This window comes from Mustela lutreola, chromosome 8 (assembly GCF_030435805.1).
Source record: "Mustela lutreola isolate mMusLut2 chromosome 8, mMusLut2.pri, whole genome shotgun sequence".
NCBI classification, from domain to species: domain Eukaryota; kingdom Metazoa; phylum Chordata; class Mammalia; order Carnivora; family Mustelidae; genus Mustela; species Mustela lutreola.
In genome coordinates, this window is record NC_081297.1 from 18,831,526 (window position 1) to 18,975,704 (window position 144,179).

At 38.6% G+C, this 144,179-nt stretch overlaps 3 protein-coding genes across 9 annotated transcripts; all 3 read right to left on the bottom strand.

The window, feature by feature from the left end:
* Nucleotides 1-224: 224 nt before the first annotated feature.
* Nucleotides 225-64,574, bottom strand: SPAG6 (sperm associated antigen 6). Of its 3 annotated transcripts, XM_059183942.1 has the most exons (11): nt 64,397-64,573; nt 64,205-64,300; nt 47,096-47,262; nt 43,466-43,649; nt 23,985-24,190; nt 22,925-23,098; nt 21,390-21,542; nt 18,509-18,700; nt 8,825-8,941; nt 4,059-4,204; nt 225-1,214 (listed from the first exon to the last, which is right to left on the bottom strand). In XM_059183942.1, the coding sequence occupies exons 1-11, from the start codon at nt 64,419-64,421 to the stop codon at nt 1,145-1,147; spliced, it is 1,530 nt and encodes a 509-aa protein (XP_059039925.1). In that variant the 5' UTR covers nt 64,422-64,573; the 3' UTR covers nt 225-1,144. The 3 variants fall into 3 exon arrangements, with proteins under 3 accessions (XP_059039925.1, XP_059039926.1, XP_059039928.1); XM_059183943.1 differs by lacking the exon at nt 21,390-21,542 and having other exon boundaries at nt 64,397-64,574; XM_059183945.1 differs by lacking the exon at nt 4,059-4,204 and having other exon boundaries at nt 64,397-64,574.
* Nucleotides 64,575-78,676: 14,102 nt separating this feature from the next.
* On the bottom strand, nt 78,677-88,658 carry BMI1 (BMI1 proto-oncogene, polycomb ring finger). 5 transcript variants are annotated; one of them, XM_059183946.1, is made up of 10 exons: nt 88,519-88,658; nt 83,613-83,743; nt 83,173-83,269; nt 82,512-82,567; nt 82,367-82,417; nt 82,090-82,198; nt 81,966-82,011; nt 81,466-81,564; nt 81,031-81,111; nt 78,677-80,941 (listed from the first exon to the last, which is right to left on the bottom strand). In XM_059183946.1, the coding sequence occupies exons 2-10, from the start codon at nt 83,722-83,724 to the stop codon at nt 80,612-80,614; spliced, it is 981 nt and encodes a 326-aa protein (XP_059039929.1). In that variant the 5' UTR covers nt 83,725-83,743; nt 88,519-88,658; the 3' UTR covers nt 78,677-80,611. The 5 variants fall into 5 exon arrangements, with proteins under 5 accessions (XP_059039929.1, XP_059039930.1, XP_059039931.1 ...); XM_059183947.1 differs by lacking the exon at nt 88,519-88,658 and adding an exon at nt 88,018-88,151; XM_059183948.1 differs by lacking the exon at nt 88,519-88,658 and adding an exon at nt 84,478-84,563.
* Nucleotides 88,659-90,017: 1,359 nt separating this feature from the next.
* On the bottom strand, nt 90,018-93,955 carry COMMD3 (COMM domain containing 3). The gene is made up of 8 exons (XM_059183951.1): nt 93,767-93,955; nt 92,329-92,440; nt 92,156-92,219; nt 92,032-92,066; nt 91,616-91,676; nt 91,467-91,523; nt 91,312-91,371; nt 90,018-90,385 (listed from the first exon to the last, which is right to left on the bottom strand). The coding sequence occupies exons 1-8, from the start codon at nt 93,903-93,905 to the stop codon at nt 90,326-90,328; spliced, it is 588 nt and encodes a 195-aa protein (XP_059039934.1). The 5' UTR covers nt 93,906-93,955; the 3' UTR covers nt 90,018-90,325.
* Nucleotides 93,956-144,179: the final 50,224 nt, after the last annotated feature.

The window sequence follows — 144,179 nt, forward strand, 5'->3', positions numbered from 1 at the left end:
TAGGGGGGAAAGAATCCAAGAAGGAAACCTGAAAGCTGGCCGGGTTGGGAGCACTGTGGCCTAGGGGCTCTCTGGTTATCAGTCACCTCCTCTCTAGGCCTCCAGGGAAGATCACTGTAAGGAATGTCCTTGTAAATCAAAAGACACACACACATACACACAGACACATCAACTAACCATGTAATCCCCAAGGTCAGAAGTACACCACAAGAAAAAAATGCAAAGAAGATTCGAATGTTGTTTTTATTTAAAATTTTACTGAAACTCCCTCTCACCCCCTTTCAGCTCTCTAAGTGAAAATGCATGCAAAGTCTAAGTCTGGCTGTATTCTTTTTAAATTATTTCTTAAATCCCTGAAAATGTGGCTTTTGAAACTTGGGGAAGTGAAGCAAAGACAAGGAATACTAAGGACCCATTTCATTTGCCTGCTCCTTGTTTATTCATGAGCAGGGCTAGACTCGGAAACCTTTCAATGAAATGGGAAGCATGTCTGTAGTGGAATAATGCTTAATATTGATTTCCTCTCTCTTCAGCCCCATGAAAGATAAGGAACAGTTTCAGGGAGGTGAGAAAAGAGCTTAGAAAATTTGGCATGACAAGGAGAGCTTCCTAAGTTACTAGGAGAACCCGGCAGGTTATCCGTAGATTCTGGTGTTTGGATAATACATTGATGTAAAGAGCATCAGAATCTCTTCAGGTGCCCTGGACTTCTGTCATTAGTTTCCTCTTTTGGCTATTTCCCTTCTATGTCCTGCTGAGGAATTTGCAAGGCCAGTTTTCCTTGTCTATGTCTAGGAGGAACTGGTCAAAATAACTGAAAGTTTCATCTATATGTAGTTGGAGGTGTGAGTGTTTGGGGGCTGTAGAGAGGGGTTTAATAGAACAATAACAAATGCCTTAACACCCTTTAGTGTCTTCTAAAAATTTACCCTGCGAGCAAATCCTAAGCAAATGACCAGTAGTTTTTCATCTATTCAGGCCACTAATTTCTTAAAGTATTACATAAATTTAGAAAATATTATCCAAAGGTATTTCACACTGAATAAATCTAGAATGTACTGAGTTCAAATATTTAGAAAGAGCTTTAACAACTGCCATTCATAAATACTCCATTGTGAATCAGAGAATAAAGATGGAACTTCGCTTAGTTAGTAAGTGGTTGATAGCTGTCCACTCTCTGCAGAAGTGTATCTGAATATCCAGGGGAATAATACCTGAAAGAGAAAATTTTTCTGTTAGATACTTGTGAAAAGATTCCACATGGTAGGCACAAAAGATTCAATACACAGTATTATTTAGATAAATTTATCTAAATTAATTCTATCAGTGAAACCTCAAATACACTCAGAATAGTTATGCTCCAGTAATGCTCTCTGCATAGGGTTAGAGACTCTCAAGGAAAAGAATGCCAACAAACGAGACTGTGCTAGATAAAGAGCAAAACACTGAAGGGCTATTAATGCAGTGGCACAGAAGAGGTCTTTTCAAAGCAAGATACTTGGATCCAGTGACAGTATTTTATTACAGAGACTTTTTATTATGTCATATGACTGATGTTGTTTTAGTGATCATAGCTTATAGGCTTTTTAAATAAATTAGACATTACTAATCAATGACTGCATTCTGAATGCCTTACAGGTTATTCTCACTATATATCTCAATCAGATCAGGTCATCAATAAAACCAAAAATTTCTGGGAGTATAATTCACATTAAAGAACTATTTAATAAATGGTTACAAATATCCCATCATACAAACTTAGGAAATTAGTCATTTGCATTGATTTGGGGCATGTGCAGTACTAAAATGTATTATTTATAAATTGAACATTTTATAAAATAGATAGTATAAAAGTATTAAATATATTGATTAATGCACTGTGGAATGCTTCATACTTATGGGAAGAATTTATATGCACATAAAAGTATGTCAAATAAAATTTGGCAGGCATTCTAGAATAAACAAAAAAATCTAAGTATAATTTAAAATTTTCCAAAACACTCAAAACAATTAAACTTCCTAAGGTGTTCTTTCCAGATAAAATCTAATGATTTGCTTTGTCCTTGTTAATAATCTTTACTTATTCTCAGATTTTGACTTAAAAACTCACAATTTATATTACACTAATTTTTCCTACAATTTGTCAAGTGGAGGTGAACAAAACAGAACAGTATTTTCTCAATAGTGTATTTATAGGCAGGCATAGTTAAAAAGACACATGCATACATACATAAAACCTACCCTAAAAAAGTTTCTCCTCTAAGGGCATCCTACCCTTGAAAAAACTGTCCTTCAAGAGTGGGTCTCTTTGAAGTACTCTTCCATTGAGGACGTCACAACTGTTTCTCTTAGTCACAAATTTTAAAACAGGCCTCACCCGACTAGGCCTGATAAATGTGGCAGATATGAGATAGATATTTTTATATAAATGGTAAGAAGTAGATTTAGAAAAATAAAAACTTAAAAAATTGTGCTGTTTCATGTGGTAGCCACTAGCTACATGTGATTATCGAGCATTAGAAATATGGCTAGTGTGACTAAAGAACTGAATTTTGTATTTAATTGTAGATATTCAGGGCACCTGGGTGGCTCAGTGGGTTAAAGCCTCTGCCTTCAGCTCAGGTCATGATCCCAGGGTCCTGGGATCGAGCCCCACATCGGGCTCTCTGCTCAGCAGGGAGCCTGCTTCCTCCTCTCTCTGACTGCCTCTCTGCCTACTTGTAATCTCTGTCTGTCAAATAAATAAATAAATAAATAAACTGATATTCAATTCAGTTATTTTCGGTGAAACTTTTTATTTTTATTTTTATTTTAAAGATTTTATTTATTTATTTGACAGAGAGAGATCACAAGTAGGCAGAGAGGCAGGCAGAGAGAGAGGAGGAAGCAGGCTCCCTGCTGAGCAGAGAGCCCGATGCGGGACTCGATCTCAGGACCCTGAGATCATGACCTGAGCCGAAGGCAGCGGCTTAACCCACTGAGCCACCCAGGTGCCCTCGGTGAAACTTTTTAAAAGAGAGAGCGCACATGCAAGTGTGCTTGTGTGAGTGGGGGGAGGGGCAGAGGAAGAGAGAGAAAGAGAATTTTAAGCAGGCCCACACCCAGCCCACGTGGGACTCAGTCTGACAACCCTGAGATTGTGACCTGAGCCAAAAATCAAGAGTCAGGCACTTAACCCACTGAGCCACACAGGTGCCCTTAGGTGAAACTTTCAGGTATCTTTGGAACAACTTAAAAATCTACCTTTTCAACTGTAAACTTTATATAGTCCAAATACAGGTAAGTATTTCTAATAAAATTTAGCATCTGAATTGAAAGGAACTGGAAGTGATAAAATAACCTATTAGACAAATATGGATAAATATGGCCTTTAATTCTGAATGTTTTACTGGCATTTTTCAAGATTCAGTTGTTTAAATCATTCTATCTTTTCTTGGTAAATTTGCTTTTATTTATTTTGGGTTTAGTGGTATAGTTTTTCTTTAAACTTATAAGGACTGAGGCTTAGGTTTAATGCTCTGCAAATCAACCTTATTAAAAAAAACTACATTTTGAAAAGAACTTCCTATTACTTTATTATGAGGCACCTGCATAACACAAACATTATTTTTTCTTCAAATATAGTAACTTTCTTTTTGCCACTCAGCATCTCTTTCCTATTTGCAATACTCCTGTTTATATAAATGTGAGCATAAGGCTGAAAAATAATATGCACGTAACTATGAAAATCAGAATCTACAGGCCCTTTCTAAATTATGGTCACATTAAAAATTGCTAATTTAACTTGCACTCTGTATGCAGGCACACTTTGGTAAAGTGTGTATTGGATTAGTATAGATATGTCTCAAACAATATTCCAGCTTGATTTGGAGAGGTATGTGTCCATCTGAACATTATTAAATTTGTGGGGGAAAAGAGATCACAGGAGAAGTAAATGTATACATTGGTCTTATGGAGTATTTCAAGGCCACACTTTGACACAGTGGATATAAAATCTAGATTTAAAGACAGAAAAACTACATTATAATTTTGAACTACTCAAAGTCCATTTTTCCCACCTTACTATTTCCTCTGGGTAACAGTTGTTAATACTGTTGATGTATTCTTGAAGGAGAGATCCAGGCTCTGCTTTTATCTCTTGAACCTTTTTAAGTCCACCACTTGTTACAAAAAGTCGTCGAGCTTTGCTGTCATGTGGTAGTACCTTGAAAAGTCAAGCACACAAAAATGTCAGCTTTTCTTTTCTAAGTGGGATTATAGTTGGTGAAAACAAATAATCTACCTGAGGAAGTGTAAAGTGTAAAGAATTTATGTGCACTCTATCTATAACAAAATGAGCCTAAATTTGCTGATGATTAGAAGTAAAATGTAGTCTCTTTAGAAATGTATTAGCTTTTTATGTTGTGGAAATGGAATAAAGGCCTTGAACATGAGCAAAGGTAATGGGGATCCACTCATATATGTAAAAGCAAAGCAGTGTCCCTCATTTGCTTACACCCATTCAGGGTCTCTCCTCTACTCACAAAATTAAAAGCAACATTCTTCAGCAGGCACAGACAGAGAGCCTTTTGTGACTCAGGTCCTAAGTATCTCTCCAGCTTCCTTCACTACCAATCGCTATCCTAAATTTCATTTCAGTAAGCTCAGCAGGTGCATGTTGGGCCATTTCTTGCCTTTGCCTATGCTATTTCCTCTTCCCAGAATGCCCTTCCCCTCCATGCTTCTCCCCACATTTGTTTGGCTCTTACTCATCTTTTAAGATTCAGCTCAGGCATCCTCTCCTTTAAGAAACTTTCTCTGGGACATTCCTACCTACCCTCGTATCCCTGGATGAGGTAGATAACTTTTCTTCTCTTACAGCGTTGTTGAACCACTGTCAGTGCACCTGCTGCATAATATTTTAACTGTCAGCTTCTATGTCTGTCACACATAAATGTCATTGGAGACAGAAATTATACATTCATTCATTCCTCTAGTGCCTGGTGCCTAACAGATGCTCAATAAATGTTTAACAAATGAAAGAACATACTAAGCAGGGAAAGGAAATTGAGGAGATGTTAAAAAGGCAAGAAAAATCAGAAAAGTAAGGAATCCAAATATCCAAGAGAAGATTTTTAAAAAATATTTTATTTATATATTTGACAGAGCAAGAGAGCACAAGCAGGGGGAGGAGCAGAGAGAGAGGGGAAGCAGGCTTCCCGCTGAGCAGGGAGCCCAGTGTGGGACTTGATCCCAGGACCCTGGGATCATGACCTGAGCTGAAGGCAGATGCTTAATCATCTAAGCCACCCAGGCACTCTCCAAGAGAAGATTTTAAGAAGCAACCAATGAGAACTTTAAAAAGTCACTAAATTTGACAGTGGATGTTCTTGTGTTGAGGGGAAACAGCCAGTGGAGATGAAGAAATAAATTATGCAAGACAGCAATCACTGATCAGATGAGAAAGGTCCTGGAGAGGGGGTGGTTTTGCATTATGGGAATCCCTGCTCCCTTCTTTGGTCATTGCTACTATGCTCTCTGACAGAAACACCCTTTCTTTCCCCGTCCATTCTTTCTCTTTCTTCAAAGACCAGCTTTATTTCCTTGCAGTTCCTCCGTTGAAGGCCTCTCTGAATACTTCAGATTGCATTGATTTATTCCTTTTTAAATTAAAAAAAAAAGTTTATCATGAAATCTAGCACATTGAAGTGCTTTCTAATTGCTTTGTCTGGTCTTCCAGCTAGATTATAAAAGTTCTTCGAAGAAGATCTTTTTTTTATTTTTTTTTGGTCTATCCCCCAGTGTTTAACAGAGTGTTGGGTACATGTAGGCATTTAGCAAATACTTAAAATTGCAAAAGGATCTTGCTAATAGAATGATAATACACATCAACTGGACAATAAAAGATGACACTAGTGGGGCGCCTAGGTGGCTCAGTTAAGTGTCTGACTCTTGATTTCAGCTCAGGTCATGATCTCAGGGTTGTGAGACAGAGCCTTGCATGGGACTCTGTATTCTCAGCATGGAGCCTGGTTAAGATTCTCTCTCTCCCTCTGCACTTCCCCACCCCCCTGAGCTCACACACACACTTGCATTCTCGTTCTTAAAAATAAAAAGATACTAGAATATATTTCTAAAAAGTGAAATAAGCCTACAGATACATATTTTCTAAATACTTTGTTTGGCCTGGAGAGTTTTCATTACCCCTTATCTCTGACCCCAGCCACACTAAACTAATGTCTTTTTACCTACTGCCTTGCTTTCTCATCTCCTTCTAGTGCTCTGGTATCCTTAAATTAAAAAAACACAAAATTCTGCCTGAAGCAAAACAAAGGCACATTTGTTAGAGTCTATCATCTGTGGTACTATATTTTATCTCGGCTGTCTAACATCCACAAATCCCTCTGGTTTACTCTAGTGATTTATTTTGAACTCAGTTCAGGTTAGTATTTTCACAGTGAGTTCAATAAACTAGAATACCTCACTCAGTAGTATAAAAGATCAGACCATAAAATAAAGCTTTCAGAAATAAGGTCAGCTACTTATTTTCAAGAGCTGATGACTTGTAGATGAACCCCTCAACAATTCCCTCCCTCTCCCTTTTAGTTGACCAAACTGGCTGCTCGATTTCTTATCTAGTACCCAAAGAGGGAAAAAAGGTTTGATTATTTTCCTAGAAGGGGAGGACAGAACCCAAGTGTTGATACCCAGAACTATATCCCAAGGCAGCCTCAGCCATGTAAAACCTTCTGCTATCCGGTGACTATGGTGCTTGGGAGCCAGCCAAGCTGCTGAAGATCATGGAAGACAGATAACTGAAGGCTATTAGCAGATAGTAATATTTTTCAGATGAGTACCTGAAAATGGACCTAATAACTGCAGGGCCTAGTTTAAAAGTTGTAACAATATGTAATTTTTGCTCATTGTTTATAGAAATATAGTATACAAATAGTAACACCTCCGGGGCGCCTGGGTGGCTCAGTGGGTTAAAGCCTCTGCCTTCGGCTCAGGTCATGATCCAGCCCCGCATGGGGCTCTCTGCTCTGCGGGGAGCCTTCTAACTCCTCTCTCTCTCTCTGCCTGCCTCTCTGCCTACTTGTGATCTCTGTCTGTAAAATAAATAAATAAAATCTTTAAAAAAAAATAGTAACACCTCCTTTATATAGCATTATACCTAACTATTCACATGAATTTACCCCCTACTCATTTTTATTAATTTTTTTTAAAGAATTTATTTGACAGAGAGAGATTACAAGTAGGCAGAGAGGCAGGCAGAGAGAGAGAGGAGGAAGCAGGCTCCCTGCTGAGCAGAGAGCCCGATGTGGAACTCGATCCCAGGACCCTGAAATCATGACCTGAGCCGAAGGCAGCGGCTTAACCCACTAAGCCACCCAGGCGCCCCCATTTTTATTAATTTTTAAGAAATTAACCTTAACCACGTTTATGTTTTATTTCTTAAAAACAACATTTTAGGTTTTTCAGTGGAGAGAGGGGATTTGAATGCTTAATACATGCCTGGGATTAAGCTAAACCCTTTACAAATAATATCCCATTTAATCTTTACAGTGACCTTATAAAATAGGAATTCTTATTACCTCCATTTTATTGGTAGTCATACTAAGGTTTGCAGACATCAAGACTTTGCTAAAGATACTACAGGTCGAAGGGATGCCTGGGTGGCTCAGTATGTTGATCATCTGCCTTCGGCTTAGGTCATGATTATTCCAGTGTCTTCGGATTGAGTCCTGCATTGGGCCCCTTGCTCAGTAGGGAGCCTGCTTCTCCCTCTGCCTGCCTCTCCCCCTCCTTGAGCTCGCTCACTCTCTGACAAATAAAGAAAATATTAAAAAAAAAAAAAAAAAAAAAAAGGCACCTGGGTGGCTCAGAGGTTAAAGCCTCTGTCTTTGGCTGGGGTCATGATCCCAGGGTCCTGGGATCGAGCCTCTCATCGGGCTCTCTGCTCAACAGGGAGCCTGCTTCCTCCTCTCTCTCTGCCTATTTGTGATCTCTGTCTGTCAAATAAATAAAATCTCTTAAAAAAAATATTACAGTTGATAAATGGGAAATCCAGGCACCTTAATTCCAGAGCCTGAGCTCATAACCATAACCATTATGGGATACTACTACTTCCAAAGACCCCATTTTCTTAAATCAAATCTCCTGATCACAATGTAACCAGTTCTTTATAGCTTAGGGTTGCCACCCTGGCCATCAATGGCTGTGGGGATACAGTCATTCTTTCTCAGCCTTTGCTATCAACAGTCGATCCTGCTGGCTAAGCCCATATCCAGCAGCTTGACCTTTCTACCTTACTACTTTTACTCTGCAATGATCTAAGAAATTTGATGGCTATATTTGTTAAAAAACTGTTCATAAAATAAGTCAGTAAACTCCAAATGACTGAAAGCATCTCCAGTAAAGTGCATGGACTCTGTCATAAATGATTCAGTGAACTTTTTTATTTTCCTTCATAAGATCTTTGCACTGTGCCCAGGTAAGTGAGATTAACAGACACCAGGATAATTACTAAATTACTTATGAATATAAATTATCTGCATTATGAGGTGTTTATAGATTCATATACTATCTACTACCCAAGAACACTGGAAAAGACAGTATGGAGGCTGTAATGAAAATGTGAGGAAGAAGGAAGTGTGAATCATTTAAATGTGAATTTTATTAACTCATGTTAATTTTATTAACCTCTGTTACCCTTCCTGTCACTACAGTCAGTGAGAGTTAAGAAGTAAATGCCTTCTTTCAGAAGACATTGACCCAACAGAAAAAAGTTAACAAGTCATTTAAATTTTCTTTCCCCACTTCTAGAAAAGAGAGCATTTCTTACCTTACTGAACTGTCCAACCACGTGCTTCAGGATATTGGGAGGGGCGTCATACAGAAATGGCTCGAGGGCTGGTAAATAGGTGCATTTTTGTAGGATATTCTTTATGGCTTTTTTACTCTGTTGAAATACAAAGCAAAATATAGACCAAAGAAGCAATCAAGCTTGACCAAAATCCATGCCTCATATTCCTAGAATGTGAAAATGAAATGAATTTCCAGGTCTAACCTGCAGTTGTTTCATTGTTTAAAAACAGTTGTAGAAAAACTTCTATCTGGCATTGGTTTTATCATAGAATACCCTGCCAGTTGTCTTCATGTGAAATTTTAGAATATACAGTGTATTACTGCTATCTTAAAATTACCCATGAGTAAAGTAAAATTAAAAAGCATAAAGCTATAGACTGAAAATTAATATATATTATATTTTATTAGTATAAATTATATAAACTGTGAGATAACCAACATGTCCTACTCCTTCCAATCAACAAATAGAAACTAGTTTGTTGTAGAAAGTCATTATCAAACATTGTGTATTCTCCAAAAGGTTTCATGGCTTACAGGTATATAATCAGGAAGATCCTACTATGTTCATTATTTGGTGAACATGTGCAGATATGCTCCTATAGCTCATGGGAGAAACTGCCCCATTCACAGGTAAAGCAACAGGAAGTGTGTCACCCGCAAGCAACACCACAGGCACCTCCCCACTCTCCCCCGCACTCTGTATTTCACAGTGCCTCCGGCTGTGACAGAAGAAGGATCCTGATGTGACTGCAACCAGCTCTCAGGCCATAGCTCACTGTGCCTCAGCGTCCTGGTCTTCAAGCCTGTCCTCTTCACTTTGGAAGGCTCACAGCTGGGTTTGTCTACAGCTGTTTTCCAATGGAATTCCATACCTGCTTGTATGTGGTTTTGTGTGTGTGTGTTTTGTGTGTGGTTTTGCTTGTATGATGAATGTTTAGCAGTGCTTTTGAAATGTCAAAGAGCATTTTGGTGTTTTGTTTCCAAGAGCATTTTGATTTTCACATCATGAATTTTACAATTGGCAAATGGATTCAGGAAAAACTTTGATCACATTTGTGCTATGAGGAAAGGCTCTTTAATTTCACGGTTTCCCAGAGACTCAGGCTTATCTCTTGGCACATTTGTCCTCAAATATTGTTTCACAAACTAAATGAAATAAAATAAGGAATGTAAGAAATGCAGCTCAACTTTCTTCCACAAGTAGTAAACCTACATTGAAATTAAACTACCAATCCCCAGCATACCTAGTTATATCTTTGTGAGTCATCTTCGGGTCACGGTGACCTTAGCAGGTCTGCAAATTTAACTTAACTGTTATTGGTGATAAGGTCTACTAATTGTATCACACAGATCACATCACCATGCCACGGTGATGTACTGTCAAGTTATTAATTAAGAACTCCAGAAAAGAGTCTAATGATCCTACAAATTACTGAGTTTTACTATCCTTTGTCAAGAAATATACTTGATTTATGGGGCACCTGGGTGACTCAGAGGGTTAAGCCTCTGCCTTCGGCTCAGGTCATGATCTCAGGGTCCTGGGATTGAGCCTCACGTCGGGCTCTCTCCTCTGCAGGGAGCCTGCTTCCCCCTCTCTCTCTGCCTGTCTCTCTGTCTACTTGTGATCACTGTTTGTCAAATAAATAAAATCTTTTTTTTAAAAAAAGAAATATACGTGATTTATGACTACATTGACTTCTAGATAGGAATGTATTTCATGATTAATAATCAGCTATATTTCCCAACATGAAAGAAATATTAGTATATTAGTTAAGATTTTATTTACTGGTCAATTTCTGGGCTTCAGATTTTTTTTTAAAGATTGTATTTATTTATTTGACAGACAGAGATCACAAGTAAGCAGAGAGGCAGGCAGAGAGAGAGGGGGAAGTAGGCTCCCTGCTGAGCAGAGAACCTGATGGGGGCCTGGATCCTAGGACCCTGGGTTCAAGACCTGAGCCCAAGGCAGAGGCTAACCCACTGAGCCACCCAGGTGCCTCATGGGCTTAAGATTTTTTTAACAACCTTATTGAGATATAATCTACATACCATAAATTCATTCATTTTAAGTACACAATTCAATGGCTTTTTAGTAAACTCACAAAGTTGTGCAACTATCACCACAACCTAATTTTAGCACATCTTCATCATTCCAACAAAGAACATCATTCGATCTGTAGTCACACCCCCACCAGCCCTGGGCAACTGCCAACCTACTTTCTGTCTCTATATATGGACAATTCATGTAGATGGAATCATACAGTAAGGGAACTTTTGAGTCTGACTTCTTTCACTAAGTATAATGTTTGGGGGTTCATCCATGTTATAGCATGTATCAGTGCCTCATTCCTTTCATTGTCAAATAGTATTCCATTATACAGATATTATCACATTTTGTTTATCCATTACCAGTTGATAAACATTTAGGTTGTTTCCACTTACGGTGATTTTGAATAATTCTGCTATGGAGATTCATATACAAGTCTTTGTGTAGATATTTTTAGATGTTTTCATTTCTCTTGGGAAGATACTTAGGAGTGAAGTTGTTGGGTGATGATGGTAAATTTATGTTTACTATTTTGAGAAATTGCCAAACTGTTTTTCAATGGGACTGCAACATTTTACATTTCGACCAGTAATGTAAGAAGGTTCAAAATTCTCCATATGGTTATCAACACTTGTTATTATCTGTCTTATTAACTATAACCATTCTTGTGGGCATGATGCAGGTTTTGATTCACATCTCTCTAGTAACTAATGATGTTGAATATTTTTTCTTATACTGATGGATCATTTGTTGATGAAATGTTTATTCAAATGGTTTGCCCATTGTTTAATTGGGTTATTTGTCTTCATATTATTGAGTTATAGGAGCTCTTCATATATTTTTTAATATAAACCTTTCTTGAATATATTATTTGCAAATAATTCAAGTCTGTGGCATGTCTTTTGGTTTTCTTTTTTTTTTTTTTTAAAGATTTTATTTATTTATTTGACAGACAGAGATCACAAGTAGGCAGAGAGGCAGGCAGAGAGAGAGACAGAGAGGGAAGCAGGTTTCCTGCGGAGCAGGGAGCCCGATGCGGGGCTCGATCCCAGGACCCTGAGTTCATGACCCGAGCCAAAGGCAGCAGCCTAAACCACTGAGCCACCCAGGTGCCCCTCTTTTGGTTTTCTTAATGAAGTCTTCTAAAGCATATCAGCTTTTAATTTTGATGAAACCCAACTTATGAATGTTTTCATTTACCACTTGAGCTTTAGGTTCATTTCTAAGAAATAAATGCCTAATCCAAGGTTTCAAGGACTTGTTCATTTTCTCCTAAGAGTTTTGTTCACTTAACCCTTATATTTAGATCTATCATCCATTTTTAGCTACTTCTGGTATATGGTATAATGTTCCAAATTAGTATTTTTGTTTGAGAATGTTCTAATTGTCCCAATTCCATTTGCTGAAAACACTATCCTTTTCGCATTAAATTGCCTGGGAACTTTTGTGAAAAATCAGAAAAGGGTCTATTTCAGACTTTCAAAATTCAGTTACATTGATATTGAGATATATATATATATATATATATGTCTTTATGTAAGCAAGTTCCACTCTATCTTGATAGCTATAGCTTTGTAGTAAGTTTTAAAATTGGGCAGTATAAGTTCCTTTACAAGATTGTTTTCACTAGTCTGGGTCCTTGCCATTTCCATATGAATTTTGGGATCAGCCTCTCCAGTTTGCGGGGAGGGAAGCCAGTTGGGATTATGACAGAGATTGTATTGAATACATAGATCAATTTGGGAAGTATTGCCATCTTAACAATATTGAATCTTCCAGTCCATGAACATGCAGTGTCCTTCCATTATTCAGAACTTCTTTAACATTTTTTAGCAATGTTTTATAGTTTTCAGTGTATAAGCCAATATTTCTTATTAAATTTATTCTTAAGTATTTGTTGATGCTATTGTGAATGAAACTATTGTCTTAATTTCATATTTGTTTTTTTACAGTTTACTTATTTATAATCTCTACACCCAACATAAGAGTTGGAATTCACGACCCTGAGACTAAAAGTTGCATGTTCTACTGACTAAACCAGCCTGGCACCACACATGTTTGAATTGTTCATTACCAGCATATGAAAATATGACAGATTTTTAATATTGATCATATATCTGGTAATCCTGAACTCTCGGTAATTCTGGTAATTTTGTACATGTGTGTCTGTATTCCTTAGGATTTTCTATACATAAGATCATGTCATATGTTGGGTTTAAAATTTATTAGCCTTTAGAAAATGTGCCTTATGTTTGGTTATTTAAGGCACTGAGCAAAATAAAACAGTTCTTACAATTTCATAGAGAATTTATATGGGGTAAACACACCCTTTTATTCTCCTATTTCAGTAAATCAAGTAATATATTACTTTGAAATAATATGAATTTTTATGAATTTTTCTAATTGTCATAGCATTTAGTAGTTAGTCTTTAACCTTAGATATGTATAAATAAATGATGATGTCAGAGAAGGAGTTACGAGCTGTCTATTCAGGGCAACGTGGGTTTAGCCTGGTTTTCCTATAAAGTATCATAGCATGTAAGCTCTACATTCATTCATTTTCTGTCATTTCTGAAAAGTGACTCTTTCCACTTCGATAAAAGAGATTGTAAAAATCACGTTAAGTAACTAGCAACACTATTTTTTTAATCTCTTGACACACATAAGAATAGAAATTAACAAACTAAAAGTGTTAATATGATGCAAATATATGGTATGATTTCAATTGTTTTTTACAGAAAATGAAAGAAATAACAAAACTTATCCATTGTTGCTTGCCTTAATGGATGATCTTTAATGAAAACTGCCCACAATGAATGTTTCTTATTGAAAAGTTAATTTTGTTCTGAAAGCATTCTGGCCCAAAGAGTTACACTTATTAAAAGGAAAGGGAGGTGCAGCACCAGGGTGGCTCAGTTGGTTAAGGATCTATTGATTTTGGCTCAAGTCATGATCTCAGGGTGGTAAGATCAAGGTCTGGATGGGGCTCTTTGCTGGGCATGGAGCCTGCTTAAGATTATCTCTCTCAGGACACCTGGGTGGCTCAGACGTTAAGCATCTGCCTTTGACTCAGGTCATGATCCCAGCATCCTGGGATTGAGTTCCCCATAGGGCTCCCTGCTCAGCAGGAAGTCTGCCTCTCCCTCTGCCACTTCCCCCTGCTTGTATTCTCTCTCTCTGTCAAATAAATAAATAAAAACTTAAAAAAAAAAAAAAAAGATGATCCTTCTCTTCCTTTCAAAGACCCCCCCAAAAAATTTAAAATTAAAAATAAAAGGAAGGGTGAACATCAGAATAAATCTTCACGACTTTGGGTTAGGCAAAGTCTTTTTAGATAAAGCTCCAAAAGTACAAGCAACAAAAGAAAAAATAAATAAATTGCAACTTTTACAATTTTAAAGATTTTTGCTACGTATAATACGATCAATAAAGTGATAATAACCCATTGAATGGAAGAAAATGATCATAAGTTATACATCTGATGAAGATTTGTATTCAAAATATATAAAGAACACTTACAACTCAATAATAAAAACAGAATAGCCCAAATTAAAAATGGACAAAGGGTCTGATTAGACATTTCTCCAAAGGAGATATACAAATGGCCAATAAGCACATGAAAAGATTTTTCAACATCATTAACCATCAAGGAAATGCAAATCAAAATCACAGTGAAATGCCAATTCACACCCACTAGCCTGGCTACAATTTTTTATAAAAAGGCAATAACAAGTCTCGACAAGAATATGGAAAAATTGGAACCCTCATACATTGCTAGAGGGAATATAAATGGTACAGTCACATTGGAAAACAGTTTGGTGGTTGCTCAAAATATTAAAAAGAGTTATTGTTTGACCTAGCCATCCTACTCCTAGGTTTGTACATCCACATACATCCACACAAAAACCTGTACAAATATGTTCACAGCAGCATTATTTATCATAATCAAAAGAGTAGAAACAGTCCAAATGTCCATCAACTAGTCTATGGGTAAACAAAATGTAGTATAGTGATACAATGGAATATTATTTGGCAATAAAAAGGAACAAAATACTGAAATACGCTACAATATGGGTGAGCCTTGAAACTTACACTAAGTGAAAAGAAGCCAGCCACAAAAGAGCACTTATAATGTATGATTCCGTTTAAATGAAATGTCCAGAAGAGGCAAATCCCCAAAGACAGAAAGTAAATTAATGGCCGCCTGGGGCTAAGCAGGGAAGGTATGGAGTGACTGCTGGGGGGGAGGGGCGATGAAAAGGTTCTAAAATTAGATTGTGGCAAGGGTTGCATCTGTGAATATACTAAAACCATTGAATTATACACTTTAAGGGGGTGAACAGTATGGCATATGAACTACATTTCAATAAAGCTGTTAAAAAATGAAGGGAAGCAACCATGATGACAAGAACACAATTATTAAATCAAATAATCTTAGAAATACTTTCATAACTAAGGTAATAGAATGAACTTACTCAAATGCCAAACTAAGATAGACCATTTCAATATGATGCCTCTAAATCAAAATAAATGAAAATGCAATTGTGTGAAAATATTCAAATATATGTAGGTGAGCTTATTAGATAAAAGATGGATTTTTTTCCCCATTTTCAATAAGGTGCAGGCAGATATAAAGCTATGTGAAAACATGCAAGCAATTCCAAGGGACTGCTCATTGGTTCTCCTGGATCAGAACCAATTAGAGAATGCTTACAGAAGCTGACATGCCTTTGGGACAAAATGAACTTCAACATGGCCTTTAATTTGAAAGCTGCCACAGAATGACAAATGAGAAATACCATTAGACAGTTCCTAAAGCTCTTGGATACATTTTTCCCTACTGAGATAATGTCAAATCAAACAGACTTGGACTTTCACTCTAAAGCCTTTAAAACAACAAACGTTAGAATCCAAGAAACCTTGGGGAAGCAAAAATAATAATCAAGTCCCTACAATAAGAAAATATTTGGATGGACTTAAAGCCTTGGAAGGATTGCTGACAGGATAATGATTAATAAAGATCCCACTTTTTAATTTACTACCCACTATATTTCCTGGAAGTAAATATTTTATCAAATATAGGCAGACGGAACCTTAACTTTTATTAGTAAACCTGAATGTTTTAGTAAAACTACTTTTGTTAAACTTAAACACAATAAAAATGATCTTACTTCAAAAGGTGAAGTTTTCAAACTTATTTTACTCTATGATATTTATATGACAAAACAAAATAATTCATTAAAAACCAAGTTACATAAACTTAGTAGTATATAAAAAGCATTTAGTGCTACCTAAGACACCATTTGCAAGAGTTTCTCGAACTGTAATTATTAGGGGTGCCTGGGTGTCTCAGTGGGTTAAAGCCTCTGCCTTTGGCTCAGGTCATGATCCCATGGTCCTGGGATCGAGCCCCGCATCTGGCTCTCTGCTCCACAGGGAGCCTGCTTCCTTGCTTCCTCCTCTCTCTCTCTCTGCCTACTTGTGATCTCTCTCTGTCAAATAAATAAATAAAATTTAAAAAAAACTGTAATTACTATTACTATTGATTCCACTATTAATTATTCATGCTATAGCTGATATATTCCTTTATTTTCTAAAACTTCAAGGAAAATAGAAGTTGTTACACACAGGAATCTGAAAGTGATAGAGACTATTAATAATTTACCTCCTGATAATCTAGAAGTTGAATATGATTACTATTCTATTTTGTGCACAGCTTATACCTGCAGAGACCCTGCAGAGGAGACCACAGTCATTGGACCACCAGAGAAAGGAGGGAGGAGGAACGAAGGGGGGGGAATGAAGAGGGAAGTGGGAGGTTGAAAAGGCAAGCATGATAAATGGGTTAAAGAAATATGAAGCGAAAGTGAACTACATAAATAAGTTAAAATTATATGTATGTAAATCAGTTTTACTTGGACAACTCAAAACTGGAAATGTAATTGTGGTTTCTCACCAGAAAGCCAAAGAATCACAGAATTGTTAAACAGGGAAAAGCCTTAACATATTGTCAACTTATTCTCTACCAAACTTTGCAAAGGAATACACTGAACACTGTGGAGAAATGTAAGGGAAGCCTCAAATCTATTAAGTCATTGATCTAGAAAGTCTTACAAAAATTGAAAAAATGCTAATGTTAGAAATTCCCTCAATGAAGCTATAGAAAAATAACCTGTAAACATAACCAAATAAACATAAATTCATTTCTATAAAATTTATAAATCCAATAGATGACTCACTATAAAACTTTCAGAGTTCCTCAGCTATATAGTTCAAATAAACTTCCTGCCTTACTATACCATCTAAAATTGCTTCAGCAGGGCACCTGGGTGGCTCAGTGGGTTAAGCCTCTGCCTTTGGCTCAGGTCATGACCTCAGGGTCCTGGGATTGAGTCCTGCATCGGTCTCTCTGCTTGGCAGGAAGCCTGCTTTCTCCTCTCTCTCTGCCTGCCTCTCTGCCTACTTGTGATCTCTCTCTGTCAAATAAACAAATAAAATCTTAAAAAAAAAAAAAAAAAGAAAACCAAAAAATAAAATAAAATAAAAACACTGCTTCAGCAAATGTGCTTTCTTATTTGCTAATTTATTGTTTTAACTAAATTTAAATGTCATTTAACTTACTCTTGTTAATTTCATTTTGAATTATTATTATCTTTTCTGTCCTCTTTTCTCAGTCCAAGTCAATTCTAAAAACTACTTTCAAAGAAAGGTACATGTTTTCTTAAGGGAGTTATGCTGGGAAACATTTTTTTCTTTCTTTGAAATTCTAAAATTATTTAAAAACCTATCCTAATTAAATTTATATTTTGTGAATCATTCTCGTAGCCATTAATATTTTTTTAAGAAACCTTCCTTCTTAAAAAAAACACATGATTTTAAAATTTTTAACTTAGTGAATTTATGGACATTTTTCTTTTAAGGAACAAACATAAAACATACAATTAAATGATCAAACAGACTAAGGAGAGGTAGATCATAGCTTCAGGAATTCCCTCTGACCATTATGCCTTTCAAAAGCACCTTAAATTCCTCTGGACGCAGTTTTTAAATGTTAATTGGACTAAAGTTCTAATTCACCTCCAAACTCCTGCTATTCAATTCCTATTCCATAAGGAAAGTCAATATGAATATAGAATGAAAAACCAGACATTCATTTTACAAACCACTATGCACCTACAGAGAACTTTCTTTAAAATATGTCACTGTTAGATATAAGGATAACCCATTTTCAAAGAAAAGCTACCTCAGTTCTTCTGATATATCTGTATGTATGTATGTATGTATGTATGTATGTATGTATGTATTTATTTATTTGACAGAGATCACAAGTAGGAGAGATGCAGGCAAAGAGAGAGAGGAGGAAGCAGGCTCCCTGCCAAACAGGAAGCAGAGAGCCCGATGCGGGACTCGATCCCAGGACCCCGGGATCAATACCTGATCTGAAAGCAGAGGTTTTAACCCACTGAGCTACCCAGGAGCCCCTATATTTATATTTCTTGACTAAAAAAATCAATATTACCCATAATGATAATGAAAACATTTAAGATTACGTATTTTTAAGAATGAGTAAAATCTAACAAATCTTAGTACAACTGTTAAAAATTCACCACTTACTTTTACTTGAAGATCCTCGGAACTTTCTGTTGACATATACAATGAAAGCAGAACCGGCAAGGTGTTTGTGACTGCAACAGCCCGGGCATGCTCTGGAGTGTGTCTCCCAATCTGTCCTAAGGCCCAAGCCGCAGCAGCCTTAATATGATCTTCTGGTTCTTCTGACAAGCAGACTGACAACTGGGGCACACCCTGCAGCGTTGATCAAAAGAGCAAGTGTTATGAATCTAGAGCAGGATTAAAGAGTCTTCCATGTCTCTCAAACATTAGAAGAAATCATTTTGGCCTTGATCCCTTTTTTCCTAAACGGTTCAATAAATGAGCACATCACAGGGGCTGTCATTTTTCAAGTCAATAAAATGACTAGAACTAATTTACCTTAATTGTCTGTAACAATCCAACTAAACTATCTCTGCTAGCATTTACTCCCCAAATAGAGAGGCATTTAACCAAATAACAGATGCCCCAGACTAGTATATTACAGGCAAAACTAGATTCCACTGTGACAAAATAAAATTGTTTAGGATTTTAAACCTTTTATTGTCCTTTGTTTAAAAAGTTAATTTAGAATCCTTTTTAAAAAAATGCCCTTTACCAAGTATAATAGATCTGAGAACAAAATAACTACTATCCAAAATCAAATGAATGAGCAAGAACCCCATTTAAGTAACTTTTAGATGAAATAGATTCACTAAAACCTTTCCTGAAATAGTAAATAATTTTCACTTATTTTGGCCAACTTTTAAATGATAGTTTTGCCCATTTTAACATGATTAAAATATCAAAATAGCAATGATTACTTTTGTTACCCAGATATCATGTACTTATATGCTGCACAGGCTTCAATTTTATCTCAATAATAAAAACAGAATTAACTAAAGGGTCTCAAATACACGACATTTTATATTCCCAAGGAAGACTCAAATAACCAAATCAAATTATTATTCCAGATTCTATATAGGCATAATTTTGTAATGAATTTGAGACTATAATAATTATCACCTTAAATTTAGTATCACAAAAGCCAGTATCAAAAGGTCAGGCTACCATAGCAAAAACCAAATGATTATGTATATTTTCTCTTTGTCCACCTTAAAATTCAGTTTTCAGTAAGACTAACTGCCTAAAGAAACTGGCCATATCTCTTCATCAGCTTCTTTCTTATAACTGAAAATGTGTGTCTGACAAAACAAAAAAGGTCAGATCTGTTTCCAGAATAAGGCAACTTTCCAGAAACCCCATACTTCCGGGATATATCAAGAATGAAGGCAAGAGGAAGACAAGGCACTTTTATCCCCACCCTCCAAATTCTGACCTATGGGTCTCCATTGTTATGACTATCAAATGAGATAAGAAACATGAATGTGCTTTGAGAATTATAAAGTGTTGTGTAAATGGAAGCTGTGGTTACTGGTCCTTACGGGGCTGCACAGGACAAGGAAAAGAATCATGCAGCCCTGGAGGTGTGCCTCAAACTGCTGCTGCCACCACCCCAATCTTCACTAACTGAAAGGCAAACTAGGTGGGAGAGGCCAGTGGCAACCCTAGACCAAAGGAGAGGAGCACCTCCTGGTTAGTTGAGGGAAGAAATACAGGAAGCAAAAGTAATTGCTTCTTTGATCCTTCTTCCTATGTGTAAGCTTTCTATGCACAAAAGAACTGCAAATCAAAAATCCCAATAATATCCCCATGGCGACCCTTCAGAAAGCACTACTGCTCTAGTCACTATCATAGTCTTTGGTAATAGAAGAACAAAAGGAAAAGCGCAGGATAAAAAGGTAGTGAAGCAAAGAATTATCAAGGAATTGGTAGAAAATAAAGATCTGAGGTTCCTTTTTATTCTGAGGATTAGCAAGGGATAAAAAAAGAAAAAAACAAAAAAAACTCTGTTTAACACACAGCAGGTTTTCTATGCTGATAAGAAACCCACACCCTAGAGGGTTGCCAGAGACACTGTAAGCATACAGCCTTTGAAGCATTCTTTGGGAGATCAATATTTATTCATTCAACAAATATTTTTTGAGCACCTACTATGTGCCAAGGCTACACTCCATGATGGGTTAATACCGAGTTGAGATAAGGCCAAATCCCTAGAGCAAGGAAACAAAAACATTACTATCTGATGTGTGCTCTGAATTTCCTCCACCTAAGAAGAGAAATCAGTTCATGAAAGCTGAGGGAGAGAAGGTAGATAAAGAAAGGATGTGCTAGGCTTGTCATCTCTTACCCAAATGACAGGAAAGGGGATAATGTATAGACCTCAGAGAACAATGAAAATGAGTACCAGGCATGTCATTTATAACAGTTGTATTTTTTTTTAAAGATCTATTTATTTATTTTAGAGAGAACGCATGCACAAGCAGGGGCAGAGGAGGGGCAGAGGGCGAGGGAGAGCGTCACCCAGCAGACTGACTACCCACTGAGCATAGAGCCTGATGTGGGGCTCAATCCCAGGACCCCAAGATCATGACCTGAGCTGAAACCAAGAGTCAGACACTCAACCAATTGCACCACCCAGGTGCCTCTATAACAGTTGTTTTGAATCAAAGTGTGCTTTATATGTCTATAAATATGTAGTCAATCCTTTGAGATAGATACGTAATATTTAAGTACAGATAATACTAAACCTCAGAAGTGTTGATAGTTTGTCAATATTAAACACTGGCTAAAACGTTAAACTTCTGCAAAGTAAACCTTACTTCAAGCATTGCTTTGGGAAACTTATTAACAAACCTTGAAAAAAAAAAAAGCTGAAAATTTCTTGAGATAATTCTTTCACTCTGGTCAGTTCAATCTTACACTCTGTGGAAGGGCATTCGTGTGTGGTTCTGTCTTAGTACATCTCACTGCAATAATCAGAGGAAATGAAACAAGCACAGACCTTGGAAATGATCACCGCCATTGCCAGGTTCTCAGAATGAGCTGCTACATAACCAAGCATCATGATGCCAGGCAGTCTTATGTTCCCTTTGCAGGACCCAATACAATCAATCACGGCAGCCACTCCCCCGGCGTTAACGATCAACTGCGAAAGCTAGGAGGGGAGGAGAATCAGAGCATTGTGACGATGAAGCACAAGATTACCTTTAAATCTCACTTGAACCTTGCCCATTTTTTTTTTTAAATTTAGGACCTAAAAATCCATCTGGTGAAATCTGAAATATCATTTAGTGAGACTGTTGTATTCATTAAGGAATAGATAAGTAGAATAATCCTGCTACTTCAAATGTGCAGACATACTCATTGCGAGGAGCCACTCTGGGGTTCAGTTTTTCATGCATCAATAGCACGACTTTTATCCTTATTGCAATAGATGTCAAAATTCCTCACTTAGACATCAAGTCTAGGGCGAGTTCATAACCAGTTAACACTGAAGCCCCCAATCACAGTGTGTGAGTATGAAGCACATTAATCACTGAGTGCTAAAAGACAGTGTCAGACTTGAACCATTCTAGCCTAATTATCTCCCCTTTGCTAGCAATGACTACTAGCTGATTGCACTTCAATCTTGAAAAATCTCAACCAAATGAAGACGCTAGGTGACATCAAGAATGAATTTTGTGAAATGAAATTGATTAGTCAAAATATACACAGGGTGCCTGGGTGGCTCAGTGGGTTAAGCCGCTGCCTTCGGCTCAGGTCATGATCTCAGTATCCTGGGATCGAGTCCCACATCGGGATCTCTGCTTAGCAGGGAGCCTGCTTCCCTCTCTCTCTCTCTGCCTGCCTATCTGTCTACTGTGAACTCTCTCTGTCAAATAAATAAATAAAATCTTTAAAAAAAAAAAAAAAAAAAAACAAAATATACACAGAAAAAGATGCGACTTCAGAATCCACCCAGATTTGCTTCGTTTCTTCTCCTTGAGCATCTGAGAGCTCAAGCACTTAGCAGAGGGGTTATACTAGGCTGTGAGCCTGGTGGTCTCTTCAGACCTGGAGGCATGCTGTCTCTCACTACTCCCAGCTGACCCAGAATGACAAGGATGACAGAAGTCCATGCCACCCACTGTCTAGGAATCGAAAGCAGGAAATTATTAGAAACTGAGATTTTAGGCTGAAATTCTATTGATATAACCCAGTGGTTCACAACTAGGGGCCCTTTTGTCCCCTGGGAAACATCTGCCCATATATGGAGACATGTTTATCAGGATGGGGTCAGGGGTGCTACTGGAGTCCAGTGGGCAGAGGCCAGGGATGCTGCTGACCATCCACCCTGTCCTGGAGAGGACAGCCCCCCCACGACAAACAGTTACCTAGTCTAAAACGTCCACAGTGCTGAGGATGAGAAGCCCTGAGCTAACCAGATTCTGTGGCACAGCACTTGAGCCCTGCAAACAAGTTGATGTTTTGCTTAAAAACTAAAACTAGCTAAATATTACTGTATTTTTAAAAACTTAATTTTTTTTTTTAACTTACCTCAGGTGTATGTTTTGCAATCTCTCTAATTAAAGTAGAAGCATTTTTCTTCACGTATTCATCTTTGTCCTTCAGGCAGGTAAGTACAACTGGGAAAATCTCCGCTTCCACAACCATTTCTGCCAGATCCACAGAATGCTTTGCAATCTGACTAAGAGCTGAAAGGACCTGACGCTGTTAAGCAAAAACCAAAATAAAAATACATGATATAGAGCTCGCTGCAGAGTTCTGATTCAAACAGCTTTATACACACTCAAATCCCTTTATAAGAAGGAAAAAAACAATTACTTTTCTGACAGAACTTTAGGAGTCTTGAGACTGTCAATTCCTAGTCTTATACCGAGACACTTAAAAATGATACTAGAACTTAAATTCCCTAATTCCCAAATTAAATGCCTTCATTCTTTTGTGAACTCTTTAAATCTCTTATCTATGCAGATCATCAAAGAATATGACCTTTGGATGATAGTATTTCTTAATGAATACTTACTTAATGATACATATAGTACAAAAAGGATCAAGCAGAAGTAGCATCTTATTTTTGGCATCATGCTGATAACATTTCAAAGAACTTACCATTATTTAGTTAACGTTAACAATTTTAGAATCTTATACAATGTAACTACTAGAATGGGAAAGTACAATTAACTATTAGCTGAGAATCAAAAAATTTTAGGGAGCTATTAAAAAAAGGCTAAGATAAATACGGCAATTTTCATGGAATCTTAAAATATAACAGTGGCAGACTAGAAGACCTTTATGTCTTCCAACCCTGAGATTCAGTCATTACATAATTCCTTATTTTCATGATTAATGTTAATACCAGTGTTACTTCTAGTTTTCAGCATTGCACATATTTTAACCAGATAGGTTCACTGTCTGAATTTTACAGCATAAGGCTTACATATTAAAAGATCAAATACATAACATACCCATATCTGCTTTCAATGATAAATTTTCTAATTATTTTTAAATGCATAATATTAATCTACACACATTTCTATTTTCTGAGGTAATCAGAAACCTGATTTGTTTGTTTTTTAACTTTATTTTTAAGTACCTTTAATTTAGAATCAGGGTTCAGGATCATCTGGGCTAAGTGAGCAATAGCTCCTGCGTCCACTACCGTCTGCGCTAACTCCGGAGAATGCTTTGAAATATCACTGAGGGCTGAAGCAGCAATCCTTTTCAAAGCAATTTCTGGCTCCTGGATACAGAGTACTAAAAGAGGAACAGCTCCCGCATCCACCACAGCTTGTGACAGTTCTGTGGGTCCAAGAAAAGTAATTAAGTGAGTATGGGTGACTGACCCTTGTGCAAGCCATTTTTCACCCTGACAGATACAGCAAAGAAAAAAGGGGAGGGTGTACTTCACTGTCTCGACATCTGCATTTCAAATCAGCCTTCCTGGTTTCATAAACCATGTGGACCAATCCTGAGCTGAAAAGAATACAGGTCAATAGACGGACCTCCATTTACATGAACACATTTGAGGTAGATTAGGCTGAAATGGCTTGTTATTCTTTTTTTTTTTTTTTTTTTTAAGAGAGTAAGCAGATGTCAGCTGTTTAAGCTCTGACAATTCTGCACTTCTCAATAGGCAAGCATTTTATGCATGGTTTACAATAACAGAGAAAATTAAAGTACCAAAAATTTACCAACCACACTAATTAGGCAGTATTTTGTGCTATTTACATGAGTAAACATTAACATGAATCTTGTGCCAATAATGTCAATTTTTAAATTCTTTTCATCTTATAGTACTTTTAAAAGATTTTTTTAACTTACTCAGGATTAAAAGGTGAATTTTCACTATACATATAAAATGAGATCTACAACTGAATAACATATTTTGTATGCAAAGGTTAATGTAAAGATAAAGGAATAAATTTATCTTAACCATTCCATGTCAGAAATAAAATCTTTTGAATATACATGTTTATTTGTTCACATGTCCAAGACAAACAGCTATAAAAATAACACATTTTAAATTACAGAGAATTGGAAACAAGCGGGCAGACCCATAAAATATATACGCAAAAAAATGTCTTTTGAGAAGCATAAAACACCATACCTAGTTACAGATTCTCCGCTCGTTGTATTCATGGCCTCTTACTAAATCACATATACCCATTTCTAGAATCTCTTCCTTTCAAATTATGTTCTCATTTTCCCAGATTTGTAGTGCCTTGGCAATTTATGTCTTCATAGCCAAGCTATCTATTTAGCATATCACTTAAAGTCTTCAATTAAAAAAAAAAAATAGGGGCACCTGGGTGGCTCAGTGGGTTAAAGCCTCTGCCTTTGGCTCAGGTCATGATCCCAGGGTCCATGATCCCAGGGTCCTGGGATCAAGCCCCGTATCAGGCTCTCTGCTCAGCAGGGAGCCTGCTTCCTCCTATCCCTCTGCCTGCTTCTCTGCCTACTTGTGATCTCTATCTGTCAAATAAATAAATAAAATCTTAAAAAAAATAAAAATAAAAAAATACAGTGTTCAATTTTTCAAAAGATTAGTGATATCACATTTTCTAAGAGGGAATAATGTTAGAAAATACAGGTTATAGAGTCTGATATTTGTTTTCCTTTAATTATTATAATTATCTTAGAAGTTCTAGTATCATGTGAATGGTTCACTCATCCTTTTATTAAACATGTATCAATGAAAGGTTATTAGGCGCCAGACTCATTCAACTCTAGTGCAGGTGACACACTTCTACAAATTAACGCTACAATGATTAGCAACTGTATTTCAATTTAAAAAATCTAATGTGAAATATGAAATACATTGGGAAGTTAATATGTATCTGAAGAACAAGAGGCAGATAAAAGGACGATGGTTTGGAAAAAAAAAAAGACAACAGCAACAGACTGGAATCTCAACCTCTCAATATAACAGATTCCTCAGAAGCTTCTCTTGGATTCTGCTGCAATTGCCTTAAGATCAATAAGACAGCAGGTGAAACAGGTGATTACTGTATCTCTCCTACCACCCCCACCCAAGGGAAATGGAAAGAAAGCATAAAGTGCGGTATTTTATGTAATTTATAGATACAATTTTCATATTTTATGTTAATTAGTAAGATAATATAATAGTAACTTAATTCAGCTCAGTCCAAATTATACATGTGTTGTATGATAATGATAATATCAACTTTATGTGTACATATTTAAGGGGACCTAGAACATAAACACAGACAGTCCAGACATAGGATGGTTTGGCTTAATATTTTTCAACTTTATGATGGTGCAAAAGCAATATACATTCAGCAGAAACTTGGATCTTTTCCCAGGCTAGTGATACATACACCACACAATATTCTCTGATGATGCTGGGCAGCGGCCCCAAGCCTTAGCTCCGCCAACCACATGATCACGAGGCTAAACAACCAATACACTTACAATTATGCTGCACCCACACAGCCATTCTGTTTTTCACTTTCGGTGCAGTATTCAATAAATTACTTGACATATTCAGCACTTTACTATAAACTGGGCTCTATGTTAGATGACTTTGCCCAACTGCAGGCTAATGGAAGTGTTTTGAGCACATTTCAGGTAGGCTAGGCTAAGCTACACTGTCAGTAGGTAGGTGTAGCAAATGCATTTTCAACTTGAGATATTGTCAGTTTACAATGGATTTACCGGGATATAATCCTATTGAAACTGAGTGAGATCTCTGATGAGCTGCATTTATTTTGAGAGAGTATAAAGATTAGTTCATCTATATATGTTTACTCATTTTCATTTATATTTTCTAAGAGGTAAGAGTACAGTACAGTAAACTACAACTGTTTAAAAGAACTTTTTTTTTTAGAGATTTTATTTATTTGTTTGACAGAGATCACAATTAGGCAGAGAAGCTGGCAGAGAGAGAGAAGGAAGCAGGCTCCCTGCTGAGCAGATATCACATACAGGGCTGGATGTGGGGCTCCATCCCAGGACCCTGAGATCATGACCTGAGCCGAAGGCAAAGGCTTTAACCCACTGAGCCACCCAGGCACCCCTAAGTACTATTAATAGGAGGGCCTGGGTGGCTCAGGTCATGATCCCAGAGTCCTGGGATGGAGCCCCATATCAGGCTCCCTGCTCAACAGGGAACCTACTTCTCCCTCTGTCGCTCCCCTTGCTTGTGCTCTCTCTGTCAAAATATTTTTTAAAAATAAAATTACTGTTAATAAAAACTTAGGTTCTTTTTTAAAAAAAATCTATTATCTTTGTAATTCCCATGCATTTTATCCTTTCCTTGAATAACTGTTAGAATGCTGTATCCTTTTCCTGAACTCTATAATGTCAATAAGAAAGCAAACTCTGGGGGCACCTGGGTGGCTCAGTGGGTTAAGCCGCTGCCTTCGGCTCAGGTCATGATCTCGGGGTCCTGGGGTCGAGTCCCGCATCGGGCTCTCTGCTCAGCAGGGAGCCTGCTTCCCCTCTCTCTGTCTGCCTCTCCAAGTCTACTTGTGATTTCTCTCTATCAAATAAATAAAATCTAGAAAAAAAAAAAAAAAAAAAAAGAAAGAAAGCAAACTCTGTTCTTCTGACTTGTTACCGTATCCCAGCCTCAGCTGTTTTCTATTCTCTCCAGAGAAGTGATGGTAAATGAGGGGAAGGCTAGGGATGGCTGGAGAAAGACTTACTGTGAAGGTAATGAAGCTTCCAAGAACATGGGTTGGACTTACCAATTCTGTACTTAAGATTTCATATACATCACATCTCCAGATTTATATGGTCCTATTAAAAACTAGGATCAGAAACACACTGCTTGGGGTGCTTGGGTGGCTCAGTGGCTTAAGCCTCTGCCTTCAGCTCAGGTCTTGATCTCAGGGTCCTGGGATTGAGCCCCCCATCGGGCTCTCTGCTCAGCAGGGAGCCTGCTTCCCCCTCTCTCTCTGCCTGCCTCTCTGCCTACTTGTGATCTCTGTCTGTGTGTCAAATAAATAAATTAAATCTTAAAAAAAAAAAGAAAGAAACACAGTGTTCTTTATAAATGATGGCATTCTATTACCTTGATACACATCCAAGGTATAAAGCAGTGTATTTACAGGTAAGGATACAGGAGGTGTACAGAATGCACACCATACTACATTACACTTACTACAGACTATTTCCTCCTGCCTCTGTTGCTCCTCTTTTTCCTATGGCATATCTTTCTCCCCTTCCCTATGGTTGCTTCCTCTGGCATTTCTGTGCCAGTCACTGTTGGTATCTACCCAGTAGCCTTTGTCAGCCAAGGCATGAGTAGAAGTCAACTAGAAGCATCTGTTGATAGGGTTTTTTCTTTGTCGTCCATAGATACAGAAAGAAACTCTGACTCTTTGCTGACATGGTCAAGTGTATGAATGACATCTGGAACTCCTACATCCATCTTGCAATGATAATGGAAGAAATCACCAATATTCTGAGGATGGCTGAGTACAAAAATGAAAAACATCTGGGTCCTCCATGACACTGTTCAGCTGCATAACCAACCTTGGAACTGCCCTGACTCTGAGCTTATGTGTCATGTAAAATTTAAAATGTCCTTATTTTTAAGCTATTAGTATCTGATATTCTGTAACTTACAGTCAAAAATATCCTGGTATAATCCTGTCCTCTCTCATGTTCAGTCTATTTACATATTTTCCTCTCTTCCTTTGGTCACTGGGTGTTCAAAAGTGCTTACTATGTCCTAGAAACCTGGCTAGATCTTGGGGAAGCAGAATAGAGTAAAATTATTTTGTTGTAGCAGAGCTGGCTTGGGGTGAAGGTACACCAAGGAAAAGTGAGGAGTCAAGGCTGTGGAGTGCAAGGGAAAAGCATACGCAGGGCAGTGTTTCCCGTATTACCTGCTTCTCCCCTTTCCGTGTCCTACATTTCTCTATTTGGGAAAATGTAACGGTAACCAAAGCACATGCAAATTCGGGTACATTTAAAAATGACTTCCCGTAACAGAAATCTCATGGAGTTCATTTCTAACTGTAATTTGAAAATGAGTTTTGGTTGTTCCATTAATTTTGATACTTATGAAATCCAAGACTGATACAGATTGAGATGCTCATTACAGGTTTTGACCAAAGAAAAGCAGTGAGTCAAGAAATTTATCTTAGTGCCTGAAAATAGCTTCATTTTAAATTTTAAATAAATCTTCAAAAATTAGTTTTTACAAAACAAATCTCTTATGCAATAACATTTGACATAATCATTACTGTTAGATAACAAGATTAGTAGTTATACAAAGAAAAATGCAGAGAAAGAAGGTTATATATTATAACAACATGCTAAGAATTTATAGTGGATTGATGGTACTATTGCTGATGTACTTTTCTTCTCAATTTGGCAAATTTTCTTTGATGCGATTACAAATTTTTAAAAAAGAAATGTGAGCATGTCTTTTGTCCATACATACAGCTACTGCTGTGCTAACTATACTAGTATTATATTATAAAGGAAAAATAAATATAAACATTTTAGCTTATTTTTTATGATGGAGGGAATTTTCTTATTTTAAAAAATGATGAGGGGGCACCTGGGTGGCTCAGTGGGTTAAGGCCTCTGCCTTCAGCTCAGATCATGATCCCAGGGTCATGGGATCGAGCCCCACATCAGGCTCCCTGCCTAAGCAGGGAGCCTGCTTCCCCCTCTCTCTCTACCTGCCTCTCTGCCTACTTGTGATCTCTCTCTGTCAAATAAATAAATAAAATCTTCCAAAAAAAATGATGGGAATGTATGTCTCCTTTAAGCATTCTGAAAATTTAAAATCTTTTGAAAATTATTAATATATAATAGAAATATTATCCATTTACTTTTTCACACTTGCCCTCTTGCCTTAATGTATGCCCTTATTACATTTAAGTTAAAATATTATATTTTAAAAATGTGAAGCATTATTCATTTGTAATCATTTTTTAGACTGCAAATTGTCAGAGGGACTACAACTATCCAATAGCACTTTCTTTTTCATAAATAATAATGAAGGTCATTTACGGCAGACATGTAGACAACTAACTATACAGTTCTCAGACTTGCTGGTCAGCTGTTTTCAGTAAGGGAATAGCTGGTCCTGTTGGGCCTCATGAATACTCACTGTTGAGTGAAGGAAGGAAAACAGCGTCCTCCATGGGACTGTGACAAGAGTGGTCACCTGTCACTTCTCTCTGCCTCTCTCAGGTTTTCCATGATCCTTTCTACGAGCATTATGTGCATAAAGTTCTTTGAATATTCTTAATATGAAAATTTGGGTGAGAACTCATTGCTTCTCACACAGTTGCCTTTTCTTAAGAATTTTATTCTGTGCTGTTCTTGGGACCTGGGTTTGTGTTTTTGTTTTTTTTTTCCTAACAAAATAAAGGCTGAACTTGTAGTACTCCCTCACTAAGAGGTGTGAAGGATTACAACTTCAATGGATCAAAACCTTTAATACAGAAAAATTAAAAATGCTCGAGACACTTTAATTTTAAAACAAAAAGACATGGCATAAAGGGAGGACTTCTAAAAACAACACACTCATAAAATCAGTACTATCTAGAATTGGTTGAATGGAATACTAGAAATGACTTTATGTTGACTGGAAGAGGACAGAAATGTCCATCAGTGTATAATAGGCATGGCTGTAACAGGTAAAACAGGGAAGTCAGGGAACAGGGATTTTGCTTTTATAGTGCTCACAGCGGCGTGCACCCCTCCTCTTAATTGCTGTGGCGGGTTGTTTGTTTCAAGCTGGAATGGTAAACTCAAATCTCCACGGGGCCCAGGCAAGTAATTCAAATAAGTGAAGTCAGAGAGTGTAAGAAAAACAATGAGGAGAGGGGCAGTAGAAAACTGGAGAAGTACATGCACCAACTAAAAGCAGCAGCAACGACTTAGCTTGAGCCTGGTGTTGCCATGTAGGAACATAGGCCGGCTGCTGTCAGATTTTATCATGTTTTGAGAAGCCAGAAATCTGATTTTTAATGTGAAACCACCTGGTTTTTTAAATGTTGGCAACTTTTTTTTTTTTTTTTTTTTGGAACACCATGAGACAATACAGTGCAGGCCAAATAAAACACATCCCACATCCATCCGTGGGCCAGCTACAGCTTCCAACCAGCACTTCACAACCCTGGGCTTAAAATTTATACCTTGTAAAATGACCTGTGGGAGGCTCTGGATGTGGAATCTACCTTTGATTCTTGAAGTCATGTTTTGGAGTCATAAAAGAACCACTGTAAATAAAATAAATTAAAATAAAATATAGGGGCACCTGGTTGGCTCAGTGGGTTAAGCCTCTGCCTTCAGCTCAGGTCATGATCTCAGGGTCCTGGGATCGAGCCCCGCATCTGGCTCTCTGCTCAGCAGGGATCCTGCTTCCACCTCTCTCTCTGTCTGCCTCTCTGCCTAGTTGTGATCTATCTGTCAAATAAATAAATAAAATCTAAAAATAAATAAATTAAAGGAAAATAAAATATAAAAATTTCAGCAGCAAATTTCAAGAAACTGATGAAAACCTAAAAGTATTGGCCTGCAAAAAAAGAATCTAAATATATATTATGATACTTAGCTAATTTTTCTGCTCATAATGGAGATGTAGGAGCAAACTTACAAAGTTTGCAAAGTTAAGTGATCTATCCAGAGAATTCATAAAAAGGACTCAAAATGAAGAGGCTCTTCAAAAATAAAAAAGGAAAAAAATACTATGAATTTAACACAGAAATCAATAGGTAAATCGAGCACCTCAGGAACTCTAATTTCTTTTAACTTTATTGCTTTTTAAATTATTTTTTCACACACCATTTTTAATCAGTCTCCAAGCCCTATGACAAGTTATACTAAAAACTAAAAGAACATCATGAATCATCACTTCTCTGTTTTAGCCATTTAAAGATAGGAGGTTTTTGCATCTGGTTGTAAAATATATCATCACTTCAAAACCTTTTTGAGTAAAGCAGGTAAAAGATACCTTTAAAACTTGGCTACACACTAAAGATGTTAATCTTATGTTATAAAAGTTACTCCATTCAATCAGACTTTTCATGATTTGGTAAAATTATAGTAAAAGTCAAATATGGTGATGCAATTGCTAAACCTAGTTACTATACTGACTGTACTCCAGTATGAGTTTGGGAATGTCACTTTCAAAGTGGAAGGAATCCGTCCTGTTTTTAGTCTAACCCAGTAAACCTACTGCTTAGTTATCTATTGCTGTATAACAAATCACACCAACTTAGCGGCTTCAAACAGGAAACATTTACTATGTTGGGTTTCTGTAGGTCAGGAATCTGGGAGCAGCTCAGCTGGGTGGTTTAGGCTGGGGCCTTGCACTAGGCTGCAGTTGAAATGGAATGTCCATTAGGGCAGTTATCCAGGTCTCCATTGGGTCTAGAGGATCTGCTTCTAAGCACACTGACAGGAATGTTGGAAGAAGCCTTCATCAGATCCTCCCCATTTCTGGAGCCCTCCCCCATAGGTTCCTTATGATGAGGCCTCCCCCAAAGTGAGGGACAGGCATCCAAAAGACAGAACCCAAGACAAAGCCTGCAGGCTTTCATAATCTAACCTCAGAAGTCACATACCATCCCTTCTGCTATATCTCACTGAGAAAATGTAGGAGGAGGCTACACGAGGATGTGACTAGGAGGAGGTGGGCATCATTGGAGGTTGGGAGGCCATCACAGAGGCTGGCTTTATTCTTCACCAACACACCTGAGGCAACATCCCTCTGTAGGTAACAAGTCCTCTATAATTTTTTTTAAAGATTTTATTTATTTGACACAGAGAGAGAGAGATCACAAGTAGGCAGAGAGGCAGGCAGAGAGAGAGAAGCAGGCTCCCCACCAAGCAGAGAGCCTGATGCGGGGCTCGATCCCAGGACCCTGAGATCATGACCTGAGCCGAAGGCAGAGGCTTAACCCACTGAGCCACCCAGGCGCCCCAACAAGTCTTCTATAATTCTGAGCTGAGAGACAGACCTCTCCAGTTGCAGGGTGGGAAGAGAATTTGCATAGTATAATGAAAAAGTCTACTATATTATTTTTATTTATTTCCCCCACTCCACAGATGTCATTTTTCCTGCTCTCGTTACTTCCACACTACATCCCTCCAGTCCTCAGAGCTATCGGTCTAACTTGTACATGTGGGTTCAGAGTTTGAGAGATGAAGGGTTAACATCCATATGTATGCTTTGAAGGTTAAATAATTCTGGCTCCTTTAAAAAGTCAAGGGAGTCAAGGAAGCCATTGATCTGGAGTTAATGGTGCCCTAGTAAGAAATTACAATCAGCTGGGACGGACGGCGCACTTACAGGGCTCAAGTATAAAAAGCAGCTTCAAAATATGGTTAAGGAGAAGTAGTGGAGACAAGAGAAAGAGAAATGTGGGAAATGAGAGACTTGGGGATGGCCTTGGAAGTTAATAGGTAACATAAGATCTAGAGCAATTTTTAAAACACCCAAATTTTGGCACTTTTTTTTGTTTTCAATTTATAATGACTTCACAGCTAAGACTAAGCTGAATAGAAGGAGGCAAAAACTACGAAGAGGGTCCGTGGCACTCCACCCACGAAGAGATTGATGATTAACTACTGGGAATCAGATCTTTTACAAAATTTGCTTTTTGTACCTAGAAATGTTTTCATTTTGTTTTCCAGTTGCTAGATGAGCATATAATACTGCAGCCACGGCTGCAGCTTCACTCTGCCTACAGTTTGGCACGCTGCTTCAAAAAGAGTAAACTGAAGCGGAAAGGGTGCCTTGTATGATTGCGACATCCCTGGCACACTTTCTTTGCTCCAGCCCAGTTTTAAGTCCCTGCCTTCGAGCTGCTCAGGCAAGGGCAGCAGGAGAGGGCTGGACAGTCAAGGGTGGCTGGGGCTCTGCTGAACTTTCTGCAGGAACACCACAAGAGGAAACAAAAGGGAGATAAATGAAACACCAGATGATTAGAAAGTTTGTCAGGTTCTTTTATAAAAGTGACCCCTGGTCCAAGATTCTTGGTGTGACTCCCTCTGAGTGGTTCCTAGAAGCTTCCTGCAGGCTTCCACTGCCCACATTTATTCCTGAGGATGAATTCAGCTCAACATTTTAATAATTGCATAATATACCACTGAGTAAATATATGCCATAATTTACTAAACCATTCCCCTGCTTTAGAACATTTAATTGTTTTGTTTGATTATGGTTTGGGCCATTATGAAGTACAGTGTAGTGAACCTCTTTGTGCATTAAGATTATGTATTAGTTATCTATTGCTGTGTAACAAATGACCCAACTCAGCAGCTTCAAACTTGGGGAGCTCCAGTTTCTTACTGGTTGTTGGAACCTCAGCTCCTTACCACATGGGCCTTTCCCTAGGTTGTCTAACTATCCTCGTGTCATAGCAGCTGGCTTTCCCCAGAACAAGTAATGAGAGACAGCAAAGGGAGAACAACCCTGGGACAGATACCTCAGTCTTTTTTATCTGGTCACCTATCCTCAGAAGTAACCTGCCATCACTGCTGCCATATTCTACAGGCCACATAGACCAATCCTGGTATGATGTTGGAGGGGCCCATACAAGGGTGTGAATATGAGGACACAAGGAACTCTGTGGGGCATCTTGGAGGCTGACTACCACTGGGTAAGCTAGAACTCCACTGGTTACACAAACACACATTCATGTTTGTATCTACTTATGATAGCGGCTCAGAGCTACAATTCTAAGAGGGAGAGTGTTGACATTTTTTGAAGTTCTTGCTATTTTTAGGTTAAACCATGTGAAACTGCTATTTTTGTTAAATCAAAGCCAATTGAATATAGGTGACTGCATGTAGGTAAACTAATGTACACCAACCTAATATGGACTGCAGAATTGGTTATTTTATAAGTAGATGTCTCTACCATCATGTCTCATCATGTGTGAGTCTGGCAGTCTGGTCACTTTACATATAAAGTGCATGTTAGTCCTTACATATAGTAAGAGATTGCTCAAAGTTGAATCACCATTTACTTCTCCCCAAATAGTATTTTTAGTTCCAAATTCCTAACTTACTGCATACTACAGTTCAGTTATAATGATTAATAAACATGAATATTATGAATGACTTTTTAAGACCATAGCATTACCACTATATCGCCTTTTAACAAATAAACACAAAGTGGGCACCTGGGTGGCTCAGTGGGTTAAAGCCTCTGCCTTCAGCTCAGGTCATGATCACAGGGTCCTGGGATCGAACCCCGCATCCAGCTCTCTGCTGGGCAGGGAGCCTGCTTCCCTTCCTCTCACTCTGCCTCTCTCTCTCTGCCTACTTGTGATCTCTCTCTCTCTGTCAAATAAATAAATAAAATCTTTAAAAAATAAATAAAAAATAAATAAACACAAAGCACTGGCATGCTAATTCTAATAGCTACAATTAAAAAGCAAAAATAGGAGAAATAAATTTTAATAAATACATTATTTAACACAATATATTCAAAATATCATTTCAATATGCAATCAATATTCAAAAAATTTAATGAGATATTTCACATTCTTTTTTTCATATCAATTCTTGGAAATCTAGTGTGTGTTTTGCACTTATGGTACATCTCAGTTTGGCTGCTAAATCTTCACTGGAAATACTCAATCCGTATTTAGATTTCAAAAAGTCTATAGCTAAGAAAGTAGATTTACACTTAGGTTGCTTTGATCATACCTAAAAAATCTCCAGTAATTGCACTAGTTTATCAATTTTTAAATTTATATTAGAAGTAGATAACAACTTAGTTCCTCAGATCCCCTCGTCCCCATTCAAGTATGTGACAGTAACATGTGACTACATGTTAAAATCAAAGGAGATACAAATAAATGGCTAGTAATAGAATTATTGCACAGGTAGTTAAATAACTTCAGTTAATACCTTTTCGAGGTCAGAGGTCCTTTCTTGAGCAAAATGCTTTGATGCAATTAACTTACACTACATTTTTAGAGCAAGTTGGTTCATTCATCTACAGTCACAGATGAGAGCAAAGTAGGCCAAAAGTTAACTGCAAAATCAGCCAGATAACATGGTAATTAAGCAATAACTATTTTCCCTGTTGACAATGGATTTTAAGATTTATGATAAGATAATAAGATGATGAACATGGCTTACTTCAAAGTACAATCCTTTTTTTTTTTTTTTAGGTGGCAGGGAGGGGCAGAGAGAGGGAGTCTCAAGCAGACTCCCTGCTGAGCATAGAGTGTGACATGGGGCTCGACCTCATCACCCCTCACAACCTGAGCAGAAACCAAGAAACCAAGAGGGGAAGTCTCAATGGACTGCACCACCAAGGCACCCTCAAAGATTCTTATACCAACAAAGTCCCAAGCTTTTAAGAAGGAAGTTCTCTTGTCCATGGATGTTTGTGAAATGCTTAATTCCAGTACTTTTGAATTTCAGTCAAATACGCTATGACTAATGCACTTCTAGAAATTCAAATGTAAATAAAGAGTTCCCCCCTCCAATATCTAAAAGGTGTTTTAGAAGGTTTTATACACTAGTGATTGGAAAAAATAAACCAAATTCAAACCCCCAAAATGTGTTATGATCCACTGTTTAAACTTGATTTATTTCTGAACTAGTGGGATAAAAACACCCTTCTCTGGATCTACTCAGCACACCATTTCACGACATTTCTTGTGCAGATACTTGCACCAGACAAAAAACGAAGCCTCAGGCTAGAAGAATATTAGGTGGCATCAGGTAGACAAAGTATTTTAGTGGGTAGAGGGCTTTCCTTTTTCCTATAACTGCACTATCAATGTCACTTCTTTTTATTTCTATGCCCAAAGTCTGTCCAGCGGTTACCTGGAAGTAACTAGGTTCTTAAGAATAATATAAAGATTTCCCTTCCCGCGATGGTACAAAAAGCTTCACTCGTAATTCATTTTTCACTTGGTTCAACTTAGAATCACCCAGTATACTATATATGTACTCTTAAGACAGCATAGTATTTCTGTCTGATGTGCCCAGCTGTGCAGATAACTTTTATGCTCCTCTCTATCAATTTTTCTATCTTAGACTGTAAAATCCTAGAGATAAGATATTCGTCAAATTATTTTACTTTGAAGACACGGTAACACACACATAAGTGCCTCAGATACTTTTTGATGATTATAATGATGATGATGATGGCAATAAAGAAATTGTTCACTGGCCTCATATATAAAACTTAGAGTCTCAGTGATTTGAGAATTTGAGATTACAAGATTATATGGTATTGTTCTATATTCTGAATTCTAAAAGAACATGCACAAAAATAACCTCAGATTTTATCAACCAAGAATTTATAACTTTAAAAATCACAATAAATAAAAATACAGAAGAACTGACAACGTATTTTTTCTTCTACTAGTGCACAAACACCCTAAAAATGACTAACAAATGAGGTAACTATGAGTAGTTATAATTACACTGAGTAGCTATGTAGTTAAATGAGTAGTATAATAATGATTAGTTAAATGAGTAGTTATAATTACACTGTTACTTTGTTTCACACACTTGGTCTCCATGCTGAAAGAACATAGATGAACCATTTATTTTCACTTCACCTTTATATAAGATTTATTTGTGAAAATCAATGTTAGGATCAAAAGAGGTATAACATGTAATACATATAATCCCATATACCTCATTTGTTTCTATGCTTATGTGTTCCTCAACCCCTCCAAGATGAAAGAAGTTGTAAAAACAAAAAGTCAGTAAAAAAAAAAAAATCAACATTATTATCTACAGGCATCAGTAAAAACAGTTGTCTGCAGGGCTTTTAAAATAATTTTTCATTACCAGGCTGTAGTCCCCTTCACCCCTTCATTCCCACAACACAAGGTCCCTTGTTATCTCAGATATTTGTCATGAATATGTGGATTTTTCAAAAGTTAATTACTGCTTCTTAAGCCTGTTCCACATGATTTAGCCTATTGGTATTTATAGATGGGTGACATGAGAAGAATATTCGCAAAAATTCTGAATTTTAAAATGTTCTTTTCTTTTTATCATGTCATCATTCTATACAAGACATAAAAGAACCAGGCTGGCCAGCTCAATCTGGATTCTTTCTTTATATTATCTGTTTAGCAAACAGAATATAATCTACTAAATGTTTCTGTAGTGTCCAAACCAGCCAATTCCTGTCAGCACTGCTCATCTTGGCACTCTCATCTCCTGACTGCCATTGAGCTGGGATGGAAATCTCTCATTTGATTTAGTCCTGTGGACATCAATCAAGTCTATAGGAGAAAGGATAGTCACACATGTGGAAACCAGCCATCAGGGATTAAAAACAGAGGTATCTGGCAAGACTTTCAGATACAACAAGGAGCTTAAAATGAAGAATGATGGGCTCTCATACACTTTACTTTCTCACACTATAAAAAGAAGAATCTCTGAAAGATTTTGAGTAATTGCCAAGCAGTTACACTATAAATCGTTGCCTGGCCAGAATATATATTTCCCCTCTCTACTTCAGCTTCCTCATCTATATAATATGACAATTATATTAATGATTAAAATGTTTTAGAACACCTAACCAAATGTACTGCATTCCTCTTTGCCAGGCTTGAGAACAAAGTTTACTCTGAGACAGCAAAAGTTTCTAAGAGATGACATATCCAGCCAAAGCTCCCACAAGAATTACACTTAAAACTTATTTTTGAGCCCTAATGTGGAAAATTATTCCTACAAAAGCCTTGTACAGCTCCTCCTTCCTAATCCCTCCAGCCAGGCTATTGCTCTCACCTTAGTCCCAAGTCCTACTCTCATTGTGGCCACACCCCCGCTACAAGGTCATTGGAGAGGCTGCTGTACTCCACAAAGTGTGGAACCAAGAGAAAGGCTGCCAGTGGGGAGCAGGGCCTGGAGAGGGCGAAGTGCCTCTTTGGGCTCCTCCACATGGAAACGCTGCACCTGCAGAGACCCATGATTCCTTCTTCCTCGCCCCTCACAATTCCGGTCCACACAGGCTCTGTGCCTCATCCCTTGTATCTCCAAAAGCAAGAATAATCCTCAGAAACAATGAGAGAGGGTGACATTGATGAGGTAAATATGTTAACAGAATAATGCTGTGGAGTGGGAGAACCCAGCAAGAAGGAAGAAGAACCAGTAGGAGAAGTCACTTCAGCTTTTATTTAAAAAGCCAGAGAAAATATGAAGAAATAGCTTATTTACCTTCAAAGTAAGAGGTACCTACATCAAGAATATTCAGTGACTGGTGATTTAACCATAGAAATTTAATGACACAATTTATATGGAGTTTAAAAAGAAAAGAAACCCCACACCATTTTGGGTTGTTAATCCCTAGTTCCCTTTGATTATATAAAATGCTTTAAAATCTACACATAGAAGTAACTTTCAGAAATTGAGTTGTTCAAATAAAAACAAGACAGATGGTGCCTATTGATTTTTCTCTTCTACTAACTGCACACTTACTTTATTTTTGTTTCCTAGACACAAAACCTTTTCCTTCTATTGCCCTTAAAGGTATACTTTATTTCTTTTGCATTTCCATTTAAGGGTTATATTTCTTGAACTGCCTAATAAAACATTCTTTTAATACTGAATGAATGTCCTCCCATTAATCTAACATATTGTATCTTTAGGAAATCATTGAAAAAGAAATCAGGTTATTTAGAGGTAAACCCTTTATTCTCACTGATTCAGGATGTGAACGATGATTTCTTTTATTGCCTACTGGGCATCAATTCCCTTTCCTTCAGAGAAATCTATGCAGTAATCTCTTCTGGGAGCTTCTGGGTCCCAGATCCCTAACTACTGTGAAATATTGAAATTACAGTGGGAATCCCATGTGAGAGCCAGATTATAGCAAGAAATTGGAATGAAATCCTTAACACGGATCCTATTTATGAACTATAATCATTTAGCCTCAGACTCAACAAAAGGGAGATATAGAAAGGTTATCTATAGGCACCTGCCTGAGAGTATATCTGTACAGCAGTCCCTCAAAGTTCCTTTGCAGCACCTTTTGAAATACTCATGTTATAATCTGTTTGCAATAAAGTCCTCTGAACAAAAGGAACAATAACAACAACAAAAACCCAAAACTAAATATGATAACCAGCTTCCTGTGATACCAGCTCCTGATTTAAAACACTGCCTTAGAGACGTCTGGGTGGATCAGTTGGTTAAGCATCCAACTCCTGATTTGGGCTCAGGTCATAATCTTGGGGTCGTGGAAGCAAGCCCCCTGTTGGCTCCACGCTCAGTGGGGAGTCTGCTTGAGATTCTCTCTCTCTCTCTGCCCCTTCCTCCCCCATTCTCTCTCTCTCAAACAAATAAATGAATCTCAAAAAGGAAAAACTGCCTTAGTTTCCTCTATAAACGTATATTAAACAATAGTCCTAAGGTGATCCTATTTGGAAAACCAAAATCCAGATATTAAGAAAATCATTTTAATATACTAATTCAGAATCATTCTAAGCATGACAATAGTTTTCTTTCTCCACTTATTTTTGTACCATTTTCTTTCATATGCTACTGGTAGTTATAACCAAAATGAGATAATATATCAGAAGCATACTGCACAGAGCCAGGCACACAGTAAGTACTCCATAAGTGGTAGCTATTGTCTTACATATACACACATACATTGAAAAATCTGGAAAGCAAAGAAAATATATCCTTAATTCTATCACCCTGGTAACACAAACATGTATTTCTTTGTAATTGATGTTCACACGAATTTTACATTATTATATTGCAATATATAATTTTATCTCTTTTTTTACATTACAATCATGTTTCTGTATTACCATGTAGGATTCATAATTATCTTTTTAATTTGCCAAGTGAAATTCCATTAAGTAAAAACCACCATAATTTAACCGCTAAAGTCCTGCCAAATATTTGAGGGTTTTTGATATTACAAATAATACTATAATAACATTTGCATGAATATAAGTTTCTCATTCTGTGGGATTCTTCCCCTAGAATGAATTCCCAAACTAGGCTTTTTAGAGTAACCACGAACTCCTTCATGACTTAGATTAGTTATGCCAAACTGCCTTCCACAACTTTGAACAATTGTAATGCCTCCACCAATAGCCATAAACATCACGTCTTCTCTAACCTTCAGTATTAATACTAAATTTTATATTTATTGAATATTTACCATATACCAAGTACTGGTCTAAGTGCTCTGCATATATTGTCTCATTGAACTCACAACAGATTTCTGAAACATCCACTTTTAGGTACCATCTTTTGCAGATGAGGAAGTTAATGTTCAGGAAGTTTAAAAGCCAGGTCCAGGGTTATACAGAAACTAAGTGGTATAACTTGGACTCAAACTCAGATCCTGTCTAATGCCACAGTGCTCTTAATCATTTGGCTATATTTCAGCTTTACTCTTTTTTCACTTTTAATAAAAATAAAGATATTTTTATTAAAAAATAATAAGTGGGGAAAGACATCTTCACTGATGTTTTATATGCAGTTGATTACTAGCGAAGTTGATCATTTTTACATAGGTTTGTTTTAAAATTGTATTTTCTTGTTGTATTATTTGTTCATATTATTTAGCAACTTCTGTAAAGTGGTGGGGGCAATTTTGTTCCCTCTATATTCTTTACCAATCAGGTGTGTCAGCATGAACTTCACTCAAGAGGTCCATGTCCTTCTTGATGACTTCATTGAGCTGTCAGTTTATAAGAGGAAGTACTCCTCTTTCTCCTCCCTTTTACCCAATATGGGCTCAATACAAATATATTCTATAAGGTTATCATGTCCATATTTCTTCATTATTATTCATTATTCGTTATTCATTCATGTGCTAAGTCTCCTGCCTGGTTTAGAACACCCGTATCATGAAAACCGATTTACCAACGTCTTTGAGAATTCATCAATATCTCACTCTCCTTACTCCCCACTACTTGTCTCTTTCTATCTTCAAATTTCTCTTCTAATAACTAGGATAAGGACTAAAATGGGTAGGTTTTTTTTTTCTTTTCAAATTTTTATTTGAATTTTTAGTTAACATAGAGTGTAATATTGGTTTCAGGAGTAGAATTTAGTGATTCATCACTTACATGTAACACCCAGTGCTAATCACAAGTGCCTTCCTTAATACCTACTGTCCATTTAGCCCATCACCCACCCACCTCCCCTCCAGCAACCCTCAGTTGTTCTCTATAGTTTAGAGATGCTTATGGTTTGCTTCCTTCTCTCTTTTTCTTCCCTTCCCCTATGTTTATGTTTTGTTTCTTAAATTCCACATATGAGTGAAATCATATGGTATTTGTCTTTCTCTGACTGACTTATTTTGCTTAGCATAATACTCTCTAGCTCCATCCACATCACTGCAAATGGCAAAATTTCTTTTTTTTTTTAAGATTTTATTTATTTATTTGACAGACAGAGATTACAAGTGGGCAGAGAGGCAGGCAGAGAGAGAGGAGGAAGCAGGCTCCCTGCTGAGCAGGAGCCTGATGCGATGCGGGGCTCGATCCCAGGGACCTGGGATCATGACCTGAGCTGAAGGCAGAGGCTTAACCCACTGAGCCACCCAGGTGCCACCCCCCTTTTTTTTTAAGAGCAAATGGCAAAATTTCATTCTTCATTTCTTTTGATGGCCAAGTAACATTCCATTATATATGTACACATAAGATATATATGTATATATATTAGTAGATTTGCATTATATTTTACTTATTTATAGATTTTATTTAAATTCAAGTTAGTTAACATATAGTGTATTATTAGTTTCAGGGGTAGAATTTAGTGGTTCATCACTTGTATATAACCCCTAGCGCTCATTACATGAAGTGCCCTCCTTAATGCCCACTACCCAATTACCCCCCTTTGTTCACCCATCTCCCTCCAGCAATATACCAAATCTTCTTTATCCATTCACCAGTTGATGGATATTTGGGTTCTTTCCATAATTTGACTATTGTTAATCATGCTGCTATAAACACCAGGGTACGTGTGCCCCTTCAAATCAGTATTTTTGTATCCCATGGGTAAATACTTAGTAGTGCAATTGCTAGATCATAGGGTAGTTCTATTTTTAACTTCTTTAGGAAACTCCATACTGTTTTCCAGAGTGACTGAACTAGTGTGCATTCCTACCAACACTGTTGGAGAAAGAGGGTTCCCCTTTCTCCACATCTTCATCAACATCTGTTGTTTCCTGTGTTGTTAATTTTAGTGTTCTGACAGGTGTGGGGTGGTATCTCATCGTGGTTTTGATTGGTATTTTCCTGATGATGAGTGATGGTGAGCATCCTTTCACGTGTCTGTTAGCCATCTGGATGTCTTCTTCGGAAAAATATCTATTCGTGTCTTCTGCCCACTTATTAACTGGATAATTTGGTTTTTGGGGTGTAAAGTTTGATAAGTTCTTTATAGATTTTGGATATTAACCCTTAATCAGATATGTCATTTGCATATATCTTCTTCCAAGACTGAAATGTGTAGGTTTTTGTAAATTTGTGATCCAAATAACTTGGCCATCATTCAAAACTTATCTCCCATAATGTATGGAAACATCATTAAAACTGTATCCATAGTTCACTAAGCAAAACCAGATTTACCTAATAAATCTAAATTTTAATAATCCTGTTTTCAGATATGCTCCATTACCTGCATTATGTCTTGCAATATATCCAAGTGCCCAAGCTGCAGCCTCCTTGACTCCAGGGTCAAAATCTTCCAAGCATATCACCAGCGTATCCAGTGCTCCACAATCAACTATCGCCTGAGCTAGTTGAGGAGAATGTTTACCAACTGCTCGTAACACAAAGGCAGCTGCTTTCTTGTAAAAACGCTACAGTGATAAAATAGATAAAACTCAAAGTGAGTTAGGCACTTATAAAACAAAAAGTTAAAATAGACCAAGACCAACATAAAAATGACATTAATATAAATAAAGCTCAACAGCTTTTAAATCCAAAGGATGAAAAACACCCTGCAAAATCATTTTTTGATGTTTCCCCACTGCTTTTGTTCAGTAACTAAACTGAAATAATATAAGTCTTAAATGACATTTCAAATGTTTTATTATGAAACATTCATTTGGAAATTACATGAAATGAATTAAAACATTGTATTTCCTACCAATTCATAAAATAATGAAATTTTCTGTATCTGTATCACACTGAGAAGTATTTGTTTGACCCATGGGAACTCTTAGATTGTTAGCATGTGCAACAGAACTTTCCACTGACAAATTCATTTCCTTTACTTGCCCTCAGTCTCTAAGCATGTAGGCCTTTCATGACCTCAACTAATCTTTTGGTGTCCCAAGTTATCCTGAAATAACAACCATGTTTCAAAATGCACTACCAATTGTTGAATAAACATAAAGGCGAAACACCCGTGATACCTTTTAAAAACCTTTCCTGGTAAATAAACTAACCAAACAAGGAGACGTGTTATTTATCCCCTCTAGGAAATGCTTTTTTAAAACAATAAATACAAATGACTTACTGTTCGGTGAATGTTAAGTAATGTTTCACACTTATAAAATTTTCATACAAAATTTCATCATATTGAGAAATAATAAAACTGAAACACAAGATTAACATGTTTTTCTTCATATAACTAAAAAAATTAAATGTATTAGGAAGTATTTGACTATAACACTCACTATTGTTTCAAGATTAGTCTAATGACACAGTAACAGTCTCTGTCCTTTATTAGTAGAACCCAGATAACTCCCTATTATAGATTCCAAGCTTCTGTTTCTTTACAGTGACTACTAAGAATGACTGGGTGACTATGGCATCTGTTTTGAAAGTACATTATTTACTCTGGCTAAAAGATTAAGATACAACAAAGATTATAGGAGCAAGAAAAAATACATCAAGTATATTTTAACGTATTATATCTCAAAAATTGGTATATGTTAATGATATAAGAAATATTGTATGTCAATAATGATGTTTTGATTTATTTCTTTAGTTTCATAAATGTTAACATATACAGATATTAAAATATTTGTTATAAAGGTTACTTTTATGTCAGTAACCAAATATCTACTAACTTACTATAAAACTGAGAGTTTTAAAGTAGCTTTGCATTATTTTCTTACAATCATGGAAAAATACTGGTGATACATTTCCTGTCATCACCTTAAGCTAAGGTGACTGTTTATATGGCAGAATTTTCAAATTCACAATTTACTGGGCATCAATAGTCACTAACTACAGTGCCTATAATTCACACTGTCTGATCTCATTTCCCCTTTTTCCTACTTTCCATTTCTCCAAATTCCTCTCTTCTCTCCCATTCCTCACCAAAAGAATTATCTTAAAAAAAAAAAAAAAAAAAGCCACGCCAGGGACTTTGTACCTCATAAAGAAGAGATTAAATCCTGTGAGGAATGAGTTAAAGGACTAATAGATGAAGGAAACAGAAGCCTGGGAATACTGACTCACATTCTCACTTTCTCCTCACTTCTGCCCTAGTACTTTTTTGTCTCTTTACAACTAATGGACACTGATTCACATTTAGATCTACTGAGCACCTTCTTGGTCGGATACCAAAACACAGACCCTGCCCTGAAAAGAAGGAGCTAAGAGTCCAGGAAGAACAAAGTCTAACAGTATTTGATAACAAAAGGAACACCTGCAAGAAAAATAAAATTTCTGAGGCTCCTCAGAGAGATAAGACAGACAGTAAAGGACTCTCCAATGTATAAAAATAGGACAAAATTTTTAACAATTGGGATTTTTTTTAAATTCTGGTAAAATATATGTAACATTTACTACTTTAACCATTTTAAAGTATACAACTCAATGGCATTTAGCACATTCATGGTGTTGTGCAAACATCACCATCCAATTCCAGAATATTATTAGCCCAACAAGAAACCTCACACACGTTAAAGAGTCACCCTTCTTTCTCCTCTCCCCCCAGCCCCTGGCAATCACTAATCCGCTTCTGTCTCTATGGATCTGCATGTTCTATATATTTCCTATAAGTGGACTCATACAACATGCAGCCTTCGTATCTGGCTTCTTTCTCTTAGTGTAACATTTTCAAGGTTTAATCCATGTTGTAGCACGTGTCAGCACTTCATTCCTTTTTACTACTGATAATATTCCAAGATATGGATGTCCAACATTTTGTTTATCCAGTCATTCTTTTGTTATAGTGAATAATGCTGCTATAAACATTTGTGTACAAGTTTTGTTTAAACACCTGTTTTCAATTTTGGGGGGAAATCTAAGTAGGAGTCGCATTGCTGGGTCATGTGGTAGTTATATTTCACTTGACTGCCAGACTGTTTTCTACAGCAGCTGCGCCATTTTACACTCCTATCAGCAGTGTACGAGGGCTCCAATTTCTCCAAATCTTCACTAACACTCATTATTTTTTTCTTTTCTTTCTTTTTTTTTTTTTTTATAATGGCCATTCTAATAGGTAAAGTAATATCTTCCTGTGGTTCTGATTTGCATTTCCTAATGACTTATGCCATTGAACATCTTTTCATCTTCATTGGCCATTGTGTATCTTCTTTGTATGTGTATAAATGTCTCTTCAAGTCTTCTGCCCATTTTTAAGTTGGATAATTTGTCATTTGGTTACACAAGTAGGAATTTAATCTTAAAAATATGTCAAGAAATATATATCCTTAGGTTATCATAAACTAACAGAATGGAATAAACAGACCCTATCTATAGGAATGTCCTTAACTATTGCTAGGTGGTGCTGTACAGAAATATAGAGTAGAACTGGACAGGAAGGGGAAAAATTAGGGCACTCTTAGATGACCCTTAAAAGGACTGCCATGCTTACATACTTGGTATAAAATGCTTTATCAAACCTTCTATTACATGTATTCTCCTTCCTTTTGTATGCTTCCCTCCCTCCCTCCTTGCTTCCAAACTGTCTCTTACAGTTTCCACTAACCAGATTTCACCTGCATATATGGATTGCTGAAAACAACTTTTTATTTGCCTAGGGCTCCATACAGCTCTCTAAGACTGATCCTACAGGTTTAAGACTCTCATAAACAGAAATACTGCTTTATACATAATCCCACTAAAAATTGTATAATCTGTTTTCTTACATTAATAGTAATGGAAAAAAGCTGCCCATCACTCCCAAGATAAAGTACCCTAAAGGTATTATCATGTGCAGCTCAAAGACTTAAAGCTTGTATTAACATCCTGAAATTCTAAAGCTTATAAGCTTGTAACTGTACCAAAACTAGCAGATTTTTAAAAATCTAAAAAAATATATAATTAATTTTTTCAAAAATCTTACATTCTGTTCTGTCAATGAATAAACAAGCTGTGGAAGAATGTCACCCTTCACCACTGCTTCTGCTAGGTCATCGTTATAATTAGCCAGTCTCCCAAGAGCCAATGCAGCAGTCTGTTGAATTGTTGGGACCACATCCAGAAGAAGAGGCCGCAGCAAAGACATTACACCTGAGTGTAGTTATGAAAGAACAGAAATCAGCAAAATTTAAATGGAAAAGCAAATATACAATTCAGCATATATGCAGATAAGAAAATTGTAGGGAAAAATCAGTAAAGACAAAAAAAAATTATCCACTAAAAACTAGAGGTATATTCAGAATCATCTAACTGGCCAAGACAAAAAATAATACAACCTGTGATTATCAAAGCAAGAACATAGCATGACAAGAAACGCTTTGGAGTTAGGTTAGTTTAAATCCCTGATTTGGCAAATAGTCACTATGTGACCTGATAGGGCAGTCATGAGGAATGCAGAGAAAGACTGTAGAACACACAGTTTAATGCATACCTAGCATATGGAAAGGAGTAGAAGGAAATTGGGTATAGTTTCCCCCAACCTTTGCAAACCCTATCTTTCAGGGCTCAGTTTGGGTCCTTTCATCTCTACAGAGTCTTCCGTTTATTTTGTTCATGTTTCCCCCCTCTGATTCCAACTGTTGGATCTTTTCTGTGATTTCAACAGTCTAAGTTCTCACATTCATGAAGGGAAGCAAATTTAGATTGCTGATATTATTCCAAAGAAACAAAATCTTTGGGGCACCTGGGTGACTCATCTGCCTTCGCTCAGGTCATAATCCCGGAGGCCTGAGACTGAGCCCTACATCGATCTCCCTGCTGAGTGGGAAGCCTGCCTCTCCCTCTCCCCCTGCTTGTGTTCCCTCTCTCACCATGTCTCTCTCTGTCAAATAAATAAATAAAATCTTAAAAAAAAATTCTTTGAGGGGCGCCTGGGTGGTTCAGTGGGTTAAGCCGCTGCCTTCGGCTCAGGTCATGAACTCGGAGTCCTGGGATCGAGCCCCACATCGGGCTCTCTGCTCAGCAGGGAGCTTGCTTCCTCCTCTCTCTCTGCCTGCCTCTCTGCCTGCTTGTGATCTCTCTCAAATAAATAAATAAATAAAAATCTTTATAAAAAAAAAATTCTTTGGAGCGCGGCCGGAGGTCAGGCAGACGGGAGTAACTGGGCGCTGTTCTCTGAGGGCGCACTGAGGAGTGGGGCCCTGGGCTCTCGGCTCCTCCGGGCCGGAGACCAGGAGGCCGCCATTTGTATTCCCGTCCTCTGGAACTCTACGGAAAGCGCTCAGGGAACAAAAGCTCCTGAAAGCAAACCCGAGCGGATTACTCACCCCGGCCCCGGGTAAGGGCGGTGTAATTCCGCCTGGGGCAAAGACACTTGAGAATCACTACAACAGGCCCCTCCCCCAGAAGATCAACAAGAAATCCAGCCGAGACCAAGTTCACCTACCAAGGAGTGCGGTTTCAATACCAAGGAGAGCAGCAGAATTCCAGAGGAGGAGAAAGCCAAGCACGGAACTCATGGCTTTTTTCCTGTGATTTTTTTTAGTCTTGAGATTAGTATTTTATATTACTAGCTCGTATAATATTCACTCTAGGGTTGAATACATAGTAGGTCTATCATCCTCATAGCAACAAGAGTAAAAGTTAGCTTATATTTATCGAGACTTATTATACATGTGTCTTGTTTTAAGGACTTATTTTCCATATTAATTCACTGAACTGTCATAAAAAAACTATGAAGTTGGCCCTATTATTATGTATATTTTACAGATGAGGAAATGGAGGCCGAGAAAGGTTAAGAAATCATCACAGAACTAATTAAAAAATGGAGCACGGTTAGAAATTCAGATATTCTTCATTAATAATTATAAATAATACATACTGAAAGTTGAGGAGGTGGGGAAAGAGAGATAAAAAAAATACATTTTAGTCATCTAGCTATTCCAACTCTTACAGTACCTTTGTCTTACTATCAAATATCCAAAATAGTCAACTGCTATTTGGGCTTTAATGATGCTGTTTTAGTCTAAGGTTACAAGAAAGGTAATGACAGAGTTAGAACTGGAACAAAACATCCCTTGACTTTCTAAACTTTACTTAATTTGCAGGCGGCTATTCAACTAGATGTTATTACATCTTTTCTTTAAAAACATACCACAGTGATCTAGAAAAGCAAATATTATCAATATGCTTTTATAATGTTATATGCAGAAACATTTGAAATAGAATAAAAGGAAAACATTTATAATAACACTTAGGATTAGACCAAATTAAGATAAATAGTACTACCAATAACATAAGCAGAGAATAATGATGCTTATCATAGATACATGTAATGATGTGACCCATGGCTTTTCACAGTTTCCAATTTCATTTAGTGATCGTGTTTATGGCTAGGGTAGCTTGATGAGATCATCTTACATAAGACTACAGTTGCAAGTCTGAATCCTACTCAGGCTGGTTAACTTTGCAGGCACACGGCACTTCTACTCATGGCTAGGTCATAGCTCATGTTCAGCAAATCAACAAGTCTATACTCATAAGTGTTGCTAATATTACTATCTACGCTTTTTATAGTGATAATTTCTGAATTACCTCACAACAAAAAGTTTAAAATGCAGAATAGGTATTAGAATAACTAGCAAATGTTAACATGGGCTCTTTCTAGAAGGCTGGATTTAAAATAATTTGTTGATTTCTTCTTTGTAGTTGCTTTATTACTTGATTTCTTTTTTTAGTTTTTTTAATTGTGGTACACATAACAAAAAAATACCATTTTAAACATTTTTTAATGTACAACTTAGTATAATCGGCACCACTATCTAGAAACTGGACTGTTTTCCACAGAAGCTACACCATTTTACATTCTTACCAACAAAGTACCAAGGTTCAAATTTCCCCACATCCTTACCAACACTCATTATTTTTTGTCTTTTGTTTTTGAAATATGGTCACCCTAATGGTATGAAGTGGTATCTCATCTTGGATTTGATTTTCATTTACCTAGCACTTATGTCAATGAATGTCTTTTTATGTGCTTATATTGGCCATTTGTACATGTTCTTTGTTGAAATGTCTATTCAAGTCCTCTGCTCATTTTATTTAAATTTTTATTTATTTTTTAATTTCTTTTCAGTGTTCCAGAATTCATTGTTTATGCACCACACTCCTCTGCTCATTTATAAATTGGGTTGATTTTGGTTGTTGCTGAATATAACAATTTTTATAAAAAAACATGAATGGTTTTAAGTGAAAATAAGTCAATCTAAAAAATAAGAGCTAAATTTGTTAACATATACTTGAATTTCATAATAAATACATTAACAAGGTCAAAAAATATAAAGTATAATAAGTATGCTTCAAATAGTTTAAAACAATTACAATTATGGTTCATGTTATTTTTCCCTGTATTTCCTTTATTCCCCCTCATTTGATATATGTGTGTGTGTGTGTGTGTGTGTGTGTGTGTGTGTGTGTATGATGGCAGTGGCTTATTGTCTTTTGAAATATAATTGGAAAATCAGTCTATACTGGGTAATACATCCTGGACATTTTGAATTAAATCTCAAAAACTTTGAACTTCTATGCTAAGAAGTTGAAGAATGAATTCATCTATCTGGGCCTATAATGTTTACTTTAATTATAAGTGTTTGTTATTAGTTATAGTATTTAGCTAATATACCATAAGTCTCCCAAGTTTGGAAAATTTCAACTTGCAGTTTTAGCAGTAAAATATTTTACCACCTTACAGGTATTTCACCTGTCCATACATTCAAAGGAATATTTTGCTTTACATATTTTCTTCTCCATTTTTTCACTACATCTCGCCCCGGAAAAATAAGATCAGTAAAATGACACACAATTCCTTTCCTTTTATCCCTGTATTTAATATCAAAATTAGGCTTCTATGCAGATGCCTCTGTTCTATCATTCTTTTCCTACATTCCTTAGTTTAGACAGTAGCATAGTAAGACTGTTCAAAAATTCAAAAAAAGTAAAAGCTAAAGTTCCAGTTTAAAATATCTTTGTTTGGGGGGCGCCTGGGTAGCTCAGTGGGTTAAAGCCTCTGCCTTCGAATCAGGTCATGATCTCAGGGTCCTGGGATGGAGCCCCCCTTCAGGTTCTCTGCTCAGTGGGGAGCCTGCTTCCTCTTCTCTTTCTCTCCACGTGACTCTCTGCTTATTGTGATCTCTCTCTCTCAAATAAATAAATAAAATCTTTAAAAATAATAATAATAAAATATCTTTGTTTGGGAGAACCTGGGTGGCTCAGTCAGTTAAGCCTCTAACTCTTGATTTTGGCTCATGTGTGATCTCAGGATTGTGAGATCCAGTCCCCTGTCAGGCTCTGTGCTCAACAGGGAGTCTGCTTCTTCCCCCCCTCTCTCTGACCCTTCCCCTGCTCAAGCTCTCTCTCTCTCTCTCTCTCTCTAAAATAAACAAATAGGGACACCTGGGTGGCTCAGTCTGTTAAGCATCTGCCTTCAGCTCAAGTCATGGTCTCAGGGTCCTGGATCAAGTTCCATTTCAGGCTCCTTGCTCAGCGGGGAGCCTGCTTCTCCCTCTCCCTCTGTCACTCCCCCTGCTTGTGCTCTCTCTCTCTCTCTCACAATAAAAGAAATAAATAATAAATAAAATAAAATAAGTAAATCTTTAAAAAATATATATCTTTGTTTGAATAGGTCATCTTTATTAGAGAAAATATTGCCCAAATGTCTTGCCCTTGAATTGCCTCTTAGTGCTTCATACGTATCAGTCCCCAAGGACATGTTTTTATCTCTTACACAGATTAAGCATTGGAGACCTTGTTATTCTAATTACAAGTCTATCCTAAAAATAAGAGATAATGATACAAGAGGAATGAAGGAAGGAAGGAAGGTAATACTGAGGGAGCATGGAAGGGAGAAGGCAGAGAAGAAGCATATATAACATAAAAAATATTTTTTCCTTACCTGCTGGTCCATTAGGAATCCATGGTGATCGATCCTTGGTGAATGAATGCATGAAAATTTAGAGTCCATGAATTACAGCACTTTGAATAGTGGCTACTACAATATCTGATAAGCAAGGTCTCTAGTGACAGCTAGTGACCTCAGTGATGTCTCTATTGAAGAAGCCACCAGGTACAAATATTAAAAATAATAATTTACATATCATACTCTCATATCTATATAACAATTGTTTCTTCTGTAAAAACTGATCAAATGGTGTGAAAGTGTTTCTGAAACTTCAATAAATCTCTCTCCCTCAACTTTATAGCTCTGAGTTTTTTTTCTACTTTCTTGGTTCAGTGCCAATATTGGACACATTGCTTGTAATATCTACATTTCAATCCAGTTACAAAAACAACAACAAAACAACCTTGCTGACCCTGTCCCAGACATTCATTTGAAAAATAGATCATTGTTTATCAACCGGCAAGCAATAGCATTACACACCTGAGCAAAGGCAGTTCCTTCCCTCAAGAAACTAATAATCTAGTGGAAGAGATTATAAAAAAGCCTCAAAATAATCACAACTCTTTAATTTCTTTTAACACAACATAGGCCTGATTACTTTGATTGTGCACACCAATTATAGACATAAATCAGGAAGGAAATATCAAACATTTCCAAGAGCAAAAAACTCCCATTCTCATATTACATGTCTGTAGTTTATATACATATTACCTCAATCTGCTGTGCTTTATAAAGATAGTTAACATCCCAACTTTGTTTCTTTAAAAACAGGTACCTGCAAACTGGGCCTTTGGATCCACATAAGTCTTCGTAAAGATTTCTGCTTACTGTGGATACCTCTTCACCTTGCTTTTTAATCTTTAAAATTTTTGTTTTATTGTGGCAAAATATACATAACAAAATTGATCATCTTAACCATTTTTAAGTGTACAATTAGGTATGCATTAAGTACAATTGATCAAACATTCATGACTATCAATTCCAGAACTTTTCATTGTCCCCTAATAAATACTCTATAACTTCCCCTTTCCCCCTTTCTACCATGTATTTTAGAATTACTATTGAATGAATAATTATTCATTGTTCAAGAAATATCTGTTAAGAATATACAAGGTACAGAGGCGCCTGGGTGGCTCAGTGGGTTGGAGCCTCTGCCTTCGGCTCAGGTTGTGATCCCAGGGTGCTTGGATCAAGCCCCGCATCAGGCTCTCTGCTCAGGAGGGAACCTGCTTCCCCCTCTCTCTCTATCTGCCTATCTGCCTGCTTGTGATCTCTGTCTGTCAAATAAATAAATAAAATCTTAAAAAAAAAAATACAAGGTATTGAAAACTCAATTATCCTTGACCTCAAGGAACTTATAAAGTGGTCAAGAGAAATGAATAAATGTAACACATGATACATGCAACTAAAGGGAAGTAGCGGGTGCTTTGCAAATATACAGTGGAGCATCCAACCTAGGCCTTGACAGACACAAGGAAGGCACCCAAGGTGAAAGGGACATCTAAGTGGAGATCTGAAGGTTCTCAGGCAGATCACAGATCGTCTGCTCAAATGACTGGAGGGAATGTAGAAGAGAAGGACTGGAGAGTTTTCCAACCAGAAGGAACTGTATTAATGAAGCTCAGAATCAAGAGAGTTTGATACATTGACAAAACTGAGAATGCAGTATGACCATAGTACAAGAGGGGAGCAGAGTCAGGAAAGAATGCTAGGAGATTAACAGAGACAAAAGTACTGAAGAGCCCAGTTAACTATCTTAAGGATTTTGAAATTAATCTGAACATTAACGTCAGTGTTTTTGTACTTTGTAAAGAAGGATCACTGATTACCCTAGGAAGAAAGGGTGAAAAGAGACAACCTAGGAAGTAGGAAGACCACTTAGGAAGCTATTGTACAAATGTAGGCCAGATGTGAGAATAGGCTGGAGAATACTAACAGCAAAGGGAAAGAAAAAAGTGAAAGGTCTAGATATTTACAAGACAAACTGATTACTGTAAAGAAGAGGGAGGAGTAAGTGATACTTCCAAGTTTCTGGCTTGGACAAAAGATGCATGATTATTGCAGACTGTTGAAGAAGCCATGATAAATTCACACCAGCCTGAAATGCAAAGTGGGAGGGAGCCTGATGAGGGGCTTGATCCCAGGATTCTGGGATCATGACCTGAGCCGAAAGCAGACCCTTAACTGACCAAGACACCAAAGCACCTCCCACAGTAGGTATTTCTTAACTGATCTAACATACACTTACATGGCATTTATCATGTACCAGGGACTTCCCTAAGAAATTTAAAATATTAACCAATCAATCTTCATTATAATCCTAGGAAATAGATAATATTTTATAACTCTAGCATCTATGCCCTCCTGTTTCTCTTCCCCAATATCAATCACAGTCCATTTGCCAATGAAAAATAGCCTGTATGTGCCAGGTTTCAAATGCATAATAAAGGGTATAATCTGTTGAATTCACTTACCATTAACATTACTGTAGTTCTCTTCCATGATTACTGCATTAAACCAAAATTTCATTCATTCTTCCAGTGCAATTATCTGACTCTAGGCTAGGTCATAGCCACCACTGTCTATATGTGAGATTTCAACTAAGTACGCAGATCACAAACATTATGGCATGCTCAATTCACATGATACTTTATTTTATTTTAGATTTTTATTTATTTATTTGACAGAGATCACAAGTAGGCAGAGAAGCAGGCAGAGAGAGAGAAGAGGAAGCAGGCTTGCTGCCAAGCACAGAGCCCGATATGGGGCTCGATCCCAGGACCCTGAGATCATGACCTGAGCCGAAGGCAGAGGCTTAACCCACTGAGCCACTCAGGTGCCCCCACATGATACTTTAGATAAAATGATTGGAACTTACATGTTTATAATAACATGAAGAAATATAAGATGGACCTTTAAAATAGTTTTCAAAGGAACATGTAAATTCCACATGTCCAAACATTTCTTTCCAAGCCAAGATCACTCTCGTGAGCTCCAGAGCCCTACATAGACAAATCGCTCACTTTAGTCACTGGCACATAGATATCCCAGACACTTCAACTTCAACACTATTAGGGAATGAAGTCACTATTTTCCTCCGCTTTTTGTATCTCTTCTCCATTAATGAATGGCAACCAGAAGACTGTGAGGCCCCTGAACTCCCCTCACCTCACCTGCCCTACCCATTCTACTAAGTCACAAATCCTACACATCTGTTAAATGGCATGACTACTATAACAAATATGGGCACAGGGTCTTCCCGATCCTGTTTTAATTCCCTCCAATCAATTCTCCACACTGCTGTGAAAGTCATCTCTCAGAAACACAAAATGGATCCCTTCATTTCTCTGATAAGAGCTTTTCAATGGCTTTCTATCAATTCCAGGATCAATCCAACTTTGGATGAGGTCCTTCAGAAGTAAACCTGTTTTCCTCTCCAGCCATTGCCTGGCCCCTCTGTAGCCCTATTATCCCAAGAGGCTCCTGCCTTATCTAAACATTCGACTTGTCTATCAAGCACCACCTTTCCTCTTGCCTCTGTGCCTTTGCACATAATGTTCCCTCCACCTGAATACAGTTTTCTTCATCTAGCTAACTCCTACAAAATTCAGCCAGATAATATATCCTTCAGGAAGTCTCCAATGAAAGTACTCCTCCAAAGCTTGAGTTAGGCACCCTTCATGTGTGCTCCATATGTCTATGCAATAGACACTTATCAAACAGTATTTACATATCGCTCCTTCAGCAAATAAGCTACTTAAGGAAGCTTAAGAAGTCTATGCCTTCTATTTTTGCACGATCAGCATCTAAGTATCCATCTGGCCCTTGGACCCTCAATAAATGTTGAATGATAAATGAACAAATTGTGAAATTTGATGTGCAATTTTCTCTTTTTAGGCAAATTTTAGTTAAAATAAAAACAAAATGAGCTTCTGTTTGGGGTGACTTTTTAAAAGTTCTGGAGTTAGTGGTGCTGGCTGCATAACATTAGGAATGTAATTAATACCACTGAATTACACACTTAAAAACAACTAAAATGGGGGTGCCTGGGTGGCTCAGTGGGTTAAGCCTCTGCCTTCGGCTCAGGTCATGGCTCCGGGGTCTTGAGGAGCCACCCTGTGTCAGGATCTCTGCTCAGGGGGGAGCCTGCTTCCCTTCCTCTCTCTCTCTGCCTGCCTCTCTGCCTACTCGTGATCTCTGTCTGTCAAATAAATAAAATCTTAAAAAAAAAACAAAAACGGCTAAAACGGCAAATGTTGTTAAATTTTATCACAATTTTAAGAAATTAACAATGCATTACGGTGCCTGGCTGGCTCAGTGAAAACAGCCTCTCACTCTTGATCTCAGGTGCATGAGTTCAAGCTCCATGGTGGGTGTAGAGATTCTTAAATTTAAAAAAAAAAAAAAAAAAAAAAAAGAGTACTAAAAAAATTAACAGTGTACCAAAAACCACTGAATTTTGCACTTAAATGTGTGAATTGTATGGTAGGTGAATTATATCTCAATAAGGTGATTTTTTAGAAACTTTTTAAAAATAAAAAATAACAAAATAACAATGGTTAATATAGGTTCATGTTTCTTTTTTTGGTATATGGGTCATTTAAACTGACCCTTTACCTGGTAGTACCCCAAATAGATACAATTGTATCTTAATTGGAAGTCTTCTAGAGAACTACAAATATTAAATTAGTCCTGTCTTCTTTTGTCAATGTGACTTCTCTTTGATGATTTATACCTATAATGCCCACCTGCCTGCAGAAAATTGGAATGTTCATGAATGGGGTAAGTAGAGAATAAATATAGCAATTATAAAAGGATTATCTGCTCCAAGAGTTTTCATGGTTAGTATTTAAAATGGTCACTTTTGGAAGGTAATCAAATTCTTTCTTCACATAAAATATTTTATTCATACTCTACTTACTCTAAAAATTTTAGAGATAATTTTCTCTAAAAGATATATACACAAAGATATAACCATCTAGTAGGAGCTCCTGGGCGGCTCAGTCTGTCCAGGGTCTGCCTTCAGTTCAGGTCATGATCCCAAGGTCCTGGGGTTGAGCCCCTCATCAGGCTCCCTGCTCATCTGCTTCTCCCTCTCCCACTCCCCTTGCTTGTGCTCCCTCTCTTTCTCTCTGTCAAATAAATAAATAAAATCTCAAAAAAAAAAAAAAAGAGCCATATAGTAGAGGGATGGGAACTAATAATTTTATCAAAAATACGGGTTAAGAATAGCTGCTGCAATTCTGAACTCTAAACATATCACTGAGTTTCTTGGAAGCAAAAGTAAAAAGGGAACCACTTTGTGAAATAAAGTAGGGACAAATTTTTTCATGAAATTTCATAAGTAGGCCTAGCCTGACACATAATAATTAATAAAAATTGGTCGGCTAAAAGAGAGTATCTTTATATAAAAAACATTTTGTTAACGTCAAAATGGGCAACGATGATAGATTTAAAGAAGCTATAGGGAAATTTATGTATTTTTTAATAAGCCCTCAAAAAAGGGCATATTATTAGATTAATTCTACAAAGACAATTCTATAGAAAACTAATGTAAGCTAGTCTATATATATCTTACTAGTGATTCTAATGACACAGGAATAGAATATACAGAAAAGTGGATAAAAATAATTTTCTTTGAAGACAGATGCACATATACATATGTATGTCACTTCTTTTTACCTAGACTTATAACAAAACTTGAATAAAAAATAACTTATTTTTAAAACATTTTATTTATTTATTCAACAGAGAGAGATCACAGGTAGGCAGAGAGGCAGGCAGAGAGAGAGAGGGGGAAGCAGGCTCCCCACCAAGGAGAGAGCCCGATGCGGGACTTGATCCCAGGACCCTGGGATCATGACCTGAGCTGAAGGCAGAGGCTTTAACCCACTGAGCCACCCAGGTGCCCCTTGAATAAAACATAACTTTAAAATTGAGCCACCCTCATGACAAAAAGGATGGAGTATATGGCAAAACCAGTATGTCACTTTGAAAATTAGGGAAGTCTGATATATTCAGAGGGGCCATCCCACCCACTACAAGGCAAGACCAAATTTTTTCTCAAGGGTGGTGCTGGACTTCCTGCTAGGGCCAGTACATCTACTCAAAAGAAATCCCAAAGTTCAGACCTCAATGAACATGGAGTAAAAGTCATTCACACAAAGCATGATTAAGTAAAAAACAAAGGGACATACATAAAATCAACCAACAAATATCCAGTGCCTCCCCCATGCTCTAAAAAAAAAAAAAAAAAAAAAAAGCAGTCACAGGGCAGCTAACTACCTTGCGCTCTGAGGAAGCCTCCCCTGCACTCTCCCTGATCTCAGCAGGGACTCAGTCCAACAACTCTCTGAAGTATTATCTGAGTTTGAGACTTCCAGTGGATTATACACTTTTCCCTGGATCCTTTTAAAGAGCTCTTGGCTTGATAAGGCTTTCTCAGAAGTCAAAGGAAGCTGAAGGTCCTCTAGAGTTCTGAGTCCAGTGTACGCCCTAAATACAACTCCCACTCCCTCAAACCTCCAGATACTTATCAATTAAAGTTAGTTCTCTGCATCTGGCCTCCACTCAAGCTCCCATAATGGTCTTCAAGGGCACCTCAAAAGCCAATTACACACAATTATGAGATAGCCTTTGGTACCCAAAAGCCTAAAGAGATGACTTGTTTTAATAGGTTAACATTATGATTCATTAGGAACTCCTAGAACCATCTAGAAATAGCTAACTAATACCTACAAGGTGACAGAGAAAGAGTGCAATGTCAGACAGCAATTAAACATCTAGTCCCAGTCTGGCCAGGACTAACTCTGTGATGAGGGCAACTATCTAGCCTTTCTTGGGCTTAAGAAGATACTTATTCGGGCACCTGGGTGGCTCAGTGGATTAAAGCCTCTGCTCAGGTCATGATCCCAGGGTCCTTGGATGGAGCCCTGCATCAGGTTCTTTGCTCAGCAGGGAGCCTGCTTCCTCCTCTCTCTCTAACTGTTTCTCTGCCTACTTGTGATCTCTGTCTGTCAAATAAATAAATAAAATCTTTAAAAAAAAGAAAGAAAGAAGATACCTATTCTATCTATCTGAGCTGTTATAAGAATCTAATTTTTTAAGAGATGTGAAAACACTTAGAAAAGTAATTATTTCTGGGGCACCTGTTGGCTCAGTTGGTAAAGCATGCGACTCTTGATCTTGGGGCTATTAGTTCGAGCCCCATGTTGGGGATAGAGATTACTTAAAAAAAATTAAATCTTAAAAAATAATAATTACTCCTTCTTTCATTCTATTTAAATATGTTGAATATCTGCTCTATACTAAGAATTATGCTAGGAATGGGATTTACAGTTTATGGAGTAAACAGAAACTAAATCATGACAACTGTAATGCGTGTCATGAAAGAGAAATATTAGGAGCAAGGAAAGCATAAATCAAGAGACTTAACTTACTGAGAGGGCTCAAGGAAGATTTCCCTGAGGAATCAACATCTAAACAGAGCCATAAAGAATGAGTAGAAATTAATTAGACAAAGAAGTACAAAAAAAAGAGGTTCTAGTCAGAGGAGCAAAAGCCATGAAAAAAACACTGAAACGTGAAGAGGAGTTAGGAAGTAAATTTAAATAACTTTTCAAAAACTTTAAATTGTCACATTAAAGTATAACCCACACAAACTTGCCATTTCTAAGTCCCACTCTTATAGGCTCATCCATAGCTTAGATTTTCCCTTTTTAATCATCATGTTTTTCCCTAAGAAAACAAGAACATCCTAGCCCTGGCTATATTATAAATGTCCATGCAGGAACAACAATTGGGAACACAGAATAAAATTCTGAATGATCTTGTTTTTAGGACATATTATTAGGTGCATACAAGTTCAGAATTTTTATAGTTCCCTCAAATGTTTTCCGCTGAAGCATATGTAAAACAAACAAAATATAAAACCCACTATCCCTATCTTTTAAAAAAAGATCAGTACTTTAATTATCGTGCATTCACAAGTCCAAGATTCCTTTTATATTCATGAAATTTAAATAGCATATTTGGTTAAGTTTTTTTGAAGTTGCTCTACTAATTATCTTTTCAGTTTCAATATCCCTTGGAACAGTGGGGTTTTGTGAGAGAATCATGGTACTTGTATCTACCAGGCTATGTTTTAAATATATTATAAATGCTTACCACAGACTTTTCCTTCTCAGCAAACTGAGGTGCTAAATCATTAATCTGAACACATTCACCCTGCCCCAGACACATGTAACTTAAGATAATTTTGTCAGTGTATATTGTTTTCTTGAATTGTAAACTCATTAAATAGCCTAAATTTGCAAATTGGCTTCATAGAGATGCATATTTAAAGGGTTATGCAGTTTTCTCTATCCCTACTATTCTAGTGCTTAGCCATCTTTTTTGTTCTGCTATAGGATTTATCTTAAATATTACAAAGTGTTAATTTAAATTTTACCCTAATTTTTTTTACACAAACAGCTGCTTCAGAAAGTTCATTTTATATAGCTAAACAGTTTAAAAACAAATTTCTTGGACTTTTTATATTAGCTTATTATAAAAGATTTTCTAAACAACCTAGGAGAGCCTGATTGTCCAATATGCCACAAAACATATTACTTACATTTTATAACTAAACAATCACCTCTATTTGCTGAAATTCTACAATGCTAGAAGTAATAATGTATTATCTCTACTATTTACAATGCGTTATATGTATTACTGATTATTAAAAGAAGGAACATATCAAAATTTATTTTTAAATAGCTGCAAGATGTAATGGTTCAAGAGTACAGGGTTGGAGGGTGCATAAAGAGATTTTATAACAAACACTAAACTTTTTAATTCCTGTACATATTTGATTTAGAAGGAGTAAAACCTCAGAAAGAAAAAAATAACTCTAGGTTATAGACACATTTTACACTGTTCTTTCTAGTAACAATTCTGGCTAGAAATCAAACTTCTTTTGTCCAAATACTCTGATGATGATATCATGCAATGCTTTGTTTGCTTTAGTAATTACTTTGGGCATATGTAATAAAGCAAATATTCTTATTAGCACATCAAAAATATAATGGACAAGATCAGAGGTTTAAAATGAAATAAAACTCCATTGGTAATTTTCACCTTTGAGGTTCCTCTCACAGTGAATGACTTAAAAAATTCTTAACAAGTGAATTACTGATTTATCATGATGCCTATATGGAAAATGTTTTCCCCCTGATCTCAGATCCATGATACTTATTTATTTAAGCAGTTTATTAGGGAGATAAATGAGAAAACAAAACAAAACCTTCCCAGGGATGTAGAGAGTATGTCAAAGTCAGAAATAAAATGCATTAGTATTTTATGTTATCAAAATGAAGTCATCTGACTGAAAAAAAAAAAACCTTGATCATAACATATGTGATGCATACATATTATGGCTCATTCAAAAGTATTTTTAAATCCATGTTGGTTTTGTCTTTTTTTTAGGAACAAACCATTTCAATAGTTTATAGGCTATTAAGTTTTCATAACAAAGCTGAAGGATTATTCTAATCAAAAGAATACACTGGAATATTCATTAGCTATATCTATTTAAAATTATTAAAGGCGTGCTTAAATCAAATCTAGATAACATGAAATATGTTGAAATAAGTTCCTCAAGAAAAGAAAAATCTTAGCATTCTGTCAACATTGGTCAAGTACAGACAACTTCAAAACATTGTTATATTACTATTGTATTCAATTCCTTCATAAACCAGACCATAAGTGGAAATAGGTGGCTATTTAAGATGTCACATGTAGGTCCACATACTTTGGTGATCATTTAGCCTAATGGTTTGGATTGATTAAATTCCACACTACATTCTACATTGTACACTTACAGGAAGAGATAACCTGTTACCATTATACTAAAACGTGATATCCTGTATCTTAAGTATTACTTATACCCCCATACTACAGTATCAAATTTTTTTTTAATGTCAGTCATTTCCCCTTTTTTTTTTTTAAAGATTTTATTTATTTGAGAGAGAAAGAGAACAAGTAGGGGAGGGGGCAGAAGGAGAGGGAGAGGCAGACTCCCCACTGAACAGGGAGCTCGATGCAGGGCTTGATCCCAGGACCCTGGGATCATGACCTGAGCCAAAAGCACTGAGAAACTGAGCCACCAAGGCGCCCCCTCATTTTCCCCTTTAAAAAAATGTTTTAGGGATGACTGGGTGGCTCAGTCAGTTAAGTGGTTGCCTTCAGCTCAGGTCATGATCCTAGGGTCCTGGGATGGAGTCAGGCATAGGGCTCAGTGGACAGCCTGCTTCTCCCTCTGCCTGCTCTGCCTGCTGTTCCCCCTGCTTGTGCACACTCTCTGGCTCTCCTTTTCTCTCTGTTAAATAAATAAATAAAATATTTTAAAAAGTTTTAGTTTAGCTGTTTACCTATAGTTCAGAAATTAAATATTTGTAAATAATAAGTGTTCATTCACAAAAGCCGTTGATGAGTAGGACTGAGTGGGGGGAAGAACTAAAAGTTAAGTGAATTTTAAAAATGTAATATGCTCTAATAAATTTATATTTTCTTTAATAAACTTATACATATGAAACCTTGTGTCCAGCATTGTTCTGGGTAGTTTGGGGAGTATATATCCATGCACGTAAGCACATACATACATGCAGAAGAAAGGTAATTAATCCACATGAAACAACTGCAGAACAAAAGATGATCAACTTATAATTTCCAAAAGGAGAATAAATTAGTGGCTGTCCAGGGTTAGGGACAAGAGGAAGGTAGGTGTGGCTATAAAAGGACAATAAAAGTGATCCTTGCAGTAATGAAAGTGTTGTGTATCTTAAGTATAGTGATGGTAGATACACACAGGATAAAAATGTATAGAACTAAACATACACACACACAAGTAAGTACAAGCAGAACTGGGGAAACCTGAATAAAATGGATGGATTTTTATCAGTGTCAATATCCTGGTTGTGATATCATGCCACAGTTTTGAGGTACAGAGGAATCTCTGTATTATGTCTAACAACACATGTAAATCTATAATTATCTCAAAATAAGTTTTAAAACACGATTATCAAATACACTTTTTATAAATATACTCCCCTCCAAGAGAAACATACAAAGAATAAACACCAAAATCCCTCTCAGCAACACAAAAAATTTTCATTTAGGTGCAGTAGTAATTCTCCTCAAAGAAACCAGAGCAAACATTATTTCTAAACATTCTTGCCCTGTCAATGTGTCCTTAAATTTCTTTTAATTCCGTGTTAATTTAAATGAGTTTTAAAGATTATAAACTCCAAGTTGAACACTTCTTATGACACAGTAGTGATGAAATGCTGCCTTACTTTGAGTTCAGATGGCGGTGGAATCGTCCTTAATCCCCCATTATCTTCTCCATCTGTTTATGTTAATTGATAAGAAGCAAATCACACACTCTCTCTTCCTCTTTCTAGAGTATGCTTGATTTCGGACTGAGGAGGGGGAATGACAGCACCATAAGAACTTCTAAAGGCTAGCACTTCACCTACTTTGAATGTCTTAGAAATTATTCAAGCAAATCTTTGCCCTTTCACTAATGCAAGGCGAGAAATAATGTGTCAACCGCTCTGGAATTCCTTTGGTGTGAGGAAGTCGAAGGTGATCAAAGGCAGGGTGACAAGCAAGGGCACCGGGATAAAATGGGTCTGATTAAGGTAGATTCCCATTCACGTAAAATGACTTCCAGGCAATTCTTCTGGCCTTAACTTTCAACTTGACACTTGCCTGGTTGCGGTAAAGATGTTAATAGGGATGTCGGGCCCCTCTCACCCCAATCTGGAAGCTTCACCCTCTTGGCCTCACACCCAAAAAGACCCGCTAAAAAGGATGATTGCTTCCGCGGCCTCCGCGGCGGATGGGAAGAACTTAGGGACGCGGTCCTGCCGACGCCACCCTGCCCCTCTCCAGAAGCTCAGTCGGCTGGGGAGCGGGGCGACAGCGAGCCGGGGGAAGGCCGGGCTGTGGGGAAGGAGGTAAGGGGCGAGACGGCTGCGCACCTCGGGTGGCCAGGAGCCCGAGGTGCAGGACGAGGCGGGGCAGGGCCGGGGGTGCGGAGCGACGGGCCAAGCGGCTCGAGGGGCCCTGAGCGACGCGGAATCGGTGCGGACTCACCCGCGTTCTGCAGCGTCTCGATGTTTTGGGGTCTGGTTGCCAGCTCCGCCACCATCTGCACGAACTGCGTCCGGGCTTTCTGGTACTGCTCGAACACTGAGGACCAGACAGACACACGGAGGAGCAGGCGACCCGGTGCCCCCGCGGCTCCCGCCGCCCGCCCGTCGGGGCGCTGCCCGCCCCGGGCCTCACCTTGCAACACCTGCCTCTGACTCATGGCGCCGGCAGCTCTCCGCCCGCGACCAGCTGGGCGCCGACGCGGCCCGTCCGCTCCCGGCCTGCGAGAACGCCGAGGGGGCGACCGCGGCGACGACTCGGCCTCCGACGGCAGCCGTTTCTCTCTGTGTACCCGCGTCTCCCGGGCAACCGACCGGAACCGGAACGCGGCCGTCTCGCGGCAACGGCCGGTCCCGGGCGTGACGTCACGGCCGCGGCACCCGGCGTCGGGCGAAGGCGGCCAGCCCCGGGGGATCTCCGCTCGCAGGGGCTCCCGGGGCGCGCCACGGTCGCCGGCGCCGTCGGTCCTGCCGGGCGTCCGGGGCGTCCGCCGGGAGCCTAGGGCCCTTTGCAAACCGAGCCCGCCCCCGCGAGGTCTCCGGGCGGCGCCGTGGACTCGGTCCCGGCGAGGGGGAGCTCCTCCTCACCCCCGGAGAGACCCGTTAAAGCGCGACGTCAGTGGAGTCGTTCTGGCTTAGACGGTCAAAAGACATCTCCCAGAGCACATGGTGTGATCTGATAGTATGCGCTGTCAATGTCCTCAACGCCGAATGGGTTTTCCCCTTTAATCCAGCTGTCATGGACTGGACAATTCTGGCTTCAGGATTCTTGGAGGGTGAAGACAACTATACTCCTAACTTAGGCATATTGCTTTAAAAGGATTTAATAAGCACTCCTAGAGATTCAATGAGAAAAGTAGACGGGGAACAATATGGTAAATGTCCTGTCTTCTGTGACTTTGTTCTACCTAACCACCAACTTTGCTTGTTTCCTCACTTCTGTGATTATTAAACATTTGTCCTTGTCATTTAAACTTAAGCTTCATGTTGTTGCTAAATGACATTTCCAAAAGAAAGGGAAGGAGAATCTTTACCTGGGAAGTTTTGATTCACATTATCTTAACCAGACTTCCTTGTAAGTTTAAATTTTTACCCAGAATCTTTTAGCAGAAATTAAGTACTTAGTCTATCACCAGTTTCTAGCTTGCCTGAAAACTGTACAAATGTTTCAATGACAGGTGTCAACTTAAAGTGTTTCTCCATGAGAACGTCCAATTCCACCAGGTGTCAAGGGAATAGATAGCCACAGCTGCTGCTGAGTAGTGCCAAGACAGGAAAGAAACCTCTTGATATCTCTTCTTCAGTAGAAAGGATTATGCAAACTTAGCGGGTTCTCATATTTGGAGTGAGTCCTATATAATAATCTTTAAGCTCTCACTCTGACTTGAGCTCTCTGATGAAATCCTGATATTTGGTGGAGCCCCAGATAGTTGGGGAATGGACCAGCAATAAAATAGGGGAGTAAGTGTGTTCAGTCAAGTCCCTGCTACCCCTCAGAACAGGTGCATGTCTTCTGCTCCGCAGTACAGAAGCCAGTAATACTCACAATTCCTTTCCCTAACTCCAAAGTTTCACACAATGATCTCCACATTTCTCTAAGGAAACAGGTCTTTTAAAATTAAAGTTATTGTATGTTCCCATTTAGAGATGTGGGGGTAAACAGATTGAGCAAATAATTAAAGTGGCAAATAAAACCTTCATTGTAATTTTGTTTTCAGTTCCTTGTTGAATAATTTTTTAAAAATCCCCTTAAAACTAAGAGGTTCCATATTTGGTTTCAGTCCTTGAACAACTCACACTCCTAAGTTACCCAAGCTGTCATTTTTAGTAATTGCTTTACTATGATTTTCTACTTTAAAAGTGTTGAGATAGGAGATTGATAGTGGAAAGGATGTCTAAACCTATAAACATATTACTTATATAGGTCTACTTATGGAATGCTGCAAAGTTTAAAAACCTAAGTTCAAATGGTATATAAACTATTTTTAACAATAGATTCTGAATATCTATCACTAACAATGTCTGTGGGTTAAATTGTATTCCTGATAAAGCATAATATAGGATTCCTACTTTATATCTGAAATTGGACACATTAAAGAAGCTAGATTTTGCTCTTTATTCTAGATTTTTGGGGAAAAAGTCTTTAAAATTAAATAGAAAAATGCAGCAGAATGATTATAATACATATAATGAATTATCTTTATCAGCAATTCAAATACAAAAAATGGCAGATTACTTTTACTGACAAGAAAGCCAATCTATATTTTCTGACCCACTTTTCAATTTACTAACTTCAAAGTAAAATACCATTCTGTTTTACAAAGTTAATTGAATGCCCCATGATCACATATACAACTGTAACAAGTAGTGAGAAAGATAACTGTTTAAAGGGATATTTCAGCGTTCTTTTTAAAGTGCTATTTAAGATTACTATTCTTAAAGTACCAGCTAACTTTAAATACAGATATACAATGTACTTGACCTATTAAAATATACATTTGATTGAGGATGAAACACATTATCTGAACAAATTGCAAAAGTGTTTCTATAAAAGATTTGTTTGGATGATTTTGGCTCCTTTTGTAGAAAGCTAGCCACGTGTAACTTTAAAATCACTTTTGCATTTAATTTTTTTACTTATGAAAATTAGACTTTAAAAAGGCAACATTCATAAAGCCAGTTTAAATATCCTGTTCTACTTCTCTAAAATCTGGTTTGGGAATTCAGAAAAATCTCATTATCATGGGAATATATTTTACATATGCCTAAAAGAAATTTTGCTAATTTTACCATACATGTATTTTTTTTCTTCAGCTTCTAGCTGAATAACTTAAAAGTTAAGGCTTTGCATGTGCTGATTAGATAGTAACATACACATTTTAAAAATTGTTGAGGTGAATCAAGTCTATATATATTCCTCTATCAAGCCAAACACATATTAAGTATCAAAGTATGCCAGACACTTGGCTAATAACAGAATGTGCCTGTCTTCTAGCACATGAAATCCAGTGGGAGAAAGACTTGTAAACAAAGTACTAATTCATTCAACAAGTGTATACCACCACCTGCCCGTGTTTTAAGAGCTATAATTGCTCTAAACCATGTAAGTGCATTGGAAGCAAAGACAAGGGATATAGGGTAACCAACATGAAGGAAATGAGAATATCTACATCACTTGAATAATAAAAGGATTCTTGTTTTTGAGAAAAATTAGCTGGGTTTTATCTAGATATGAAATCTCCTTTCCTCCTCCCCCAAATAATTAAAATATAGTATTAGCATTTAAATAGGCATTCATTTGGCAATTAAATGTAATTATTATTTAAGTTATAGAATACAATAATCACTTTGCAAAAAAACAAATCTAAAATTATTGTAACAACTCCATATTTCATACTAGAATTAAAAGTAAAAACACTACATACCCCATAACCAAATTAGTGGACTCAAAACATTATCTATAATGATGGGAGCAAACATATGACTCTTAAATGTTGCTTTGGCACTCTTTTGGGGAGAAACATCAGGATTTTGCATTTAGTTCTCAGCAGACCATTCGTTTGTGCTATCAGGTCTGTCAGCTGCAGAAGATACTCCAACAGTCCTATCCAGGAAGGGAAGATTAACATTTCTATGCTTGGATTGTATTTGTCTTATGTCCTATTCTTCGTTTTTTCAAGTTCTTTTAAATAATTTCTTTGCATTTTAAACTTTAAAGTGCTTAAGATTTAGTGTTAAGGTCGATAAGATGTTAAGATGACGGTGATGGAACTGGCCCAAAGTTCTAAGGATACACCTGTACATGTTTTTTTTTCCAGTAATTCAATGGATGCAAAGATTGAACTCATCTTTTCCACTCTCAAAGTAAACCATGCTTAGGGGGATTGCATGCACAAATAATTTCGCTTCCAAAGGTACCCTATAGCACAAAGTGATTGATACTAAAAATGGATGCTATTAATGTAGAATTCTGAAATAGGCACTGGGACATGCATTAAAAAAGAACAAATTATTGGTGTGTGTACCTGTGTGTGTGCGTGATGTGAATACTTTTTTAAGGAAGTGAGTTTTCCTTAAAAATTGTACCCAAACCCCGCATCACCAGATAGAAAACTCTAAGCCCCCTGGCATAGATGTCTATCAGCCACTCCCTCTCAACATGCGCCCCTCCCCCATCTCTAAAATCTTGGTGTTGTTGCACTTGTCTCAGAAAAGGTAGATACAGTTCTAAACCACCTTTTTATTAGAACGGGCTACAGTAGACAAAAATGTAAAGTGTCACGTAGGAAACGACCCCAGGACCCCACCCCGCCTGCATGCGGTCCAGGACCTGGGAGGACTCGGCCCCTGCACCCCTCAAGTGCGGGTCCAGCCACAGCTGCGCCGCTGCTCCGCCAGCCAGGAGCTGAAGGTTTTTGGCTGGCACCGCATAACTGGACACAGGCGGGTGGACGCCAGGTTCCCGGCTCGACGGCGCTGGTCCCGGCAGGCAACTGTATTCAGCGTTGATGGGGTGTGAGGGTCCTAGGGGGAAAGAAGAATGCAGTACTCCGGGACCTTCTCGGCTTTTCCTTTAGTCCCAATTTCTCTAACTCCAAAGAGCCCCTCTGCTCGGTTTCTAACGAGGGAGGGGGAGCCGGGAACCGATTGGGGCTGGGGTCGGGCCGTATTTTGGCTCAGAAGCCCTCGAGGGCCCCGCCGTCAATCGCTGAGATAGGCGGAAAAGGGGACGCGGGGAATCAGGCTCCGGGGTGCAGGCAGGAGGAAGAGGCGGGGGCGTCCCGCCCGAGGGCGCGAGTGCGGAAGCGCGGCGCAGGCTCGGCGCGGCTGCTTCCCTACCGCGGGGCCTCCCGGGGCCCGCTGTGCGCTCCGCGGCTGCGAAGCCCAGGGGTGCGAGCGACGTGGGGGCGGGGTGGGAGGAGTCCCACTCTGTGTGCATCCTCACAGCTCCGCGGGCCGCGGGCCGGGGTATCTTGAGGGAAGGGGCCGCGGGTCCACTAGAACCCGCGTCTGCGGGGGGGCAGGTTGCAGGAAAAAGAAGGCCTCTATCCTTTCGTTTTGCTTCCCAGGGCCAGGCTTCCAGCAAGAACCGCACCGCCACACAGGCTCTCACGGAGAGGTCCCGGCCGAACCTCCGTGCGGTGCGGCTGACCCATGGGCCCAGGAATGGTGTGGCCAACTCTCGGGGGCCTGCCGGGAGCGGGCGGAGACCTGAACCCCGGAGCCGAGGCCCCGCAGCGCTGGCGCAGCCGGAAAAACTCGCCGTGGCCGCTCCGGTCGGCCCTGCTTCTCCCTGACTTTCTCCTACCGGGAGTTCTAAAGGGAGGTCCCCCCGCCCCCGTTGCGGGGAGCAAGGACGTTCGGACTCTTTTTGCCACGAGTGGGGTGTGGGAACCCTGCACCACCTTACTTCAGCCAGCTCCGTAGAGCCCGTGGTGCAGGCCAAATCCCAGAGGCCGGTGGAAGAGCCAAAAGCTATTTGGGGGGGAAAAAAGCCATACCTCACTGCGCATGTGCGAGCCTCATTTTTTTTTAAATTTTTGACGTCATTTTGTTATATCAAGTCCGGAGCCAAAACTTCTTGCTCATTGATTACTCTGAAGAATAACTAACTGTATGCTCTGACCCCTCAAAAATACTGCAAAAGTAATGAGAGAAAAAGTTCAAGGTTTCTGCTTTTACAAAAATGGCATAGGCTGTTTATCCACTCTGCCTGTCGGTTTCCCCTACAGAGATTATCAGAGCTGAGAGTGAGCTCCGCTAAAACATAGACTAGGTTGTAAGACGCGGTGGCACAGCATCTCATTCTTTAAGAAGAGATAATTGCACTAAAATTTGCATTCTCGTTAGCCGGAGTAAGCTATAAAATACAACTCCTGTCATCTTATTTCTTGAACTTCCAGAGAAAAACCTGAATATTGCTAAGGCTGGGTTATTTTAATTTGCTTTTTACTCAGACGTTACCCCATATTTATTTTTAAGTGAAGAATAAAGGTTTCATATGGATAACATGGAAGATTAATGACCACCTATATGAAGAAAATACCCATTAGCAAGATAGAAAATGAATTATAAAGAAATGCTTTTTATTCTAGAAGTGAATAGAGCCTATGGTGAAAGAATATGTGATTGCTTATCATTTTATAAATCAAGAGTAAAGTTCTTGAAAGTTTACAAATAAACTTAGAAGTATACAAATAATGCCAGAATGTTTATGGCCAAATCCCAAATAGAAACAAACTTACTAGCATACTTTTGGCTTAAAGAGTGTCTTGCAATACTATGGACACCAAATGGGGACAGTGAAGATAGAGACTATTAACAGCACAGTTAGATTAAAAAACATTGATTTTACAAAGTGATGCTTATGCATGATGCTTTAAATGTAAGGCAAGAACTTAGAGTGATACTAAGAAACTGGAATCAGTTATTTTTGTGGGAAAGGATATCCCCAGAACCCACTGCAGACCATGGTAATATAGTAGACTGCATTGCACTAGAGTCTCTCCTTCAGTTTAGAGAACCTATATGAATTGGGTATATTAAAGTCCATGAAATACATTTTTAAGTCTATTTTAAAGAATGCTTATATTATTCTGTTGTAAACTTACTTTATTGTAATTAATTTCCTTAGGGGTGTTCTCCAGAGTGATAAGAATTTTAATAGGTGAATGAGTAGAATGAGCATTTGGTAAAAGTGAGTGGGGTCCTTTGCATCTCAAACCTTTTTCTCCAGAGGAAAAAATGTCACGAGGCATATTTAGAAAGCAGCTGGTAAACACATTTTCCCAAGCTTACTCTGACCAAGTTCTTCAGTTACATTAGAAAACAAACTGTAATGAATCATGTTCAATGCAAAAACACGGTCCTGAGTTAATTACTGATAACGTTAATTTTCTGACTCATGAACTCAATGCTTTCTCAACATCACTTTATCTTCCCAGTACGATTTACACTTAAGTATTTTGGTAGTATGTTTATTAAACTTAGGGTTTCTCCCCCACACCCAGAAGGTTGGGAAGGAGTCAAAAATTGCGTGGTAAGATTCTATAGAAATGTAACCGATTCCAATAAATAGCCCTCTGTACGGAAGTACATTATGGAAATGACGTGGTTGTCAAACCTAATTGCTTGGTTTTTGAGTCCTCACAGAAGAAATTCTACAGCCTTAGTGGTGTAGACTCAAAAGCAGCATTCCTGGTTTCAGTTTAAATAAAACAATGAAATCCATCATTATTCAAGTCAATAGCGATAATTCACATGAATATGAATGCACTTTGATCTTATCCTTCAATTCACTGAAAGACACAGTTGTAATGAAAAAGGGAGATAATCTCTTTAACTTGGTCCAGAGCAAGTTGTTGGAGCTTTTCTTTCCTGAAAGACCGTAGAAGGGAACTTTTCACTAAAGCCTTGCTTTCCTATTTTTAAGGTGGTGGTGGGGTGTTTGGGCTAGCTACAGGTCATTATGTTGCCTCCAGGAACCAAGTAGTGCTAACTTTCTTCTTTGAAGTAAACTGTCTTATTTAAGAACTTGACATTTTGTGGAGCTTGAAAGTGAACCCCTTTTAAAACATCATACCTAAGAGTCATTTGAAGATGTGTGTTGATTTAAGTTTACCATCTCTTATTTAAGAACTTGACATTTTGTGGAGCTCGAAAGTGAACCCCTTTTTAAAACATCATACCTAAGAGTCATTTGAAGATGTGTGTTGGTTTAAGTTTACCATCAGATATAATTAAGACATATTAACTACTTTCAGTATGTTTTAAAGCTGATTTAAATTAAAAAGGATATTTCAAGATGCACTGATTGCCTTGATAGATTTGCAACATCCCATACTAGCCCCTTAAGTATTCCTGTTGAATTATGAAGAAAGTTAATGTCATGCTTGTGCCATGTGAAACTATGAAAGCCACTTTAAAATCTCATCTTGCATATGGCTATTTAACCAATTCTCAGACACTTAAGTGAGAAAATACCAAAGTTACTAGTTCTTATATACAATTTATTATTTTCCTTAGAATTCTGGAAACATTTGTCAGATAATTTTAGTACAACCTACCACATTTGAAATAAATTAGGTAAAAATATGCATGAATGAGAATATATGATTAATGGCACTAGCTTGGAAAAATGTTAAGCTTTTCACCGAGTTCATTACAGGTATCCAAGCTTTATAGTAGTTATTAGTAATTTTTTTTTTTTAAATAAGGATTGTCGAACTTCTGGAATCCTCTGGAAATTTAAATATTTGTTGAGTTGTGTTAAAAGGACTCTGGAGCACACAAAGATTTATAAGACAGGTGCTTGTCCTCTAGGCGCTTTAAACTTAGAAATTTCAGCATATCTGTGATTTACATGAAATTTTAATCCTTGAAGAACACTCAGCTAACTTAATGACTATTCAAAGAAGGGACAGTTATCAAGAGTGAAGAAATTTTGGCAATGCACGTATTTCCCAAGTTACCCTACTAGCTAAATAAAATACTGTGCTGGATACCTGGATACTTTGAAGATTTTTCTTCAATAAAAACCTGTTTAAAATACTAAAGTTTCTGCTTAAAAAAATTAAATCAGTGTCCTAGAACCACAGATATTAGGAAAGGCAGAAAGATTCTTGAGGATTGAGGTCAATCTTTTTTTTTTTTTTTAAATACATCACACCACTCTGTCTACACTGCCAAGAGCTGATGTGGTTCATCAAATGAAATGGAGAGGGAAATGCTCCATCCACTTTTGCATAACAAGTAATTGGACGTGATGTTGGAACAAACGCTAAATACTCGTGGTAGACAAAATAGACCGAAGACTGTAGCGTTTTCCTGTGGTTCTAACCCAGAGTAAATCCACTGTTACCAAGAGCAGATAGAACCGTAAGCTCTTCTTTGTGTCCATGTTACTAGAAAAGGAGAGGGCGTCTTGCCTTGACTTCTTTCTTTACCACCATCCTTATTTCTGACGTCAAGAAAAGCTTTCTACTAGACTGGTCATTGACAAAGCATTTCAGCTCAAGTTGGAGACCAGGGCACCTGGGGCAGGGACTAAGCAAAGCGCCCCTATCTCGGGGGCTCAGGTGCCTGTGCAGCGAGGCGCGCGCTGCAGCGTGCTCTCGGAGCCGCCCCTATTGTCTGCCGTGGGGGCAGGGCCAAGCCAGGGGAGCGGGCTTTTGCTCCGAGCTGAGGGTCCCGGAGGATGAGGACCCCGAGCGGGGGCGAGGGATGTCAACGAGGGCAACCCCCAGAGTTTCAAAAGCTCGACCCCGAGGTGTACGAGGATGCAGCGGTACCAGCGGCTGCGGCGGCGGCCCTGGCTGCGGATCGCCGTCGTGTGGTTGCTACTGGCAACCGAGCCTCTGCCTAGCGCGCAGCCCTGCAGCCCCTGGAAGGAAGGTGGCTAAGGGGAAGCCGCTGCGGCGCCGCCGCCACGCCGGCTCGGCAGCCCAGAAGGCTCTCCTCGCTCCCGCCCGCGCCCTGCGGTCCCTTCGGGCTTTGACCGCAGCTGTGAGGCGCGGAGGGCAGAAGGGCTCATCGGTTGGGGGTGTCGCTGCCTCGGAAGCGTCAAATTACTGGCGCCCTCTGTGAATGCAACATGGCAGCCCAGGCTCGAAGACTGGGGTTTCTTCAGTCCGCCGGGGAGTGTTGGGGGCGGCGCGGACTCTGCCGAGCGGCCACCGGCTGCTTTCCAGGCCGGAGTCAGCCCTGCTAGCGCCCCCGACCCCGAGCCCGGCGGAGCAAAGGGCTGCTGCGCGCGCGGACTCGCCTCGCCTTCACCCCTTGGCCCTTTGTTCTCCTCTCGGGAGGCGCCTCACGCTTCGGGGGCTTTTAATGGAAACCCTCGAAGACCCGGCAGCCCTGAGGGACCCCAGGCCTCCTGGCACTGTACGGATTTGTCTAGCTTTCCCGGCCCCCGAAAGGCTCCGGGGAGAGCTGGAAGCTCGAGCGAGGGATCCTAACCTGGCATTCCCAGAGGAGCCGCCTCTCGTCGGGTGGCTTCCTTCCGTCTGGGCCCGGGCTCCTCACGCCCGAGAGGTGTGAGGCGGGAGACCAGGGCCGCGATGCCCGCCCGCGAGAAGACAACGCCGTCACGACCGCGGGAAAAGGAGAGTCTCCGCACTGGGGAGAGGAAAGCCGCGGGCTCGCAATCGCCCCCGTCTCGGAACAAACCGGGAGGAAAACACCCCTTTAGGTGTGCGCTGGGCTCCTGTCACGCTTCGCTCCGGCCTTTGGGCACGGGCGGAGGCCGCCGTCGCCCCGAGGAAACACTCCCCGCCCCGGGTCGAGGGGCGAGCGGAGCGGCCCACCGGGAGAGGGGGAGGGGCGTCCAGTGCCCCCCGAGGGGGAAGGTTAGGGGAAATTTTGAATTTTTAAAAAGCGCGGTTTAAAAATGACCCTGCCACGTTTACAAGCCAGTTGTGACGTTCAGCACAACGTGCTACTGAAATACCAAAATCCGCCACCAAATGGCGGCTCCTGCAGTCTGCTGCGCTGATAAAGAGGACTCGCTCGGCGTCGCCCATTTTAGGCCGCTTTCACTTCTCTGCCGTTACCCCGACTACCCTTCGCAGGTTGTTCCTTTCTCTCCCGGCTTTTGGGTAGCCAGTGGGAGGCCCGGGTCAGAGAAGCCTTTATAGCCTGGGGGTCCGGCCGGCGCAGGCTCTGTCGGAAACCCGCTGCGTCCCGGCGTCTTTCAGAGACGACGTCCCAGCCGCGGACCGCCAGCCGCTGTCCCCGCCGAGGGCGCGAGGGCGCCAAACCTCCCAGGTCTGCCTGGTCCTGAGACCTATTTAGGCGTCGCCTTTGGGTCTTCAAGGTGCGGTCCTTTGCCCAGATCTTGAGGTTCCTGCCGCGAAGCCACCCCATCCTGGACACTGTCACCCGGCTAAGACCCAGGGGACTGGAACCATTGGCCTTCCCCGTCGCCGCCTTCGAAGCGCGGCCCTCAGGAACCTTCAAGATGGCAGCTTTACGTTTTGTTATTTAGTTGGCAGTCTGTCCAGTAAAAACTCAAACTGCAAGGGCACCTTGTTGCTGAAGGAGAAAGGGCATAGGGTTTGAAGCGGGAGTTGGGGGGGGGGGGCAAAGCAAGGACGCGCGTCTGCGGACTTCGCGGGCGACGCTCTGGCCTCCCCCTCCCCGGACGCGGGTCCTGTCCTATCCGCGCTGAGCTCGAGGCCCGGGGGCGGTCGCCGAGCCCCGCTGCCCGGCCGACCTGCCGATGTCTCGCCCAGTGGGCAAGCCTTCGGCAGGAAGGTGGCCACCTTGTGAGGCCTCGCGCACCCCACTGTCGCCGCCCCTTGCCACAGGTTCCGACTTTGGAGAAACGACTTCTTTTCGCCGCTTCCCAAGCCGGTGGGGCCTGAGAATCTTGCTTTCAAATTTGGCGGGATCCAAATCCGCCGAACCCAGAGCGGCGCGAGGCGAGAGGCGCACGCGCAAAATGGCCTCCCGGCGCCCCGCGGCCTCGGCTCGCTCGTAGGGCCTGGCGGAGCCCCCGCGGCGCCGTGGCAACCGAGGTCTGGGCTGTAGCTCTTTACACTCCTCCGAGAGCGGCTCGTTGAAAAATAAGGACAGGGAGAATGGCGGTTTCCTCCTTAACGTGCCCTTTTGGTACAGGCTTCCTGACCGAGAAGACAGCGCGGCCAGGAAAGGGAGCTCATTTTCTCCAGGCGGTCGTCCCGTGCCCTTTCCGCGGGGCACCAGAATATAAGAAGACTTTCCTTTCTTTCCTCTTTTTTTTTTTTTTTTTTTTCTTTTAAGCCGCTGCCCATCTCACCCCAGTCATCCTCGCTCCCCGCTTTTTCTTCCAAGCCGCGCAGTGCTCTCCTGTCTTCGGCTTTGTTTGGGCGTCTTCCACTTTGGGGGGCATTTAGACCAAACACTGTAGTTTCTGGACAGATTTCTCAATCTCCAGTAACGTCTTTATCCATCTCGGTAACGTTCCCATTCGTTCTCAATATTCTCAATATTCCACGCGCTTCCCAAACATCCTAGTCCGCAGCCTTCCAGAGTCTCTTCTCTCAGTTTGAGCTCTAGCTGACTTAGGGGGCAGAACTGTGAGCACCAAATCGGCACCGAACTTGAAAGCATGTTCTCTGTGAAGTTGGATTTTAGGATGGCCCAGCAATCAAGAGCAAGAAGTAATATTTTTACTGAAATGTAGGTGACTCTGGGGGAATGACAACTGCTATTTTGGGGAGTTCTTTCTGATAAGTCTCTGGAAGGTATATTTTAAGAGTCCAGAAGAATGGGGGTAATTTAACTCATTGGAAGTTTTACTGAGTCCTTACTGTTTATTTGGAGGGTTAAATGAAATTTCGGGATGAGTTTTCCACATGCGGTTGAACTTCTTCAGAAAACTCACAAGGATCCTAGAACAGCTTTTGCAGTGATAAATGACTTGATGTCGTCGACTTGATGAAGACAAGGTTGACAGTGAAGTCTTCATGTGAGAACTCTAGAAATTGCACACTAAGAAAAAGAAACTGGTGCAAATAAAGGAAATCCGTTTCAAGAACCAAAAGAAGAAAAAAACGTTAAATTAACTGCGGAAACAGGAAACACTCTACTGTGTAAACATTTTCGGAGACTTTCATAATCAAAACTGGACAATCTTGAGATTTGCAAGCAGATCCACAGGCTCAAGGTATTCGCGGGGTTATTTCCCAAATCTGACTTACTAGGAGATTCTAACATGTAATACTTTCTCTTTCTTGTAAAGACCTATCTGAATTCTGTGGTCCCAATTTAATACAAGTTTTTATTTGGGATGAGTCAGGATTTTTTTAGAGCGATCTTAGAAATAACCACCTGTTGTGCTATTCATTTTATACTTGAAGAAACATTCTGAAGTGAAATGACGCTATCTAACCCAAAAGCCTTATGCAGGAGCTGCCTTCTGTGCTCTTTGCATATCAGAGGTCTTTAAAATATATACTATTGTTAAATAGGATCTTCTTAAATGTAATTTCCTCAAGACCTTAGCTTTGGATAAAATGCAAGGAAGACCGCGTGAGGGAAACAACCACGTATTTCAGAATATGATGTAGCCTCCATTTCATACAAGCACTAGACTAAATCAGAATTCCCAACTATCATTCCATAGGCAATGAGGGAAAATAAAAAAGATGTATTTACTAAATATTTAAAATATAAAAGAAATGGAAAAAAAAATAACCAAAACCCAGTTCCATCACCCCAAGATTCTAAGACTAGGTCCCAAGTGGATTTTTTGTAAAATTAAGATCCCATCCCCTCAAAAGATGACCATAAGCTATTTTTTTAAAAAACCGAACATCTTCATTTCTTCTTGGCCGGTGTAAAGTAGCATTTCACATGGGTTCCTATTGAGATTTCACAATAAAACTTGATCTTGATAGGCCTATACCATGTGTCTGCTGAAACACAAATATCGGGGAAAGAATAAGAGGGAAAGATGTAGGAAAGCCCTTCAGGCTTACTCTGCAAGTTGCATTGTACCTCCAGAAATCCTAACATCTGCATGGATGAAAATGGAAACGAAGCAGTATGGTTGGTAGGTTAAGTCAACTGAAGGGCAGCTTCTTTTTTTCCCACTCAGTGCAATTAGCGGCCGGCAATTTTAAAAGCAAAAAAGTATTTGTAAAGAGGTATGCATGTGTAAAGCAAGATAGATCGCTATTTACACAACAGTAACCAGCCCCTTTTTTGCATTTAAGCTAAAATCTGTGAAATCAATTTAGGCATTTTCTGTGGAATATTTTGGTAGCACTAACTTTGTGATATAGAATCCTAGAATACTTTTCAGAAGCAAAAGCCAAATTTAAAGCCTACTTTTCACGTACCCTGCTTTTACTGCTAAGAGTTACAAAAATTAACAGCTTTGATATGGGTTATTACAAGATTGAAACTTTTTAAAGTGGTAGTTTAGCAAAAGTTTTAGATCTTAATTGTCAAAACTGTGAAAGTTGGTTATGGGAGAATGCAAAACATTATAATCTTTCTTCTGTTTTATTAAAAGACAAAGACATTTTAGATGAAATATCCTTTAACGCTTAAGAAATTTTCAAATGGAGTAGGGGAAAAAAGTCCTTTCGAACAAAATAAATTTATGTTTTCAAGTATGGTAAAAGTGTTAAGTGAGTCATAAATGTAACATCTGATTTTTAATAAGCAATTTCAAAAATAAGTCCATCATTAAAAGGTTGAGATACTAAGTCTTTTAGTTCCATGTTGATCTCACAGCTTGGTTTTGTGTAAGTCAAGTGACAGGTCCACTAGCATTTGAAGTTTTTAGGCTTTGAAAAATATTTTTTCATTCTTTATATATGATCATCCAAAGTAAAACTATCATTTGAAACTTCCACTAGCTTTTCTTTCTTAGATAACATCATGAAAAACTTTAGAAGCCTACAAAAAGGAGTTAAATTCACCAAAATTGGCAAACATGGGTAACTTTTACTTCAAAGATTGTAGAGTAAATAAACAGATACATCTTTCAATTGGGCTATCAAGCAATTATACAACAAAGCATGGACTTCTTAGCAACATCACTATTTAAGACAGCAATGGATTCTCTTTAGTTTTACCTGTTGTAATCCACAGTAGGGTTTCCAAAACTTCTGCACATTGTGCTTTTCGTATCAAATTTTTATTAAAGTCTTAGCTATTTTCTAAATGAATATCCTTTTTATTGGATTTTCCCAATTACAAATGAAATTTAATTTTACATCTATAATTAGAAACAACACTTACAATGGTACTGTACAAATTTAGGTCAAAATAAAAATATATGTATTTTGTGGTTTCATAAAACTTCATTTACTGTATCTTTAAAGAAAGCAGAAATAACAGCAATATATGTAAAAGTAATGATTTAATGACTATAAGCAAGACAAAGCAATAGAATTGTGCTTCTTTTGCAGACTGGGGACAATGAAATGTTTAGCTACAATTTTCCCATACAAACATGAAACGATATTCATATAGAATAAACACCCTCACAAATAACTGATGGGTGATGAACATACACCAAGTTCGACCAAAGCAAAACACAAACTGAAAATGGCTGTGGTTATTCATATTTTAAATTGAACATGTTCACTCTATTTAAAAATTAATACCTTGGAGAAGCTAAAAATAAATTGCTTCTATTTCAAGATATTAGAGAGAGGGCATATGTCATTGTTTATAACTGTTAAAGCAACTCCTTAAATTTGAAGTAACTGCTAAACCATATGTTAAAATAATTTTAGATAAAATGCCTTCTTCCAGAAATTTGCTGGTTTACTTAAAAATCTGTTTTAGAATTACAGTGATCAATATGCATTTTAAAAACACATTCATTCCATCAAAGGCAATAGGAAATGAAGACACTGTTCCCAAAGTCTTTAGTTAAAAATTTTTCTTTACTGCAACAATTTTAAAAGTAAACATGTATTACTAGAGAAAATCAGTATTATGATTTGCCAATTGCTTCCAATGGAATAGAATTTAGAATTAGAAATCCACATTAAAAATGTTCTATGCTGATAAGGCTTAAACATAGGGTATCTGCAAAGGTCGAACCAGTTGGGAGAATTTAACAACCATTTCTGAATGCATGAAACACAATATTTTCTTTATAGTATTTATAAATATATCATACAATACTGTTTCCTGTTATGTCATATACCAATATGGCATTGTACAACAAGCATAATGCCATCTGATTCTTACAAAAGCGAATCATTTAAACAAGTCAGTAAAATAAACGGTAGTACCCGCTTTTAGGCATACAGATTGTAAAACTGAAGTTTACTTTCCTTTGATCGGTTTTGTGTAACAACAGAGAAGTAAAAATCAAACAGGAATCAAAATGGCTAAATATGCAAGAAGTCGTTATTCACAGTGACATGGCTACATAGAATGCATTATTCTATGCATATTCTTTCCGTTTGTTGAATTTCAAGATAAAAAGCACTTGTTTTCTACAGGTTCACAAAACAGCATAATAACAAGAACAATCAAGGAGAATGTAATGTAGGCGTTAGTTGAGATTAACAAACTATGGCCCAATGTTTATATCCACTGCAGAATTTTTCAAATCTGAACAATGGTTACAAAAACCATTTCACATCTTGCCTAACACACAGAAAAACATCTTGCCTGCCTTCTCAGAAACCAATTCTCTTCAGAGGAACAATCTTTTCCATTAACGTCCATATGAGTATCACATCTAGTCCATCTTTTATAGCCAAATTTAAAGTCACTACAAAAGAAAGCAAATTGGACGACAGTCACATGTATTAGCATCTCTAAAGCTGTAATGGCATGAAGATATCTATATAAATCGGGGATTTAAAATTTTTTTTTCCTTAAGAAGTCTTGGGTATCAACCAGATGAAGTTGCTGACGACCCATTTACTGACGATTTTCGAGGTCTATTGGCAAAGGAAGATTGGTGGTTACCGCTGGGGCTGCTGCTGGTTCCATTCATAGTGCTGGAGATGTGAGGGAACTGAGGATGAGGAGACTGAACGGGAGTGCTGGGGCTAGGCAGACAGGAAGAGGTGGAGGGGGCACCTCCTGCGGGGCTGTTGGCCTTGTCACTCCCAGAGTCACTTTCCAGTTCTCCAGCATTTGTCAGTCCATCTCTCTGGTGACTCATCTTCATTCTTTTACAAGTAGGTCGAACTCTGTATTTCAAAGGAAGTGGACCATTCTACAATGTGAAAAGGGGGGAAAAAAGATCAGTCCTCTTTAAATACAGTTTTACCACAATAATCTCAGAGTATTAGTTATGCTACCTACCCTTCTCCAGGTATAAATGTAAGCAATATCCATTAGTGTATAGTAATCCTTTAAAGGTTCTTCTTCATACATGACATCAATCTATTGGAAAATAGTATTTCAATTATTAAGTACCATGAAGAACACAGATAGAGACTTTTTCTGTCATCTAAATGCAATCCAAAAATGCTTTAACAAACATTCTCTTCAAACAGCTGGACAAGGAAAGAATCCCTCTCGACATTCAAATGAGGAAAAATATTTCCTGAAATTACTACGGAATTTGTTTTTATAGCATAAAACAAAATTTATACCAAACACTGTAATAGACAATTCCAATTAAGTTCAAAATCTAAAATAAAAAATCTGTTTGGGGGTTCAGAATCCAAAAAGGAAAAAGTCATTGAATTAAAAAAAAAATCCACATTAAATGCACAAAAACTATAAAGAAGATACCTGGAAAGTGTTAGGTATGTCCATTTTACTTCTGAGAAACTTTCTAAGGTGCATCACAGTCATTGCTGCTGGGCAACGTAAATATCTTTTATCATTCACCTAAGAAGACATTTAGAAAGTTATTTTTAAAAATTTCTAACTTTCGGGTAAGAAAAAAAATCTCAGTTAAGTTGCCTCAATATGATACAAAGTATGAATACCAAAGCTGAGACTGATTAAATTCTCAACTTGGAGTTTACTACTTAAATATAAAGTAAGGAGATTTCTCATATAATAAGAAAACTTTAAATACATCAAAACATTAATTACTTAAAGTATTTTATAAGCATAACAATCATATATAGAGCAAATTCTATCTAATTATTATCATCAAATACAATCATTTTTCTGTTTGACAGCATGATCTAGCCTAAGAATATCCTAAAGGGCAACATACACCTTCATAAAATCTAGAATCCAAACAATGTTTCCTCTGTATGTTTTTGCAACATGGGACATACCTCCTCCTTAGCTTTCTCCTTGTCTTTGTTTACTTTCCGATCCAATCTAAGAAACACAATTTTATTAGTGGAACAATGCATCTATGAACAGATTAGCATAAAACACATTTCCAACACAATTTACCTGTTCTGGTCAAAGAATTCAATGGATAAGCTTATTATCTCATCATCAGTTATAATTCTCTTATCTTCATCTGCAACTTCTCCTCTATCTTCATTAGAGCCATTGGCAGCTATAAAGACATTTTGAAATTCCATTTTAAAATTAAACATTTGGTTAAAATATTACATATGTAGGAAAATGGAAATGGTACTTTTAAAAAGTTAAATTCAATTTTTATTTATTATATAATAAATTCTCCCGCCAAATAAAATGTCTTTTCCCTCTCTAAAGAGTTTACCATCTGCTGAAGGATGGGCTGCATAAAAATCCCTTCTTCTCTTCATTTCATCTAAAGAGGGGGGGAAAAAAGACTTCAACATTTGTCACAGCAGGTAAATCTGATGAATACTTTGTAAAAATTCATTTGTAAGCATGCTACTCACTTTTGAAAAGCCCTGGAACTAATTTGTATACAATATCTTGGAGAGTTTTATCTGACCTGAAAAAGAATTAGAAATTATTAATTATAATTTCAAAATTTTTAAATGCTCATAAATTATTATAGATTCTTTTTCTTTATAGTATAGTATTTTATGTGATTGTGAGAGTCTTCATCAGTAAGATAACAATTATGAGAATAAAAATTCTTCATGTAGTAGTAACCTTTTAAATCAGTGGAAAAATACTTTTACATTCATTAAGAAATTCTTCACATTTCACTGAATCAAGAGAAGCGTGTCTTTCAAATTACTAAATTAGCTAATATGAAAGAGAACAGAAGAGAAGAAAATGGAAGCACTTTAAACACACTCATCCCTGCCTGTCATAAACTCAATAAAGCAATGCAGAAATGGAGAACTAATTCAGGTTTAAAAAAATGTTTTTAAAAAACACTTAAAATCCCCCTTGATAATACCAAACTTTGCTTAAAATTAGTCCTCATTAAAATGGCAAGAAATGAAGAGCAACCTTCATGAACAAAACACACACATTAGGTGGAGATTCAATGGTAAATTTTGTGTGACAAAATAAAACAGGGTAACTTTCACTAAATTATGCAATTCCAATAACAATTAGAGACAATAATTTTAAAACTTTTCTTACCTTATATTCAGTAGTGGTCTGGTTTTGTGAACTTGGACATCACAGATAGGACAATATTTGCTGGTCTCCAAGTAACGCACAATACATGTTTTACAGACTAGAAGTAGAAAAACAAAAATCTTGTAAGTTTAGAAATTAGATGTTAAGCATTGAAATTAGTATCAAAAATGGAGAACTAGGGGTAGCAAAATGCTAAATGTCAAAAGATATTTCCAATGACCTAAACTAACTCAATTAACATCCTGAGAATATTTACACATTGCATAGTACACGTTTAAAATGTTCATTAACAGAAATTCACCAAACCCAAGAGTAGAAAATGACTCCATCACTTTGTAACAACATTCTCAAGGACTGTGGGAATTGTTAACAGTTTTCAAACATCAAAACGAAATAAATATACATGACACACAAAAAAGGGTCTAGAACTTTGCACTTACAGGAATGTAGACATTCTATTATGGTCGTGGCATCAATGAAGTACCCTCCACAGAGCACACACATGAGGTGGGGATTTAGCTCCGTGATCTTGATTCTGGTTGTTCGATGCATTTCTGCTTGATAAAATGCCCTGCAAGACACAGAAATATTGGCCATAATCCACAGAAAGAGAAACGAGATTATCTCCCAATTTCTAGTAACCGAAGGCTCTGAAATGCTGAGAAGTTCATAAAACTCGTACAGCTGGACTGTCCCAGCGTTTTCTACAGAAGGAATTAACTAATGAGACCTCAATCAATTATATTGAAATGACGAAAAAGGATTCAAGTAAAGTAACTTGTGGTCCCTCAGTTCACTCCAGGACGGAGAAGAAAAGGTCTGGGGTGGGGGCTGGGAACTGAGAGTATTCGGGTCTCTTTCTTCCATTTGTCCTCTAGCCTAGCAGCCCCAAGGCTGCTGCAGACGCCACACATTTCCCGCAGATATTTACCAACCGCCAGGGCTTGTCCCAGGTCTCCCAATTTATTGTAAAACTTCCTTATGGATCTTCAATCGAAAATCCGGGAGATTGACTTGGCTTCCCAGGGGTTCTTGTTGTTTTAGGCGGTTCCAAAAACCAGAACCTGGCACGTTTTCACGCGATACAAAGGGAAAACAAATTCTGCCCTATCTGCATCCCTGGCATTTCCGGAGCTGGGTGCTGGGGCCGCAGAGGCACCTCCAGCCGGCCTCGGGCTGGGGCCTGAGCGCGCGGACGCCCGGGGGCCGGGATGCGAGGGGCGGATCCGGCGGCGCCCCGGGCTCCGTCTCGCTCCGGATTCGGAACTCGCCCCTGTCGGGGTTTCCATAGCAACTTACACTTACACTTGGCATCCGGCCACCGCTGCAACTCCGCGCGAAGCCGGGCCGAGCCCGGAGCTTCGGCGGGCGTGCGGGTCGGCGGGGCGGAGGCGGCGGCGGGCGCGGGGGAGGGGCCGGCGCGGCGTGGGGGCGGAGCCGGCGCGGGGGTGGGGTGGGGTGCGGGCTGCGCGGCTCGGGGGTGGGGCAGCCCCACGAGGCCCGCGGCGCTGGGGAGCAGGATACCAGTCGCCGCAACCGGGCGGGCAGCCTGGGGGGCCCCCTGAGTGTGCGAGTGGTAAAGGAAAATGCAAACCGCACTCCCGGCCATTCCGGACACTCTTGGGGGCCTCTTTCCAAGTCGACTCGGTGCGAAGAGCTTCTTTCAGATCTTGACTCGGTCTCCCCTGTTAGCAATCACTAGGTCAAAAATTTCACGAAGGGACCTTTTGAGAATTGCCAACTGTGCACTTAGTCCGAAACCGTCAGAGCTCAGATTGCAGAGATGTTTATTGAACTGAACCTCTTTAAACTTTTCTTCTCTAATATGAAGTTCTCCTTCAGATTAGATGAGCGATACAAAGTTTTGCTAAGGCTAAAAAGTGAAATCTGTTTTACAAGAAGACAAGGAGGGGGCAAAGCCGTGTTTTATTTGAACTATGCTGGAGGCAAGACAAACTACTTTAATCGGTACGGGAGTGACAATAAGTAAAGAACCATGTGACCAGTCCATTCCCAACGCTAAATCAACACCTTGTCAACCCAGAGCAATGATAGGAGAGAAAAACAAATGTCATTTTCTCAACCTAGCCTCCATACAAATCCCCACACGATGGAATAATATCCCCAATAGATAGCATATATTATAGGAAAGTCACGGTGGGAGGCTGTCAGCAACAATACACCAGCGGACAATCAGAGAAGTCAATTATTTCGTGTAGTACTCTGGAAAAATATATTTCTCACCCTCCACTTCATTCATTTCAGAACCTAAAATAGGACAAAGCTTCTAGACCTGTCTGAAGTACATTCTTAAAACCGCTTTCAACAGAAATCTAAGAACCTGAGAAACTTAGGAGATGCAACTGAGGTCTTAATTCTTAGGGAATTTTAATGCAGAAGGAAATACCAATCAACATACCTCAATAGCTGAAATTAATGGCTTTAGAGTACTAAAAAAACAAAACAAAGTCTCTTTTATGAGAGTGACCATAGTGGCGACTGGCAACTTCAACCAGAAAACTTCACCTGTGTTTCCTCAGTTATCTTTTGATTACTTTTTTTTACAAGACTATTGTCCACATATTGTTAAAATAAATCTAAGTGGGTTGCAGAGAAGTTGTGGATGGAGCACTGTCCCTAAACAGTAGCAATATTTACATCCATTGTGGTTGACTAAAGACAAACCTTATTCTTAAAGAAAACTCTCCTTGTGAAACCACAGGTCCTTTCCTAGAAAGATAGCAAGGTGATACTTACATCTCCTTGTGAAAGCATCTCCCACTAATGCTACTGAACATGAAGTTTAAAAAGGGACTTTAATAAAAATAGTTGCCTTTATTTCTCCACTGTACAGAAAACACCAAATACAAATACTAATACACAGGTCAAACCTCAGTGGAGGATAATCTACTGGTTGGCTTTTAACATTTAAGGCACAGGTACCTGACCAAAACCTTTCAAATTCATCTTGTCTTAATTCACACAACTCTTCTCTCTCAGTTCTGAGGAATCTGGCCACAGTACTATTACCATCTATAAAGCTAGTAAATATCACTTTGTTACTTACATAAAAATCAGTTCTTTATCTTTCTATACCACTTGAAAGTCCTGGCAATCTAAGGATGACTTCCAAGACATCTGACATGCTTGGTAGATTTAAGAAACAATCTACTGCACCTTAGAAATGAAAGTCTTCCACGTTCCAACACAGAAACTGCCAGGCAGGCAAGTAAAAATGCACCAAACATACCACAGTAAAAATACTCAATAGTTAAAATTTGCCACTGTAACATACTCGGTTGGGACCGTCAGTGTAGTTGAGAGGCCTAACACCAGTAGTGTCAAAATGAAGCAAAACAGAAGCAAGTTCTTATGTTAACAATCAGCTTGACTATTGCAATCTAAGAAATGCAAATGAACTCCATAACCCCGGTTGGGGTTCACAGCCCAGTAGAAGTATGGGTAAAGTTTGGACTAACTTGACTCCAAGAGAATTTTGCTTAGTTGGGTACTTAAACCACAGCTCAGAACTTGGTGGTAGAGTATTAATTAATTTATCAAGTACAATTAAATGCCTTTTTTTTTTTTTTTTACAAAAGCATATGTGTGTATACATATGCCTATGTAGTGACTTTTATATGGCTTTAAAGATACTGTTACTAAGCATATAATTTGCACAGGTAGGTTATTTCAAACACCTTTGCACTCTGGGGCAAATGTACAGGAATGAACTCAAATATTAAAAAGTTTGTAAATTTGCTCATAAAATCAATCTCTAAGGGATTCTGATCAGTCTACTTAAAATAAAATTCAAATATTAACACAGTCACATAAGTTAGTATATATACTGTCAACAGTTCGCATCCTTAACTTTCAAGTCTTTATTAAAGCTTAAGTTTTCAGAACTTGAGGGTTGCGCTTCCTATAAAACATACTTTGAACTACTCATAACATTCTAGGTACCACCAACCTACACTTGGATTTGGATAAACATGCCCAGAATTTTGCCTACTTTAAGAGAAGGGGTTAAATACATGCTTCTCTTTCAAATGTTGGACCGTGACCACTAAGCCCACTAAATCCTTTTATTGCAATTGAGAATGATCAAAGTCTCTCTACTTGTTTACTTCCAATCATTAACTGTAAATTTCTGGGAAAAAGATCATGCTATATCGCTGTCAAACCCAAAAGACTGTGTAAACATATGTAGTCAACTTTTTGGTCCTCCTTTTCCAAAGCATCTTTTTACCAACACGACCTTTAGCAAAACCTATAAAACGTAGTGGACTTAAGTCAAGGTTCTAAGTGCATCCCATAGTAGAGGTTGAGAGAAAAACTGCAGTCACCAAGGAGAAAAAAAAAAAACAGAAAAAAAGAAGGGGGGGGGGGGAGAAGGAAACCTCTTGCAAGACTAACGTCCAGTCACCATCATCACTCCAAAAAAAGCTCCAAATTTGAAATGCCCACTTCCCAGTGCGCTCGTCCCAAGTAATGTTTAGAGAACTTATCTAAGACTCCCAACAAATAACACCTTGAAAACTTTACCATTTTAAACACAAATGCAGGAGACCTTGGAAACAACTGGGAACCGCCATCTTACAAGCCATCCAATTTCACACAAGTGTCCCTCCAACTTAAGTTAATAACATTTTTGTTTGAGCTCTTTCCAGTTTAACATCCACCTTGGCAGGATCGCTGCCCCCCACGTAACCCGTCCCTATAAAATGAGGGCATTCTCTGGATGTTTAAACCCCTCAAAAGCCCTTTCTTTGGGAGAAGAGGGAAGCCACTTGACCCGAGCAGCTCCCGATTTCAGGAACCCGTCCCCGTTTCATCAAAATCTACCTCTCAACAAAGGGCGCCGTGGCGGGGAGAGCCGCAGAGACTGGAAATAGAAGTGTTCTTCTCGGGGGCCATGTGCGTCGCGAGGGTGTAGAGGGGCGCTCGGGGGAGAAAGGAACTAAAACGTGGGGCCGCGCGCGGCGCGTCCGGGGCTGGAGCGGGCGGCGGCTGGAGCGGCGCCGAGCCCGGCTGGCGGCGGCGGCGGCGGCGGCGGCGGCGGCGCGGCGCGGGCTGCGGGTCGGTCCCGGCGCCGCGGGAGTCGGCGGGCGGCGGCGGGCGCGCGCTCGCGGGCGCGGGCGACGCGCGGGGCCGGGCGGCGCGCGGGACCGGCGGAGGGCGGCGGGCGGCGGCGCGGGGCTCGGCGCCCACGCTGTCAGCGCCCTCCCGGCCGGCGCGGGAGAGGCGCGGGGGGGCCGCTCCCCATCCACCCGCGGCCGGCCCGAGCCCCGCGCGGCCCCCGCCGCCCCCCGGTCCCGTCCCGGAGGCGCCTCGCCTCCTACGTACCCGGAAAAAGCAGCCGGCGAGAGGCGATCGAAGCGGGCGGAAAAGACAATGAAAGTTAAAAGTCGTTCAGCAGAAAATGAATGTGAGCCAAGCGGCCATCTTGAAGCGAGCTGCAGACGCCGCTGTCAATGGGCAACGAGCGCAGCCGAGAGGAGCTGCGGCCGCCGCGCTCGGCTCATGCTGCCTCCCGAGCCCGGCCTCCTCCTCCTCCTCCGCCTCGGCCTCCTCCTCCTTCGCGGCCTCCTCCTCCTCCTCCTCCTCCTCGGCCTCCAACGCCTCCTCCTCCTGGGCCTCCTCCTCCTCCTCCTCCTCCTCCTCCTCCTCGGCCGCCGCCGCCTCCTCCCGCTCCGCACTCGGGGGAGGGAGCGCGCGGAGGGGGCGCGATCAGTATTATTCTGCGGGGCTGGGAGGTGTTTCTAATCCGGATCGGGGCTCCCTCGCCAACATCCCCATTGTCTCGCCCCGATCTCTGCCTTTAATACTACGATTATTATTTCATAGTTGCTGTGGGGGGAGGAGGACGAGTGGGGGGCGCCGTGTGTGTGCGTGCGGAGAGGCGGGGGGAGGGGAGAAAGGATGAGGAGGGGGGAGGGGAGGGTGGAAAAAAAAATGCACCGCTGAAGGCAGAGTGGAAACTGACACCGGCTCCAAAATGGCTCAGAGTCCGCCCGCCCCCTCCCCCCGCTGCCCCCCCACCGGGTCACGTGCTCCCCTCATTCCTTAAGGGCGGCCTGGGAATTAGTGTCGGTGTAGTCGGGCCCGCGGCCGCCCCCTCCCCTTCGAGCAGCGCGACCCGGCCCCCTCCTCCTCCCTCTGCGCGGCGGCGCTGGCGCGGCTGCGGAGACATTTCTCCACAGCGCCACACGCGCCACCCTGCTCTCGGCGCGGGCATCGCTCCGGCCCCGCACACAGCTCAGCCCACCCCACCCCCCGTTATTTCTTTCTTTCCGCCGCCCGCCTCCGCCCGCGGCGCACACGTCCACTGGCTCTCGCCGAGGAGAGCGCCCGGCCACCGCCCCCGCTCGGCCCCGCCAGCCCAACGGGCTGCGGCCCAGACTCCGGCGCCGCGGCGCGGAACCTGCGCCCGAGTTGGGCTCGCGGAAACAACAGCGCCCGCCCCTGTCTTCCCGCGGCCGCGCCGGCCCCCTTCCCCGCCCGCCAGCGGCCGAGGCGGGGCGCGCGCGGGCAGTGGCTCGCTCCGGGAAGGGGCTCCGCGCGGGGGGCTTCCCGAGCCGGGCCTCGGGAGTCCCGCAGTCGAGGGTCTGGCTGCGGGCGAGCCCCCCGGCGCAGGTAACGGGACCGGCCGGCTCCCGCCGCGGGACAACCAAGTCCGCTCCCCAAGTCCCGAAGCTGGGGTCTTCAACAAACCCCGGAGATCGGATCCTTTCCCACTGTGTTTAATCCAGAGAAAAGGCGATCGTTAAAAGTTAACGCTAATCGTATGTATGTCTTCAAAGTAATAACACACAAACTCAGATCCAAACAAACTCTCACCACTCTTTTTGTGGGAACAACTTATTTATTCAGAGTGTAATGCTGTCAACTTCTTTTTGTAAGACTTGAAAAAGACCAAAATGGGATCAATGTACAGTTTATACGAAAGGTATCTGAAATACTTAGGCAGAATTTTCCTCAACTCTTTTACAAGTATAAAACGTGTCAAAATTGATGAACGACATAAATCCAAAAGGAAAAAAAAAAATCTACTTAAGAGTAGGACATCCAGCTCGCACAGACGGTGGTTCGGCCGACGACAAGGCGTTCCTGGTCTTCTTCTAGACCCGGGCGAATCGTTAACTTCCCCAAGTTACAACTGAGTTGCTCTTTCCAGACTTTTCGAAGCATCTTTAAGTTTCCCCACTAAATCCTAAAAGATGTTTATAATGCCACGTTTTTAGGACAAAACAAGACAGAAGTATCCAAGATTGAGAAAGGTGAAAGAAAAAAGTCGGGGCACTTTCTAAACGAGTTTAACATTCACGAGGATTTTTAACCTTTGACAAACCACTATCGATCAAAAGAAGATTTTCCTCTGAAATATCTCATCTTCAAGTGGGATACTTGCCCTCAGATTTGAAATATAATTTCTAACCGAATCCTCGTAACAGGCAAGATATGTCAAAACTAAATTTCTCAAGATACCTAACAAAATCTATGCTGTATTCACACTTTCTGAAAGTTTAAAGTTTGATTAATGATTACATTAAAACAATTCCACAGGAGATGCCTTTTGAAAAATTCAAAATTCATCAAAATTTCAAGTAATGCTCTTCATTTTTTTAAGCAGTAAGAAATAAATTCGTTATCATTGTCCATTAGCCAATGTAGTTTTGAATTTTTCCAGTCTTATACTGGCAATACAAAGAGTTTTAGAATTTTATGTATTTCCTCCTTTAAAAGTGATTTAAAAATTATTGAAAATCCTGTTTGAAAGTTTAGTTCAATTTCCGAAAACAAAGAAGACATTTTCAAAGACATGTTCTCAATTTTGCTTTGTCTTATTGGAGCAAACTAACCACAAGAAGAAATTTATACTCAATACTACAATTCAGAAATTTATTTTAATCAGAGGGAACAGCAAATATAAAACCAATTCTTTATGAGTAACATCTTAATTTCAAAAGTGAAGCCTACTTTAAATACTGCTTTTGAAGACCTTTCCCATTAAATCCTTAACCAACCTTCATTATCTACTGACAGATGGTTAGATAATTTTTCTTTTGAACTTTCCATAAGCATAATTCTCAATTAAACATCTATAAACAGGCATATTCGCAGGTCCTAATACTGTACCTGTAATTGTTCCATGTTGCAACTAAAACTAATCTCTGGGTGAGATCGGGAATCAGTGTTCTAGGGAAGAAAAAAAAAAGGCTGTTTATGTAAATCAAGGACATTTAAACTTTCATTTCACATTTAAATTTTAGATAAGGCTTATATGTAAATACCTCTACATTTAAGGTCACCAAATATGCAGGTCTGTACATCTTATGAAGTTGATTGGTCTAAAACAACACAATACATAATTTCAGTCTTTAACTCTATTTTTTTTTAAGTTTCCTAAATTCCCCCTAGAGAAGAGTTTATTAAACTTTACCTTTATCTGATATTCCAAACGCCAAGAAACATCAGTTATATGGGGGAGAGATCTGCCTATACTAAAAAATACAATGATAATTTTGTACATAGTATCTACATAAAAACTTCTGTTTTTACCAAGAAGGGTGTCTACCTCCCCCACCACACACATACACAATTTCAATTTACTCTGAATTTACAACATTGTTAAACTTTATTCTCAAGTTCTGAAGAGTAAAGAGCATTTAAAAATTATCTCAATAAACTTTATCTTTAAAAACATTAGCTTAACTTCAATTGTTTCACTTGCCCTTTAGCCCCTTTTCTTTTGGTCAAGATCCCTGTCTTTTTGTCCTGTTTTGTTTCACACCAGCACTCTCCATTCATACCTGCAAGTGAAAAGTGGCTCAGCTTGACACCTTATACAGTACCTACCTTCCCAGTAGGCTTTCTAGGGAATTCTTATTATTCTGGAGGGGGGAAAGAAAAAAAGAAAACACATCTTTGCAAAGAGAAGAAAAATAGTAATTGTTAATTTAAAAAACTTTAAGTAAGTAACCTGATATTCCGTGCAAAACAGTTCTATTCGCTCTCTATCAAATTTACAGTCTTCTAGATAAGTGCTAAAGGAGGGGGGAAAAAAGCCAAAGTTTAGTGTCCATTTTAAAAACTGAAATTGAAATCTTAAAGGTACTATTTGAAAACAAATGGATATTTAAATAAATCCTGTACCTTAGAGTTGATTTGTCAGCTCTTTGCTTTCCTGCCTCCAGTATGTAAGTTGCAGCTGCTGTGTGACAATGTTTTAAAACCACAGGATCGATATGTTTCAAGTCTGGGTGATCTAAAATAAATTAATTGCTAGTGATGCCTGTGATAATAAATTCTTTATAGTCATGTTTCTAAAACAGGTATTTTCATTTGGGCAAAAATCCCCTTTAACAAGAACACAAAAATAATTCAACTATAAGGATTGGCAAATATAAGTGAATGAGATGAACAACAAGGTCAATGGAAAACAATAAAGAACACACATCAATAATTCTGCTGTTACCAGTCTCAATTATCTTCTTTTATTTTACCTTAATTTCTTACTGTTGTTGTTTTTTTTTTTAAACAGTAGCCCCAAAGAAAAAAAAATAACTACACAGTGATCATTACAATGCTGGGTGAAGTAAATTCAGAGGAAAATAAGATAAATATTTTACATGATGTAAATGTAAGAATGAATAAACCTTCCCTCTAGAGAATGGTTACTTTTAGGATAACTGGCTCCAAGAACAGTAATATATCAGGGGCGGGGCACGAGTTCAGAATATAAAATACAATTTTCAAAATATTTTCAGATTTTGACAGCTATCCTCTTTTTGAGATTAACCCAGGTGGTGGTTACTATTTTCGTTTAAAGAACTTCCACTTTCATACTTTTTGTACAAAGGTTTAGATCATGAAACTACAGAAAAAAACAAAATTTGAATTGTTGGGATATTTATATTTAAGAAAATGATCTAAAAGCGATCTGTCTTAAAATATGCCTTCAATCCATACTGACACGGCACTCCGCAATCACTGACCGGACCACTTCAAAGAGACTCATCTCCTGGTAACTGGTGCGGAACAGAACATTCTGCATCATAGTTTAAGATTCTAGGCGTGGAACCTGTGCAAAACATATTTAACTAGCGTGTTGGAGTGATCACAGGAACTTGAGGTGTTCTCTAAGCTGCAGAATGTCAAGACTCTGTGACCTAGTAATTACTTTGGAAACAGACTCTTTAAAACCTTTGCCAGCCTAGCACTGAACGTTTGAATTGCAGGGAGGTACCCTGATGAAGTCCAAGTGTCAACCAGCCTTTGCCTCAGACCAGGCTGAAAACCTTAGATGTTTAGGCCACAAACAAGACTTGAACACGGGCTTTACAAAGGAACAAAGAGACTGGGAGGAGAAATCAGACCAGAAACGTGTAACAAGCTATGTGCAGGTGCCAACTGGGAACACAACAATGGTCAGGGTCCGCTCCGGGTTCACATCCCCACACTCCGTCCGGAGCGAAGGGCAAAGCCGGGAGACTTCCTCTTCCCGGGGTTTTCCCCCTCTCGCTCGGTCTCGCTCCTCTTCTCCGAGCGCCCCTCCACCCAGGCCGATCTAGCGCAGAGCCGAGCGGCTTACCTAACACGGCCTCGTCCGCCTGGGCGTCCAGCAGGCTCTGGAAAGCCGCCCGGAGGAGAAGCGTGAAGGCGTTGGAGTCGAAGGAGCCAGGATCCGCCAGCATCTGGAAGCCTTTCTGCACATACTCCGAAAGCTCCATTGTGAGCGCGCCGTGACCTTCGACACGCGCACCACGTGACACGCGCCGCGCGCTCAGCTGATGCGGCCGCGCGCGCACGCGGCTCGGGGCGGCGGCGCTGGCTGCGGGCCTCCCAGCCCGCGGCCTCCCCGCCTGCCTCACGGCTCGCGCCTCGGCAGGCGCGCTCGTCCGCCCACCGGCCGTCGCCCGCCACCCCCGTAGTCCCCCGCGCCGCGGCTTCCGTCCAGCCCTTCCTCCTGCGCCAGCCGCGAGAGCTGCGGCGCCTCGGCAAGAAGGGCGGCCCCCGGCGCTTTGTGGACGCGCTCGGTGCTTTCTCTTCCACGCGCTGCTCACCTAGGTCTGTCACCGGGTCTGCGGGGCTCCGCTGGAGCGTTCCTTGAAAGACCCCCCTCGGAGGGGGGTGGAGGAAAGTGTCGGGATCCCGGCGCGAGGGATCCCGAAAACTATGTCTTCCTTGTTTCCTCAGCGAGAAAGTCTGCGGGAAGTTCCCATTTGAGGCGACTGGTTGTGTTGTGTTGTGTTTTGGGTTTGGATTTTTGTTTTGTTTTGTTTTGTTTTACTCAACAGCCTAACCTCCCAGCATTACCCTTTTGTGAGTGAGACCGTAGGCAACTAAGTTTATAATTCTTGTTTATTTTTCTTTTTTTCATTGTCATTTCTGGGATATGGCAATTGATGCCTTCCTGCATGGACGTGTGTGTGTACGCATGTATGCATCCATGTAGTGCGCGTGTGTTCTTACTGTACCTAAACAACTGAGGGATTAATAAATTATCCACAAACATGTTTGACAGAATTATTAAAACCTTACATGCCGCTGCAAAATAAATATCATCCAGAAGCAAATGTTGTGCTACTGTACTCATTACATCTCTATGGTTTTGGTTAAAGAATCTTCACATGTTTATATCAGATATTTATCTTAAATACAGTTAGGAACGGCAAGGTCTTGAGTAGAAGCGATTACTATCTCGGATATCCATAACTTTAAAGGGTCCAATATTGTATAAGGTTTTTAACTTCCCCTTTTATTGCTACAAAGTTGGAGAACAAGAGTGATTCTTTAGGGGGAAAAAAACGAGAAGCAAAGTAGATTATGCATTTTTGATCAAAAGAATTTAAAAAGGAAAGTTAAAAAGCAAGTTCTTTTCGGGTAGGGGGGAGAGATAAGGAACAAGAAAGGTGTTTTAGTGTTCAGGTACAATTGGTTGAAACAGACTCATCGTGAAACACTTCTGTGGGAATAATTTAGGTGCTTATGTGGGGGGAAAATTATATCTGATGAACACAGGCAACATTTAAGCTTGCAGCAGTATATAGAGAGCACCTGGTTTCACAACAGGACACAAATGGAATAATTTAGCATCAGTAACAGATTGAGAACTGAATTTTCCTTTGAAGGCTTTGAAATGCATGTGAACTAACTTCACTTCGATGAGCATATAGGAGCAGTGAAGGATTTAAGAGTCTCCCTAGAATCTTTATGAAACAAACAACTATGAATCATGTTCATCTTTTCTCCAAACTCCTTCTCATCAGTAGTAAAATGTCAGTTGAAAAATTTTCAGATACCTGATTTACATAGGGGATATTTTACAGGGTAGAGTTATGTAAATGTTAATTTTAACAACACTCAAGATCATTATATTTATTTCACATATATTTTATGACTTTGCATAACACTTAATATTCTAGTATATTTAAGTTGATAATTATAATCCTATTCAATATAGTGTAAAAAAAGGAAAGCATTAATGCTTGAGCATAGATTTAAAAATGTTATCTTAAAAGAGGAAAGTACGTACTATAAGTGGTTGTAACTTTGATGTCATAAAAATTAAGAAATTCACAGGGATTGTTTTTCAAAATAGCTGTCATGTTACTCTCTTATACAGACATAATAACTTTCTCTTACAGGGTATTTATTTGTTCTTTTTTGCCTAAATACATGTTAGGCCCAAGTGATGAATACATTCACAGCTCACACAAATATTTTAATTATATGTTTTTTTGATATTAGAAAAATTGAATTTTTCTACCATAGATACCTTTATTTCAACTTCTTTGAAAGAAGCACAGGATTGTTTGTTTAAATCTAGATAGAATATGTATATTCTTGACAAGTAAGTAATTGAAATACATTGAATATGATTATTAAAAAGCATGGTTGCACAAATGTAGACTCTACAGCAATAAAATTAATGCATTTTATATTGTTAGAAAGCTACCTCTGCATACATTCTGAAAGTGTAAAAAAAAAAACTTTAAAATATTTCCTTTGATTACTGCAAAGAGCATTGGAGCTTTCACTAGACTAAAAAATTCTGTAGGCTCAAAGCCAACACACTATATTTGGTCCCTTTAAATAACAGAGCCTTTTTAAATAACACTTATCTGCAGCTGAAAATAAATACTCAAATTTATCTTCATTATATAATACTTTTTCCCTTCTAAATTGCAAATGTTAAGATAGACAATGCTGATAAATTTGTTTTTCTTTTGGAGAATCTAAAAATTACTCAAATAACTAGGAAGTGTTTAAAACAATGTTTTGGAGTGTTTGAAAATACAGTGTATCCTTTGAGCTGCTAATTTTTCTTTTTCTTTTCTTTTTTTTTTTTTAAGAAACCAATTTAATATTGGCCTCTGCATTGTGAGTACAATTAAAATGTGCTGGGGCATTTACAAGATCTATGTGGTCAACTTTTCCCAAAGGCCTAGTTGATATATTTGTTAGTTTTTTTAAATCAAGTATTTTTCAGAATTCTTCCTCTTTTTTTTTAAGATTGTGTGAAAACTGTTACTTTTGTGCAAACAAAGTTGAAAAGAAGTATGCCTTTAGAATGAAGAATTTATTGAATATCCATGGGGAGAGGGGAGGGAAGCCAGTATGCTTAAGTGCTCATGAGACATCTAGAAGTGTTAACTGGAATACATACTGTGTGTTCTAGTGAGGTTCTATTTTACCCTTGGCCATGGAATATCTGCTCATTTCCTAGAGAAAAGAAAGTTAAAAACACTTAAAAATTACCTGTACACATGAATCCATCTTCTCTCTGCCCCCTAATACTCATTCTGTGAGGATTAATGATCTGATCATAAAGCCTTGAAATACATATTAATGAAAATAGAATTTATTTTAAAGCTATTTTGACCAAAAATGGAGAGTTTACAGGAATATTTAACTGAGTTATACATGACATCTCTGTATAGGTCAAAATTATTTCAGTGGAGTTTGTAAATCTGCATGCCTTCTCTTAACTTCTCAAGTTAAGTTAAATATCTTAACTTGGTAAGGCATAGAACAGGACTTGGAATTTGAATGGTCAAGTTTTTGTACATTCATGATCACAGAGTTCAGTGGTTTCAGATTAAGTCTTATGTCACATATGTTATCAAGAAACCACAATGAGAATTCATAAGGGACAACAAAACTTTTATTTTCAAATTAAGCATTTAATCCAATCCCTACTAATTTATAAATTGTCATTGCTACAATAATTAATACAGAAAAATATAAGCTTTTTTCCTCCCTTATATCATATAACCTATTTTATATATGTGGAAACTGGAACACAGGAATGAAAATCAATCATACAGTGTTCCTGCTTATGGTTTTCCATGAATGTATTGGACTTTTCCCCAAAAATTTTTATTCAAAACATTTAGACTGAATAGTATAATTTCTATTTAAGCAATATTTTCATCAGTGCCATTTTTGAAGTATTTATTTTTCAGATAGTTGTACCAGGGAAATATCAAATATAAAACTTCAAAATGTGATATAAGAATAAGTAAACTTAAATATTTTTAAAGTAAGTTTTAACAGGGTAAATTGTTACACTAGTAAGAAATTAAGTTTCTTAAAAAGATAAATCTCAAAGCATTTTTTGAAGTTAGGAAACTATGATTTTGTTAAACTTAGCAAATGGGAAATTCTACTGTCAAGATATTGTCAAAAAAGGAGAATTTTCTTGAATTTCTGAAGTAAAATTTGGAAATTATCATCAAGATTGCTATGCCATGGTTTTGTTACCCACTTGAGTCAGAATAAGATAACTCTATAACATTAAAGGAATGAACAAAAGAATCAAATGATAATTTTTAATATCAAGTCTTTGTATCTAACCAAAGTATAATTTTGAAAAAATTTTATGCTTACTAGATAAGCTATGTCTTCTCTTTGGGGTTCCTTCAGAAAGTTTGAACCCTTATTCTGAAAGAAAGCAACTAATGTCATATGGAAATATCTGAGTTGAACTGACTAAAATTGTGGTGTTCAGCTAGGAAGATATGAGAAATTGATTTTTTAAAAGAAAATAAAAATAAGCAAATGCAGTTTGGCAAGGGATGAAGACAAATTTTAATTTAAAGATAAGTAAATCAGAAAGAAACAAAGAGCAATCATACTCAATATTACATTTAAAGAACAGATTGAATTATGTGTCTTAGAATTCTCTGCATAGACAAATAAAAACTAGCAGTTTACCTTTAACTTCAGTAAATGATTTAAAAGATTACAATTTGCTTATCTTTTGTATAAATTAAGGAAAGCAAATTTGCTCCTTAAGTCACACAATTTGTATGTATTTCACCAGTGAAGTGTTTTGAAAATTAAGAGTTAGCCAATCATCCAATAAAGTCTGTCAAATAGACAACTCAGATATAAGCATAGTTTGCTGATCAACAGCAGGCTTGTTTTTTTCTCTACTTAAATTCTAAAGATCACCACTTCAGTTTCCTATTCCATTGATTGGTTTCAGCCAAAATGACCCATGGCTTAGCTATAAGAGAATAAAAGTGAAAGATGGACACATTGAAATAAGATGTACTCTGTGATGACTAACATAACACAACAAAAAAACAAAGACATAAATTCACTTTGATTAATGTATCTAATTATTCCATGAGTATATAGACTGTTCTCTAAATTGTTAGTATATTTTTAGAGAGAGAGAAAGATTGAATATTTCCAAAAAGAAAGAAGGAAAAGGAAGGAAAGAGAAAGACGAAGGAAGAAAGGGAGGGAGGGAAGAAAGGAAGGAAAGAAGAGAGGAGATAATTTTTCTCTTTATAAGGAGAAATATCATGGAAAGCTTATTTACTGTTTACTTTCTCTGACACAGTCCATTACAGTGAGATTGTCTTAGCTACGCTGAAGTCAACTGAGCCTCACAGTAATGCTCAGAAGGGACTGGAAGGTCATCTGTCATGTCTAGAACTTAATCAGTTTCAAGATGTCCTACGTTTAGATTACAACAATAGAGAACAGATTCCCTTTCTTTTTGATTCTGGTTTTGGGATAATTTCTAACAGTATTTTCTCATATCTCAGAAATTGATGTTTGAGCCAGGTCCATGAATTCAGGCGGCAAAAAAAAAAAAGGAACAAATGGGCCTACTCTAAGGAATATTACTGTTTAAAGCCAATATTTCCTAAAAGTTGTTATTTTGAGAACATGCTTTTTATCTACTAAATTTTGAAAGTTAAGTAATGTACAAATATTCATATTTATTTTGTGTGAAAAGGCATAATTTTAAAAAGAAAAATGACCATCACTAGACCATCACTTATGAAACAGATCATTTCAGAACCAAAGTTGTGTTTATAAGAATGTACAATCTAAATTAAATACATTACAAACACTAAAAAAAAAAAAAATGCAATGTTCTTTAAATGCATTTAAATTAAAAATTTAAGTCAGAATTAATATTTTAGAAGTGCTTACCTGGCAAAGAAAGGCCTATGCAAAAGTGGGTTTTTTGTTGTTCGCTTTTTTTTTTTTTTTTTTTTTAACATGGGGCTTGAATTCACAATGCTGAGATCAGGACCTGAGCTGAAGAATTAGATGCTCAACTGACTGAGCCACCCACATGCCCCAACAGTATTCTATATGTATTTTGAAATACATATGATATTTTAAACAATACTGGTTAAGAATTCAACATTTTAATTACAGTTGTTTTTAATATGTTATTTCCAAGAGACTATGTATTTTATCTTCTTTGCCTAAGTAAAACATAGACTTGAAAACATTTTACACAAAATTCAGTCTAGAAATTTTTTTTTAAAGATTTTATTTATTTGACAGAGAGAGACACAGCAAGAGAGGGAACACAAGTAGTAAGAGAGGAAGAGGGAGAGGGAAAAACAGGCTTCCGACAAGCAGGGAGCCCCATGCGGGGATTGATCCCAGGACCCCGGGATCATTACCTGAGCCAAAGGCAGACACTCAACTGACTGAGGCACCCAGGCACCCCCAGTCTAGAAATATTTTAAAGTGTTCAATACTCTCACTTTTATTATTTGCATAGATAGAAGAATTCAGAAAATAGTTTATGCATAACTGATTTTTACACCGTTGTAAATGCTCAGAAAGTAACTTTATAGGGGCACCTGGTGGCATCTGTCGTTAGGCCTCTGCCTTCTACTCAGGTGGTGATCTGGAGATCCTGGGATCCAGCCAGCATACTGCTCCCTGCTCAGCGGGAAGCCTCCTTCTCCCTCTCCCACTCCCCTAGCTTGTGTTCCCTCTCTCCCTGTGTCTCTTTCTGTCAAATACATAAAATTTTTAAAAATCTTTAAAAATTAAAAAAGAAATGAAAGTAACTTTATAGACTATGAAAACCGACACCTGTAAAACAGATGAAACTTTTCCATCTCTCCCCTTATAGTTTTCTCTCCTTAAGCTTTTTTTTTTTTTCAAGATTTTTATTTATTTATTCGACAGAGATCACAAGTAGGCAGAGAGGCAGAGGGAGAGGAGGAAGCAGTCTCCCTGCTGAGCAGAGAGCCCGATGTGGGGCTCAATCCCAGGACCCTGGGATCACGGACCTGAGCCGAAGGCAGAGGCCCTAACCCTCTGAGCCATCCAGGTGCCCCTCTCCTTAAGCATTTGATTGTTTTATTAAGGTTAAAACATACAGTTGTTCTAACTCATTCAAGTATTATTTTCTTTATTTTTTAAAAGATATTATTTATTTATTTGACAAAGAGAGAGAGACAGCAAGAGAGGGAACACAGCAGGGGGAGTAGGAGAGGGAGAAGTAGCCTTCCCACCAAACAGGGAAACCGATTCGGAGCTTGACCCCAGGACCCTGGGATCATGACCTGAGCTGAAGGCAGAAGCTTAACAACTGAGCCACCCAGGCGCCCCTCATATTTCTTTATGTAAGCATTTTGTCAGTATTTTATGAAAAGGGATTGGAGAGTAAGACTTATAAAATCATTTTAGTGTCATTAAATACCAAGAAAATAATGACTAACAACAGAGTGAAAGGGAGAATTGTATTAATATAGTCAATTTAGTCCAGGTAATTAGGAACCTGGACCTGGGTTACTGGGATCTGGGTAATTACTCAATTTTCTTTTTATTTAGTGCTGAAGGAAACAGGCCTGGATCATTTGGAGTAAGAGTATTCTAAATCAAAATTAATCAGATAATTGGCAATGTTAATGTGACTTGCAGTGCTCTGTAAATTACAAACCAAGAAATGAGGAGAAATTTGGTAAAGAATAACAATGTAGATGGAAATACATGGGCAAATGAGGCCTATGAAAACTCTAAATTTTCATATGCTTTTCTTAAAATTTGTAGGTGATGGAAAATTGTAAATGAGATCCACTACAGGACATAGGTGAGTAACTGACAGAGGTTTAAGTAACTTTTGTTTTTGTTAAAATAGTAATTTAATTAAAATTTTTGTGAATTAAAAGGAAATATTTTATAAGACTGATATGAATTAGAGATACATATTTTGTTTTAAAAACTTTTTAAAAGATTTTATTTATTTGGAGAGAAAATGAGTGTGAGAGAGAGAGAGAATGCATGATCAGAGGGAGGGAGAGAGAGAAGGAAACTCCCCACTGAGCAGAAAGCCTGATCCTAACTCAATCTGGGCCTTGATCCCAGGACCCTAGAATCATGACCAGAGTGGAAGGCAGGCACTTAACAAACTAAGCCACCCTGGCACCCCAGTTTTAGAGATTTTCATAGATAATATGTATTCTTTACAGAAATATCCTGCCAACAGCATATACTGGAAACATTGATTTTACATTTGCCAATTATAATAGAAAGAAAATAATATTCCATATATATTGCAGTTTTGAAGTTTGCCTTAAATTATTTTTGCAACAAAGTGGACATAAATGCAAATCCAAATTTCAGATGTTTGTGAGGTATTTTAATCAATGATTAATGTTTTTAGAAATCTAAAAGCATTTAAAAAGTAATACTTCTAAGTTAATTTTAATTTTACTTTGCTTTTATTGTTGCTAAAAGTTGCTATGATCAATATTTGTCTGTTTGTAGAAACTATGACATTCCATGATGACTAATGTTCAAGTTGAGTCATAATCATAGTCTGTTATATTAAAATCAAGAGCGACTATAGGAAAGTAGTCATTTTGCAAGCAAACATCCTGTCCAGTAATGGCGGGTGGTAGGGGGAGCATATGTCATAAAGTAACAGACTTAAATCTTTAGCTCAGCCTCTGCTATCCCTCCATTGGCACAAATTGCATAAAGACACTCTAGCTGTATTTGTCTTAAGCTTTTTCTTTTAGCTTACCTTTATTTTATTAAGATTTTAAGAATAGTATAAACATGTTGTTAGATTTGAAGATATTTAACACGATTCCTGAGACAGTTTTTAAAAAAAAAGCCTTTACGGGGTGCCTGGGTGGCTCAGTGGGTTGAGCGTCTGCCTTCAGCTCAGGTCATGATCTCCGGGTCCTGGGATGGAGCCCCCCATCGGGCTCTCTGCTCAGCAGGGAGCCTGCTTCCCCCTCTCTCTGTCTGCCTCTTTGCCTACTTGTGATCTCTGTCAAATAAATAATTAAGATCTTTAAAAAAATAATAAAAAACCCTTTACACTGAAATGTTATCAGAATCTTCAGCATAGTTTTATATTATGCAAAATTTTAAGTGATCATTCCAGCTAAATATAATAATAGAAGAATAGATAATGCTACATCATGTATTGGAATAATTTTGCACCATTCTTTGAATGAAAATAGTTGTTATTCTCTCTTTTTCTTTAATATATCTGAATAATAATATGAATAATTATTTTGGAAATACAAGAGTTTAAATGGCAAATTTAAGAATTAGAGTTTATCTCTAGTTTCAAGTGGAATATCAATTTTTTGAATAACATACTTGATTTGGATAACAAGATTCTGTGAAAAGGAATATAAAAAATCTTTGGGGGGTATGTAACTGGAGATGTATTCCATTTTTTAAACAGATTTTCATAACTTTGTCTAACATTTTCTTTTTATCATAAAATGAGATAGGATCACAAGTAAAGTTCTATGGATAAGTTACAGTGCCTTCTTTTTATATGTATATATATTTTAAAGATTTTATTTATTTATTTGAGAGAGAGACAGTGAGAGAGCATGAATGAGGAGAAGGTCAGAGAGCAAAGCAGACTCCCCATGGAGCTGGGAGCCTGATGCGGGACTTGATCCCAGGACTCCAGGATCATGACCTGAGCCGAAGGTAGTCGTCCAACCAACTGAGCCACCCAGGTGTCCTGCTACAGTACCTTCTTAAAGTATACTGAAGAACATGAGATTTTAACCTTTATGGTTGTTACGTCTTTACTTTTTTTTTTTTTTTTTTTTTTGCTCTTTATTAGACAAGTACCTGGCACATGATAGATAGTCAAGAATATTCGTTGGATGAATAAAGGTAGTATGGAGCATGGTGTCTTAAAAAATTTAGCTCAAATCTTTATACTACCTGCTTCTCGGTCTATGACCTTGGACTTATTTTCTCAAAGTCTCATTTTTCTCAAATGCATGATGGAAGTAATAATGGCATCTCTTTCATATGGCTCTTGAAAAGCATTCAGGGCCTGGCCTTAGCATATGCTTCATGCATTCAATTATAACAAAATAATGTAATTCTGTAATTGTCTTGTTTTTACTGGCATAGGGTTTTTTTTTTTTTTTTCATTCAAATTTACAGCTGTTGTGCACATGATGTAACCATTCAAGGACCCCAAGCACATAAGCCCCTACTTAGAAAATTAAATAAAAACCTTCTGGGCTGCCTAGCACTTCTTTGCTTTCAGGGACTCGGAAGTGAATCTGAAAGAGCTTTTTTAATAGCAGCAGTTATAAGATACCCTCGAAGACCTCAATGACAATAGTTATCTTACCATCATCTTTTGACCTCCCAGAAATATCAGAATCAAGGGCAGTATTCATTATGGTAGCCTACCTGTAAACACCTCCCTCTTAAGAAGACCTAGGGGGCCATTCCCTCCCTTCCTACTAGTTCATACTTAATTTTTCTTGAATCATATCCGTGGTTAGCAGCTCTTTAGAAAGTCTGCGGGAGCAATGTGGCTTCCTTCACGTTTTCCTCTGGAACATTTCTTGTCTTGTTTCAAGGACTTGTCTCATACTCTAAAGTGATCCATAACTTGTAGTCCTTTGACTCTGCTTGGAACACCTTCTACAAATGCCACATACTTCATAAGGTATTGAGAAGATGACGCATTTTTAAAACAATAAGAAAAAAAGAGGACATACGATTTGAAATGTGGAGGTTTAAACTCTACAGTTCCAAAGTACTGAACAATATAATGAGTTTTGGCAAATTTATGCTGTCATGTAACCGCACCACACTGAAGATCTAAAGACTGCCATAATCCCAACAATTTTCCCTCTTCCCCTTTGTAGTCATTATACTTGCCCACAATCCCAGGCAACCACTGATTTCCTTTGTTTCACTATAGTTTTGTCTTTTCTGGAATGCCATACAAATAGAATCATTCCGTTTGTAGGTTTTTTGTTTAGCTTCTATCAAGTAAAATGTTTTTGAGATTCACCTATGTTGATGCATGTATTAGTTCATTCCTTCTCATTGAGGATAATATTTAGTAATATGAATATATCACATTTTATGTACCCATTCACCAGGTGATGGACATTTAGTATCCAGGTTTTGGAGATTATGAATAAAGCCTCTATAAAGATTTCCATGCTGATTTTGTGTAGACATATGCTTTTATTTCTCTTGAATAACTATCAAAGTGTGGAACTGCCAGGTTATATGCTACATGCATGTTTAACTTTATAAGAAGCTGTCAAACCGTCTTCCGTCATAGCCGTATCTTACTGCATTCCCACCAGCACTGCATGGAAGTCTCAGTTGCTTCTCACCCTTTTTAACATGTGGTGTTATGAACTATTTTATTTTATTTTATTTTTTAAAGATTTTATTTATTTATTTGACAGAGAGAGATCACAAGTAGGCAGAGAGGCAGGCAGAGAGAGTGAGAGGGAAGCAGGCTCCCTGCTGAGCAGAGAGCATGATGTGGGACTCAATCCCAGGACCCTGGGATCATGACCTGAGCCGAAGCCAGCGGCTTAACCCACTGAGCCACCCAGGCGCCCCGAACTATTTTATTTTTAATATATTTTTAATATTTTATTGCTTTATAATAATCTCTATACCCAATGTGAGCTCAAACTTACAACCTCCAGATCAAGAGTCATATGCTCTACTGACTAAGCCAGCCAGGTGCTCCAGTGTTATGAGTTATTTTAGACATTTTAACAGGTGTGTAGTGGTATATGATTGTGGTTTTAATTTGCATTTACTTAATGACTAATGATGTTGAGCTTCTTTCATGTGCCTATTTGCCATATATGTATCTTTATTAATGAAGTGTAAATTCAAATCGCTTGCCCATCTTTTACAGGGGTGTTTTGTTTTCTTCTTATTGAGTTTGAGAGTTCTTCATATATTCTGGATATAGGTCCTTTATTCGACATGTTTTTGCAAATATTTCCATGAACATCTTGAGTTCACAGAGTGTTTTTTAGAGAGCTGAAGTTTTAAATCTTAAGTCCATTTTTTTTTTTTTTTATGGATTGTACTTATGGTGCTGTGTCTGAGAATTTATTCCTTAACCAAATTCACAAAAATTTTCGTCTATGTTTTCTTCAATAGTTTTACAATTTTAGATTTTACATTTAAGTTTGTGATCCATTTTCTGCCAATTTTAATATGTTGCCTGACATGTTACTTAAGTTGTAGGTTTTTTGCACATATATATTCAATTATTTTGCCCTATTTGTTGACAAACTATCTCCATTGAATTCTCTTTCTAATCTTGTCAAAATTCAGTTGATATATATGTGGGCCTATTTCTGGACCTTCTATGACTCATTGATCTATTTGTCTAAACTTTACCCAATACTAACACAGTCTTGGTCACTGCAGCTTTATAAAAATAAGTCTTAAAATCAGGTAGTATGGGTCTTCCAACTTTGTTCTTGTTTTTTAAACTCATTTTGGCAATTCCATTTTGTTTGCTTTTTCCACATAAATTTTAGAATCTGCTTATTGATTTCTACCAAAAGCCTGCTGGATTTTGACTGGAATCATATTGAATCTATGACCAATTCCAAAAGAAATGACAATACTGAGTTTTCCAGTCCATCAATGTGACACTTCCCTACTTTTATTTATGTCTTCTTGGATTTCTTTCATCACTGTTTTATAGTTAAGCATGAAGAGTTTATACATGTTTTATTAGATTTTTATCTAAATAGTTTATGCTTTTGGTGCTATTTAAACAATACTTTTTAAAATATCTATTTTCTAATTGTTCATTGTATGTAAAAATACAACTGATTTTGCCTATTGGCCTTATATCCTATTACCTGCTAAACTCACTAATTAGTTCTAGGAGATCTTTTATAGATTATATTTGGAATTTTTCTGTATAGATATCCTATCTTCTGTAAATAGAGTTAATTTTTATTTTTTCCTTCCCAATCTGTATGCCTTTATTTTCATGCCTTATTGCACTTGTTAGGACCTCCAGTATGATGTTGAATAGAAGTGGTGAAAGTGAACATCCTTATCTTGTTTCTCATCTTCAGGGAAAGCATTTAATCTTTCACCATTAACTATGAGGTTAATTATAGGTTTTTCCATAGATATGTTTTCTTAGGTTGAGGAACACAAGGAACATCCGTTATATTCCTAGGATGCTAAGAGGTTTTTAAAAATTATGAATAGTTGGTGGCTCAGTCATTAAGCTTCTGCCTTCAGTTCAGGTCATGATCCCAGGTTCTTGGGATCAAAACCTGCATCTATCTCCCTGCTCAGTGGAGAGCCTGCTTCTCCCTGCTTGCATTCCCTCTCTCACAGTCTCTCTCTATCAAATAAATAAATAAAATCTTTTTTAAAAGTATGAATAGTTTTTGAGTTTTTTCAAAGACTTTTTCTATATCTATTGATATGATCATACAGTTTTTCTTCTCTAGTCTGTTGATAAGTTGGATTATATTGATTGATTTTTAAATTCTGAAAAAACTTGCATTTGTGAGATAAAGCCCCCTTGGTCTTGATGTATTATTTGCTTTACATATTGCTGGATATAAATTTGCTAATATTTTGTTGAGGTTTTTGTGTGTATATTCATTAGACATATTGATCTATAGTTTTCTTTTTCTCTAATGTCTTTGTCTCTTCTTGGTAGTGGGGTAATGCTGACTTCTCTCCTTTTATATTTTCTGTAAGAGTTTGTGTAGAGTTAATTTTTTTTTTTCATAAATATTTAGTAGAATTCACTGGGGAAGCCATCTGAGACTGCAATTTTTTTTAAGGTCTTGAGCCTTAAATTTATTTTTAAACTGGATGTAATAGTATTCAGATTACCTATTTTTTTTCTTGAAAAAACCTGTCACTTGTCTTTCCATTTTCTTAACATTGCCCTTCAAAGAACAAAAGATTTTATACTACTTATATTACTTAGTATAATAGACAATAACAAGCAGTTGTAAGTTCTTGAGCAGTGTGGAACAGTGAAACAATAATGTTTTAGGAAGATGAGTAGAATTCAAACAGGATCAAAGAAGACTGCAGTTAAAGAGACTCTAGTAGATGCGAGTAAAGGCAGAGGTGGTAGCAGTGAAAATGAAGAGGAAAGTGAATACTTGGATGTCATTTTAAAGGAGGAATTGACAGAACTTAGTGATGTCTGGCAGTAGGTAAAGATGGAGAAGGGCACTAAAAAAATGAACCCACGATTCTGTCTGAAGAGATGCTAAGAATGTCAATAATGCTGACTGAGGTGACTTGAAGGAAAGGGTAGCCATTTTAGAGGTCACGTTTCATCTTGAGATATATTAAGTGTGAAATGAACTGCTATGGAAAATGTTGGCAAAAATAGTATGAGACGGTGTGATTGTAGAAGAGATTCCTTAATTAGTCAGACTACGTACCTTTGAAGGAATGAAGAGTCAGAATGGTTATCATAAAAAAACAGGATGCTCAGTTATACTAAAATTTCTGATGAATTATTTGGGGGGTATAAGTTTGTCCCAAATATTGCATTGAACATACTTATATTAAAAAGTTATCCATTGTTTCTGTTAAATTCAAGTTTTATTGGGGATCTTATATTTTTATTGCTAAGTCTGGCAATCCTAAGATCTGAGAACATTGATTTCATTGTGGACATTGGCCCCATGGGCCTCAAAGTAGAAAGAGTATAAAAATAGAGGATCATGTGGGGCACCTGGGTGGCTCAGTGGGTTAAAGCCTCTGCCTTCAGCTCAGGCCCTGATCCCAGAGTCCTGGGATCGAGCCTCACACTGGGCTCTCTGCTCAGCAGGGAGCCTGCTTCCTCCTCTCTCTCTGCCTGCCTCTCTGCCTACTTGTGATCTCTGTCAAATAAATAAATAAAATCTTTAAAAAAAAATTAAAAAAAAAAATAGAGGATCATGAGGTGCCCGGCTGGCTCGGTTGGGAGAGCATCCTACACTTGATCAGATCAAGTCATGTGTTTGAGCCCCATGTTAGGTATAGAGATTAGTTTAAAAAAAATTAAAAGTAAAAAAATAAAAAATAAAAATAGAAGATCACAGAACCTTTAGAGGAATCTAAAGATTCTAAATAGTGTAGGTTGAGGACCAGGGTATTGCTGATTACAGAGAATTCATATTAGCCAAATAATATATGCTTATTTTCAAATTTTAGACTGTAAATATAAATGTTAACCAAACATAAGTTTTGCTTTCGGTAATACTAAAAATCATTTATAGCCAAGGGAACGGACACATTAAACACGATGTTAAACTATATTTCAAAAAAATTTAAATGTAATTTCTTTAAAAAATATCAAATCATACTGATAATCTTATCAAAAAAGGTAATTTGTAAAAAAAAAAAAAAAAAAAAAAAAAAAAAAAGAGGGAAATACCATAAAATTGGCCTTAAAGGCTTTACAGGAATTTGTTTTGGGACACCTGAGGGGCCCAGTTGGTTAAGTGTCCAACTCTGGATTTCCACTCAGGGTCATGAGATGGAGGCCCGCACTGGGCACAGAAACTGCTTAAGATTCCTTCTCTCTCCTCCTGCCCCTACCGCTACCCCGTGCATGCACATGCATGCACACACACTTTCTCTCTCTCTCAAAAAAATAAAGGAATTTGTTTCATGGGATAAATAATATTGTAGGCTACAACTACAACTACAATAACTCTCCAAGCAAGTGCTATTATTCCCTTTTCCAATGAAGAAACTGAGGCTAAGATGGTTTTAGTCACTACTTAAGGTAACATAGTATGGTGGCTTTATGCTGTGTCCACTTAGCTAAGCTGGAATTCCCCAAACTTCCTGACTTGTATGGTTCACATTTAAAGTTGGCCACAAGAGAAATCTGTGCAAGATCTGGAATGTGGAAGTGAAGCGGCAGCCATCACCCTCAAAGCCTGCTGTTGCTGATCTCCCGGCTCATCCTATTCGCTTGAGTCAGGAGCTCCCTTAGCTCCTACCAATCTCCTCCTTCAGTTGCTCTTAGTTCTGGGGCAGATGAGATGACACGAGAGACGATATAAAGCCAACATGCTGTGTTGCCATAAGTAGGTGTGCTTGCTTCCCATCACTTCCCATCCAGCTGTCCTTAGCCATAGCTCTGCTGTCTGTGGTGACTGCAAGCCCACCACAGAGCCTTTATAGACCCGTTCAGGCTCCCAGGATAGTGACTTTCTCTGATCCTCTACCTATTCCCCCTTTATAATCTTTACTATCACGTTTTCTCCCACAATTGTGTAAGTTCCAGTCTCTATAATGCATTACATTACACCTTAACTGGTTCTGCTTCTAGGATAGAACTATTAAGTGATAATATATAAGAAACGAATTGCTAGGTATCTTCTCAAGTCTGTCTATCTGGCTCCTAGGCACCTATTAGTCTTCTCATTTTGAAAAACAACAACAACAACAACAAATAAGACTTTTATTTGGATGACACTCATTATCAAGTGTGGCTTATTATAGAGGGTGTGATTGCTTAGTTGTTATTTTGCTGAAATTGATAGGTTTCATAGCAATTTGTATCTCTTTCATGTTTCCTAATGCATTCTATTTTGAATTACAGTCATTGTTTATATGTACTCTCTAGTACTGAATGCTAAATTTCTTTAAGTCCAAAAGCCCTATTTATTCTCTAATACCTTCTGCCACGGTATTTTGCAGACAGTAGGTACTCAATAAATGTTTGTTACTTTCAATGTGTGTGGCTTAGTTCCTCAAAAATATGCAAAACAATCCCACATCGGCATATAAATCTACACTTGGGGACCATAGGTATATGTTATAATACATGAAAGGGATGTTGTGGTTAAATGGGAGATGCATAGAAAAATTAACTATTTTATTCTATTTTATTTTTAAAGATTTTATTTTTAGATAATATCTACACTCAGTGTGGGGCTTGAGCTCATAACCTTGAGATCAAGAGTCGCACACTCCTCCAACTGAACCAGCCGGGCACCTTTAAAAAGATGAACAATTTTATTTTATTTTATTTTAAAGATGTTATTTATTTATTTGACAGAGAGATACACAGTGAGAGAGGGAACACAAGCAAGGGGAATGGGAGAGGGAGAAGCAGTCTTCCTGCTGAGCAGAGAGCCCCATGTGGGGCTCAATCCCAGGACCCTGGGATCACGACCTGAGCCGAAGGCAGACGCCTAACAACTGAGCCACCCAGGCTCCCCAAGATGAACAATTTTAAATAGAAATTGGACTGTTGTTCAAAGAGTTGGAATATTCGTGGTACAAGTTGAGGCTGAGCTTCAGAATGAAAGGCAGAATCTTGTCTTCCCTGGAACATTGTGGGCTCATGGTAGAGAATTTTGTTACACACACTACTGAAAAGATACCGTCTCCTCGCAGATAGCCAGCGTGTCTACCGTCTCTCTTAGTCCTTAGAATCATATGTTACCTGATCAGTAAAAGACTTTTGGAAAGGACAATAAGCTGCTCTCAAAATCTCAGGGAAGATCAGAGAGTGAGGCTTCTGAGCAGTGAAACCAGTCCTCTGGGAAAAAAGAAATGTTTCTTAATTTCTGTACTACTTACAAGTAATGGTTATATACATAACACACTTTTAAATTTAATCTCTATCATTAACATTTTTCCATAACTTAAGCTCTAGACAGTCAACAAAACAATAAATCAAGCCCACTTTGTGGTGTTTGCCAATTTCCATGGTGTAAATATTCCCATCATGGCTGATTTCAAGCTCCTCATATGATGTCATTGAATGTGGAATTGGGAAGAGATGTATCATACAGATACAATAGATGTAAATGACCTTAAGTCCATAGATAACAGTAAAAGGTAGAAAAATAATTAATTAGTAATGAGTTTTGAGTACTTACTTTTGGTTTGTAAATAATTTATTTAGTTACAGGTTTACATAATTTAATATTTAGTATTACATTTAATGGTTGATGACTGGCTCACAAAATCCTGGCAACTTAGCAGTCACATTTTACAAGCTGGAACAATGGGCTCTAGCATACCATTGCTTTGGGACTACCCAGCCAGGAAACAGCACCCCAAATCATCCACAGCACTGCTCCATGGAAGATAACACTGCTCATGGAATAGCTGATAGCAGGCAGTCCAGCCGGACACAGGACCTGTCAGGAGATGGGCCAGGAATGTTCTGTAGAACTACTCCCCTTGTTGTTTCAGGAAGTGGCTGCAGTTGACATCCGTCACCATGACACTTGTGTCTCTGTGTTGCTGACTCCCAAGACTTTGAATTGGTAGATGAATCTGATTGCTAGCTCTCACGTAGTTGTAAAGGACATGAAAAAAAGAACTATGATATTTCACATTTTCAGCTTACTTGGTAGCAGACTCTGCTTCATGAAATGAGGGGTTCTACAAATACAGAAAAAGAATTCAGATACTGGTTGCAAAAAGAATGACAAGCTTCTACTTAACTCTACATTTTACCCCTTTGACTGCCTAATAACAGCACACTATCTTCTTCCCATACTCAAAACTTCCCAAAGTGGAAGGAAGCAAGGAGGAGGGAGAGACAGGAGAAGAGTATTAGAAGAAAAGAAAGGATTCTAATTAACATGGTGAGCAAGTCCCAGGACTGTGGAAAATGTGTTCACCTTCTTTGCCAGAACAGTCAACCCAGTCTCATTAGTCACTGCTTCTAGCTGCAAGTCAGAATCCCAGGAAGATGTGCATCCATTTTCTAGTTTCATCATCATCCTATCTCAATGTTCTGTATCCATGGACTAAGTTGTAAAGTTGATCACTAGATTAATTTACAGTCTATATAAAATAATGGAGACCTCGAGAGAAAATGGAATTTAGTTAAAAATGTGTAGACACATACCTGACTTAAGAAAGAAGAAACTAATCTTAGTCCATATCATGAATCACCAGGCAAGGGTGGATGTTGTGCTTTTCCTCCTCTATGTTCCATATTCCCTTTGCCTTCAGCTGGTTTAAGTTCTTAACCCAAAGGAATTCAAACCGATGGTCCTGAAAGATCAGAGCTCTTAATGGTCCTCTTAATGGTCTTTGGGTTTTTATCATTTTCACCACTGTTCAAGTAGTATTAGGAGGTGTTCTGCTATATCTTCAAGAGTCAGTGCATTCTCTTCCTTTATGCTTTATCTCAAGGCAAACTTATTTTGCCTTTGTAGTCAGAAGGATTCACCCCATAAAACAGTGTAATATTTTGTTTTTGAACTGTTATCTAGTGGCATGAAAAGCCTAAGTTGGCCATGTGACACTCTCAGCTTATAATTCAAGGGAATCTATGGTTTACCTCTAATGGAAACATTCTTTCCTTGGGTATTAAGACCTCTGTGCCAGAGTCCAGTGTCACTGGGATAGTAAGCAAACATTTTGAAGATGGATTAGGGGTAATAGTAAAAGATTCCACTCTTACTTCTTCCTCTTGGTTCCCAAATCCACCTATTCTAACTGTGGGAGAATTGGATGTTGGTTAAAAACGTTTGTTACATCCCAGAGGCACCTGGGTGGCTCAGTCATTAAGCATTCCTTCGGCTCAGGTCATGATCCCAGGGTCCTGGGATTGACACTCCCCCACCCCCCGCCCTGCCATTGGGCTCCCTGCTCTGTGGGAAGACTGCTTCTCCCTCTCCCACTCCCCTTGCTTGTGGTCCCTTTCTCAGTGTCTCTCTCTGTTAAATAAATAAATAAAATCTTTTTTTAAAATCCCTGCTCTAATGGAGCTTATGTTTTAAAAGAAGCAGATGATAAACTAACTGACTGACCAATAAAGTATACTAGAAGGCAAGTTAAGGAGGAGGGTTAAGGACTTCTATATGGAAGGGTGTTTGCATTTTTCATAGGGTGGTGAAAAATTTGAACTAAGGGATGGATGGCCTTAATTTGAACTAAGACTGAAGGAAGCAATGTTCTATGTATGATGAGTTCATACAGATACAATCATGTTCTATGAAACTCATCGTGTTCTATGAACCACAATTTCATTCAGGAATTAGAGTTAGTTCTGAGCAAGTTTTCAATGATCTTCCAAACATCTTTGCAGTATATGCTTATGTTGATCAATGACTTGCAAGTAGTCCAGGAAGAAGATACACAGTAAGGACATGTGCGATTGTTACCGGTTCTTCCTCCAAGGAGCCCTGCCTCTCTTTCAGTGCAGGCACTCTGGATCACGGAACTGACTCAGACTCAGGAGTCAGACGAGTGGCCTGAATTGCCATCACCAAAGCTCGCAGCAAATCTCTGTTGACCAGATAAAACTTTTGGTTATTTAGATCCCCAAAGAGGCCTTTAATTTGATGGGCCGACTGTATACTCTAGTTCTAGGGATCCAAAACTCAAATAGCTGCTAACAAATGTTCCTGTAGGGCTCGTTCTGTTTATCGCTCCTATTCTGCTGCCACGTACACCTTCCCAGGTGGTACTACACTGGGGCCTTGCTATTGCCTTTATGAGTTCTTTGGGGACTTAAAGCAAAAGCACAGTTCAATCAATATATCCCCCAGTTACACAGAACAGCCAGTACAATGTTAATTCATTTGTTTTGCAACATCGGCACTACTCTCACCAAGGGTTTTCCTCAGGAGCCCCTCAAGGGACACAGTTAGAAGTTGGAAGAACAGCCTCTGCATGACCAATCCACTCCAACATTTTTATTTCCCTACTAATTTGGATTGCTTTCTTGACATTATTTCAAGGAATTTCACGTATCTCTACTTCATTTAGTCAGATTTCAGGCAAACAATTGGGCAAACCATTAGAAACATTCCAGCTGCTTGAGGCAGTGCACCCAATAAATTCAGTCTGACCAAAAATTGCATCCCATTGGGGCGCCTGGGTGGCTCAGTGGGTTAAGCCGCTGCCTTCGGCTCAGGTCATGATCTCAGGATCCTGGGATGGAGTCCTGCATCGGGCTCTCTGCTCGGCGGGAAGCCTGCTTCCCTTCCTCTCTCTCTGCCTGCCTCTCTGCCTACTTGTGATCTCTCTCTGTCAAATAAATAAATAAAATCTTAAAAAAAAAAAATTCCATCCCATTGCCTTTGGTCGAACATCCTCAGGATCTATTTCCAAAGTTTAGCAATATCAATTAGCATAATCTTACAACTCTTTTGATGTATAGTTGGTATCTCTTTTATTGGATTCGGTTATTATAGCCTATCACTTTCAGGACATACTAGGATGTATATAATATAATATATGTAATTATATGTGTTCTGTGTGCTAATACATGTATTCCTATACTATGTAGTTATGTATATATGTGTAGTTATTTATGTATATGTGTATATATGTAACTATATAAAGCTATAGCATCTATATATGCATATATAGTAGTTTTCTGTGTATATATAGCAGTTATATATGTATATATAGTGATATGTTTGTATATATAGGGATATTATGTTAATACCATATTAATAAATTAGTTATTAATATAATTGTTAATTATATAATTAATGGTTTGTATACCATATTAACAAGATGTTAAAATTACTATAGTGAAATATGTGTTAATATCACTATATGTACATATATAACTATATACAGTTATATATGTATATGTGTATGTAGTTACATATGTATATATAATGATAGTTACATATATAACCACACAAACATATATATAACTATAGAGATAGATAAATAGACAGACACAATGGGGTGTTTAGAAGGTAAAATATGAAGGAAATATTTCTCATCAGGCCAGGTCTTTATAGAATCTTCAGGCAAAGCAAGAACAGTCTTAACAGCATTAGTTGGCAAGGGATACTCAATGGAGATTAGAGGGTTGGTATATTCTGAGTTGTTCTAATCCTTGCTTATATCCATATTCCAATCCTCAGGGTCCTCCACTTTTTCATTCAGTCCCTTAACTTGAACATGAGAACTCTATAAGGCTGGTACTTCCACTGATACTGAAATTAGATAACTCACAAGATCTAAGTTGATGTTTGATTTTCAATAATCTCAGCTTTTATTTTGGGGTCTATCAGCTTTGATACAATAGATAAGAGATTCTTCAAGAAGATCATAGGAAGTCCCTAGTTTTACCCCTTGATATATGCCAATTGCTTAGGATTTTGAGTTTGGCCATTTTTTTTTCCTTTAAGTTCTTTAATACCTTTAGAAGGACCTACTCTACCCTCTAGTCTTTAAATTCTTCATACCTTTCATATTGTTTCTTGGGACTGGGGCTTGGGTCTTTCAATGCTTTATATGAATTAGCACTTCATGCCAGATGACCATAGTTAATTGCGCCATGTAATACCAAAGTCCCATCCTTCAACACTGCTTGATTTTTTACTCCATTCAGCCCCAACATGGCCAGATAACTAATTCCATCTTCCCTATGACTCTAGATACTTTTTTTTTTGTAGCATAAGCCAAATCTTGTTTTTTTTTTAAATTTTTTATAAACATATAATGTACTTTTATCCCCAGGGGTACAGGTCTGTGAATCACCAGGTTTACACACTTCACAGCACTCACCATAGCACAGACCCTCCCCAATGTCCATAACCCCACCCCTCTCTCCCAAACCCTCTCCCCCCAGCAACCCTCAGTTTGTTTTGTGAGATTAAGAGTCACTCATGGTTTGTCTCCTTCCCAATCCCATCTTCTTTAATTCATTCTTGCCATTTGCGACGACGTGGATGGAACTAGAGGGTATCATGCTTAGCAAAAAAAGTCAATCAGAGAAAGACAACTATCATATAATCTCCCTGAAATGAAGAAGTGAAGAATGACTCTAGATATTTTGTACCCACCCATGGAGCACTGCAGAAACACCAACAATTCAAATATGTCTATCTGTGTTTAAGACCACATTCATATCATGACTCTTCTGTTATGACATTGCACATGCAGACATGTTGCAAGAAATTAAATCATAGGGATAAGTCATTTTATATAATTTTTATTCTTGATATTTCTATTTTGATGCTTTGGAATTAGGAAGACTTGGGTTCCAACCCTAGATCCATAATATACTTGTGATAAAATCTTGGGTAAATTATTCTTTAAGCCTCAGTTTCCTTATCTGTAAAAATGGGCATAATACTCTTTACCTAATTGTTGGGTGATGGTGTCGTGAGAATTAAATAAAATCATCTGTAAAGAACTCAGATAACTCTGAGCTCCTATTTCTTAAGTGAAACCCCATAAGTCTTTGGAAATCACCTCATTTCATCAGAAAGACATTTACAGATGATCATAAAATGCCTCAGCATGTGTCTAATCTCACCCATTATAAAACTGTCACAATTAAAAAGCAACACAAATACTGCATCAAATCTATGGAGAGTCTCAGTGTGGAATTCGGAAACTAGTGAGGCTGCTCCTTGAATGCAAGTACAGTGTCTCATGGACTACTCTATCCCTACACACCACCACACATCCTAGAGAGCATGGCCAAAATCTGGCACACAGCAAATATTCATTGAATAATTACAGCGTTTCTTCTAATCTTATCCCCAAATTCTTGGAAGATTCTTTTCTTTTCCTTTGTAGAAACTGAGAAGCTGGTTCTGAAATTAAGATGGAAATGCAAAGTGTGAAGAATACCCAAGACAATCTTGGAAAAGAAGGTTGGAGAACTTTCACTCACAGATACTAGGATGTATATTATAAAGCTATAATAATTAGGCCAATGTGGCATTAGAGCATGGATAAACCATTATTTGGAACATAACATTATGTTATGTTCCAAAAGAAGAGAAAGACAACTAAGAATCTGAGAAAAGATTCATACACATACAAGTTACTTGATTTAAGATAAAAGTGATACTGCAAGCCAGTAAAGAAAGGACTGGCAGGGTCAGTAGGATGTCTATATGGAAGAAAAAAGGATCTTAAACCTTACCTCACATCTTACACAAAAATAAGTTTCAGATAGACTCAAGTAGTTGTGAAAGGTAAAAATGATAGAGCTTTTAGAAGAAAGTGCAGGAGAAATATTTATGACATCAGAGTAGGCAAAGATGGTTTAAGCACAATACAAATAAGACTTTCCACAAAAGAAAAAAAGGATAAATTGCACTATATTAAAATTAAGAAGCCTGTTCTTCAAAAGGAGAAAAAGTTCATTCTTAAGAGAATGAAAAAGCAAACTATAGAGTGGAAAAAATATATAACAATACATCTATGGACAAAAGACTTACCCAAATATGTAAAAACTTCTCCAAATCAAGAAAAGGACAGAATACCAATAGGAAAATGGACAAAATATTTGAACAAACTTTCACAAAAGATGAAGTAAAATGGCCAATAAGCCTATGAAAAGATGTTCAACTTCTTTAAACAATAGGGAAATGCAAATTAAAACCAAACATTTAAAGAAGAATTAATTACAATTATTTTCAAACTCTTCTGAAAAATGGAAGAGGAAACACAAGCTCATACAATTAGGTCAGTATTGTTCTGATACTCAAGCCAGAGAAACCATACAAAAAAGAAAACTAGAGGCCAATATTCCTTATAAATATAAGTTCAAAAATCCTCAACAAAATACTAGTAAATCAAATCCAACAATATGTTAAAATAATTATATCCAATAACAATGTGGGAAATATCCCAGAAATACAGGCTGATTGAATATAAGAAAATCAATATCACATGCCATATTAATAGCATGAAGGTAAAAACTACATGATCATTTCAATTGATACAGAAAGGTCATTTGACAAAATCTAAAAATACCTTCATGATAAAAAATACTCAGAAAACTAGGAATAAAAGGGAATGTCTTCAACATGATCAAGGGCATCTGTGAAGAACCACTCCTAGCACATTCAGTGCTGGAAGACTGAAAACATTCCCCCTAAGAGCTAACAGACAAGGATGTCTATTTTAACCACTATATTCAATAATGTGCTAAAAGTTCTAGCCAGAGTGAGAGGAGAAGAAAAAAAAATTATAGGCATCCAAATTGGAAAGGAAGAAGTGAAACTATCTCTATTCACCTACATGTGAAAAATCTCCAAGACTCTTCCAAAAAGAGAAAAGGAAAAAAAAAAAAAAAAAAAACCCTGCTAGAGCAAATAAATTTCAGGAAATATTCAAAGTGCAAGATAACACACATATTCTCTCTCCATCACACACACGTGCGTGCACACACACACACACACAGTTGCATTTCTATATACCAGCAATGAGCAATTTGATGAGGAGATTAAGAAAATAATTCCATTTTCAAGATCATCCTAAAAAATAAAGTGTCTGGAATAAATTTAATCAAATTGGTGGAAGAATCATACACTGGAAATATTGTTTTAAAATGTTAAAGAAGATCTGAATAAGTGGAAAGACATCCTGTGCTCATTGAAGGGAAGTGTTAATACTGTTAAGATGGTAGTACTACTCAGTGATCTATCGATTCAGTGAAATCTGTCAACATCCTAATGACAATTTTTGAGGAAATGGAGAAATCAATTCTCAAATTCATATGGAATTACAAGGGACCTTTAACAGCCAGAAAACACTGAAAAAGAACAAAGTTGAAGGACTCAGACATCCCAGTTTCATAACTCAACTACAAACCTACAGTAACCAAAACAGTGTGGAAGAACAGATACATAGACCAATGTAATAGAATTGAGATTCCAGAAATAAATCCATACATCTGTGGTCAGTTGGTTTTCAACAAGGATAGAAAGACCATTCAATGGGAGAAAGGACATTCTCATCCCAACAGATAGTGCTGGCATAACCAGATACAAAAAAATGAAATTGTTCTCTACTTCGCATTATATATAAAATTAATTTAAAATGGATCCATAATCTACATATAAGAGCTAAAATCACACAGGTCTTAGAAAACATAAAAGTATATCTTAATAGCCTTAGATTTAACAATGGATTCTTAGATATGGCATGAAAAGCACAAGCAACAGCAACAAAAATAAATGAATTGGACTGGATGAAAACTAAAAATTTTGTGTTAATGTTTGAGGACATTATAAAGAAGGTGAAAAGATAATCTATAAAATGTGAGAAACTATTCACAAATAATATATCTGATAAGGGTTTAGTATCCAGAATATATTAAGAACACTCACAACTCAACAGGAAAAAGACAAACGTCCAATTAACATTAATATGGGCAAATGACTTAAACAGATTTATCTCCAAAGAAGATATGTAAATGGCCAAGGACCACATGAGAGGATGCTTAACGTCACTAGTCATTAGGGAAACGTAAATCAAAACCAGAATAAGGTACCACTTCATACCCAATAGGATGGCTGTGGCTCTAGTCATAATTCTTTTTAAAATCTGGAAAATAGGGACTCCTGGGTGGCTCAGCCAGTTAAGCATCTGCCTGACCTTTGGCTCAGGTCCTGATCCTAGAGTTCTAAAATGGAGTCCTGCATCAGGCTCCTTGCTCAGCTGGGAGCCTGCTTCTCCCTCTGCCTGCCACTCCCCCTCTCTGTGCTCTTGCGTTCTCTCTCTTTGATAAATAAATCAATGAAATCTGTAAAAAAATAAAATAAAATCTGGAAAATATTAAGCATTATTTTTCTGCTGAGGATGTGGAGGAACTGGAGCCTTTATACACTGCAGGCAGGAATCTAAAATGGTTGGGCTGCTGTTGGGAAACTCTGGCAATTTCCTGAGAAGTTAAATAGAATTACCATGTGACCCAGGAATTCCACCCCTCAGAGATATATATGTCATATAATCCCCAAAAGAGGGATTCAACCAGATATATGTACACACATATATATAGCAGTACAATTCAATTCACCCTACCCAAAAGGTAGAAACAACCCAAATGTTCATCAATGCATGCAGCGATAAACAATTGTAGTATATGTGTACGGGGAATTACTCAACTATGAAAAGATTTAAGTACTGATACAATGTGAATGAACCTTGAAAACATATGATTCCATTTATATGAAATATCCTGAATAAGTGAATCCATAGAGAGAATGCAGACTGGTGGCTGCGTGGGTAGGTGGGGAGGACTCAGGGAATAGGGGGGGAATGCTTAGTGGGTACAGTTTCCTTTTGGGGCCATTCGAGAGCAAGACAGACGTGGGCGCACAACATTGTGAACGTCTACCTGTTACTGAATTATTCACTTTTAAAATGTTAATTTCATGTTATGTGAATTTCACCTCAATAAAACAAATGTTTAAAAAGTACACTTTGGAATATCCACCAGAAAAGCAAAACTGAAAAAACAAAAAAGACAAATTCTAAATTTTGGCAGGGATGTGGAGCAACAGGAATTCTCATACACGGATGGGTGGGTGTGTAAATTGAGAAAACTTGAGAAAACTGGCAATGTCTCCTAGAGTAGCATACACATACCCTATGACCTAGCAAATCTTCTCCTCAACATATGCCCCAAATGAATGCATTCCTACATATTTATTTAAAAAGAGGTGTACTCAAATATTCACTGGAATACTATTTGTCATAGCCTAAATCTAGAAACTAGCCAAATGCCTGTCGACAGTAGTATAGATAAATGAGTTACTATATAGCAATGAGAAAGAACAGCCTAAAACTACCTGCAACAATGTGAGTGAATCTCATGAACATAATATCGAGTAAAAGAAGTTGACACAAAAGAGCACATGTTGTATGATTCCATTTATACAAAGTTCAAATTTGTCCCAGTAGCTGTTGCTGTTGATGACAGAGTGACTGGAAACAGTGGTGCCTTCTGGGCGTGCTGAGGATATTTTGTTTCTTCTTCTGTTGCTGTTTTCATTGGTGTGTTCAGCTTAGGAGAGTTCATGAACTATTCTATTATCGTATGTATTCTTTCCTGTTTATGTTAATATTCCTCAACAAAAAATAAAAAAATATTTCTATGGAGGAGTTTTGAATGATCGGGGAGAATTGTCTCTAAGGCCTTGGAGAGCGGGCAGAGGAATCCAGACTTCTTACCTCCAAAAAAACTTAGGAATCCAGGGCAATTTGAATCGTGTAGCAGGAATCCTGTGCTCTACCTTCTTTTGGAGTTGTGACAGCCATGAGACTTCTACTCAGAATCTGGATTTGTATTTTGCAAGAAAAGTGCCATTTCATTTGTTTATATTAGGAATAGGGAATTGTAGCAGGAAAGAACCTTTGAGATAGTCTAGTCCAATTCCCTAGTTTTATTAGGTGTGGGGGGGGGGAAGCACAGAGAAGTTATGTAATATAAGCCACATGTTTCCTTCTCTGTTCATATGAGTGATCTTAAGGGATTCTGAATCTCCCCTCCTCCCACTTCTGATTCAAATCACGTAATTTTCTGATCTGAAGCTTTGAAATCATATTTTTTAAAAGAAAGACTTTAAACACCAATAGCCTCTGAGTGGTCTTCAAAACAAAGTAGAGTGAATCTCAGGCATTTTTGAGATTTAACAAATGATTAAATTAGGAAATTCAATTTCATTGATTTGTTATGATGTATTTCCTTGAGAATTATACATGACACTGAAATAAGAACTAAATGCACTACAGGATTGTAATAACAGATGAGAAGCTAATGAGCTAATTCTGTAAAATACTCCAATACACATCTCTTTAAAAGAAGTTTTAATAATCACAAAATTTTCTGGAGAAGTTGAAACATTTTCTGCTCACAAAATACCACCAAACCATTTTCTGCAAATGTCCAAGTTATTTTTACCTTTCTATTTAAGATAATAAACCTGAGATTTTGTCAAAATCTGTCCATTCTCTTGAATTCCAGTCCATTTATATTAAACAAGGCATGAATTGACAAGCTCTTAACCATAAGCTTGAGACAGACAGTCATTTTGATCTTCTCAGTTGGAATTCCTGTTCTCAACACCTATACTTGATGCACATACATAGTCCCTTGGCTGTCATCCCCATGCCCATCTGTTGGCATGGCGTGTGGCCCATCACAAGCTTGGACTCCCGCCCTAGTGGGTAGGTGCCAGGGGATAACAGTTTACACGAGCAGCCTGTACCACATTGTAAATGTATTGTCTGCCCAACGTCTAGACATAGTGTCCACTAGACTTGGCAGCTGAGTGCCTCTCCCTTTGTTAGACTACATTTTTCATCATCCGTTTCTGACAGATGAGATGGGGAACACAACAGTGGAAGTGGAAGAGAAGAGGCTGAGGGAAGTGAGCTTCCTAGTTTTTAAGGCTTTAAAACTTGCAGGTTAATTTTACTGGGGCAAGCTACCTTGGCAAGCCATGAAAATCATCATTGGAAGTGTCACCTAAGTGGTAGCCAATAGGAGGAAATATCTCCACTCGTTTGGTGAGATCAGCTACAGGAGACAACTGACCCACAAAACACTATGTATTTGCCCCCCCCCTTTTCAGGTGTATTTGTTTATTTGACAGAGAGAGCATACAAGCATGCACGAGCAGGGAAGTGGGTGCAAAGGGAGAGGGAAAGAGAATCTTAAGCTGACTCTGTGTTGAGTGCCCAGCCTGATGTGGGGCTCAATTCCACAACCCTGAGATCACAACCTGAGATTAGGACCTAAGCTAAACCCAATCAGCTGCTGACTGACTGGCTGAGCCGCCCAGGTGCCCCTATGCTTGTTTCTTCAAATTACCCAAAAGGTTTCTTTTGTTTTCCTTTTTCCCTGGAAGTTTTTATTTGTGATGCCTGTTCATATCAGGCAAGAAAAAAAGAGGTTTTTTCCTAGGTGTTTCCAGGCTTTAGAGAAACACTATTAGTGTGGTTAAAATAGAAAAGATAAAAGTTTATTATATAGTATCTGCTAAATTCTTGTTGTTCAAGAAAGCTGTTGTTCACAGCTCAGTTAGAAACATGGGCTCTCTGCTTGGTAGAAATCCTTCTTTCTCCTTCTCCCAGTCCCCCTGCTTGTGTTCTGTCGCTATGTTTCTCTGTCAAATAAATAAATAAAATCTTAAAAAAAAAAAAAGTTTACTTTCAAGTCTTAAATACAAATATCAGGGGTGCCTGGGTGGCTCAGTGGGTTAAAGCCTCGGCCTTCAGCTCAGGTCATGATCCCAGGGTCAGGGGATCAAGCCCCGCCTCGGGCTCTCTGCTCAGCCGGGAGCCTGCTTCCCTTCTTCTCTCTCTGCCTGCCTCTCTGCCTAATTGTGATTACTGTTTGTCAAATAAATAAATAAATATTTAAAACATTATACTATTTCTTATATTTAATTATTCCTAGAAAATGTTTGGAGTATGCAATGAAATGTTAAAGCATAAGGTTTTAAACTCCTGTGTAACACAATTTGAAGTTAAATCTCTCTGACTCTTCAAATACAGGAAAAAGGGAGCTCGAATCACATATGCAGAAGGGAACACAGGATCTTATAAGATCTGATGATTTCTTCTTTAGTTCAAAAGAAAGTGACTTATAAGTCATGAAACCCAAGCATTAATCTTGCAGAACTCCTGAGAAACGAATAGTAAATATGAATACTGAAAGAAATCATGGGCCCATTACAATAGTTTTTGGGCCTTAGAAAAATACTCAGTTTGTATGAAAGTTAGCAAGATTTGGGGGCTTGTTTGTTTGCTGTTAGAAGATGTGAATTATCTATTTTTTAAGATTTATTTTATTTTTATTTATTTATTTATTTGACAGACAGAGATCACAAGCAGGCAGAGAGGCAGGCAGAGAGAGAGGCGGAAGCAGGCTCCCTGCTGAGCAGAGAGCCCGATGTGGGACTCGATCCCAGGGCCCTGAGATCATGACCTGAGCTGAAGGCAGAGGCTTAACCCATTGAGCCACCCAAGCGCCCCTTTACTTATTTATTTTAGAGAGAGAGAGAGAGAGAGAGAGAGCGAGCATGAGTGGAAAGAGCATGAGTGGGAAGTGCAGAGGGAGAGTGAGAGAGAGTGAGAACCTCAAATAGACTGCATGCTGAGCACAGAGCCCCACCTGGGGCTCAATCCTGTGACCTTGAAATACGGACCTGAGCTGAAGCCAAGATTTGGATGCTTAACCAACTGTGCCACCCAGGCACCCCTGTGAATTATCTTTTCTATGGCAAGTCTGTAGTGAGAGCAAAAAAATAAATATATATATACTTTTACCTTAAGTGATTAGTAAACATGTATTAAACACCTATTTTATACCACATACATGCTGAATATACAAGGAATACAAAATCCACTCTTTAAATTCAGTGTTTATCAATAGAAGATTGTGGTTAAAAAAAAAAAAAAATTCCCTGAATTCAGTATCGGAAGAATCAGTTTTCTAGTCCTGGATACACCAATTGCCAGCTATGAGATCTCAAACAATTCACTTTTTCTCTTTGAATTTCACTTTCCTTATTTGTAAAATGAAAATAATGATGTTTGCCTTGGTTTCTTTGTTTTTCTTTTATTATTTTTTAAATTTCAATTTTAGTAGTTAATATACAGGGCCATATTGGTTTCTGGAGTAGAATTCAGTGATTCATCGCTTATACAACACCCAGTGCTCATCACAAGTGCCCTCTTTAATCCCCATCCCCCGTCTGGCCCATTCCCCGCCCTCCTCCCTCCATCAATCCTCGGTTTGTTCTCTATTCTTAAGAGTCTCTTATGGTGTGTTTCCCTCTTTTTTTTCCTGCCCTGTTTCTTTTTAATGTGATCATGATTATAAACAAGCAAGCTATGTAAAAGCTCTTTGAAAATCACAAAACTTGGTAAAAAGAGGAGGCATTATTGATCCCTAGAAAAATCATCATCACCCATTTCTAGAAAATTCTTTACTTTGTTATTTGACAAAAACAATGTTTTGTTAACTTTTCAGTTAAGTGTTGGGTTTAACATTTAAACTTAAATTTAGAAGACCTTGAACACTAGATTAGAAGTTTGGATTTTATCATGGAAGTCATAGTAGTTATCCTTGGATTTTCAGTTGCAGACTGACATGCTATAACTTGCCTATATGATCATATTCATATTGCTTTCCACACTTAAAAAACTTAGGTGGTTTTAGCTTATTCAGAATATTCTTATTTCATTATGAGTTTTGCAGTACTATCATCATCATTGTCATCTAACTATGCTGTACATATATTTACTCATTTAATCGTCCCAACAACCCCATAGATAATTACTATTATGAGTATTATTCCTATTTTATGAGGATAGTAGGCACAGAGAAGTTAAGTACTTTTCCCAGGTTACACAGCTGATAAATAAAGGTACTGGGATTTGAACACAGGCAATATAGCTTCAGTCTGTGCTCTCCAACAAATATTCAACAAGTATTTATTGAATGCCTGCAATATGACAGACCCTGTTAGATAGTCACGGTCACAAAGAAGGAAAAGTATGATGGCTTCTTTTAAGGGGGTCTATCCTTCATGAAAGCATACTTGTTAATTATGCTTTTGCCTTAGTCATAAATACTCACTATTTACTTATTTATTCATTCAACTTATATCTATTGATCACTTACCATGGGATAGGCTTGGCTTTAGATGAAGAAACAAAATTCCCTGGCATGATAGAACTGGCTTTCTAGTGAGAGGAGACAGAAAATGAGTAAAATATGCATCAGAAGATAATAAGTGCTATGAAGAAAAATAAAGAAGATGAGTGCCTGGGTGACTCAGTGGATTTAAAACCTCTGCCTTCAGCTCAGGTCATGATCCCAGAGTCCTGGGATCAAGCCTCACATCAGGCTCTCTGCTCAGCAGCAAGCCTCCTTCCCCATCTCTCTCTGCCTGCCTCTGCCTACTTGTTATTATCTCTGTCTGTCAAATAAATAAAATCTTAAAAAAAAAAAAAGAAAGATAAAGAAAGAAGAGAGAAGAGATAGAGGGCTTGGAGGGGGAAGTAGAAGTTGCACTTTTAAAGTTGTGGGTTTTTTGTTTGTTTATTTTTGGTTTTGGGGTTTTTTGTTTTTTTTTTTTTTTTTTTTGACAGAGAGAGATCACAGGTAGGCAGAGAGGCAGGCAGAGAGAGAAGGGGAAACAGGCTCCCTGCCGAACAGAGAGCCTGATGCAGGGCTCAATCCCAGGACCCTGAGATCGTGACCCGAGCTGAAGACAGAAGCTTAACCCACTGAGCCAGCCAGGCACCTCAAAGTTGCACTTTTAAATGGGCAGGCCGACTAGAGACTCACTGACAAGATGACTTAGAATCTAGACCTGAACATTTCTATGAAGCTATCTGGAGAAAGACCACTGGTAGAGGACCAACCCCTGCAAAGATCTTGAGGAGAGAGTGTGCCTAGAGGGATGGCAAGGAAGCGGCCCGTTGTTAGGAATGAGGTGGGGCGCCTAAGGCAGCTATGAAGACTTTGACCTTGATTCTGCCTGAGAGGGGAAGACATCGGAGGGTTGTGAGCAAAGGAGATTTTAAAAAGGATTATCTGGGTGGCTATAGCCAAAGCAGACCTTAGGTATGGGGGTTGGAGAAGAAGATTGAAGCCGGGAAACCAGTTAGGAGACTATTTTGCAAGAATTTAGGTGAGAGATAATGGCAGCTTGCACTGTGACAGAGGTAGTGAGAGTGGTCAAAGTGTGGAGAGATTAGGAAGGTAGAACCCTTAGGCTTTTCCTCCCAGATTAGATGTGGGCGGTGCATGGAAAAAGATCGAGAAGTCAAGAATGACACCAAGGTTTTTGACCTCAGCAATTTGGAAGGATGGAGTTAATATTTATGGAGATGGGGGAGACTGTGGGATTGAGTCTATCTTTAGGGGGGAAATCAGAAATTCTGTTCTGGGATTAGGTCTGACATGGCTTTTGGACATCTGTGCGAAGATCTGTAGGTGTGAGGATACGTAAGCCTGGCGTTCAGGGGAGAAGTCGGAGCCAGAGACAGAAAACAGAGTTGTGGGCATGGAGGCGGTTCTTAAAGCTGAGAGATTGCTCAGTATCAGCCCAAGAAAGAGAGAGACATGAGAACTGAGCTCTGGGGTGCACCAACATTCAAGTCACAGGAGACCAGGAGGAGGCGACAAAGAAGACCTCAAAGAGCAGCAGGAGAACATATAGTGGAAAATCACTGGCATCATTTGGAAAAGGCACAAGATCTCATTTTGTTTTGAATTAGATTCACCAGCTTCCCAAGAGCATATTGTACTTGTTTATCAAAAACTTGACAGCAGTGTCTAAAGTGGCATTGTTTCTTTTTTACAAAAAACCAGCCTGTTTAGTGCTATGTTTGAGGGCTACTAAATATTTAGAAAATCAGTCGCAGAACTAATTGTCCTTTAGGGATCTCTTTGTAGCCCACTCTAGAAGGTCAAGTGCTTTATTTACTTTTTTTTTTTTTTAACAATAAACCATTGCTTGAGAGTAGGCAAACTAAATTTCCAGCCCAATTAACAGCGTCCTGTTAAGTAAGTACACATAAGGTGAGATGGTTCGATGGTCAGTTTCAGTGAGGAATCAGCTGGTATCTGGGGACACGGAAGGTCTTTAGAGCAGGAAAAATGTGAATCGAGGGAAATGTCTGAATTTTATCACAAGAGCTGTCTGTCCTCTTTGCGTTGAGGCTTTCTAGCTAGTAGAGTTCATTACTTGTCACGTAAAGGAGATTAAGGATGTCAACGCTGTAGCTGAATAATAGAAAGTGTGGATCCAAAGTATGGCCAACCCTGAAGTCTGAATTTTAATTTCTAGGGAGCAGGAGAGAAAGACAGCAGAGGAACGAGGAAATGAGGGTTTTAGCATTCAGGGCTGAATTATGAAAGAGGGCTGGTGAACAAAAGGGCAAAGCCAAGAATGGAAAAGGTTGCTGTGAGCTCAGCAAGTACTCTGCGGACTTCTTCAGATTTCCCGCTCTGCTAGATATATTGTTCTTCTCCTATCTCCCCATCTTGCTAACCTCATAACTCACTCATCATACTACCCGGCTTGAGCAACTCCTTTATTTCATTGGCCAGAACATTCCTTGCTAAGGAAGGATTCCAAACCAGTCTGGGCAGCAGGATACACATGTATGCCGCATACTAGCCAGATACCATCTTCCCGCTGCCGTGTCTCCACTACCCAGGTAAGCCATACACTGCTATAGGCTCCCGAATCCATTCTCCCCCACTTTCCCCATAATAACTGGTGGTTTTTAGCAGACACAAGACCACTCAGAGTAAACATTACTTTTCTGAGGCTCTCTTCCCTTTTCTTCTGACGATATACTCATTTTAAGATTCACAAAAAATGGGGCCTCTTTCATGAAGCCCACTCAGATTCATTCACTTGACAGATGACTTTGCCCTTCTGTGAATGCTCATGGGATTTCATCTGCACCACTGTTGTGACATGGATAAAAATGTCAGATGTACATTCTCTAACACGACCACTGTGTGTCAATTCTGGACACATGAATTGGATTTTGTGTTTGCTTCCCATCAAGTATTTTGCAAGTAGGAGGCACACCATCAATATGATTTTTGTATTAAATTGTGGAATTTAATTGTATTAATTTTGTATTTTTGTATTAATTGCATTAATTTATTTGTATTAATTAATTTATTAATTTAATTAAATTATTTGTATGGAATTTAATTGTGTTAGTTTTGCATTTTTGTATTTTGTATTAATTTTGTATTAAATTGTGAAATTTCTTATTCCCTTCCAATGGGCTTTGGTCTTCATTCTCCTTGTGTGTTTTTTTTTTCTAAACTTTATTCTTTCTGGTGGAATAAAGACAATATAACTGAACTTGAGCAAATGGAACTTAGGAGGTTCTTGCTTTTTTGGTCATTTTTAACATCATCTTTGCCAAGCAAAAGCTCAAAATCATTGTTAACTACTAATACTTTGATTTAAGTCATTGGTCGAAAAAAGTTTCCTCAACACATACTCTCATCATGACTCTTTTGTTCAGGAACCTGCAGTAGGTCCCCGTTCCTTTCTGCATCTACTCTGAATTCCCCTGATTTGTTTTTCAGTTGGCTCCTTCCTTCGTTTGGATAACCTGCCCTGGTTAGCCAAATGAATTGCCACCACTTCCAAAGGGAACCTTTGCTCCTATCAGGTTCAACTCCTTACTGACCATAACACAAACCTGGTGAGCTCCTACCTGCATTGTTCATTCTCTTCCTCCAGCTGAGACCACTTATTGCTCTAATCTCTTGTTGAAATTCTATTCATGTCTTTATGGCCTTCCTTAATGCTCACTGCCTCCTCTTATTTTTACTTAGTCTAACACCACCTATTGACGACTTTCTTTTCTGAACTTCTTTCGTGTTCAGAATGTGCGGTTATTCTTTTTTAATATAATTTCATCTAAAATGATCTCTACTGTTTAAATCTTATATCCTCAGTTAAACTATAAGCTCTTTAAATGCAGGAATAGATATATTTATATTTAATTACAGTTAGTCATATAATCACCAAACAGCCTAGCCCAGGGTTCAGTCCATAATCGATATTCAATAAGTACATATCGATTGGTGGATTGATTGGAGAAATATGTTCTATAACTTTCAGTTGAATACAGAGTAATTTTTATTCTTTTCTAGAAAATGTATTTGCCTAATGTTTCCAGCTATGCGTGTAATTTTATTTTTCATATCACTTTGAAATAAACTGAATGTTTATTTACTTATATCACTCCGCTTTCAAGTGAGTACCAGGGGTATGTTAGCTCCACAACGAAAATTAAAAGTATACATTGATAATTATCTCTTGAGAATTCAGTTAACATACAAAATTAGCTTGGAGTTAGAAATTGGAGACAACTTGTGAAACTTTTAGTTTTATACTAGAAAAGCCTCGCAATCCACTTGTGTCTGAAATGAGGCCTTTTTCAAATTCCTGATTTTACTGTCAGCATATTATATTGAATAATAATGTACCCTCAAATGATTTGGTACCCTCACATTTTTGAAAATTTAAAACCAAAGAAGTGAAACTGTGAGAAAAGCTATGTGAATATAAATTATAATGTAGAAATAGTATGGGGACAGATGGTCGCACACCTCTGGTGAACAGAGCATAACCTTGTTGAACCGCTGTGTTGTATGCCTGAAACTAATTTAACACCGTGTGTCAACTATACTTAAATATAAAAATTAAAAACTACAATGTAGAGAAATGTATCTTTACTGAGATAAGTTTCTGTCAGGGCCATGTTGGCAAGTACGGAGTATTGACAGAAAGCAATCCATCAGACGCTGCTAAAATGATACTGATTAATAAATATTCCTCAAAAAATACTTCTTTTTTTTTTTAAGATTTTATTTACTTATTTGACAGACAGAGATCACAAATAGGCACAGAGAGAGAGAGAGAGAGAGAGAGAGAGAGAGGGAGGAGGCAGGCTCACTGCTGAGCAGAGAGCCTGATGTGGGGCTTGATCCCAGGACCCTGAGATCATTACCTGAGCTGAAGGCAGCAGCTTTAACTCACTGAGCCACCCAGGTGTCCCTCAATAAAATACTTCTAAAGGCTCAGAAAGTTTATTATCTTAAGTATGAAAATATTATCTTGAGGGATCTATTTTACATTTCAGATATATTTATAAATACATTTTTAAAAGAATTTTTATTTATTTATTTGAGAGAGGAGAGAGCCCGTGAATGGGGAGGATGAGTGGAGGAGAAAGAAAGAACCAAAAGCAGACTCCACACTGAGGTCAGAGCCTGACACAGGTTTGGATCCCAGGACAGTGAGATCATGACCTGAGCAGAAACCAAGAGTCAGAGGCTTAACCGACTGCACCACCCAGGTGCCCCTAAACACTTTAAATAGAACATCAAAGGTGAAAATGTATTTGTAGTCACAGGAAGAGTAACAACAAACTTGAAAGTCACAAGATATAAATTAATCAGATTTTACTGGCTACTAGACACAAAGTGTTCAGCACATAATTCCTTTTGTTTTTCAACTTGAAACTTCCATAGCTTCTATACAACATATCTGATTAAGTGACAAAAAAGAATATTTTCTGATAGAGTAGACTAGGTCTAAATTCATATTATCACTGTAAAAGAAAATTATTAGAAAAGTGGCAGCCTAGAAAAGTCTTGGTTCAAGTTTGGCCTCTGGAGGTCATTGATCAAGCGGGGAAAGCCATCAACACAGCTTACTGTGTTTTAAGTAGCTGTTCTGGAGTTGTAAATTGTATGTAACATTTACAATGCAGTTGAGAATTTCACTGTTGAAAAAAAATTATGCTAACATATAACAAATTTTCAGCAATAGGAAGAAGAAAAGAACTGTTCTTTGATTGTAGTGTTCATGGGTCATACTTATCTGTCAGTTAGCATTTGTAGAGACTGGATGAATCAGAGACCTGATTAATTGGAAAAAATTCAGAAGCATGTATAATTTTCACCTTATAATAAGTCAAGGGCAACCATCTTACAGTCCTTTGTAAGACCACACAACCACATTTATGAATAAGATTCATGCCATTTCAGATCAGAATTTTAAGGGTTTTGGCCATGGTCATTAACAAATTTGCATAACAAATTTGCATAACAAATGATTAGTTAGTCTGATAATGCATTGTTAGGTATTAATTTAAAACAATATAGAGGCAGATTAAGTTTCCAAGCTTGAAAATATGTAATACTCCAAATTGATTTAATTAACATATAATGTACTATTTGTTTCAGGAGCCAAATTGATTTAAAATTTGGAAATACCACCATTTAATTTCAATCAGTAGGTCTAAGATGTATATGTCTCTTAAAGCAAAGTGTATATTTCCCTTAAAGCAACTGATTTAAAAGACTCTAAAAATGATGCATTGTGTTATAGAAGGTAATGGCACATCTTTTCTCAAATTGATCTTAAGTATGTATTTCTCAGCATATCCTTGAGGAGTCTCTGGCATGATACTACAGTGATTTCTGAAATTAGTCAGGATAAAGGGAAATATTGAAGACACACAATTGTTTTCAGGATTGATACTTCCCAGTATTTTTTAGTGTTCTTTGTTTATTTGAGGGCTTTTAAAATTTGGAACCAGTTATAGCTTGGACCTGTGCTTGACTGTATTTTGGCAAGAATGTGTTATTTGCTAAGAAATTCATTAGCAATTTAATGTTATTGTTATTTAAGGATATTTTAAATTTCACTTCATCTTTCCGACCTTGTCTTCTAATGAAAGTTGTTGGTCGTTGTTGTTTTGTGAGCTGATTGTCATTTGAATCTAATAACCTAATTCATTTGAATAAAGAGAGAAAGCCAGCCTTAACACATGGAAAGTTGGAAGTCAAGACTGAAACCAGGATACCCATATCTTTGTAGTGTATTAGATCAGGAGTAGAGGACGGCCTCCGGATGGCACCCGGTGAGTAATCTTCTGGTCCACATGCTTGTGGGTAGCCCCTTGATTTGGCAGAACTTTGTGACTCATTACTAATGACTAGAGTATAGAGAAGTGATGGTGTGTCACTTCCAAAATTAGGTTATGAGAGCCTGTTGCTTTCCTTTTAGGTTACCTGTTTTTGCTCTCTCTTAAATTCCTCGTTCTGAGGAAAGCCAGCTTCCATGTTGTGAGCTGCGTCATGGAGAGGCCCATGAAGTGAACTGAGGGAGGCCTTGGTCAACAGCCAGGGAAAGACTGGGGCCCTCAGTCCAATGTCTCGCAAGGAGTGGAAGCCAGCTAATACCCACACAGGCAAGCTTGGAAGAGGGGCCTTTTGCCCCACTGAAACGGCTGCAGCCCTGGCCAATGGCTTGACCACAGCCTCGTGAAACCACATGATTTCAGCTAAGCAGCCCACAGATTTCTGACATTCAGAAACTGTGAGATAATAAATGTTTGTTGTTTTAGGATGCCCAGTTTGGGGATAATTTGTTATGTAGCAATAGAAAGGTAACACAAAATGTAACTTCTGACACTTTAATAAAACCCATTGGATGGAGGCCCAGAAGGACCAGTTTTAAACTACATTCTACTCCGTAACTAGTAGCATTACAGAATATAAAGTAGGAATTCACCAAAACTCAGAGACAGCGTCTTATATTCCTTAATGTGAGATTTCACTTTCCAGAAGTCAGGAAAGAGCCTAAACTCTGGGGTCACCTTGCCTGGATACTGGTTTTTAAGTGTGTAAATCTGGGCAAGTCAGTTTGGACAAGCTTGCCTAAGACCCATTCCTTCATTTTTAAATATATATTATGATAGTACTGCTGTCAGAATTCAGTGAGAGAATTCACTTGAAGGGCCTGGCACCTCATACACACCTAACAATGTGAATTGCTGTTATTATCACCATCAGGTCAGAGTAAAGACAGTGGCAGCATTTATGAAGAATATTTTTTCCTCACAGACCAAAAAAGAGCCACTGGCTCTTTGTAGAATGACTAGGTTCCTATTCTACAGGGAACTCTTGTTAATATTTGTTTCATGTTGCAATTTAACTGCCAGCTCTATTTAGAGGGTAATTTCCATTCTTAAAATGAATATTTTGAATTTTATATTTCTTGTTTAAGCTACGATGAAGTTTTCATAAATTTAAGGTGGGATAAAAATGCGAAGTAGTTTGGTTATCAAATAGGGTGATGACACTTTTTATGTTTTTTTAATGTAAAAAACATAAATATTGATACAATATGAGTTATGTCCATAAGATAATGAGTGATTTTTTTTTCAAACACAGTAAAACTATTCATTCAAATGAATTGTTTCCCTCAGAAGGATAACTTTCATTGCTTCAACAAGAGATGTATCTAGCCCCTCCTATGTTCAAGGCACTATTCCAGGTTCTAGGGATGTGAGGAAACATGTACCAGAGTCCATGCCTTCAAAAAATTTATAGTTGGAGGGGTGCCTGGGTGGCCCAGTGGGTTAAGCCTCCACCTTTGGCTCAGGTCATGATCCCGTGGTCCTGGGATTGATCCCCACATCAGGTTCTCTGCTCAGCGGGGAGCCTGCTTCCTCCTCTCTCTCTGTCTGCCTCTCTGCCTACTTGTGATCTCTGTCTGTCAAATAAATAAATAAAATCTTAAAAAAAAATTGTAGTTGGAGACTGAAGAGTATGCAGGCAACCTCAGGACAGTTTAAGGGGTACAATGGGGCAAGCACTGGGTGCCATGAGAAAATGGGAGTGAAAGAAAGTTCCTGCTTGAGGTAAAGATTGAGGTAAGTCCTGGAAGGTTAGCCAGAGTCATCAGGCAGGAAGAATGGACAAAGGCAGTGGGTTAGTGTTCCAGGCTGTGCTGGGGCCACGTGGCACATTCAGGAAGCAACATGTAATTCAGTATGGCTGGAGCCTGTCAGGCTACAGGATAGGGAGTGACCAGAGATGAAGCTGGTGAAGGAAGCAAGGCTCCCATCATGGAAAGTCTTGTATACCCTTTTGAGGATTGTAGCCTTGATTGTGGATGCACTGGTGGGCTAAGGGAAGATCTTAAGGAGGAAGGGTTCCCACAGGTTACCTACTTATTTGATAATGCTTCTTTACTCAAAACCTTGCAGGACTCCTTTAACTCACCTTCTGCTCACTCTTTTGAATTAGCTCAATGCTGATAATGCTTTTGATAGCAGGTTTGATTTGGGGGGTGAGAGATGGGGTGGGGGATGGGAAACAGAAACCATTTAGGAGAATTGTGCTCTGTAAACAAAGAGGATGATGAAGCAGGTTAATATTATTTGGGGTCAAAAATCTGCTGATAATAAAGCACACATTTATAGACACTTGAGAATTTGCTAATTAGATGGCTACTTATGGTTTTAACTGACTTGGCAGCAAGGGAAGTACCCGGATGGTCTGAAGGACTATTATCTGTCAGCTTGGAAAATGGCTCCTGTAAAGCTTCTGGTCTGGGGCGAAACTCTGCAGGTGGACTGGGGGCCGCGGAACAAACTCTTCCCACTGTCCACACTTCCCTCCACCTCCTGGGTTGTGGTCCCATCTTAAATAATCTCCGATAACATCGCTGGCATTTGGGTACGAGTATCTCACCTTGCTATACGGCCTGTCGGTGTTTAAAACATTTTAATATGCATTTATCTTCCCTAAAGTACCAGTGACAAATACTTCCAGTTCAATTCTATGATGTGTGTGATTCTTATCACCACAGTGAGATGATTTAAGGCCAATACCAGCATCCATCTTTTGTATTCACCCTAGTCTCAAGTTTATGGCAAGCATATGGAGGAAAGTCTGTATTTTTCCAGGGAACAAAGCAGAGGCTTATGTTAGGACCAATTTAAAATATTTTTTCTAAAGTTGTTTTATAGTTATGAAATATTTAACTCCAGTTTTTACTTTTGGTACCTAATGCATTGACAGTTTTTATAATGTGGGAGATAAAATGTCTTTTTTTTTTTTTTAAGATTTTATCTATTTATTTGGCAAAGAGAGAGCTGGGGGAGTGGCAGAGGGAGAAGCAGGCCTCCTGCTGAGCAGAAGCCCCCCCCCCCCATGCTGGGCCCCGATCCCAGAACCCTGGGATCATGACTTAAGCTGAAGGCAGACACTTAACAACTGAGTCACCGAGGCACCCCTAAAATGTGTTTACTTAATAGTTTTTCTTGTTTAGCAGATGCATTCTTATAATCTTATCTATTTTCATAAAGGATTTTTGCCATGTGGAAAAAAGAAGGAACAGATTGGAGTAACAAATATAAGTAAAGGAATTAAGAAAAAAGGGAAGAAAGAGAAAAGGTAGGATCAGAAGTGAGGGAGGCACACAAAATACATAGAATGAAAATTATACGTTTAGGAAGAAAGCCACTCATTTGCCTTAAAGCATTTTTATATCTGGCGGGGGTGGGGGGGTTGGGAGGGAGGCGGTGGTGGTGGTTGCGGCGCCGGTGGAGACCCACCAGGAGTTAGAATTCCCAGTGTCTGGATCATCACACCATCATCAAAATCACCACCAGCAGCAGCCAGTATCTTTGGAGAAACCAGGAATTTGTGGTTCTGAGACTAAAGAAATTTATCTTGTTCTAAGCTAAGTTTATCAACTGTGAGAAAGTATATGATTTAAAGTGCTTTATTTTGAGTTATCTAACATTGTAATATTTTTTACTGAAATAGCCAAAAAGAGAAAAGCCAACACCAAGTGGAGTTAATAATGATTTAAATCATTTTCCAAAAGAAGGGGCAATCAAGGAAGTCCCTATTTAATCACTCCAGAACCACCTTACCTCTGCTAAGGGACACCAGTAAAATGGACAGCCAGCACCTGTCGCTATTGCTTCCCTGCATTCCCTAGCTGCAAGGGAGTCTGGGAAATGTAGTTTTTAGCTTTCCAGTCTCAGCTAGGAAGGCACAGTAGAAGGAGGTTAGGAGAAATACTGTGTTAACAAGTCTACAATAGCTACCTCAGCAACTTAGTCTTTTGGATATTCATTGGTCTAAGAATCCAGTTCTGGCTGATGAAATGTGAGGACTAGTTTTCTGGCAAGGATTTCCCTTCCTAAATAAAAAGACAAAACTTCTGAAGGAAATCATTCTCCACCCACATCCTTCTTCCTGTCTGGAACACAGATGCAATGCCTGGCAGTGTAGTAGCCATCTGGAGACCATGAGGTAACAAGCATGAGAATGAAACCCAATACATTAAAGATGATAGAAAAGAAAGACGGAGTTTGAGTCTGCGGTGGCATTGTTGAGCTCTCGTACCAGACCTGGGTTGCTACCCTTGGACTAATTTTATGAGAGACAAATACACCTCATTGTCAAAGCTACCACAGTTGAGTTTCCCGCTGTTTGCTGCTGAATGCATTCCTGATACAGAGTCTATTACAGCAGTCCAGGCTGGGGCAGGACGAGTAGCTATGATGATGGCGAGAAGCAGTCAGATTCAGGATATATTTTGGAAGTAGAACCACCAGGACCGGATGCAAGGTTGACTGGACAGAGGGGGTAAAGGATGGAAAGAATGAAGGATGGCTTCTAGGTTTTTGGCTAACTATGGCTGATGGAAATGTGTGATCTTTTCTTATTCAGAATGTGGGAAAATTCCTTCTCCCACCTCTGCAGAAATAGCTGAGGAAGATAAAAACATCTTCGTCTTTCTCCCTTAACACCTGTTTTCCATTGAGCCTAAGGAAAAACTGGGTTAAACTCATGTTAAATAATGCAGGAAAAGATTGGAAATACCTAACATTTATTATGAATACTGTAACTAGAACATACAACAGCCTCTCCGAAGCCTTCTTATCATCAAAGCCTTCTTTTCCATCGAAGTCCAGGTGTACAAAAGTAAACCCTTATTTCAACCCTTATGTTCTGTTTTTTATTGCTTACAGGAATAGACTATTATAATACTAATACTTCTGAAGAATATATTAATTTCTTGAGTCAGTAGAATAATGTTCCACAGCTGGGTCAAATAAACATTCCAAACCAGAGCTCTTTTTTTTTTTTTAAAGAATGTATTCTTTAAACACATCTACTGTCATTATACACATATATTTTAACATTAAGTAAAAAAAGAAAGATTACCTTGTATGTTTTGTACCTATTATCTGCATTGCTAGGGCTTTTCTTTTGTTAATGAGGTATATTAGGAATGTCAAATACATGGCCTAGTAGAACCACAGTTGCTTCTAAGAAAGAGGGATCATGCCCTCTGGCCCCCACCCCCACTCCCCCGAACCTTCTTGAAATGGCAGACTTCAGGTACGTGTACCACTTCATCCCCTATCCCAGCCCCAGCTGAAAAGACAGTAAATTCATGGGCTGGCCAGAGACCCATGGCCTGACTAAGCTTGTAAGAGTGAATGAGCCATTCAGGTTCTCTCTCTCAGTCTTTCTCTCTCTCTTTTTCTTCCCTCCCTCTTTCTGTCTCTGTCAGGAATTTGAAATGAAAAACTTTAACTGGATGAAGCAGTCTTGCTGTGTATGGTGAAACTTTGAAATTATGAGATAGAGAAGTACCCTGAGAATAGCCAGGTGGGTCCTGAGAGGAAAACCAAGTGTCAACTTACTGACTTGAGCATAGAGAGAGCCAGGCCGTCGTTCCTGATGATGGACCATTGTCTCACCCCACTCTTCCCCTGTGCACCGTTTGGAGGCAGGAGGAGGAAGCCCAGATGTAGCAGTGATGAGACAGGCCTCAAGAGTTAATACCAGACACACCCAGGAAGGGAGCAAATTCACCTACATGACACCGGAGCAGACCTGCTTTCCACATAGTCTCTCTCTCACCTGACCCATACCTCAATTAGTTGAGGGAACTTCAGATAATCTCTGTTTTTTTAAATGAAAATAGCCCAACCAAAACCCAAACAGTAATGAAGTCTAATATCTTTTATACCCTAAATTATTCTTTAAAAATGAGTATAATCATATAATTGTTGGAAGTAAATAGTTAACACTTTTGTGTTCTCCCCAAACCTGTGCTACAGGAAAGCAAGCATTTTGGGAACATGGAATACTTTCATATGAATAATCCTAGACATTTTCTCTCTGGGATGAGCCCAAAACCCTACATGAAAAACTTCACTCAGAAATTCTATTCAAGGGGCGCCTGGGTGACACAGTGGGTTAAGCATCTGCCTTGGCTCAGGTCATGATCTGGCTCCCTGCTTGGGGGGAAGCCTGCTTCTCCCTCTCCCAGTCCCCTGCCTGTGTTCTCTCTCTTGCTGTGTCTCTCTCTGTCAACTAAATAAATGAAATCTTTAAAAAAAAAAATCTTTCAAAAAAAATTCTATTTGAAGTGGAGCATTCTATGAAACTGGAACTATTTACTTCATAAGCCTAGGCAAGGTGTTGGTATCATGGAAGGGCAGACTGGGGCCTTGCCTAACGGCATTCAAGACAGCGTGAGACTGGGCATCCCATGGAGGACAATTTTGTAACCGTTCCCTCAAGGATGGGTGTTGTGTTTCACCGGACAGTGGACAGTGTCCTTGGGCCCGCCTACCCATTCCTCTTCTCCTCTCCATGTCCCTTCCTTCCAAACATCTGTTTCAACAGCACGTAGGCAACCATCTACAGTGTGAAACTATTTGAACACAGCAGGAGGACGCTCGAAAGAATATGATAAAGTGGAATTCCAAGAAATCCAAGCTCAAGTCACACAAATCGAGATATACACACTTAATGTAAGGTGGTGAGTGTTTCAACTTATACAGAACATGGTTTCTGCCAGGAATCTGCCACCTGGGTCCTAGGGAGAGTGGCCAAATATGCAGAAGTAGTCTGCTTCTCTCCCACACACTTCTCTGCCTGCCACGTTCCCAGTACTCTCCACTCCAGCATAACGACAGGGACCCGCAGACTGACGGGCTTAATATTGGCATTTTAAAAGAAGAGGCCAGTGAATCTTAAACAGGTGATAAAGGTGGTCCATATGCCCTCCTTAGTCTCCTGGAAGCCAGAAGACTGGTTTTGTTTTGTTTTGTTTTGTTTTTTTCAGAATCTGCCATCTCTGATATTCTTTTTCTAATTCCTTCAACTGCCTTTTTACCACATTTAACCAATTCAAATATCTCCATAAATTGTATATGTGAAGAGATGCTAACACAAATAAAGAAAAGATCTTATGCTGCTTTTGTTTGCCCCCACGTACCTGGGGCCATTCTGGATATACACCCCAACCATCACAAGCTCTGTCCTCTGGAAAGAGAATGGGAGAAGTGTGTGAAATAGAGAGATCACGGGAAGTTTCTCTGGGGAGGTGTTAAATGAGAACTTGAGGGTGAGAAGAATCCAGCCATGCTGGAACTAGCATTCTAGCAGAGGAAACAGCATATGCAAAGGCCCTGAGTTAAGAAAGGGTTTGGCATACTTAAGGAATTAAAACAAGAGTTGGAACATAGTAAGTGAATGGGAAATGGCAGGACACGAGTTTGGAGAAGTAGGCTGAGGCCACATGGTACTGGGACTTGTAGGCTGTGGTACTGTGTTTATATTTTAGTCCAAGTAAAAAGGAAGCCTTTGAGGAGTTTAGGTACCATGTCATAATTTGTTGTATGTTTCAAACCTGTTACTGCCAGTTATATAATAATGCTCCAAAATGGGTAAAATGAAACAATGGCAAGAGAGGTCAGGTCACCTGGAGAAGATAATGAGTGGAAGGGGTGATCAAGCCATTTCTTGATCTGAGCATTGGTTGTCCAAGTGTGTTCAGGCTGTGAAAAAATCATTAAGGCATACACTTACAATTGGTGTGCCTTCCTGTAAGATTTCTGTGAACATTTTACTAAAATAAATAAATAAATAAATAATTACAATAGCTGGATGGAGAACAGATTTAGGGGTAAAGCAGAAGGGAGATCCCATTAGAAAGTTATTGCCGTAGTAAAGAGAAATGTCAATAATGGCTTGAACTAATATGACAGATATTAAGATGAAGGAAAAGGAAAAGACAGTATACACGGCGGAGGGAAAATGATAGAACTTGGTGACAGACTGGCTGTTAGCATTGGAAGAAAACAATGACACAGGCAACTTAGTAGAGGGTGAAGCCCTTCACGGAGAATGCAAGGAGCAGCTCTGTGGGCAGAAGGTCAAAGACTCAGCTTTGGGTCTATTGTGTGACTTTAGACACCCATGGAGCATTGAAATGATACTAACAGGTAGATTGTTGGGTAGATAAATTGGTGCTCAGAGACCAGTTCTTCAATAGAGGTATGTTGTCATTGTAGAAATGTTGTAATAGAAATTATGAGAATGTTTGGGATTATCTAGGGAAAGAGAGAGTGAAGGGGAGCGACAGGAGCCTATCTTAAGGAATTTCAACCCTGAGAATTAAGATAAAGAGGGAGGAGGCTGCAAAAAAGGCTGATAAGGTAGGAAAAAGGGTGAGCAATCGTGGTGTCAATCTAAGAGGGTTCACTGGGGCCATCGGGTTGTAAGGATAGAAAAGGATCCATTGGTTTGGACAACTGGGAAGGCATGGTAAGAATGCTCAGTTAGAATGGTCTTACCAAGGCCATTGGTAAGACTCTCAGTCACTTTATTAACCACCTCAAGCCTTCTTTCCTTATTGACCTGTCATCATAATAGTATGCCTGTCAGAGTCCTTATGTGTAAAGTACTTCACGCACTTTGTACAATGGTTGACTAAAGGTGAGTTGTTACATTAACTGAGCACTTGCATTTCTGTAGAATCGGTTTAACAGTACCTTCCTCATAAACTTATGATGAGGAATAAATGAAATAACATTGTATGTTAGAAAAGTAGACCAAGAAACTTTGGATAGGTCTTCACCAACCTGCAGTTAAGTTCATTAAAGCTGCCACATCTGGGAATAAGAGACCAAACCAAATCTTCAAGGAAGTAGAATACTCATTACCCAATTTTTTTTTTAAATGTCAGAATCCTAAAGAGAAGTAGTTGAGTATCAGTAAAAACCAAGAGAACTATGTTGCAGACAACCTGATAAATTAAACCACTAACATTTATTTCACCTTCTACACACAACGTAATCTGGCTTGGGCTCCCCACACTTATACTGCTGGTAGGGAATGCTTTGCAGATGTGCTGGGATTTAGCACAAGTTGTCACAGGGCCAAACAAAGGCAGTGGCCCAGGATTTGGGGATCTGATACTAGTAAATCAGAGTCATGATGTTCTCCTGTTTTTAAGCATGTAGCTCAAGATGAGGCTAGGGAGGCCGAGGCCTTGCTCAAGGCCTCCATATTTGTCATGCTCCGTATCTGGAGGTCTAGTTCTAAGAAGACTAGTATCCAGCCATCACTGGTGCTGGCCCAGCACTAAGACAATGCAGGTAATGGGGGCAGTTCCTCTATTCCCTTTAAATGAAGATGGGACTAATTAGCAGGCTCTCAGATAAAACTGGCAGAAGATCATTTTTGGCAACCAACAGACTAAAAAAAATTACTCATTGATCTAGTTAATATAGGACATTGAGAGAAACCCTAGCACAACTGTGTACTGTTGCAAAGGTGAGAATTTTCCTGGGCTGTTCGGATGGAGCATGTAGCTCTAGGCATCTGAGAGCCGGCACAGCTGAGAAGGAAACCCCATCAGCAGATGACTGACAGGTCCTATTCTTACTGAAGGGCAAGTGATCGGGCGGTCATGCTACTGGGAAATAGAGCATTGACTGCGTGGCTGAGCCACTGTGTTAGCTTTTCCTGGGAGGTGTAAGCTATGATCAGAGACACAGATAGGATCTTTTTAAAAACAGATAAACACTGAGAAAGTATGCTTAAAATGCAGGTGAGCCAAGTCAAATTTAGGAATACAGGAGAAAAAATTCAGCCTGCAACCATAAAGTAGGAAGCCAGAATCAAGTCAGGTAAGGGAGGAGACACAGGCTATGGAACTGGACTCGGGAAGCAGGTTAACAGCTGGAATCCTTATATGCCTGAATCTAGCATATCTGAAGGTGTATCTGCCTTCATCAGAGACAAGAGTCAAGCTAAACAATTCCTTCGCAAATCAGCATGACTCAGCTTCCCAAATCAGCAGCATATCTCCAAATCTCTTAAATTGGTGTTAAGAAGCATGGTACCATTGAGAAATGATTTTCAGTTGTTTAAACTTACAAAGAGTTAATTTGCTGAAACATATCTTTGATCATTGATAAGTTATTGAACTGAAAACCAGAAAAATCAATTATGGATAAGCAAATTGACTAGAAATTATATTTCAAAATTTTTGGTTTAGGTGAATTCAACAATATTTGTCCAGTATTTAAGAACAAAGAACATGAGGTGCCTGGGTGGCTCAGTGGGTTGGGCCGCTCGCTGCCTTCGTCTCGGGTCATGATCTCAGGGTCCTGGAATTGAGTCCCGCATCGGGCTCTCTGCTCAGCGGGGAGACTGCTTCCTTTCCTCTCTCTCTGCCTGCCTCTCTGCCTACTTGTGATCTCTCTCTGTCAAATAAATAAATAAAACCTTAAAAAAAAAAAAAAAGAACGAAGAACATACATACACATCACATTTAGGCCATTAGCATTTTAACACACAATTCCTTTTTTTACTTTAAATTATGAAGTTAGGGGGCACCTGGGTGGCTCAGTTGGTTAAGGGTCTGTCTTCAGCTCAGGTCATGATCCCAGAGTCCTGGGATCGAGACCCACGTCTGGCTCTCCGCTCAGCCAAGAGTTTACTTCTCCCTTGCCCTCTGCTCCTCCCCGTTTGTGCTCTCTCTCTCTCAAATACATAAATAAAATCTTTTAAAAAAAATTATGAAGTTAAACTTAATACTGATGATCTATTAACCTTCATTTGTTTCCTGAAAACTGACAAATACTGCTTTTAGGATAGAAAATAGGTCAGAAACAGTTTGTTCAAAAAAAAATTAGAGTCTGGTTTATGTTTGAAACAACTGAACCATTACATGATAGTTTGGTTACCTTAGTTAATTTTTTAAAAATATTTTTTTTATTTATTTGACAGAGAGGGAGAGCTCACAAGTAGGCAGAGAGGCAGGCAGAGAGCCCAATGCGGGGCTCAGTCCCAGGACCCTGAGACCATGATCTGAGCTGAAGGCAGAGGCTTAATTCACTGAGCCACCCAGGTGCCCCATCTTAGTTAATTTTGAACTAACAATTGTTATAATTTCCTCACAGTATGGAAATCATTAATATAACCAGCAAGGAAAAAACAAATACCACCTAAAATCTACTATGAAAGTGATGTAAGAGACTGTCTTTAGTCATGATATTTATTAATACAGCTCACAGGA

Coding starts and splice junctions, on each gene's coding strand:
- BMI1 (XM_059183946.1), bottom strand. CDS start 83,724: ATGCATCGAACAACCAGAATCAAGATCACGGAGCTAAATCCCCACCTC. Junction 83,270..83,612: donor AATAGAATGTCTACATTCCT/GTAAGTGCAAAG, acceptor TTCTACTTCTAG/TCTGTAAAACATGTATTGTG. Junction 81,565..81,965: donor AGGAGAAAGCTAAGGAGGAG/GTATGTCCCATG, acceptor ATGTCTTCTTAG/GTGAATGATAAAAGATATTT.
- COMMD3 (XM_059183951.1), bottom strand. CDS start 93,905: ATGGAGCTTTCGGAGTATGTGCAGAAAGGCTTCCAGATGCTGGCGGAT. Junction 91,524..91,615: donor GTTTGGAATATCAGATAAAG/GTAAAGTTTAAT, acceptor GTGTTGTTTTAG/ACCAATCAACTTCATAAGAT. Junction 91,372..91,466: donor TGGTGACCTTAAATGTAGAG/GTATTTACATAT, acceptor TTTCTTCCCTAG/AACACTGATTCCCGATCTCA.
- SPAG6 (XM_059183942.1), bottom strand. CDS start 64,421: ATGAGTCAGAGGCAGGTGTTGCAAG. Junction 47,263..64,204: donor CGAGACGCTGCAGAACGCGG/GTGAGTCCGCAC, acceptor AACTACACTCAG/GTGTAATGTCTTTGCTGCGG. Junction 21,543..22,924: donor TTGCAAAACATACACCTGAG/GTAAGTTAAAAA, acceptor CTCCCCTCCTAG/CTTTCGCAGTTGATCGTTAA.